The sequence below is a fragment of the Choristoneura fumiferana genome, chromosome 10 (assembly GCF_025370935.1).
Source record: "Choristoneura fumiferana chromosome 10, NRCan_CFum_1, whole genome shotgun sequence".
Taxonomy (NCBI): domain Eukaryota; kingdom Metazoa; phylum Arthropoda; class Insecta; order Lepidoptera; family Tortricidae; genus Choristoneura; species Choristoneura fumiferana.
Window position 1 is genome coordinate 12,327,082 of NC_133481.1, and position 144,179 is coordinate 12,471,260.

The 144,179-nt window shown below is 36.6% G+C and overlaps 8 protein-coding genes across 14 annotated transcripts in view; 2 read left to right on the plus strand and 6 right to left on the minus strand.

The window, feature by feature from the left end:
- The window catches only part of dsf (nuclear receptor dissatisfaction), a 28,546-nt gene extending 21,028 nt beyond the window's left edge, over positions 1-7,518 (minus strand). Inside the window, exons 1-3 of the mRNA XM_074092938.1 lie at positions 7,485-7,518; positions 7,082-7,162; positions 6,448-6,609 (exon numbers count right to left, since the gene is read on the minus strand). Coding sequence (XP_073949039.1) covers positions 6,448-6,609; positions 7,082-7,162; positions 7,485-7,518 — 277 coding nt within the window. The remainder of the gene's footprint in view (positions 1-6,447; positions 6,610-7,081; positions 7,163-7,484) is intronic.
- Positions 7,519-30,371: 22,853 nt separating this feature from the next.
- On the minus strand, positions 30,372-35,644 carry LOC141431619 (uncharacterized). The gene is made up of 8 exons (XM_074092800.1): positions 35,455-35,644; positions 35,242-35,382; positions 34,102-34,233; positions 32,470-32,571; positions 32,030-32,106; positions 31,651-31,790; positions 31,183-31,381; positions 30,372-30,642 (listed from the first exon to the last, which is right to left on the minus strand). Exons 1-8 carry the CDS (start codon positions 35,530-35,532, stop codon positions 30,417-30,419), a joined length of 1,095 nt encoding a protein of 364 aa, XP_073948901.1. The 5' UTR covers positions 35,533-35,644; the 3' UTR covers positions 30,372-30,416.
- A 563-nt stretch (positions 35,645-36,207) lies between these two features.
- On the minus strand, positions 36,208-41,890 carry LOC141432112 (uncharacterized). Of its 3 annotated transcripts, none has more exons than XM_074093533.1 (7): positions 41,574-41,890; positions 39,423-39,563; positions 37,854-38,006; positions 37,579-37,652; positions 37,009-37,487; positions 36,594-36,771; positions 36,208-36,399 (listed from the first exon to the last, which is right to left on the minus strand). In XM_074093533.1, exons 1-7 carry the CDS (start codon positions 41,649-41,651, stop codon positions 36,243-36,245), a joined length of 1,260 nt encoding a protein of 419 aa, XP_073949634.1. In that variant the 5' UTR covers positions 41,652-41,890; the 3' UTR covers positions 36,208-36,242. The 3 variants fall into 3 exon arrangements, with proteins under 3 accessions (XP_073949634.1, XP_073949635.1, XP_073949636.1); XM_074093534.1 differs by lacking the exon at positions 41,574-41,890 and adding an exon at positions 40,855-40,881; XM_074093535.1 differs by lacking the exon at positions 41,574-41,890 and having other exon boundaries at positions 37,009-37,164; positions 37,321-37,487.
- A 1,128-nt stretch (positions 41,891-43,018) lies between these two features.
- LOC141432114 (amino acid transporter heavy chain SLC3A1-like) lies at positions 43,019-50,362 on the plus strand. 4 transcript variants are annotated; one of them, XM_074093540.1, is made up of 4 exons: positions 43,019-43,093; positions 43,482-43,768; positions 45,861-46,000; positions 46,962-50,362. In XM_074093540.1, exons 2-4 carry the CDS (start codon positions 43,534-43,536, stop codon positions 48,444-48,446), a joined length of 1,860 nt encoding a protein of 619 aa, XP_073949641.1. In that variant the 5' UTR covers positions 43,019-43,093; positions 43,482-43,533; the 3' UTR covers positions 48,447-50,362. The 4 variants fall into 4 exon arrangements, with proteins under 4 accessions (XP_073949641.1, XP_073949640.1, XP_073949639.1 ...); XM_074093539.1 differs by having other exon boundaries at positions 43,065-43,107; XM_074093538.1 differs by lacking the exon at positions 43,019-43,093 and adding an exon at positions 43,128-43,286.
- Positions 50,363-50,459: 97 nt separating this feature from the next.
- ex (FERM domain containing expanded) lies at positions 50,460-70,535 on the minus strand. Its single transcript, XM_074093537.1, has 4 exons — positions 70,186-70,535; positions 57,709-57,960; positions 56,080-56,159; positions 50,460-54,902 (listed from the first exon to the last, which is right to left on the minus strand). The coding sequence occupies exons 2-4, from the start codon at positions 57,929-57,931 to the stop codon at positions 51,429-51,431; spliced, it is 3,777 nt and encodes a 1,258-aa protein (XP_073949638.1). The 5' UTR covers positions 57,932-57,960; positions 70,186-70,535; the 3' UTR covers positions 50,460-51,428.
- Positions 70,536-76,494: 5,959 nt separating this feature from the next.
- LOC141432115 (transmembrane protein 62-like) lies at positions 76,495-84,980 on the plus strand. Its single transcript, XM_074093542.1, has 5 exons — positions 76,495-76,868; positions 77,056-77,305; positions 77,491-78,392; positions 78,674-79,245; positions 79,443-84,980. The coding sequence occupies exons 1-5, from the start codon at positions 76,665-76,667 to the stop codon at positions 79,474-79,476; spliced, it is 1,962 nt and encodes a 653-aa protein (XP_073949643.1). The 5' UTR covers positions 76,495-76,664; the 3' UTR covers positions 79,477-84,980.
- Positions 84,925-119,510, minus strand: LOC141431761 (ABC transporter G family member 2-like). The gene is made up of 23 exons (XM_074092939.1): positions 119,333-119,510; positions 116,278-116,428; positions 115,661-115,820; positions 114,701-114,846; positions 110,134-110,372; positions 108,970-109,092; positions 108,658-108,797; positions 107,782-107,938; positions 106,433-106,533; positions 105,806-105,961; positions 105,397-105,733; positions 104,922-104,928; positions 98,714-98,919; positions 96,615-96,762; positions 94,255-94,414; positions 93,572-93,717; positions 91,909-92,147; positions 90,485-90,607; positions 89,913-90,052; positions 88,878-89,034; positions 88,418-88,518; positions 87,993-88,148; positions 84,925-87,621 (listed from the first exon to the last, which is right to left on the minus strand). The coding sequence occupies exons 1-23, from the start codon at positions 119,424-119,426 to the stop codon at positions 87,277-87,279; spliced, it is 3,732 nt and encodes a 1,243-aa protein (XP_073949040.1). The 5' UTR covers positions 119,427-119,510; the 3' UTR covers positions 84,925-87,276.
- Positions 119,511-125,139: 5,629 nt separating this feature from the next.
- Positions 125,140-144,179, minus strand: part of LOC141432117 (ATP-binding cassette subfamily G member 4-like) — a 47,085-nt gene continuing 28,045 nt past the window's right edge. For both annotated transcript variants that reach the window (XM_074093546.1, XM_074093547.1), the window contains 8 exons: positions 140,372-140,558; positions 137,132-137,277; positions 134,213-134,451; positions 133,469-133,579; positions 133,239-133,393; positions 132,234-132,420; positions 130,701-130,957; positions 125,140-128,798 (listed from right to left, as the gene is read on the minus strand). In XM_074093546.1, coding sequence (XP_073949647.1) covers positions 128,454-128,798; positions 130,701-130,957; positions 132,234-132,420; positions 133,239-133,393; positions 133,469-133,579; positions 134,213-134,451; positions 137,132-137,277; positions 140,372-140,558 — 1,627 coding nt within the window. In that variant the 3' untranslated portion in view covers positions 125,140-128,453. The remainder of the gene's footprint in view (positions 128,799-130,700; positions 130,958-132,233; positions 132,421-133,238; positions 133,394-133,468; positions 133,580-134,212; positions 134,452-137,131; positions 137,278-140,371; positions 140,559-144,179) is intronic.

Below are 144,179 nucleotides of genomic sequence, written 5' to 3' on the forward strand. Positions count from 1 at the left end.
CTAGGTTGGCAACGCATCTGCAATACCCCTGGTGTTGCAGATGTTTATGGGCGGTGGTGATCTCTTACCATCAGGACACCCACTTGCTGGTTTGCCATTCAGTCGAATAAAAAAAAATCTGTTAAACATGGCCTACATATTAGGTAAATACATATAAAAATCAATTTAATACTCATTTAGCAAAAATGCACATAGTACTAGTCAGAAACTTAATAAGTATTTTTTATAAACACAACTTTTACTCGAGTAGCTAACCCCGCCATCATATACCTACCCTTGGCTCTCGGATAACAAATCGCCAGCTACAATAAGAAGAAACATGAAAATTGCTTCGAAAAACGATCAAAACCGTAACGAGGTCGCGTTTCAATTCATTACCTGCCTCACAAAAGAACTTCAAAAAGGTAAGCGCGCTGTACAATCAAAACCTACGCGCGAACCGTTAAATTAAAAATAAATATTGCGAAACGTCAGTATGTTACGGCCCGACCCGCTCCGAAAAAATATTCGGGGAAATTCGGAAAACGTCAGAGTAGCCGGTGTCGGTTCACAAGGGGTGTGGGGTAAGGTGAATCTTTTTGTGAAGTGAAGAGAATTAATTTAACCCGCTGCGGGCTAACACGACATGGCGGTAATTGAAAAGTTTGCCCCTCGCGCCGGCGGCGGCCGCGGTGACGGCGACGCCTTTTAGGTTTAGGCACTTCATTGTAATTGGTAAAGGTCGAGTATCCATAAGTCGATGGCTTGGGTAGAATAAGAAGAACTATGTAATTGTGCAGTTACTACTTTGATGGACAGATTTACAGAAATAACTTCTTAATTAGAATATTTTTTAAATAGAATTTACATTATTTTAGATGTTTGGTCTGTTTAAATTAAGCCTTACTGTAAAGATAAGAAAATGTTCGCAACTGTAAAATTGCGAATTCATCAAAGAATTGTGATTGATAACCCAACACATTCCAAGCATTTTCCCATTTCGAGTGTGCAATACACTCAAATTAATCAATAACAGAAATATTATAAAATATAATCAAAGAAAAATATTTATTTGAAGTAACTCTTGAGACAAACCAAAAAAAAAAACAAGAAATGTTTCAGTCCAGTCTAAAAAATACAAATTGATATATACATACATACTATATTATTATCAAAAACAATATTTCGAGATTAACCTTAAAACGGCAACTTATTAACTTTCAAAGAAAAGCTTTTTCAGAAAAAGCCTCGTAAGTAAAGCGAATCGAACCCTTTAACTTTTATTAAACCGTAAATTGAAAAGTAAGATTATTTGAAAGCAGTCTCCTAGCTTGCTCGCAGACTGATCGATTTTAAATTAATTTTATGAAGTTAAATTGGGGATTATGTTTTATTTGATCAATGGAAAGAGAGGTCGCGTGCTTTCTACCTACCAACGATATTTATACTATAGCTTCATCATCCCAGCCTATATACGTCCCACTGCTGGGCACAGGCCTCCTCTCAGAACAAGAGGGCTGAAAATATAAAAGGAATTTTAGCGTTTGTGTTGAGCCGGAATAACGTTAAAAAAGCAAAACTATGTGTACATTCTTTAAGACCACAGAATTATTATCATGGTAAAATTTTCACCTCCTTCAACGGATTGACAGATTTTGTATGTACTCCAACAGCATATTAGTATAGAACCTTTTAGTTAGCAGGTACCATTTGACAGGATTTTTGTCTTGTCATGGACCACCAACTGTTTGAAGGTAATGTACGGTAAAAGTAAAATTGTAAATGAATGAACGGTTGCGACCGTTACTTGACTGGCGCGTCGTTTTGCTAATTCGTTATTGATGGCTTCGCGGACCACTTCGAGTTCTTCCAGGGACCACCAGTGCTCCGCGGACCACGGGTTACGAACCACTGTATAGATGAATGTTATATGTACTTAATTTACCCATAGTTCCATTTTAGACCCACTGTCAGTTACAATGACAGAAAAAATACCATCATTGGAGTATTTCAAAGCGTTTCAAGCATCACATAACAGATAAATACCACACTCACTATCAAGGTTTATGCTGTCTATACAATTTCATAAATTCAAACGCTTCATCTAGCTCTAGAATTGAGAAAATGGCACGCACTATGACCGTCTAATTATAATTTTCTAGCTCCATACGTTTGCGTTCCCCAAGGCACGTTCCTCGGTACTATCCTGTTGACTCTATAGTCGATCTACGTTGTTTGATCAACGATATTGGAGTTGGCGAGTTAGCTGATTGGCTGACGTCGGGATGGTCAACTTCGTGGTACTCAGAGTTTTGGGGCCAAGTAAGTTACTACTCTAAAATTAATCCAGCATGAGTCAACAGATAGTTTAGCTAGTTTAACTGAATAACTGTATCAGAATAAATTGTAAATGTTTTCAGGATTTCTTTATTGCGGTTAACAAATGTTCCTATTGACCGCTTCAAAATGCTCGTAAAAAACTTTTGTAGTATTTTGGCGTAGCATTCATATTTCGTAGCACCAATTGAAGCTCTTAGAAATAATAAATATTATTATGCATTGCACTATAATATAAGCAATGCGACAGAAAAAAGTGATGAAAACAATCGTGATTCCGGGTACGTTAGACCTCTGTTGCCTGTGATCAGCCTCAAGTATACTTCAATGGGATTCGTCATATTCGTAAACTGAGAAGATGTTATGTTGGGTAAATATTGTACGAGTGTAGTTGATGAGCTAGTAAAGAACCCGGTGGCTGTGTACCTACAGCAATTCAGGGCAGACTGTATATGGACCGCGATCCATTACCGCTTCTCTTTGCGCGTGTGGTCTCATTAATATTGCACCGAGCCGACTGTAGTCTTTCATGCTTTATCACGTTCTTCGATTGCTTTATAACTTGCATTCGGGATCACAATCGTTTTCATCACTTATTTCTGTCATATGGTATGAGATGAAGAAGAAAGAAAAGGTGAATGGAATACGATCGCGAGCGAACAGTACGGCCTCTGGTGCTTCCGGTGGATACTTTTGAACAAGGTTTTTTATTCCACTCGTTGATTATTAATATGTCACACACAGTAGGTACTTATGGTCACATCTCGCAAGTAATATTACACCTACTTCAGCAGTAGGATTAACTTGTTTGAATTATTGATTATTAATATGTCACACACAGTAGGTACTTATGGTCACATCTCGCAAGTAATATTACACCTACTTCAGCAGTGGGATTAACTTGTTTGAATGAATGAAGACGCGGTTATTTATTAGGTAAGTACCTAATTCTATTCAAACGTGATTTTTAGCAAAACTTATCTTATTAACGACTAGAGACAAAAACTTTTTTCTATTAAGAGTGGGAGGAAACAAGAAAACTGAACATCCTGACGGTAGGCAATATCGCCGCCATCTATGAAAACCAGCAATCCCAATAGAGTCGTTTGTGCGTTGCCTGCTTTTAAGTGAACAATAGGTATACTCGTTCCGCGAAACATATATATTCTTCAAATACCGTTATTTTTAACGAAACGTCATCGATAGTACCGCGTCAACTAATCGAACCCTATATAGGCACACAGCTTCACACCGCCTGCTATGTACGCATACGAGTATAGCAGCATAGTATCGGCGGCAAGTTTCGTGAGGGCGTATAATTACGCGAGCGAGTAAACATATAAAGGTAATCCGGGTCGCGGCGGCACAAAGTGATGCTCGTGAATAAATTACCGACAGAGCACCTGCGGGGAGACCGCATTATTTCGTGATGCTGCTCCAGTAGGGTTGCCTGCAATTTGGACTGAGTTAGGTTAGGTTAGCCCGGCTAATGGTATAGGCATAGGTAGTAGCGGGCTGTTTTCCGCTCAAATTGACTACTAATGGTCCCTTCCCGGTACACCGTATTGTACCAATAATATTCTTTGTATTGAAAAGTATGAGACTATGCCCACTAGCACGTTTCTTAACCATCCTTCGCCGTCGGTGGCCATGTATGAGCGTTATACATTTCGTGTCTGACACGTTTCTATTACGGTCATGGTATGATACGGTGTAATGGGTAGAGACCTTTAGTGCGCCTATTTAGCGTTATTGGCAGTAGCCACTATTCATGCCAGCCTAGCTCCTAGAGGAAGCTTAGCAGACCCTTCAAGTTGCCGACGTCTTCCTTGAGTGACCCTGGTGACCTGAGGCATATAGCGCTCGGTAGACGGACTTGCCGTGATTACAACAGGAACTACATATATAAATTTGGATATATCTTCATCATCATCAGGGAATCTGTGCCCACTGCCCAGCTAAGGGATATACATAAAAATTTATACAAAATTATCCGATAACTACGAAATCTAATTCAATACTAGGTACAAAATAGGTATTTTGCTCTTGATTGCATGATTGACTAGGAAGTGTCAACCCTGATTACACGAAGTGAGACCGAGATTTAAAGCCCGACTTGCGGCCGACATGGTATTCTATGAATATTCAAAAGATATTACTTAGAGAATTAAGATTTGCTCTCCGACGGCAACTCCCGTTTATATTTTGCTCAACTTATTTTCACTATAATTTTAATGAATAGACCGAGATATTATATAAAAATATAGCTACCTACCTGCTGCAGTGACAGAGAAAGAGCGAGTAAAATTTTATTCATTAGAATCTCTCAAAACTCTTCTGAGAAGGGGTTAAAAGGACACACTTACTTACCTACTTCTCGGCCAACTATTTCTAAAATGACTACGGGAGCTGTTTACATAATAATATGATGTAGGTATCGCACTGACAAAAATTAGGTTCCATTTGAATGATTCGGATTTTGTATAGATTAAAAACTTATTGTATCTTTAAATTTGGTTCCATAATGAAGTTGATGTATGTATGTTAAAATTTCGGTACCGATCGGACACGACATTTCTGCAGTTCTTGCAGCTCGCAGCTTTTTTGTCCTCAACATTGTCCAAATTTAGTTCCAACACAAGCGCATTTTAGTTCTGTCAGACCTTACCCAAAATTAACATTAACAGTAACTGAGGTTAACAATACTGATATAAATCTTATTCCGAGTGGAGGTCTGTGTCCAGCAGTGGGGCGTATACAGGTTGGAGATGATGATGAAAATGCTGATAAAGTACATCAATACCGGGCAAAATAATATCAATTCGTTGTCCATAATGACAGTTTGGACAAGCGGAAATCGAACTGGACGGTATTCCACTCAATATTTCAGAGCGCAGACAAAACGACCTGCTGTGAGCCTGATAGACACGACGGATACACTTTCGCAACAATGCGTCGCGGTCATTATAGCGGGACGATTGTCAATACTTGCGGGATGGTTGTGCTTTTCTTTCACTCCAAAGGCTAGATCGTTTTGTTAGGTTATGGAAGGTGTGATCGGCGTTTTATTAACAATGATTAAATCAATAGAGAATATTTGTAGCGTTTTGCTATTGCAAAGATTCCAAATGGAATAAATAAAATCTCTCATCAAGTGTTGGTTTTTGTAATTCTTTCCATGCAATTAATACTTTTAACAATAAAGGCTCAAAAGTATGTATTTATGTACTAACTGTTGCCCGCGACTCTGTTCGCGTAGTATTCGTTTATTGCTATCCCGCAAGAACTATACAATTTTCCGGGATAAAACTGTCCTATGCCCATCTCCAGGACTCAAACTATCCTGTGTAAAGAATTTCATCGAATCGGTTCAGGGGTTTAGACGTGATTGAGTAACAAACATCCAAACATCTTCACAAACTTTCACATTTTTATAATATAAGTAGGATGTTGACTCTTTATTATGCGAAAACAAACACAATTGAAAAACGGTGAGGGTCATAAACAGCAGCATACTTATCCTTTTAAGGGGTTTATGCATCTACAAAACAACCCTTTAGCGTCAGAGATTTTGCAAAAAACTGGTTCTGGCGTCCTAAAATAGGGCAGACATGTTGAAAATTCATAGAGCTGGCCGGAACTGACCGGATATTCGCGAGCGGCAGCGTATAATTATCATCTGGTCTATTAACCATGTGCCGACAGAAGCCCCATCCTACTTCCTACCTACTAATATTTATAATATTTTACAATGTTTGACCACGCATACTTTTTTATGCAGTAAGTAGATAGTCCATTTCAGTATGTATTCGTTAATAGGCTAGGGCGTACTTCAAAGTTAATTGTTAATAAATTTAGTGAAGAAATCCTTGAAGAGTTAAAAGTGAGTGATTGTTAATTTATTCGCCTATCGACAAGATTTGCTCGTCGGTTGTTTTTGTTAAAAAAAAGAGTAATAAAAGTAAATAATAAAGTAAGTGCTAAAAAAAAAATTAGAATCATGCAAAAACATCTATGGCATTTTACCAAAATAAGGCGACATACCTAGTAAGACGTCAAAAATTGGAGAGAAGATACCTAAAAAGTTGATTCACTCGCCAATGACATGACACTCCACCAACAATGACTTACCATCCTTGTTCATATTAGCCTGGAAGCATTTGGCGAGCCGGCAGGCCCGGCACTGGTTCCGGTGCGTCTTGTCCACTGGACACCGGCCCTTCATCTCGCCGCCGGCTTTGCACGTGTACACCCTGTTGCGGTGGATCGAGCGTTTGAAGAAGCCGGAACAGCCTGTATAGAGAATGTTACTTGAGTAAAAAAAGTACTTAAAAAATAAACTTACTTCAATGAAATCGAAACTGTAACTAAAGGGAAAATAAAGGATTTAGCTACCTTATAGTCAAAATACCATATACGGGACTCATCACGCTATTTATCTTAGCTACCTTTTTAAAAAAATATTTTTTTTATAACAAGAACATAAAGCGTGTAAGTGTGTGCGCTGCTATTGCGTGCGTTTTGTCAGCATTATAACGTATATATTTTTAAATCATTGTGTGTGTGTGTGTGTGTGTGTGTGTGTGTGCATGTCTATGACGCTAAGGTGACTAAACAGATTTGGATGCAATTGAGTGTGTGGGTTGTTGATAGTTATATTGTTGAAGTAATAATAATCATGATCCCGCGGGAACACAATGTATTTTTTGGGAATTCTGTAGGTGGCAATAGGTTTTATTCCATTTTGGTTGTTCGAAAAACTTACCATCGCAGCTGTAGATGCCGTAATGTTTCCCTGAACTTCTGTCCCCACATACGTTACACGGTATGTCGAGCAGCCGGTCACCTGGGAATCAATTGGAAAGATGTTATTGCATATAAATGAGATAAATTACCCAGTTGTTTTTTTAAGAACGCAAAGAAGTGATGGAAAAGTAATCCATTTCCTACTAGGGCAAACCCAAAGTAAGATATAAAAAAGTTGAAAAACCCCCGACATTGTCATTTCGTTCGATATCTCGAAAATAGCGGAACCAATTCAATGAAACATAGCTAATAACTACCGCGAGGAAACTCGCTTTCACGTGAAAAAACCGAATCGAAATCAGTCCATTCGTTTGCGAGCTATGATGCCATAGACAGACATTGGGGTCAAACTTATAACATACGTCTTTTCACATCGGGAGTTTTAATATGACTCATGAGCAAACATTTGTATTCATCACAGAAATAACTGAATGTACTGGATTCCGAACACTAAATCAATAGCTCCATAGTCCGGATCAGTTTCATGTCGTCAAAAATGGATATGTATGAGTAGATACAATTCTAAATTAATATCATTAATTTCCATTTCAGGTAGCGAAACCGCATATTAAGCGTTATTTATTTATTAATTGACACTTCTAAGCGCCACTGAGCGCCCCTTTCCCTAAATAGATTAGTCAGATTACATCAATCTCGCTAATAACCTCGGTGTTTTTGTTCCGTTTACGAAACCTTCCCCCTGCCGCCCTTTCTTACACAGCCTTCCGTCACACCGACGAAGTTACGGCTGCACTGACCATCGTTTCTTTTCTGATTCAAAGTTTTTGGTCATTTCAGACCAAAGAAAAAATAATGAATACAATTATGTGAATAAAACATTGAGGCGTGGTAAAACTACGCCTTGCCTTGGGTGCCTACGCATTCAAATAGTTTGCGCGGCGCGGCGGAGTTTGGCTGGACATATGTTTCAACGTGTGTGTAAGATAAGAATGCACATGGAGATATAGTTTTTACCGAACTTAATTTGCTGTCCGCAAATCTTAGTCTTGATCAGTGGCGACCACTCTATAGTACATTGTGCATTAAGGGACGTAAGAAGGGGATTAGTAACGAGAGTTTATTATCTATCCAACGCCGGAGGCGGAGGGCTTCTAATATTTAGAAAAAAAACCCTCACGGCCCGTGATACACACAATGACTTTCATCACAGTGAGAGGAAAAAATGCAAAAAATTAAATTATTTTGTGTCCAAACACTTCACAGTTCAGCAAAAGCAACACGCTAAGAAAACAACTGAATAAAATATGGCTACCCGCCAATACAGGGGGCTACTACAAAAATCGAAAATCGAAGTTCGTATCGTACCGCCTCACTCTCGTATTAAATAATATAAGCGCGAGGAAAACGATATGAACTTCGATTTCCGAATTTCGTGGTTGCGCCCCTGATTGTCACTTTTTTTGAGTCGTCATAGATAATACTAAGAACCGTGTTTAGTTTAGAATTCGAATGGTCTTACGGCCAGATTATTCCAACATGCTAAAAAAATATTTAAGTAGTAAAATTATTGCAATTTAAAATATAAAAATAACGTATTTTCATGAAGCGTGGCAAATTTTTATGGTGTAAAGTTAGGTTATATCTAAGTTTTAAAGATGAAAATAAAATGTTGGCTGACTTGAAACCTCTTTAGTCTGAAGTGACGTACTTACCTACTATTTTTTTTAAACTAAAGTCATAACTCCCTTGGGTAGGAAAACATACGTAAATCCATAATTCCCGCGGGAACAATTGAGGCCATTGTCTTTTAGTACGAGTATACAGGCATGGAATAATGTCATTGACGAGCAAGTGTGACGAAAATATTTATTTTCCAATGTTTATCATGTATAGAAAGAGACACTTTATCTCGCGTGTACTAAGTGAGGTTTACGAGTACAGTCACGGAAAAAGTATCAACAATGACTTGGTGATAGGGAACCGTTCAGGTACGGTTCTTTTATTTGTCATCCACTAAGTAGATTTGTTAACCTCCTAAAGATTTTCAATGCATTGAAATCGTATTTAATTAGGTACCTATATATTGAACGCATTTAAATGGCAATGCGTATTTATGTAAAGTTGGTATGATATATAGGTACCTACCCAAAAGTCACCCAGTTATAGTCGCGTAAATCGACTCCAAAAATTTCACAAACACGTTTATCGGTGTGAACACGCCTGCCCTAATGCCGCCAATCCTTTTGAAGGAAATATCTTTTCTTTTTCACTGAAATGGGCTTAGACGACTTACTGTTCGTCTTCCAAGCCTCCCAGGGAAGCCGTGAAGTGTCGTAATTATCCCCTTTTTGATGCAATTCAAAGGATTCTTTTAACAAAGATAGAAAAGTCTGCGAATGCAAAGCAAAAATAAAATGACTCAGAACCGTCGACTGGAATGAGGAAAAATAAAAAATAGCCTTTCTTTTTTGCTTACTTGGAGTCCTAATGGCACGTTTTAACGTTGTAATCTGTAGCTTTTAATCTATGATGATGATAGAATAAGCCTTATAATACTTATTGCCATCTATAAACTCTATCATCTTTGTACTTACATATCTATACCTACCAAGTTTCAAGTCAATCCGATCTCAAGAAGTAGGTGAAATTTGACTTTCAACATTTATTCATTCATATTACATTGTTTGATGGTAATTTACAAGATAAATAAACTAGTTTAGGGTATAGAATGTCAATCTAACAACTAAACATTTACTTATAATTATTTATGACACATTGGTATATATCTTATTTAATTAATATTTATCTTAAATAATTTATATGTCAATAATGCCAAAACAATTTATGTTAAAATTTAATGTCAATTTGCTTAATAAAATATTATAATTATTATTTATCGCTTTATGTGGTACATGAGATCTATCTACATACATATAATGCGCCTCTCTTTAAAAGCCCTGTTAGGGCATTGCGATATTTATATTAGTATTATTCTTAAAGTGATAGGTAAGTACATAAAACTAAAATAATTTATCATTTAAATAATCATTTAATTTATAGTAACATTTTGCCAACAAATAATTTTTCAAATTTAACACACAAAATAATGATTTAGGGTATCTGCAGAAAATCTGGTTTGAATCGAAATGATATGATGGTTGTATGTAGTCTCTTTTTGTTTTTGTTTTCGTATTTTGGAAAGTAATTTTTGAGGAAACCCACTCACGATATATATTTTTTTCAATAAACTTTCACTTTCACTAAATCCTAAAAATTGTGAGTACAGTCAAGTTCATAAACTTGTGAGCAAAAATTTGATCAAAAATATCTGAACACGACTCTATTGTTTGGTCACACTCACAAGTTTATGAACTCGACCGACTGTAAGTGTGTGTGCGTGTGTGTTGGAGCCGTGGGTAATACAAGTTTGACATAAAACGTCAAGTTGTTGTCTTGCAGCAGTACCTACCTGCCTAATCGCGGCTCCCATTATCTAGGTATTTATTGTAACAGGTAAGTGCGGGTCGTTCATAAACGTATCTTCCACTATAGCCTAAATATAAACTAACATATAACTTACTAGCTTTTACCCGCGGCTTCGCACGCATGGAATTAGGTTACTGTTAATTTATCCGGGTGCGCATTTTTTCACACAACTTTTTGAGTCCTATTGTCGGAAGAGGAAAATTTTTCCCATACCATGTTACATCATAATGATGACTCTTCATAATTTTTATTAATACTAACGATCGAAACTCATAATCATCGGAATTTATAATATCACTAATCATACATCCCGCTTGTACTAAATATGTTTTCATATAATTTCTTAATCATACTTAAGTGTCATTTATCCGCATTATTGACGCACAGGGGCTTGGAAAATTTAACGATATAAGTAAATCTTATTTTAAATAGGTAGCTACCGTTATGAAAAACAATATTATGACTTCAAGTATTTTCTTATTAATGCCATTATTAATAAGAAAATTATGATATTTGTCTGTTATGAAGGAAAATTTTCTGGAAAACATCATTATGAGTTGAGATGTTTTTAGTAATGATAAAGTACGATTACTTGGAGTTAACACTGCCTTCAGTCAATTTTCAACTTTGACGTCATACAAATAAAATAGTTTTTACATAATCTGTAAACGTGGGTAGCGGTATACTAAAAATGGCTATTTGTAGGACGTCAAAGTTGAAAATTGACTGAAGGCGCGCCCATCTGTCAATTCCAAGTAATCGTACTGTACCCATTATGAGAAAAAATATATGAACACTGGCTGTTATGAGTTCCGATGTTAGCAATAAAAATGTATGAACAAAAAAGTACGAGGAAAAAAAATATGAAGAGTGATTATTATGAGGACAAATCGGTAGTAAAATAAAAAATAGTAATAATAATTTTATGAGAGTCAATATGGACCCCATTTTTTCGGGATAAAAAGTAGCCTATGTCACTCTCTGGCCCATAAACTATCTCTATGCCAAAAATCACGTCGATCTGTCGCTCCGTTGAACGTGAAAGACGGACAAACATACAAACACACACACTTTCGCACTTATAATAATATTAGTATGGATGGATAGTATACCCGAGTGCATTGAAATGTCCCCTCAGCACGCGTGACAAATTACAGAGGCCGTGCGAAACGGAACACTCACTAATTCCCCGATAAGCGTTTGTGAGCATTCGTGAGCATTATCGGTAATCGACGCCCTCGCATTATACGCGTATTAGCTCATGTTTTAGTTTAACTGATGATTTTAAGTGCGATCCTGGATTGCTAATTGTAATTAGAATTATGTAATTACAATTTCAATCCACAGACTATAAATTATACTCAGCGGCACCAAATTTGATCCAACTCTCCATACAAAATTACTGTCTACATTTGGGGCCAGATTTTTTGCCGGTCAGTATATGTTTCTAATCAATGGAATAAACTGAAAATACCATTGAATCAAAAACTAACCTAAAAGTGATATAACTACCTCATCAAAAGTGACTAGGGACATTTTTATCCCTAAACAGTTTTGAACATTTTTAACCCCCATCGCAACAAGAGGGGTGTTAATTTGAAGTTTGACCGCTATGTGTGTTTGTGTGTGGCACCATAGCTCTTAAACGGGTGGACCGATTGAATGCGGTTTTTTTTATTTGAAATCAGGTTTTCTAGCGATGGTTCTTAGACATGTTCCATCAAAATCGGTTTAGCCATTTTTGATATATTGAACTTTGAAGTGACACAGTCGGGTTTTCCAACTTTTTGTTGGTTAGGACTTAGGTTAGGTTATAATTATAGGTTAGCTTATAATTACAATATATGCAATTATGCATATTACTTTCTACTGAGCCAAAACATGAAATTTGTCACCTTTTTGATGTGTAGGTATATATTCATTTCGCCTAAGGCTTACTCCTGCCCTGCGGAAGAGTACCTAGGTACTGTTAAAGGCTGGCTGCGTGGCTACAATTCCGCGCTAAAGCGTGATGCCAATAGGTAGGTACCTACAGTACGTTGGGTGATGGGTGATTGGGTGAGAAATGTGCCATCAAATTATTATTACAATAATTTATTAGTATTACTATTGACTCTGAATATTAGGAATAGGATAACCATTGAAATCATTAACCCCCGACGAAAAAAAGGGGTGTTATAATGTAAGCTTGACCGCTATGTGTGTCTGTCTGTCTGTGGCACCGTAGCTCTTCAACGGGTGGACCGATTTGAATGCGGTTTTATTAAATTTGAAATCAGGTTTTCTGGCGATGGTTCTTAGACATGTTTCATCAAAATCGGTTTAGCCGTTTTTGAGATATTGAAGTTTGATGTGACAAACTCGGGGGTTTTTCCAACTTTTTGTTAGTCTGTGACACCGTAACTCTTGAACGGGTGGACTGTTTTGGATGCGGTTTTTTTATTTGAAATCATGTTTTCTAGCAATGGTTCTTTGACATGTTTCATCAAAATCCGTGTAGCCTTAAATTATAAATGGAACCCTTAAGTAAGTATAGTTTCGTCTTGTTCATCCATCCATCCGTATGACACAGGCATTTTTACTCAAAAACTACATGACGTATATTGATGAAATTTGGAGTTTCTTGTGATGGCTTTTTTTTCAGCAAAAATCAACGTGTGGCACATGGAGACAAACAACCGATCTTGCTTGGCCTTACCTCTGAGAAAACGCGAATTTTTGAACTTTAGTATGCTTTTCTTGAAACTGAAGTTCACACGACGCGCAATAAAGTAAGGTGAATGGTTATCTGGAAGACGTCGCTTTTAAGCGATAAGAACGCATATTGTCTACCCTGCAATTAGTCTCTGCGTTGATTTTTTGTATTGATTTGTGGTCTATTACAATGAAGTATATTTGTAATTTCGATAACTTTGGAATCAACGTAGTGATTCAGGGGTAGAGGTCTGGTCTGGGCTAGCAAGCTGGAGTCCTATGATTTCAATCTTCTCCAAATAAAAAACACGCGGGGAAGATTAAGAGAAAAAATGACAGTAGGCACCTAAGTACGAGTAGACTCTCTATTTCATAAACGTGATAGTGATAGGCATCAAGTCATCATCATCATCATCATGTCAGCCGAAAGACGTCCACTGCTGGACATAGGCCTCCCCCAAGGCTCTCCACTCAGACCGGTCTTGTGCTTTTCGCATCCACCGCGATCCCGCGATCTTAACCAGGTCGTCGCTCCATCTTGTTGGAGGCCTACCGACAGCTCGTCTCCCGGTCCGCGGACGCCATTCGAGAACCTTTGCATCAAGCAAGCATCTAGGCATCAAGTGATACTGACAATTTGGCCTAAATTTCGTAGCCAAATGAAGCTTAACGCGGAACTCCTCAAGTCAAGTGAGGCTGGTTTAAACTACGCCTTGCCTTGTGCGTGTGTAATGTGTATAGCCCAACTAAATTATGTACTCGAAAAGTGCGCAATGAGGGCTAAAAGACAGGCGAAATATCGCTAGATGGCGTTAGTATCGTGAGGTTTTTTTGACGTTAGGGTCTTGCTTGCAATTGGTGAATAACTAAATGAACCAATTTCGCCTGTCTTTTAGCCCTCATTGTACCTCATTGTTTGCAATCAGCGTGACGCGCTTTTCCCTGTCGGACCTCACTTTGCTGTTCGCATAACTCCATGTGTACTTTTTATTTGGTCTGAGCTAGGTCTTGAAATTGGAACTGAATCTCTTTGCGCCTCACTCACACACCTCTTAATGGTTCGTAAGTATGTCCTAAATTAAAAATAGAATATTGAACTTCAATCTATAGTTCTACTGTTTATATACCTAGTGCCATCCACGAAGACGCGTGATTTTGTCAAAATTAAACATTAATGACATTGTAATAAGAACTATGGCACGAGTCATCGTGAATGACTCTACCTATACCTACGTTTATAGTATCGGATCCTTAGATTGTCTATAATCCACTATAATCGCTTCAGTGCCTTCAGCAGAACAATGCATCACTGCCCGTTGATTTGCCGTCGTTTGGGAACGGCTTAAGACGGCTGATGTAACAGGGCTACATGATGTGAAACTATCTTAAGATACAGGAGAGCATGACAAGATTAGCGGTTGCTGTGTGGTAACTGTTACCTCTTTTTGAAACACAAGTAGTAATAGCTACTATACAGAGTGACATCTAAGACGTAGGTAATACAAAATTAACGTTTCGGGCTCAGTTAATGACGGAGAATTTACTACACTATTTGTGAAGGTTAGCCTTGTTTAATTTTGCTTATTTTCAAAGAATAAAAATCTCTAAGTGTGGTCACCGTACATTCTATACAACGTGTCTCTACTCTCTGAACAAAGATGAATAGAGCGTGTTGGTCAGGGTATTTCTAACCTATGTACAAAGCTTCGTACCAAACGAATTTATAGGTAAGTCTGTAAGTAAGATCCTTAGAGATAGCCACAATTACGATAACGTTAGAAACGGCTACTTTTTGATGTTAATTAATTTAATAACTTCGTTATCTTAGAGCTTTTGCACAAAGCGTTTTTCTTTCTACTTATACATACTTAGAGCAACCATTCAACTTGCGTAGGTATGTATTCAACTTGCATTTGTATCGATATCGATACAGTTAACGCGCGTCGACGGTGTGTGTTTAAAATTAAGTAATATTTTTCTAAGCATTTCGTATTTTGTATGGAAAATTCCAAGTTTAAGTGTATTTTATACCTTAGGCTGCTATTTACTCTTAAACTACTAATTATTCTCAAGCAAACATAGCCGTTATAGTTTTCCTTGTAAGTTTGATATACTTACTACCATCCTGAATTTTTTCAAATTTTTCCACCCACCGGTTTAGATTTTAGAAGGGGGGGACACTCGATTTTTATGAAAATTTGCACTTTAAAGTTGAATATTTCGCAAACAAATCACTGAATCGAATCGAAAATCGTCTTAGCAAACCCCTAATGGTTTTGAAAGACCTATCCAACAATACCCCACACTATAGGGTTGGATGAGAAAAAAAAACACCCCCACTTTACGTCTGTGGGAGGTAACCTAAAAAAAAAAGTGCTGGTCACTGTCCCAGTAGTTGCCAACGCTAATTTTATGACATTAACAATATACAAGGTGTTAATTAAATAACTGAAAATCAGAAAGTAGTTGACTCAGAATCGAGAGTAGAATCGATTACACTATGTTTTAACAAAGGTTGCATGTAATGCACACTAAATATTTAGATAATTTAATACTGTCGATTTTGCTGTCATTTTGCGAGTCTGTAGAGTTAGAAATCAAGTAGATTTACTGACTTAGCAAAACACACGAATACTTTTTGAAATAATGGAGGTATCCTACTTAATATTATAAATGTGAAAGTTTGTGAAGATGTTTAGATATTTGGATGTTTGTTACTCAATCACGTCTAAACCGCTGAACCGATTTAAATGAAATTCGGTATAGGTACAGGTAGTTTGAGTCCCATAGTTGAGGCTAGTTCGAAAGTAAATGCAATCAATTATCTTAAAATTATGAAATATTGTTGGGGAGTCAGGTTTTCAGTTATTATTTTTTCAGTTGTTTGTTTAATTAACACCTCGTTATATAATAGGTATATTATACAATAGTATGGCAATATTGTGTGTAATAATAATGTATATTCTATTTTTTCTAACATGATTTAAATGACAGATGCCAAACTGACCTAACTAAAGTCCCTCCTACTGTTACGCAAACTACCCTACTACTTACTAAGTACTTTTGCATGAACCTGGTGCTAAAAGTGGCAATAGCATTATTTGTTGGTTTAAACGTTATGATATTGATCTGAAAGTCTTATTTGAATTTTAAATTATAATATATTCAACATTTGGAGTGTCACTTTCCGACTCTGACGCCCAATCTTGCAAATTAATAATAAGTTCATTTATTTTACCGCTTTTTTACCGATAACCCTCACCTCTAGCAATTGGCTTATTGAAACAACATTGTAAAGACGTTCATTAAAGAAAGTAAGTTAATATAACACAGTGCCTACGCAGTAACTTAACAATTTCTTAGCGAATTTGAGTACAAATATTCGAACAATCAGCAGTTTTAATGTGATTTAATTTTTTCAGGCATTATATCTCTGCTAGAAAAAATAAAAAAAATGTTACCACCTTACAAAGTTACATAACCATCATCTGTCATTTGAATCATGTTAGAGCAAATAGAGTATAATGGGATTCGATTTGTAGCATTCGAACATGGCGCATGTAGACAATATCTAATTGTTATCTAATTTCTGTTTCTATGGCTAGTTGAAGAATAGTTTTGATAGTGTTTTATGCGTTGATTAACCTTAACAGTGAACAGTGATCACAAAATTCTATATTGCTCTCGTGTCTGGCATTTTTTAATGCGCAAGTTGTCTCCACGTGGTTTCTGGAATTTTACTATCAAGTTGCTAAAACTACAATCACCGTACAACCCTCTCAATGAGAGTTTACCTTGACACTGGCGAAATTGTCCTATTAATTAGGACAGAAAAGCCATATCTTAAAAGAGAAGAAGAAGAAGAGTATAATGTCCATGTGTATAAGTAATAGCTGTATTCATTTATTAAAGACCCATAAGTCGTTGTCAATTAAACGTTTATTTTATAAGCCAACTAGAAACCGTATCACGCTGTATCCGAATGAGGCTTTGTCTAGAGTAAACTGCGCAAGTTGAGGGTCCGTCCCTAAGTTACGTTGTAAGGATCCCTCTCGGTGATCTTGCGCCGTCCTATTTGTGTATTAAACTGGGAACAATGACCTACACACACGTAAAGAGGATTCGGTATTTAGCGCGATTCTACCCGTTTTTAGGGTTCCGTAGCCAAATGGCAAAAAACAGAACCCTTATGGATTCGTCATGTCTGTCTGTCCGTATGTCACAGCCACTTTTTTCCGAAACTATAAGAACTATACTGTTGAAACTTGGTAAGTAGTTGTATTCTGTGAACCGAATTAATATTTTCACACAAAAATAAAAAAAAAATATATAAATTTTTGGGTTCCCCATACTTAGAACTGAAACTCAAAATTATTTTTTCATCACACCCATACGTGTGGGGTATCTATGGATAGGTCTTCAAAAATGATATTCAGATTTCTTATATCATTTCTTTCTAAACTGAATAGTTTGCGCGAGAAACACTTCCAAAATGGTAACATGTGTGTCCCCCCCCCTTTTCTTCTAAAATAAGAGAATGATAAAACTTAAAATATATATGATGTACATTACCATGCAAACTTCCACCGAAAATTGGTCTGAACGAGATCTAGTTAGTAGTTTTTTTAATACGTCATAAATCGTAAAGTAAAGGTAACTTTTATATTATGTTACTTGCTGCTACGGAACCTTTCATGGGCGAGTCCGACTCGCACTTGGCCGCTTTTTTGGATTTCCGTTAGCTTTAAGGGAACCTTCAACAGGTCAAAAGTAGTTAATTTCTTCAAGATAATATTAGCCTTAGGATAACCAAGAATCAATTTATTATACACGTTAAAATAGTATAGGTAATAGTATTTTATGCAACAGTTTTATAAGAGCGGTCAAAAAAGGCGAGTGGCGGGTTACGTACGAGCTTTTTTTGACTTACTAAAGCAGCGTTTCCACCAGAGATGTCCGAGGAATATGTTTTTCATTAACCAATAGAAACGCTTCATTTGCCTCGCCTCGCTCCGCTCACCTGTTTCCACCAGAGATGTGCTGTGCGAGGATGTGTAAATAAAGCGTGTCTATTGGTTAATGAAAAACACATCCCTCGCAAGTTGCGAGTCTCGCAACCATCCTCGCACATTATTGGTGGAAATGCTGCTTTAAACAACGTTGCATCAATACTCTTTTACGTTACGACTAACTAGGTAGGTACGGTCAAGGAGTTTAATTCATTGGCCGCCATGGAACCATTTCACAGTAAACGTCATAGTGACATCGTATTAATTAACAAGGAGAGTTGCAATGACTTTTCCTTTGAAAAGGTTCCATGTTGGCCCATGGATTAAATTCCTTGCCTGTATTTATAACCTAGCCAACATAAAGTTGGTAAAATCCCCGACTTTGTCACTTCAAAGCCCAATATCTCAAAAACGGCTGAACCGATTTTGATGAAACATATCTAAGAACCATCGCTAGAAAACCTGCTTTCAAATAAAAAACTGCATTCAAATCAGTTTAAGAGCTACGGTGCCACAGACAGAGAGACACACAAACATACCGACACACATAGCGGTCAAACTTAATAACACCCCTCTTTTTGCGTCGGGGGTTAATAAAATACAAAAGGTCAAAATTCCAAAGGTTCTTCTTTTACGTGAATGCTACGAAAACAGCCCCGGTCGGCTACGCCGTAGACCCGTAGAGTGTGGTCGTAGCCGTAGCACAAGAAACGTAGCATGTGCCGCTACGGGGTCTACAGGAAATGTTAAAGTGTTTTTATTTGAATTTGATTAAGTGTTTGTCTTACATATTTATGAAAATGAAAGCACGAACGAACGTTTAAGGTCGTGGGTGAGCTAAGTACTTAATTGTTTGTAGTTTATTGATGTAGACGGCACAGTAACGCTTTAATCTATAAATTATTTAAGAACGAAAGTGTCGTTAAAAGCGAATAACTAATTATTTTAAAATAAAATAGAAAGGTGAATATGTGACTTCAGATAAGTCGCGGTTTATGCAGACTGGTGTGATCATTGTGATCTTTGAAGCTGCGGGGATCGCGAGTCACATCATCCCCTGATTACATCGAGTTCCACCCCCTGAGCGGGATGGCTGCATGTGGGGTGGGTGGGAGCGAGCGAGACGGCTGTGATCCCATCTTGTGTAGGTCCACAGGCTACATTGTCACGGCGAATCTGACCGAATTACGTGTGGGTGCGATAGTGGGCGCTTTGCAGTATGGTAATTTATACGTTTTACGATTTAAAATTGTATTTATGTAATTGGGACGAAGTATCAAAAATAAATGTTATAATTAAAATTACCTAAATGTGTTCTGACATGAAATATTTTGGGGAATATTTTTTTTGTTGATGTTAATAATTGGTCAATTAACAGAATTATCTTATCACATTGGGAACTTAGTAAGTGAGTGAGTGTGTGATTTGATTGAATTAAATTAAATTTTGTTATATTTGTCATTTTCATAATTATTATTATATCTTATTAGTATTAAGGTGGCATAAACATCAATATTTAATTCCAAGAACCTACAACCTAAAACATTAGTAATCGAGCTCATAAAACAATTCCCGGCTGGCCTATCGTAAACATTAGAATGTCAAGTGGCGGGGTGGGAGAGGGAGCCAGCAGGTCTGGGCGGCGACAGCCAATCAGAAGCCGTGGTTGCGAAGGGCGGTCCCTGACTAACGGAGCTACGAAGCGAAGTGGTCACGTGTGATGAACTTCTTGGGTCGCATGTCGCATGTCTTGTCGCTTACCTTGACGTGACGTTTCATTGCTACGATTCGATTTTCGCGACTAGGGGATGTCTTGCCGGCGCAAGTTGATTAAGTGCTAGACGTTTGTCGTACAATTAATGAAGGTTAGAAAAAAAACAGAAATTAATGAAAAAAATATTGTAAGTAGGAACTAAATAGGAACAAAATAACTAATTCATACCAATGTTTGAATTCCATGCCTCATTGTTTTTACAAATCTGAGCAGAATTTTAAATAGGTTATAGTGGAGCTTAATGGTATTTAGAGTTTTCTTAAAATTAATTTGGTATTGGTAGGTTTGAAATAGTTATTAATTTACTTTCCATTTTCTCAAAATTAATACATGTATAAACAATGCTTGTAAGTATGTGTATGAATTTAACAGAAACTTATCACACAATACTTTAAACATGTGTATTTAACTGAATTAAAAAAGGAGGTTATATTTTGTATTATTTTAATGTTATTAAGAGGTGTCATAAACATCAATATTTGGGACTAAATACCTTACAACCTAAAACTTAGTATTTGACCAAATAAATTAAGACATTTTTGTTATTTACCTAAGAAGTCAAGTGGATAGATAGAGATTATAGCCTAAGGTCTGTAACGCTACGAATTGAAGTAATGCGCTATTATATGAAATAAATTAAACTACGCTTTTTATGTTTTCGGCATTGCTTTACAGGATGGCCTTGTAATAATGTAATATTAAAAATGATTAAAATTATAATAATTTTAACAGAACAGTTTTGCATTTAGGTATTCTAGGTTTGATTCTAAATATTGATTTAACTGCACTTTTCTTGTTTTCAATTATTTAAATGTATAAAATAAAAAATTATAAGGTTTAAAAATAAAACATTTTTAAAATAGAAATTATTACATTACATTTAAAACACTAGTAAATAAAATGTAAAACATGAACCTTTATAATGCAGTATTTTTAAACTTCATCTCTTTAAATGATTTTAACTTTAAATATTTTTTTTCTTAATAACTTAAATGTTTGTAAGAACTCAAATTTAACAATAAAATTATACCTTATAGGATTTGATAAAATTATACAGTTTTTTATAGTTTTTAAAATATATTTGCATTATAAATATTTAAATAATTTTTAAACCAAAATTTAATTTAAGTTTGTAACACTTTAATACCTACACTACGTAAGTAATTAAATTTTGAATTCGTGTGACTCTATTTGGGAATAAAAAATTTTGACTACTATAAAAAAAAAATGAATAAAAACACATTTTTCATTTAAGTATACCATATTGTAATTAACTGTTACGAACAAACTCATAGCACGTGTTTCTCGGGAAAAAAACGAGTACTTAACTCTTACTACTTAGGTACTTTGTTAACTATCATTTGTTTTTGTTTAAAAAGACCCATCCGTCTTTAGTGTCCCTGTGCCATTTTTTGCAACAATTGACCAAAGTCCACGTAAAAGCTTCAGTTCCACCAATGGCAACGGCGTGAAAAATATTGTTTCTCGTTCCTATTTCTCCCATTTCCACTCATGGCGACCCTCGCCGGGTCGAGATTACCGTGGCATGTTGTTTTTGTGCCCTCGGTCCGTAATCCCGGACGATGACAACCGGCTCAGTGTACATTGAGAGAAAAAGGCTACTTAATTCGTAAGCCCACTTATCCTCCTATTTTAACTATAGCGATCGCCACGAGTCCATTTTAACTGGAGTACTTAAATTTTAAGTATCGTTTGTCATGATTTTAATTTGTAAAGTATTATAATGAATTACCTACATTTCATGTGTTCTACGGAATGTAAACAGCGTTCATCTGTAATTTAATTAGCACCTGATATTTCGACGTTGGTAAGTATCTACCTTCCAACTTTTTTATAAATGTAGATTACGGCAAATCTTCGATACCTGACGATTTGTCTCTAAGTGCCCACCGTAATAAAAAAAGTACCTATTGAACCTTACAATTACAGGCAGGCGACATCGCGACGCGAGTGCGTTTAAGATTATTGTAGCGCTTGACATCGTATAAAAAACCAGCCAAATGCGGGTCCGACTTGCGCATCAGGGGTTCAGTACAAATTTGTAGGTATATATGAATAATATCTAGTGTAGCAAAGCCCAGCTCCTGAAGAAAAGTACGCATTATGAGTTCATTTTAGATTGGTTAGTAAAAAAATAAAAAAAATCATACTTTTCTTACATAAAAAAATTCAAGTTTTTAGGGAAACTAAAATTACAATTTTGGTTTCCGACAATTTGCAAGGTGTGTAGACTTGGAATTTGTCACTGGTCCAAAGGGTAGCGGACCTGAGTATTTAATATTATTTTATTATATCATCCACCCATTATTGAGAAAAACCGGCCAAGAGCGTGTCGGACATGCCCGAAATAGGGTTCCGCAGCCATTACGAAAAAATTAAGTAATATTTTTCTAAGGATTTCGTATTTTGTACGGGTAATTCCAAGTTTAAGTGTATTTTATACCTTAGGCTGCTATTTACTCTTAAACTACTAATTATTCTCAAGCAAACTAGGCCGTTATAGTTTTCCTTGTAAGTTTGATATACTTACTACCATCCTGAATTTTTTCAAATTTTTCCACCCACCGGTTTAGATTTTAGAGGGGGGGGGGACGCTCGATTTTAATGAAAATTTGCACTTTAAAGTTCAATATTTTGCAAACAAATCACTGAATTGAAAAATCATTTTAGCAACTCCCTAATGGTTTTGAAAGACCTATCCAACGATACCCCACACTACAAGGTTGGATGAGAAAAAAAAACACCCCCACTTTACGTCTATGGGAGGTACCTACCTACTCTAAAAAAATTTTTTTTTTCGAATTTTTATTGTACCAGTTTGTCGGCATAGTATACATATGTATTCGTGCAAAATTACAGCTTTCTAGCATTGATAGTCTCGGAGCAAAGCCGCGGACGGACAGACAGACATGGCGAAACATGGGGTTCCGTTTTTACCATTTTGGCTACGGAACCCTAAAAAAGGATCTTGACAGACAGACAAGTATAATTATAAGTTTAGTATTCCTAAATAAAGAAATATATTATAATTATTATTATTATAAGTTCCGTTTGTACCTCAGTCGGTACAGAATTATAAATAGAAAAAATCACAAACCGAGCGAAGTGACAGCTAATATTTGTAGCGATATTTAAAAAATATCTAGAATTACCATAGAAGTATGTACAAACTTTATTTCACACAGAAAACATATCGTGGGATCCGTAGGACCTTTTACTATGGTAGGACGATCTCACGCAATTGTTTACCAACGCTACGAACAATACCAAAAAATTCGAACAACGCTCAAGTTGTTTTGAAAAATTTAAATCAAAATGTAGAATTTACAATCACATTGTTCATTTTTAAATAAGAAAAACATATGCGCGGGCGCTGAAATATTAAAGGGGAGGGTTAAAGAGGGCTCGGGACACTTGAATCGTGCAAATAGAGAGCGCGTGACCTTTTCGAGTTATCAAAATTATTTTTTTAATCCTGTGTCATGCTAAATAATAGGTATATTCCTACTGTGTAATACTGTATTGGGCTGGTTGGTACCTACTGAATGCAATAAAGATAACGACGGATAAAGTGTTTTCTTAGATCCAACAAGAAATAAACAATTGAATTGGTGCAATTATCTAAGTTCCCAATCCACACTAGGTAGGCCCGCGTACAACTATGGCCCAAACCATCTCATTTTGAGAAGAGGCCCGTGCTTAGCAGTGGGACCGCCGTACACAGGCTGGGATGATGAAGATGATGAAGTGCCTATCTAGGTAGGGAAAATGATGGTAAAATATCAGTTAAGTTTAGTTTATTTATTCATTCAATATAAGATTACTTTATAATTTAGATAAATGTCAGTATAAGAATTAATATTGAAATCGTTAAAGGTATAAAATAAGATTAATAATAATATAAAAATAAAATTCTAGTCATTTCATGATGCGAAAAATAACAATTATAACAAAAAAGTAAAACCGACTCCAAAAAAATTAAAAAATTACAAAAAATGGAACCCACTACAAAACTCTTGAAAATGTTTTTCTACGTACCTACTAGCTCGAAGTCGGTGACTCAGCACGACCACAGTGTAAGAAACCCAGCAGGAGGGATTGAAAGCCATAGTATGTAGGTGAGGTGGACGACTATTGTTCCACTCCTGCTGGCTCGTGCTGAGGCACCGACTTCGAGCTAGTAGGTATCTAGAAAAATATTTTCAAGAGTTTTGTCGGTTCCATTTTTTTGTTATTTTTTATTTTTTTTGAAGTCTGTTTTACTTTTTTGTTAAAAAAAAACTTTATTTCTCCCTTTTTAGTGATTTGTAGCCAAAGTACATCTCACAACGATTCCATTAAGCCCAGACACGACTTAGTTACGTTGTTTAATAACAGAATTCCGTTGCCTATCTTCTGGCTTCAACATCAGATCAGTTCGAAAGAATCATTAACTTAAAGCTTCTTCTTAGTCGCTTATCTAATCATGATCGTTTATAGACGAGCGAGCATTACTTAGCTTTGACGAGAGCGAAAATCGCCATAGGTGTGCCTATAAAATTTGAGGTTTGCCCTCGATTCCCCCAGGATCCCATCATCAGATCTTGACTTGGTGCCAATTGGACCACCTAAAGAGAATACACAATTGACTGAGTAATCGGTGAACATACATAAAATAAAAAATTGTAGTTCCATACGCTAACTGCATGCATCCTGCGATTGAAATGTATGTATGTACACCTATGGCAGGCCAGCCGTCTGTTAGGTTTTGTTACCGTAGAAACACAGTTAGGTACACGGTTACAGTTGAAATGCTGTTAGTCTGTACTGGGCCTAATTTTTGTGTAAGTAGTAATTTAAGAAATAGGCTTTTAGCCTAAAACTGTTACTGGCCGTCAAGACGCCTAAAATATCATTTTGACGGATAAAAAGTTTCGTTGCTCTTCTGTTTTATAGAAGTCATCATCATTACCATCATCCCAGCCTATTTACGTCCCACTGTTGGGCTCAGACCTCTTCTCAGAATGAGAGGGCTTTATGAAAGTAAATGAATATAATTAATATTATTATAAACATTTAATGGTACGTTTAAGTTTGATTATTTATGAAAGGCCTTTTTAACCGACTTTTAAAAAGGAGGAGGTTCTATGTTCCAATGTTTGTATTTTATTATTTACAGTATAATATAATACCTATCTAGCTAAACAAAACATGGTACTACTAATGTACAGTTTCGACCTGAATTATCCGACAAAAACAAAAGCAAGAGCTCATTAAGAAATCACATTCATATTTTGCGTCTCGGGTTCCCAAGTGTTCTGTCAGAAACGAAATGACAACTCATTCGATATGGAAATATGCTCACTTATCCTTTATTCACAATCATTAGGGCCCTAGCTATTAGAGGACATGAGAAGTAGGAAGCGTAGCTAAGTACTATGCTGAAATTTGGATATGGCTTTCGTAGGTAGGTATCTATTAGGAAAACTCACTGTAGAACCATTGAATAAGAAGTGAATTTTCACGTTAAGTAATTTGCTTATACATTTTCCCTGCCAGGCAGCATTTACAATACATAACTTATGTAAGTTTTCTTTGTATTAGTATTGCTTTTTTCTAATAGCATATTATGTATAAGTAGGTACCTATAACAAAATTAGTGCAGTCAAGTGCAAAAATAAGTATCTATTCGAACCACTCAAAAATATGTTACACGGCCTTATTGCGCCGGAATAAGAGTCTGTGGTAAGTACTTATTTTTAAAACTTTGATTGTACCTAATATAAGTAATGCTAATGCTTTATAGTGTGAGAATTGTAATAGAACTATGCACAAGGTAGATACCTAATTACTTACAAAATTGGCGTAGCTTAGGTACCTAGCTAGGTTAATCCAACAATTACGCTATTGCGGTACACTTAAATACAGGGTTTGATTCAGTATTTTGTATTGTACTAAGGCAAATAAATGGTTTGAGTCTTAGTAACCTGACTGCTTTATTTGTATGTAACGTACGTACCATCGAACACAAGTGAAATTTATTTTTTATGAATTTGAGCGACTCTTTGTCAATCAAACGAATAACCGCCAAGTTTAACGTGTTTTTTTCCATCACAAAGAACCTCTGTTTAATGCACATTCAAAACGCCTCCTCCACAGCTCGAGTAACCACAGCCGCGGCCTGCTTTTAGCGGTGTGATGATACACACCTGCACTAGTGACAGGCGAGCACTAGGTGAAAAATCGAGCCTCCAGCGAGCAGCCTCGCGCGTTTGGCTGAATTAATTCGTCTCCCGGTGTCTCTTAGTTCGTCATCCTTGTGCGCAGACTTACGAAATGGTTAGAACCTCCAGGCCGTATTGTCTAGCGGTGACGTTTGCGATAGCATTCACCATCTCTTTCTACCTTCGTATAACGCCGTGTGACAGAAATAAGTGATGAAAACGATTGTGATTCCAAGTATGTTAGACATATAATAAGGCCTCCAGGTTTGAAGAAAAAACAAAATTGAAGAATCTGTTGCTGTAAAAATACTTACCTGCACAGTATAGGTAAAACATACAAGGAAATAATAATTTGAAAGAAAAGAAAAATTGTCGAGCCGAAAGACGCAAATTCGAGTCACCTTCAGCACGATGTCGCGGCAAACCACCCGGCGCTGGTTTTTAGTGTGACTCTTTTAGTTTTGAAGTACCTAATGGGGTAGGCAGAGCACACGAAATGTTACTGCTTCGGAGCCACTTTTACCAATTTTAGCTTTTAAGTTTAACAAAAACGGCACAATAGTGACAGGTTGCTAATCTGTCGCCTACGGTATACCTTAACCTACATACTTATATCCTTTGTCGCCTCTTACGACACCCACGGAAGAAATGGAGAGGTGCAGTACAGTCACCTGCATTAGGTAAATATCTGCCACAGCCACTATTATCTATTCTGTGTCACAGCGGAGCGTGCAAAAATATCTAACACGTCCTACCGGCCGGATAATTGCACGCTTGCGTCAGAACTTGGTGCTGGTGACTGTACTAAATATTCCACGCTTATCCAAAGTGGCTAAGTATTTTTAATGTCAGGTCCAACCATTCCGATGTCGCCGCGCCCGTGCAGGCACTTAGCTGGTCGCCGGCGGCGCTCTGATTTATGTCCCGGCGACATCGCAGCGCGACAATTTATTTCAATTAGCGAGCATGGCCGTGCCCGCAGCGATCCACTATGCTGCAGATTAGCGGTATAGCTCGACAGTTTCATAAATCATTCATTTAGGTACTAAGGACTATCCCTTACCCGCGAATTCACTTGCGCAAACTTGTGGAATTTCAAAAATTACATCTCTGTATTAATTTGTATGTTGTATGACTAACACCCCTACATTTACTACCTAATAAGTATAGCCTATACCTACATTATTCCGGACGTCCAGCAGTCTACTTTAGTTCAAACCCGTCAAGCCGTGAAGTAGTCAATAACACACACAGACACACACACACACACACACGCGCGCGCGCGCACGCAGTAAATACAGCTTGGTACTTTTGTTTTGACCCTACAGTATACCTACCTCACTTATAAACCTCATAATCTTTTATTACCTACCTATCGAAGGACAATTACACAAAAAATTGCCCGCTAATAGCTCCACAACAGCGCTCGCCAAACAGAGACGGCTCGCGAAAAAGTCCCTTTAAAAAATGTTACGGCACGTACGGAAGAAACCCATTACAGCAAAGTGCCCATTGTTGATTCAAAGATTTGAATGCAAACAAGGAAATAGAACGGTCTGCCGCGGGTTTATTTGACACAAGCGTATCTAGTTAGATTCACTTTTGTACTGAACAGGTTTTCGCCAAAAATGATCATCCAATTTCAATGGTTCCAACGGACAACCAACAGACAAACATATCTTTTCGGAGAAGCACATTTTGAGAAACGGATTATTTAGGAAAAGGTAGTGACGGGAACGGTCATTTCGGGATTAGAATCTGTCCAGCTGCTCTGGAGGGACCGCATTACCCTCCAATACAGTAGGTAAATTGCATTTTTGCTGATTTGGGACCATTTCGTGGCATACAACTTTCTTAATTTTTAATACCTTTTTGTTATGCTACGTTACTTTGTCACGAATAAATGATTTCTATTTCTATTTATTTCAAATCGTACTAGGTGCATTGCATAGATTTTTTTCTTCTGTTTACTAGTAGTTGAGGCCAAATAAAATAAGTACGCAGGTGGTAGGACCTTGTGCAAGGTCCGCCCGGATTGATACCACTATCTTGCTCGCTAATCCTGCCTTGAAGCAGCAGTGCTTGCACTGTTGTGTTTCGGCGTGGAGAGTAAGACAGCCGGTGAAATTACTGGCACTTCAGATATCCCATCTTAGGCCTCTAGGTTGGCAACGCATGTGGAATACCCCTGGTGTTGCAGATGTTTATGGGGGGTGGTGGGTGATCTCTTACCATCAGGAGACCCAGCAGGAGAGCAAGTGCCCGTTTGCCATCCAGTCGAATAAAAAAAAAGTATCTTTCTTTCATTCAACAGCTAGTACTGGAAAAATTGCATTCTCAGGCTCTCAGCCTGTCTGACACTACAACTTCGCTGCCGAGTAGAACACAATTTTGGACCTCACCACAACGTGGAAAATAACCATTATTTTTTTCACTTCCAGTAATGATTGCGTTTACATCCGGCATACGTTCACCCACTCGTGATCTCATAATGCAGCTTCAGCCGCCGCGTGCCCCACGACAAATATTGCCAGAAGCGTAAATCCGAAGATCCGGATTTGTTCTGACGAGTTCCAATTTACCGTTCATTTAGGCATTTCAGGGAACTGGGTTGGAAATGTCACTTTTCAAAGGATAAATCGAATTATGAAATGGCGCAGGGAATTGGTCGTTCGTGCCGGATGAGACGATTTTAAGAAAACTAAACATTTTTATAGATTCTAGTTAGCAGGTATTCTTGTTTTACTCGTATTTACCTTCTTCTTCTTGTAACCAAACAAACCGTGCAATTTATTTTTTGCCGACGCTTGATTGACTTAATTTTTTATAGTTACGCGAAAAAAATTTTGATGAAAATTTAAAAATAAGGTACTTGACCGTCAACAAAAAAGGTGTATACAAATCGATAGTTCACAATTCCTTAGATATAGGAGCTGTTTCACCACCCATTGATTAAAATTTTACGGATATATAAATGTGATGCCGTCTCCGTCTATTTGAACAAAACAAACAGAGACGGCATCACATTTATCCATCAAATAGATTTAATCAATGGATGGTGAAACAGGGGGATAGTGTTTACTAGTAAATATTTAGGCCAGTCGACTCACATGCATGGAGCGGATATTCGGGCCCATCTCCAAAACCGGCGCATGTAGCCGTAAGGCGCGAGGTGAGTAGCCGCAGTATTATGATTACCTAGTAGGCTAGTACCTTACCTACCAGTACCGTACATTCAGCGCCGGGCCGGCAAGGCTACTACGAAACTCGAAGTTCGTGTCGTGCGGTCCCTCTGACACTTATACTATTTAATACGAGAGCGAGAGGGACGGTACGATACGAACTTCGAGTTTCGTAGTAGCCCTTCTGGGGGGAGCAAGGGGCGCCAGTTTCCAATCCTACTACTACTAATAAATGCGAAAGTTTGTGAGTTATGTTTGTTACTTCTTCACGCTGAAACGGCTGGACGAATTTGGATGAAATTTGGCAAAGTTATATTATAACCTGGATTAAAACAGGATACTTTTTATCCCGATGATATTCCCACGGGATAGGGATAAAATCTCGAGATAACAACCGCTGGGCTTAGTCATGAAATTTGTTATGTACCTAGGTAGCTGGACGTCTGGAATAACACATAGGCTACTTTTTATTCCGATATTCCCAGGGGATAGGGATACAATCTTGAAATTTTAACCGCTGGGGTTAGTCTTGAAATTTTGGACAGTTGTTCTTAACACAATCTCAATGAAGGCCACGACATACATTTTGGGAATTCCCAGGGGAATTTTGTAAAATCCCGGAATTTCAACTGTTACTGCCAGATCGAATAGTTTACGCGTGCGGAGGGTAAACTCTAGTGAAAAATAAAATTTTGACGACGGTGGCGTGTAGACAAACCCGCTCTTCCTTGATCATGGGCTAGAGCTGGCACTGCGTACAATAGCTAAGAAAATAGCTTCATTAAACACTAAGGACGTCTTGTAGGCTTTTTAAATCTCGATTTAAGGCTTAAACTGACAGTTCTTGTATGACAGAACTTAAGACCACTCAAACCTAGATTAAAGAGCCTGCAAGTGCCCCTAAATGATACTAATCATGTGAAATAAAAGAATACTTTATTATTATAACATCCACTCCGTACGTTCACGTTTTCATAATGGTATCACTTTCATTATCACTAAAGCTGAGCGTAAGATACTGCTCGTCTTCCAAGCTGCGGTCTTCTTCCAAAGCATCGTCTTTGCTCGTGTCGTCTGTTGGCTCCTTGTCTTTGTAGCCTTCGACCTCATCCAACGCGGAATAAACTGCATTCTTTTCTATCTTTGTGAGTATCTTTTTGTCATGGAATGGGTGGTTGTGGAGGTTGCCTCTGCAAGGAAAAGTGTCAAAAATTTTAATTTAGTACTATACAGCACGTTTTTGATGATTTTCTGCTTGACTGGGCTTAGGTGAAACCACAATGCCATCCACGACTTTTATGTGAACGCAGTAAGTGATTCGAAATCAAAAAGCAATGCAAAGATTCGAAAGTAAATTTATAAAAAGCCGTGGTGGCTTAATGGTTTGACCTATGGTCTCTCAAGCAAAGGAACGTGGGTTCAAACCCCGGCTCGCACCAATGAGTTTTCGAAATTCATGTGCGAAATTACATTTGTAATTTACCACGAGATTTACGGTAAGGAAAACATCGTGAGGAAACTTACACAAACCTGCGAAGCAATTCAATGGTTTGTGTGAAGTTCCCAATCCGCAGTGGGCCCGCGTGGGAAGTACGGCCCAAGCCCTCTTATTCTGAGAGGAGGCCTGTGGCCAGAAGTGGGATGTATAAAGGCTGAGATGACCCAGGAAACTACCCTATTCTGTATTTTGTATGTAAGCAAATAAATGATTAGAGTGTGAGTTTATCTACCTGCTGAGCACAACATTCTTGTTAGTGACGACGAAAGCCAAGCACTTGTGGTTCCGGTAATCCACGCAACGCCACCGCCGGACGCCGGTCCGGCTCGTCAGCGAGTGCAGATTGTACATATAGCGGTTCAGGATAATCTGCAGCGAGCCCCTGATGGAAACGGTGAACTGGAGATTTGTTGGTAGTGCGGGGTTCATAACTGAAATTAAGAAAAACTTTTTTTTAACACAAGCTTTTTTTCTTAGCATCCTTTCTTAGGAATTTCTTAATTTACATTAAAACTTACTTTCATTCAATTTTTAAAAATCTCACATGAGGGGGGGGGGAAGGAGCAATAAATTGCAACTACTTACTTACCTACCTAGCCTAGCTAGCCTAGCCTGAATGAAACGGAACCTAAATAACAGCCTGAGAGTGTTTATTTTTTCTTTCATTAAGCTAAAGAAATTTGGTACCACCTGTACTTACATTTCTCTTTTGCTTTGCTGGGCATTAAGGAGGTAGTCTGTTTGTGGTGGTAAGTTTGACTTGTGTATTTTTGATCGTCATCAGAGTCATGTCCAGGATCATCAGGATAGTCTACTATTTCATCTGCAGGTATTGTTTTCCTAATAAAAGATAAACAAATCTTAACATTCAGTCCAACTAAAAAACAACACGGGTGCACGGCGCGGGCGCTCACGCTGCGTGCTTTTTCAATAGAGGAGATCCGCCTCACTCAGCGCTGCTCTATTAGATGACATGAAGCAAGCACGCCGCGCCTTGCATCCGCGCGAGTTAGCCAAGTGTGTTAGACAAAAAGGCATCTGGTTAAAAAGAAAAGTTACAAAACTCTAAAAAAACTTACAAAGTTTTTGATGGTGTGCCACTGCTTGAGTGAATTTCTTTCTCTTGAACGATTTTCCTTTTCATTGGGTTTCTCATCTGCAGTATGAAAATAAAACACCAATAATTAACAACCTTGGCCTCATCTGCACTTAACATCAGGTGAGATATAGGGGTCAATCACGGTGGGTGACACTCTTTCCCGGCCCGCATATTACTGGGATGGAAATACCGGCCCTGTTTTTCGTGTACACGCCCATAGAAGCTCCTGTCAGTTTCTATGGGCATGTACAAAAAGTACAGGGCCGGTATTTCCATGTCAGTGTTATCTGGGCCGGGAAAGAGAGTGACCCAATCACGGTCAGTTATGTAAAAAAAAAAGTTGAAACAAGTTAGTTATGCAGTTACTTGCATTTTATAAACCAAATATTGTTTGTTGTTAAAAAATAAATGTTTGTTAACCTGTTCCATTTTATCTGTGGTTGAAGTTTTGTTTAACTCATTATCATCCAAATGTGTCACATGCAGAGACATCCTGATGGGGAAATTCATTTCACCGCTACTCTAGAAATGAAAAAAATATTGGATTATTCAATAATTTATCTTATGTTATATTCAGAGAGCAGAATTTTCATGGCATTTTTTGACCTAGGTCATAGTGACTTCTGATATACATACATCAGCGTCATATAGTACGTAACAGTCAAGATCACCAAATACTTGGAAACATCCAAACAGTCATTAACATTGACCCAATCAAAGCGATCAAATTGCTCAGGACAACCATCGTGTACAAATAAATCGGAGCACGCACATCACCACTGATAGCGTAGCAGCCATAATATCCAAAAGTATGGGACAAACTAGAAAACTGAGCTTAATTTAAAAGGTTTAAGGTTTAATCTCAAGTTGAGTGCGAAATAAATTAACACGTCATAAGATTCGACTTTTTCTTTTTGACAATCACCGAAAAGAGTACCTACCAACTTGTCCGTGATCGTTCCGTCTCTTTCATTTGGAGCCTGACGGCTTTTTTCACATTTTTATTTACATTGTCAGAATTCTGGATTAACGGATTTCCTTTTAAATATGGCTTGAATTGGCCAGTATAATTACATTAAGTATAAAAGAGTTTTTATTAAATAAAAAGGTAATGGCATGTGCACTTTGCACCAAGAGACTGAAAATGGAACCCCGTTCACATGTTAGGACTAGCTAACTGGATCATTGGACCTTACACGGTATGGAATAAAGTCAATTTTCCTGTGGTGTCCCATACTTTTGGATACTTTGTCTGCTACGGTACTAATGTCGGCTTGAATGTTGTAAAGTATTTGGCGACGTGCGTGCTCCGGTATATTTGTACACGATGGATGTCTCGAACAATTTGACCGCTTTGACTGAGTCACTGGTAGTGACTATTTTGTATGTTTCCAAGTATTTGGTGATCTTGACTGCTACGTACTATATGACGCTGACTGTACATATATCAATAGACAACATAGGTGGGCCAATCAACTTTTTTACCGACACTAATCTGTCCGCGACATTTTTCAAACAATTGCAGATTTTTGTAAGTAAACATGTTTTTTTCTGTAATTTTAATAGATGGTGTATATGAATATGCCATCCTACGTAAGTTCAACCTATTAAACCGTGAAATATCTTGTTGGATGTACGATTTTTTGGTAACGCCATAGACAATTTTGGTAACGCAGGAGTCGCCCAAAGTGTCGGTAAAATAGTTGATTGGCCCAGGTATCAAAGAAGATTAAAAGTAGAGGTAAACAATAGGCAGCCTTAAGTTAAAGAGCGATCTCTTCCAATTAACTTTCAAGCACTCACTCCACCATTTCTTTTTGTCAAATAATATAAGATTTTAATAGAAAAAGATAGTGAATAATGATTACTAGCATCCATGTGTTAGGCAGGATGGCCTGTGTTATTGCTTGAAAGTGACCTGTGCTCACAAATATCATAACTACAAGAGCCATTGCAGAGTTGGTGATGCATTAGGAGGATTATTATTCTCTGCTGTTTACTGCACATGATTTAGAAGCCTCAAGACGAAGATGGTTTGAGTAAATTACTTACCATATCTTCTAGCCCTTTTATATGCAAAGCCTTTGCAGTCTCAACAAAGGTGGACAAAGCTTCAGCGGCAACCAAAGCTTCTCCTGTGTATATGTACTCTAAGAGGGAGCATAGTGATCTGTGGCTAACATTCTGAAAACATCAATGTGACTCAATAAATATTATAACCCTTTCGAACCCAGCCGATAGATCGTGCGGGTTAATTAAATTTGAATTTGACATGGATTGTACAGTCACCAGCACCAATATATGACAAAACAAGCATGCATAAATATCTGATACGACTCTATTTCTAGGGCCAGAAGGATGTGTCAGATATTTCACGCTCCGCTGTGGCAGATACTAATGCTTGTGACTGTACATACAGTCCATTGTTGCAACTCTTTTCATACACGGCTGGGTTCAAAAGGGATAAGTGCAACTACACTTTGTAATTAAAGGTAACTCTAACCTCTTGCTGCCAAAGTCAAATTTTTGTTTTATGAACATGAAACTTTGTCACTTATAAATTACAATAAGTCCTATATAAAGAACAATACAAACACTAACCCATTAAGTGCTAAGTATGGAACTGTCATTTGTAGCTCGGGCTAAAGATTTAATTTTTTAATCCTACGCCAAGTAAGCAGCCTCTCAGTGAAATAATGTTTTTTTGTTATTTCTCATAATGTGATTTGGTGGTAGTTCTAATGTTCCCTACCCAAAAGGACTTTGTAATATCCACCTATACCTCTAGGATACTAATAGTAAGTGTTGTATTACACTTTGCATTACCTTTAAGTTAACAAGGGTCCTCAGCAAGACAACCCTAAATACCCCATGTCAGTTAAATGGTTTTTATCAACTCATGGGCCATTGCATAGACATTTTTGTCGTTCCATGAACCTTATTCATCAGTGCTCTACTTCAGGTGGTCACCAGAAGTCCAACATTAGGTATCCAGAGGTTGTCATATCTATGCATAAACATCACTGGCTTCCCTCAGATTGTTGGCAAAATGATTTACAAATAATTGTTACTATACTGAGCAGCAAAAAATCTGGCCCTCAAATGTATGCAATAATACGTAATTTTGTGCCGCTGCGGCCTCTCGATGACCACGGTACTATTTATATTAGTAAAGTAGCAAAAAATACTTACATTAAGAAATATAACAGGATGTTGACATGGCGCCGAAGTTATGAGTTCTTTTAGGTAAGGACTGGCCAGCGCCATCACCATTTGATGCACCTTTACGAAATGACCGTCGGCTGCAATAGTCATGTCAACAAACTCCCCGTTCTGTACAAAAACAGGGTTTTTAGAGCTGATACAATCGAACAACTTGGAACTCCGACGGATTGGTGGCTTTACCTGTTGTAGAGCGGTGAGGCCATTGCATATACTAGTTTTATATGAATCCCAGGACAAGCAGTATTGAGACTGGACCATACTGACTGGTAAGAAAAATAACTCAAGAAATAAAACGGGAATAAATATTTATTTTCCTTTCCCTCGCTGTTTTTTTAGATACGCTTGACATTGACAAGTAGTGCAGTGTCGCCATGTAGTATTTTTTATAATATTTTTTTGTTACATCAGATCAGTCAAACTATAATTTTGGTTCTGAAATTAGAATTTCAAAATGAAATTTTGACAAATAAGTCCAAATAAACAATGTAATGCCACATGGAATAAAAGTCTGTAGTCAGAGCATCAAACGGACCTCTCGATACTAACGCCATCTAGCGATAATACACCCGTCAAGAGACCCTTATCTCATTCATTCATTACAATAGCTTTATTCCCTTATTATCACACTGCTTATTATTATTACATGTTGCTTTCTATCTCTGGCAAAAGTACGGCAGTAATGCAGTATAGCAAGGAACTAAGTAATAGGACTCTCCGATAGCACATACTTATTTAATTAATAATTTAAGAGTTACGCCGTAGTAGCCTAATGGTTGACCTGTGACCTCTCAAGTACAGGATATGGGTTTGAATCCAGGCTCTGACCTCGTTTCTCAGATTTAAGTATATTGGGGTCTTCATGTTGACTTTGGAGTTGCCAATGCATGTAAGATCGGTATAAATCATACTCAACATGATAAAAAAAACAACTGGTTCCAGTCAAATTACTTCCATTTATTTCCATTGTTTTAGTCAGAAAGAATCAATTCTTTAACAACAGGCTTAGGCAAACTTTGTTTTTCTTTGATTGTATCCTGTGCCATTCTTAACGAGGAAAACACCCTGCTCTTAACAACTTTATACCATATTTTATGGTCGTGATTTGGGTGCGAATGTTTCTGTTTTCTGCAACAGAAAAACAAAAAACTAGGTACAAGTAATGAATAAATACTTACATGCATCCAAGATCTACAATGCGTTTCAAATATGCACAAATTCGAGATGAAAATATTGGCTGAGTATAGTAGGAACTTTCAAGACCAAGACTAGCATTTTCTTTCTTCTATCTATCTATTTAACAATGTTACGTATGTTAATACCTTGCAACAATCGTGTCCTCTTCTGTGTCTATGGCAGCTGGACAGTGTTTATCCCGGTATTCAATGCAGCGCCAGCGTCGTTTTCGGCCTCCATCCCTCGTGTAGTGGCAATAATACATGAACCGATTCATTATTAACTGCAACGAACCGCGGCTTGATATCGTGTACAATATTGAATCTGTACCAAAAGGAATGTACATCAAATTAATAGATATCTTGACTAAGCTAAAGGCGCTGAATTTGTAATTACAGTAATACAAGGATACCGAATCCAATGGTACCGAAATGTAATGAATGGTGTAGGTACCAATCACATTCACCAAAATCATTCAAATTAATTTTGTACAATCAATTAACTTTGTAAAACAGACTTACGAGAGAAGTTTGCAAAAAGCAGAACCTTAAATAATTGTACCTTTATCTTTGACACCATCAGCATCATTTGCTTGGTCTTGGTTTACAGCATTACTTTTGGGTGTTGCTATAACGTCGATTTTACTGTTATTAAAACCAGTGTTTGTGACGGTAAATGTCTCTTTGCCTATGTTTAAAAATGGTCTCTGTAGGTTTTCTGGAATTTCATCAATAACATTCGGTACACAATCAATATTTTCACTAATAATCGGAGTAATAGGGTTATTTGTTATTCCCAGATTATTCACAAAATCATTATTGGCATTGTCATCCTCATTCCCTAAATTAGAATTAATGTTATCGGTATCAGTACCAGCATTAAGATCATCAACATTTTCTTCAGGTGCTGGTTCATTATTCAAATCAAGCAATGGATAGTTATTTTCACTATTATTATTAATAGGTATTTGTGTATTTGGTTCAACCTGCAGATTGAAGTCATTTTGATTTATTGTTATATTTGCTTTTACTACTGGAAATCTGAAAGTTAATAAAGATACAGTTAGATATTATTAATAAGCTATTAACAATATATTAGGAGATATAATTTTGAAGAACTTTAAGTACCTACATCTTGGTACTTTGGTACAGTTGCACAGGTTTGACTTGTGTTGTTTGTTTCTCCTTTCTCGGTTCATCATTAGTCTGAAATCATGATATTACTAATATTAAGTCTGCTAAAAAGCATATTAACCAATTATTAACAAATTTAAATTTAACTTAAAACCTAAAATTGCTAAAAGCGGCTGTGAAGCGGTAACATTTCGTGTGCTCTGCCTACCCCATTTGGGAATACAGGCGTGATGTTTGTGTTGTGTTAAATTTATAAAATAAAACATAACAAACCTCATTTCCAGCAGGTAGCACAATAGTCTCAAGACCTCTAATGTGCATTGCCTGAGCTGCGATTAGAAATGATTGCAATTTTTCAGGTGGAATATTCACTTCTCCAGTGTAAATGTATTCTAAAATAAAGTGCAGGTCTTCATGCTTTATATTCTGAAATAGTAGATTGATTACCAAGGGTGGAAAGTGACCCATTTCACCCAAGATATAAGTGAGAGCGCCAATAGTTCGAGGGGGAATGGGTAATTTCACCCGAGTTAGACACTACTTTTCATTTCGACTGTGAGGAAAGTAAAATACTTACTACAAAAAAAATTAGAATAATAATAAATTGAATTTACTTATATCCAACCTCCAACGGTACCTTTTCGAATGGCAAGTGCCACGGCCGACTATAAAAAAAAATCGAGTTGGTCGTGACCAACTGAGGAGCTTATATACAAAACTGGAGGTTGAACACCGAACGAAGAAGTTTGACCTTTATTACTTATTTATATATACCATCTCCTTCTTTCATATTTCACGAATGACTTCCATATCTTTCTCAACCTAACTATAGAAAGAGATGGAATATGTTTGTGACGTAATAATGATCAAATTTCTTGTTTCAAACGGATGTTCAGCGTTCAACCTCCAGTGTTAAAGGTATATAAGCTCCTTGGTCACGACGTGCATCTAAATGGCCATGCCGAAACGTGAAAAAACTCAATTATCTTCGACTCTGTGGCTAATCGAAAAATTAAAAAAAAAATACTGTCCACCTTAGAGATGAAAACGCAATTTTCCACCCGGCTATGCAAATTACTGCCATGAAAATTAAACTTTTCGAACAGGAGAGATGAAAAAATATTTTATTGGGAACTTTGTTATTTTATTATACATGTACAGTCAAGTGTAAAAATATGAACTTATTCAAAGTAACATATCTTGTAACATATCTGGAGTGGTTCGAATAGACTTATTTTTGCACTTGACTGTACATAATGAAAATGAATAAGAGCTGTTTGCCATTAACAACAGCAGACAGCTTAGTTCATTGATAGAAACTAACTGGTATGGAATCAATGTAAAAATTGTAAAAAAATTTACATAAGTATATGCTAAGTGAAAATCAATTTTATGTCTATGTTATAAAGATTTTGACATGGAAAAACTTTTCTCACTAACTATAATTAACTTGTCTTGCAATTTTAAACTTTTCAAACAATAAAAGTTCATAATCATTGTTAAAGGTCTAATCATAAAATGACAAATAAGTCAACAACTTTTTTGCTAAATATGTATAAATATTGAAGACACTTAGTTACGGACTAAAAAGTACCTTTTACACAGTTTTACCTTAATTCTTGACTATCACTTAAACAGTAGAGTTAGGCTATGGTGTATTGGAGAAGTTAACTCTATTTGACCTGTTGAATGTTCCCTTATCTACTCACATGCTATGAATTTTTGAGTTGAACTCTATTCATTAACAAAATAAGAGCGTTGACAGGCAACTACATAGAGTTGCCAGAAGCATGCGAGTGGTTTTAGGTAACACAAATAAAAAATATCATGTTGTATACTTACACTGAGAAACAAAACTGGATGCTGACAAGGGATTGCTTGCAGCAGCACTTTTAGGTATGGACTAGCAAGTGCTATAAGGGTCTTGTGAACTTTCACAAATTGGTCTCCAGCTGCCAAAGTCATATCAACAAACTCATCACTCTGAAATTGAGAGCATTTTATGCTTATCTATAGTTAAATTCTGCAGAGCTAATGATATCAGCACTAAGTTTAATTTTACCCAAGATTAAAAACAGGACTGGCTTGTTGGATCAATTTACCAGAATCATTATTTCCTAGTAGCAAAATTTCCATTCCATTTTTTCTCTAATGTTTTTTTTACTCAATATGCTTTTTTACTAGAGATGGGGCCGAATGTGGTTTGAACCAAATGCGAACTTCGGCCGAACATTGGGTAAAAATAAAAAAATCAGCTGAATTTCGGCCGAACTTCGGTTTAATGACCTGCCTCTAGTAAATTACGATTAAAATACGAGCAGTGAAAGGTATTGCCCTCTTGTTCTGAGAGGAGGCCTGTGCCCAGCAGTGGGACGTGTATAGGCTGGGGATGAGGTTTTAAGTTTGACAAAAAGGGTACAATAGTAACAGGTTGCTAGCCTGTGAAAATCATTTTTTTTTTAGTTAAATTCACGAATTGTAATCAAGATTTATATTTAGATTAGATACCAAGTTTATTTCATTTTGTTGCATATTTCACTGATATGACATGTTGGTTCTTTGTTCTAGTGCCGAATGTTCGGCATTTAAACCGAATTTCGGTCAAATGCCGAAGTTCGGCTGAAGGTGCCGAAATTCGGTTAAACTTTTTTTTTTAATATAAGGGGTCAAACAAGCAGGCGGGTCACCTGATGGAGAGCAACACGAGGGGAATCACAGGACGAGTAAGACAAATTTCGGCCCATCCCTATTTTTTACTGGAGCTTATTTTCACAGTAGCGTTTTTTACCAATCAGAATCAACACAGAAACATTATACATTATGTTAAGTTTGCATCACCATCGCTACTGTGTCTGGGTTGGACTAAAGCAAAGGGGGGTCTTGTCTACATAGATTAGAGTGTTAAAGTTATATATGCCACCCATCTCTTTCGTTCAATCCCATCCGATCGGATCAGAGTACCCCATACCATACACCAGTAATAAATCCAGTGGCTCATAGATTAAAAAAAATCACTGAAGAACCAGTACTGCCGCACTTTGGTGCCGAACCGATCTAGAAGGAGTGGAATCGCTTAGCCTGAACCAACCTTTCCTACCGATAATTATGGCTGGCTCTGGCTCTGCAAATTGGGGAATATTATTGGCTCTTGTCATAGAATTATGCATACCTATTAATTTGTATTGTAATTGTATTGTATTGTAACTCTTTATTGTACATAAAAACACATGAAAATAACAGAGCACAGGATAATAAGATGTACAAACGAAGTTACTTCTTAAAGGGATCTCCTCCAGTTAATCTTTGAACGATTGACAGAATATCAGTACAAGAGTAGACACTACGAGTACAATGAAAAGATAAAAGAACCGAAATTTTAAATGAACTCAAACAATGCATATTATTATTTATTCGTAGATATTAATTATTTGTGTTAAGTGACACTATTTAATGAAGTATATTGGTTTCTAATTGGACGATAAAATGGTATTATAGCACAATATTATGTACAAACGAACTTACTTCTTAAAGGGATCTCCTCCAGTTAATCTTTGAACGATTGACAGAATATCAGTACAAGAGTAGACACTACGAGTACAATGAAAAGATAAAAGAACCGAAATTTTAAATGAACTCAAACAATGCATATTATTATTTATTCGTAGATATTAATTATTTGTGTTAAGTGACACTATTTAATGAAGTATATTGGTTTCTAATTGGACGATAAAATGGTATTATAGCACAATATTATGTAGATTTCATATATAACTTTTTATTTAGTAATATCATATTTACTGTGGAGTCCATTTTTAAATGGATAAATTTATGCTAGCTAACACGAACCAGATTCAATGAAATCGGAGTCAGTCTGGCAGCACAGCTGGATTCTGTGCATCAAATCACTTCTCGGACTCGAGATTATCCATATTATTATCTACACCACACTGCGATTCAAAACTTTTGAATCAAAAGTTACATAAAAGTACTTGCCTGTTGTAACTCTGAGAAACCTTTAAATACATTATTTTTATACGTATTGCTACTGAGGCAAAAGTGATTCTTAGCCATAGTTAGTGATAATTCTCTTATTTATTTAAAACTATGCTTGAAGTAAAGTTTTAATAACAAATCATTAGATTTTGTTTCCCCCTGTTATTGTTTGTTGTTGTTGTTTCTTTAAAAAAATATGGCTCTGTCCATCGGAGGACAAATTTATTTGAACTACAAGGTACTACTATACCAACGAAACAAACAAGACAGAAGACATTAAGACAAGACAACGACAACGAACGACCGCGACGTATGTATGATGACATTTAATTTCTAGTGTTGCTATGTTAATGAAGCAAATAGTGGGTAGCGTCCTTAGCGTCCATCGAAATAGTAAGTACTATAGTACTTACTGACTTTACTATTTCGATGGTAGCGTCACATTCCTGGCTACATATTAGTAATTTTCTACATAGGTACTTATACTCTTTGTTAGTAACAGTTAGTAATTTGTGTCACATTTAGAAAAAAATAATTGGCATCTATTATAGGTCTAGCCAATACTTAACTTAAATTACATACAAGATACGCGCGAAAAACAATACCACTCCTTGCAGTCGGGTAAAAAAAGCACCATGGCTGTTGTTTCATGTCAAACACAAATATTGCGAAAAAGATTAGATTAGATTTTTAGAAAAATATGGCGCTGTCCATTGGAGGACAATTTTGCCAGTGTCTAGTAGTTTTTGCCGCTGTACGGTAAAAAAATTCTAGAAAACGAAATATGAGAGGTAATGATGGATGAACGATGATCTATTGCGAAAAAATATATATATTTTTTAAAGATACCTAATACATTTTTATTGACAAAAGGATAAGTAATACATTTATCATACATGGCTAAAAGAGACATCAGGAGACCCCAGAGCTGGCGCTTACCTCTAAAATTATGTGAAATAATTAATTATTCAAATTGTTTACAATCGGACGTGAAATGACACAGATTTAGCATAGTAAAAATGAACAAGTAGGTCCACTTCGACCCCACAGATTACAAGAATAGTAGCTTTCGACCCTACCTAATTTTAGTACGAAACCAAAGTATGACAAAAGTTAACCCGGGGTGACAATATACAGATCGTACAATACCGACATGGAAATATTGACCTGATATTTCGTGTACACGCCCATAGCAGGGCTACTACGAAACTCGAAACACGAAGTTCGTATCGTACCGTCCCTTTCGCTCTCGTATTAAACAGTATAAGTGTCAGGGACCGCACGATACGAACTTGGAATTTCGTAGTAGCCCTGCTGACATGCAGGCAACGACATATGTAACCGTATCTCTTACGCACTATGCGGCTAACCTGGCGGTTCTAGCGCACTGTCCCTCTTCAAAGTATCGCTTGAGAAAGAGACGGCACGCTAAAACCGTGCGGTGAGCATCATAGTGCGTACGTAGCCTTAAGTGCATTAAGTCTGTGCCAAAGGTCTGTCTGTACTTCGGTAGAACCAAGGTAGGACTGAATTGGTTCGTATTACATTTTATGGCAATTAATTATCTGTATTGACAAGTAAAGCGCGGTGCTCAAATTTCATGCACTGGAGACTGGAAAGGAATCTATATTTTTAGCAAATAGGCCGATTTTGATTGAATTACGTTTTATGTTTTATTCATAGTTCTTACTTACTCCCTGTATTTTTATTTACGTAAGTCAGAATTACTTGAGTCTTGAATTATTAATTAATATTATGATTGTTGACAATAAACTTGGACACCAGCCAGATCGCTGATCTCCATAAAGTTACGGATGATGTGTCTGAAATAGGAGATCATTTTATTATCTTTTGCGTCAAATATTCTCGATTGTTTTATGTTGTTACCATTCAGCATTTTTGTTATAGTTTGGTGTCGAATGTAACAGATTGATTCGACCTTGCGCAAAGGGATATAAATATGGATGAATTACCGGAGTCTAGTGGTAACGGGAGTAACAATGCCAGTGGTATACAACTCGACGCCTTGGATTACTTACGCGGTGTGGAGTCGTCGACGTGTCTGTTGCTTGCGGCTACTCCTAGCCCGACGCCGCTCGACTTTAAGCATCCTCTTTCCGAAGAGATGAACGAAGGCCCATTTATAACTCTCAATGATGAACCAATGGTCAATTTGCAGAGTTGTAGTAACTGTGGTAAGTCATACTTTGGTTATTAAGTGGCAAAAACGTCAATCCATCGTCAGTACTATTATATATTCTGTGCTATGCGTGAAACAAAGCACTTAATAAATTGGCTTTCAAACTAGTGAAACAAGCCTTCTTATAGGACTTAAGAGTATACTGAATGAGGCTGACATAGTCACATTTAGTTTACTAAAGCCTCGTTAAAATATAAGATTTAAAAAAGTAGGTATTATTATTTTTGTGAGTTGGCAGCAATCAATTATTGGCTACAAATGTACTAGTGGATTCACATGTAAAATCATGCATGTTTGATTTGAGACACAATAATATTGGAATCACAATCATATTTGCTATTTTTCTCTAACAATATTGGATTATGGTTAGAGATGGGCCGAATGTGGTTTGAACCAAATACAAACTTCGGCTGAACATTCGGTAAAAATAAAAATTCGGCCGAACTTTGGTGCAATAACCTTCCTTTAGTAATTTTAAATTTATTTATTTATTAAGCCTCTTTATTCAGATGCAAACATACAAAATACTTAAATCGTAATACATATTTTTTTTTCCCCTATTCAGTCTTCAGCATCTGTGTGCCTGTTGGCAAAGGCCTCCCCCAGCAGTCTCCAATCCCTCTCGCATGCAGCTACTCTCGCCCATGTTCTGCCAGCCGCTACAGCTATTTCATCTTCCCAGCGACGAAATTGCCTTCCCTTGTTCCTTTTCCCATCTCTTGGATACCATGCGGTTACAATTTTACTCCATTTATCTGGACCTCGCATGTCTTGCCCGGCCCACTTCCATTTAGCTTTTTTAATTTTATGAGTCACATCTATCAACCCTGTTTTGGTTCGTAGTTCTTCATTTCTTATTTTGTCTATACGTCTCTTGTGCATCATACTTCTCTCCATGGCTCTTTGGCCTATTTCCAGTTTTTTTAAATGTGCTTTTGTTAAAAGTTAATTTTAAATACAAGTAGATAAATAAGAATAGATTGCTAAATTTGATTGTTGACAACATCCTATAATTGAAAATTGTAAAAAAAAAAATTAACCAATTACATGTTTACAATGTTTATGAAAAGAATAGTAAGGTACTAAGTTTATTTCATTTTCATTGTATATTTTACTGATGTGACAGACATGCTTTCTATTAATTTCAGTTGAAATGACTGATGTGCCAAAGGAAGCTTTCCATCCAAAATTGCGGAATTTTTCATATGGGAAAATTTCGGAAAGTTCTCACAATTTTGTATGGGGATTGAAACTTTCCATTTTTAAATATAATGTCTTAAAATATTGTGTTTTAAAATACCATGCACAGGACTTATCACACTAACACACGAGTAATATTTACCTCGACGTTTCGGCAACAGTACAGTGGCCTTGGTCACAAGTGTGTGTTAGTGGGATAAGTCCACTGCATAGTATTTTTCCATTTTTAAATTTAAATTTCCTATATTTCTTGTGAAAATTTCCAGAATTGAGAACTTTCCCAACTTTTTCGGAACTTTATGCAATTTGCAGTACATGTAGGTTCTTTGTTTCTAGTGCCGAATGTTCGGCATTTAAACCAAATTTTGGCCGAATGCCGAAGTTCGGCTCAAGCTGCCGAAATTCGGTTAAACCAAATTTAAATAAAACTAATTTCAGCCCATCCCTAATCATACATTTCAAATGCTCAAAATATCATTCCCAGTCTCTCCATTCTACCATCAATAAGTATCTTATATTAATTTTATTGAATTAGGCACTATATTGCGGAGGTCCATATCAATGATCTACATATAAAACAATCACTTTGCTCACTCGCGACCTTATGATTGCTACATCTATGCAGCAAATGTGTGTTCATGCAGCTCTATCTATGTTAGATCCTATATTGTTGAAGAGAAAAAAAATAGTGAATGTGACTGTGATTCAAAACAATGTGCGCCGCAGCAGCATGCCAACAGCACTGGCGCTGCCTACTCTGCTGTCTACTCAATGCATGCAGTGTCCTACAACCCAGTATATTAATGGATAATTTTGCTCTGCTTAGTTTTTTAACAGTAGGTACTGGGTAAAGAGCTTATTGTATTAATCTATATTTGTACTGCCAGATGCCTCAGGTGGTGACTCCTGCTCCTCCGCTGACTCAAACTCTGTGGTTCAAGACCCTGTGAGCGCCCAGCTTATAAACAACATCAGTATGCTGGACTACCAGACTTTAAGCAAGAATACAGAACTTGTTACAGGACAGGTATGGCATGGCATAGCATATTATTAGAAAAGTACTATATGGACACTTTAGTAGTACCTATACAATTTCATAGAATGTCTTGGCATTTGGGGAAGGGCAGAGGCAAAGTACAATACAATACAATGAAGCCAAGGGTTCACTGGGGAACATTACAATGCTCTGATATGTGTCACAAGCAAAGTAAGGCAAAGTGACACAAATTTTATAGTTAAGTATATAGATACACATTACACATATTAATACATTTAAAAGCCATTTATATGACTCAGACACAAGACGTCAGATAGTGGTTGTTATAGTGATTAAAATGACTCTTTTAAGTACGTATCATACATTTTTGCTGACTATTTTGCAGTGTTCAGCATTTTTTTACCTAAAAAGATAACCGAGTCCTTTGTGCTGATCCTGATATATTTAATTGATTTATCTGCCTTGCATATTCTTTATTTACTTATTTATTTGACCACATACATGTTTTATTTTTATTCTAAGTTTTTATTTAGTTTCACCTGTCCCAATGTGTCTGTAATCAAATCTTGCATTGCAAGTGAAATTCGACCAACTTCCAGTAGTCGGATTGACTTGAAATTTGGCGTAGGTACTTGTGTAAATTGCGTGACAATACAATAATCTGGTAGTGACATCCTGGTAGTCCGGCCAGGATCGTCTCCGCAGTTCGGAACTCTTCAACAGTTAATGGCATTGACTTGAAATTTGGTATGCAAATTTAGTTTGGGCGACAATGCAAATAAAGTCGACAAAAAGTACAGTCAGCAAAAAAAAGCTTGTATTAAAATATAAATTTTTACCAATAACTTATAGTACCATTTGGCGGTGCCCGCGGCGGGCGCGCGAGAATGCAGACAAATTTCAATTCTCGTCTCGCCCCGCCTCGTTTCGCCTCGCCGGTAGAAAATCACCTTTAGACTATTAATAATATGAATAATTTTTACTATTGCAGGTAGAAGATTGTAGAATAAATGGAAATCTTAACTTGGGAAACAGGAAATTGCCGAAATTCGTGAACTGGAACTGGGGCATCATCAGGAAAGTGATGCTTTGGGTAGTCATTTCTGGACTTGTTGCATGCTTGGGCGCCATCATTGCGATGGTGGCCACAATCCCCAAGTCATGCAATCCTGATCTTCCATGGTACCAAGGCAAGGTATTTTACGAAATTTTCCCTGCTAGTTTTAAGGACTCCAATAAAGATGCTACTGGAGATTTCAAAGGTATTGTGAAACAACTTGATTATATCGAGAGTTTAGGCGTGTCTGCCATACGTATGAATTTTATATTCCAAGCCCATAATTACCCAGATCAGTATTACAATACAACATCGTTGAAAGATATTGACGCGAGTATTGGTGTGTTAGATGACTTTGATAAATTAGTGAGTGCCGTGCATGATAGGAACATGTCCATCATCTTAGATTTACCTGTTTGGTCAATAGCTCCCCCTATTTCATTATCTAGTCATAACATAACCCAAGCTAGGTACCACGATCCCACCTCTGATGCCATTGATTTTTGGGCGAGAAAACATAATGTCGATGGGTTCTATTTGAAGAGATTAGAGAAATTTGTGAATGATAAAGACTTTGGTTCAACTCTCCAACTATGGAAGCAAATTATAGGTCATGACAAGATACTCATTGCAAGTGAACATGCTTATGCTAAGGCCACTGGTGATTCTTTAAACATACTTTTGTCTAGAATAGACTTGATTGATGTGCACTTGGACCTTAAAGGAAATATAACTGAATTGAAAAATAGAATTAAAGATGTAATAAACGGACCTCTATGGTCGAAACCACACTATCCTTGGGTACTATGGAATATTGGTAATATTGATAGCCATAGGGTTACAACAAAACATGTCAAGAATGCTTTAGTGCTCACAGCACTTGAATTTGTACTTCCAGGCACGGTTAGTATATTTTACGGTGATGAAATTGGCTTAGAGGATTTAGCCATAGAAGATGTAGAAGAAGATTTTTCTGAACATGAAACTGTACACAATCTAGTGCAGATGAAATTCACAAATGAAAAGAAAGAAAACAACGTATTGCATTGGAACTCAGACTTTAAATCGGAGTCCAAGCATCATTTCCTGGAGGTGGTAAAAATCTTAAGTAGTGTGAGATTAAACACACCAACGATTTATTTACGGTCGATTTTTAAGGATGGAAATATGTTAAAGAATATGGATATCCGCGACACGGAAGAAAATCTATTTGTGATTGAAAGATGGTACCCTCGAAGGAATACAGTTATCTTTGTCGGGAATCTTGGTAACACTTCCATTACGACAGATTTGACTGCGATGTTCTACGGGGGCACAGTTATTGCAGGCACCAACAGTTCCTTGATAGGTGAAGTGATGTATTTCAATCAGGTGACCTTCCCTCCTAATACAGCAATAATATTAAAATTGGAAAAGTAAACTTTTTTACTCATGAAAACAAGAGTCCATACTTACGCATCGCTACATATTGAATCTCAAAATTATATTATGTGATTATTATGTTAAGTCCCAACGATTTAACAATAAAAATGATTATAAAAACACGGGTAGTTGTGCGCCGATGTTAGTTTCGTCGGGTAGTGCAGTGAGCATGTTGCAGCAGCCGCCGAGTCGCGTTGCGCCTAGGAAGAAGGGCTACGAATTTGCCCGAAACATGTCGAGCTAAACTAGATTTAAGACATGAGCTATCCGATTAATATAAGCATTAAAAATCGGAAAATATAGATAAATCGAAAATATACATATTTTTGAGATTTTTTGTGTATTCATAAATGTGTTTCTTTTCACACTTTGATAGTTGCTGTTCCTATTTTTATAAGTAAAACAACTTTCTAGTTTATGCCAAAAAGTTTATAAAATAGATTTTAATAGATTATGACAATAAAGAGTAATTTTAGGGTTCCAGAGCCAAAATGTCAAAAACCCTTACAGTTTCGCCATGTCTGTCTGTCTGACTGTCTGTCCGTCCGCGGCTTTACTTAGGGACTATCAATGCTAGAAAGCTGTAATTTTGCACGGATATATTTTATATGTAAACAATGCCGACCAAATGGTACAATAAAAAATTAAAAAAAAATCTTAGGGTTCCTCCCATAGACGTAAAGTGGGGGTGATTTCTTTTTTCTCATCCACCACCAATGATTTGTTTGCAAAATATTCAACTTTAAAGTGCAAATTTTCATTAAAATCTAACGCCCCCCCCCCTCTAAAATCTAAACCGGTTGGTGGAAAAATTTGAAAAAAATCAGGATGGTAGTAAGTATATCAAACTTACAAGGAAAACTATAACGGTTAAGTTTGCTTGAGAATTATGAGTAGTTTGAGAGTAAATAGCAGCCTAAGGTATAAAATATACCTAAACTTGGAAGATTCCGTATAAAATACGAAATCCTTAGAAAAATATTACTTAATTTTTTCGTAATGGCTACGAAACCCTATTTTGGGCGTGTCCGACACGCTCTTGGCTGGTTTAATTGAATCAATGAACTAAACCAATTCCTTTGCTCACCCGCGGTGACTACTAACCACCAAGGTCGCGGGTGAACAAAGTAATTGTTTTAGTTCATCAATAAAGAGTGATTATATTAAATATTCCTACTGTAACTACAACACTTTTGAAAAAAAGCAGAAAAGAATTTTCCGTTAAGAATTATTTTAATAAAATATTGTGTAACTAAAATACATTTGAACAAAAAAAAAACAATAATATTTCGTAAGCCAAGAAACACCTAGTTATAGAGTAAAAACTTATTAAGATTAATTATTTTTTCATACGATAAACCAGCAGTTTAACTCAAAAATGTGACCATTACTATCTATAAGAAAAGCGACATCCTCTTTTAATTTCCACTCTTTATTGTCGCAATCTATATAATTAATATGTATGTAGATAATATTTAGTGATTTAAGTGTGTTGATTTTTATAATCGTTTTATAGAATCCCATGAATCTCTTTGTTATATAATATATTGTTTCTATAATTTAAGCGTGTAGTTAAAACACTTAACGGTCTTTAATTTACTATGGAATATTTTAATTGTTTTCATTATTACTTCTATTTAGTCTTTTCATTTGAGTAGCGAATCTCTTTGATAAAATCAGTTCAAATTATGGATATGTGAAGTACTTACTTAATTAAAATACTTAATATGAATGTTGTTCTACTTTTCTAAAAAAATATTTTTGATGTAGGGAATCTTGAAGAAAAATGATAAAATGTTCACGTCTTCAATTTTTTTTATTTACATTTGTACACATGAATTTTATGTACTTATTACACTTGATTATATGTACACGTTATCTTGTCTAAATAAAATAAATAACTGTAGACATTATTATGTTTTTATTCTTATACCCTAAAACTTATCTAAGCAATGACTTCTGACAGAATCGGATGACAAATAAATTATCCATCATCCGTTAATTCTTTAAACAGCGAGTATTTAAAATATTATATTAATTTAATATCCATTTGAGGCTGCATCATCACTTACCACATGGTGTGATTGTGGTCAAACGCTAACCTTTATACAAAAGACATATATACCTACATATAGTAGAATTACAAATGAAAAATAGAAGGACCATTAGAGCTTTATCCATATTGACATTACATATTTAAGTTCTTTTAAGAAAATTTAAATTGTGTTACAATTTATAGGAATTTGTCGCAGAACTGTAGTTTAGTTGTCTGTAGGTATGTTGTGTTATTACCGTAAGCAATTGAATAAAGTTTTAGATTTCAGCATTCCTTTCATAAGTAAAAAACTGTTCTACTTTAACGTTTAGTGCGTACAAATACAAGTTTTTAGTTACAAAAACATGTTTTATACTGCGCCTTGAATAATTTTGTTGATGTTCAATACTTAAATATTTTTTACACTTTTTGTCATAAAAATACGAAACAAAAGGAACACCAACCTATTTCAAGGTACAAGGTTTGTGTGCTGTCATATTTTATGGCACATTATTCAATTACCTAACTGCTTATTTTTGTCTAGATGAATATAAGCAATAGCTTACATTTGGCAAAACACGAACAGCCATTTGTAAAATTACACTTGTGTCGTGTCCGGTTTTGTATGCAAATTACATGTGGACTTTCGCAGTTTCGACTATTGAACAAACATTTTAACTATTATTAGGATTTATGTATATCCTAAAAAAGGGAATGTTTGTAACATAAATTTAAAACTAGAATTATGTTAATACACGTAAAAACCTATCATGGAATGTGAAATGATTGTGATAACATTGCAACTGTGATAAAAATAACTAGGTAAGTTCTAAGGACATTTTACTCAGTCTTATTGCGTCAGGTCGGTGGAGGAAGCTCATAGCACTGGAAGCATTCACAAATAGTTTAGGACTAAATTATGACGTCAAGTCAGCCAGCAGTCGTCATGAGCTGGGTTGTATTTTCTTAACTTTGACACTTGGGTGCATTACATACGTGTTTGATAACGCTCTAGGGGTATGGGTGTCGGAACTAGGTAATGCGGGAAGCTTATCAGTCGGCTTTCTTATTAAAATTTTCTTTTGAGACCCTGTCATTGCCATTCTAACGTTTCCTTCTTGTTTATTCTTAATATCTAAGCTATCGGTGGTGTTTTGAACAGACTTGGTACACTTTCGTTCACTTTCACACTCATTCACAGTTTGTTTGTTCAATTTAGGTGCACCAAAGGCTTTAGTTTGTTTTATTAACGACCGGTCGTTACATAATGCTGCTATAAGAGGCAGGTCTAGGTTTTTGCTTTTTTCTCTAAGAGTTTTTATGTCTAGGTCGACATTAGCGTCTCTTATTTTACTAAGTTCACTCATCACATTTGTGCTGCAGTTTGGAATTTTCATTTCCCTCAAGGGTGTTCCGAGCTTCTTTTTATGTTCATAGGGCGGCGGAGGAGGCGGCGGCATGCGTCTCGTACGCACTGGCGGCGGCTCTCTTGAGTTTAATAAGTTGTCATCAGACTTGGTTCGTGGGAAATTCGGTACTTCAGGCATTCGAGTAGGTATTTGAGGTCGTTCCAAGTTTACAGAGTAATTGCTAAGAGATGTTCTGGAGGTTAAGGAATACCAACTTGAACGATTTCCAGGTAACTGAATGTATGAGTCCGAAAGATTCTGTATGGAGCCGTACACGGATGATGTTGACATGGTCGTCGATAGGAATGGGGTACTTCTGTACTGCAAGCCACTTTTATGCAAATTTAATGCTCGAGGTTCAGACAGTTTGTGATCGAGGTAGTTTTGTTGTGATATTGTCGGGTCCTGTAGAGGGTAATAAACGTAGTCTACGTCGCTATAGAGTTGCTGATGGAACATTGGATTGTGGGGTGGTGGCGGTGGCGGGAGTCGAGCGACGGGTGGCGGGGGAGGCAGTCGGGCGCGGCGCGGTGGAGGTGGCGGCGGCAACTTCATCATGGCCACGAGCACATTAGAATCCACTACGTGTGCGGGCATTTCTCTTGATGGGGAAAGGTTGTTGATTCCTTGGGCTAATTTCGACCTTTCAGCTCTACGACTGGAAGCTTGGTGCCGTTTCGACTTTTGAAATCGATGTTCCATCACCATAGGACTAGCGAATGTTCTTTCACTCGGTGCAGTTACTTCCCCCGCTTCTGCTTTAAGAATTGTTATCATTGGCTTGGACGTCACAACTCTTGCAGCAACCTCTTCTTTCTCTGTATATTTTTTCGCAGACGCATTACTGCTTATTGAACCAGGATACGCTGGTGGGGCTTTCGTAGGAATAGAAACATGAGGCGAAACAGTTTTATGGTTATATTCATATGGTGGCGGTGGTGGCTTTTCAGGAAGCATAGGCGCCATCAGTTGATCTTGATCTATGTCCAATATATTTGGGAGAGATAAATTGAGAACCTTTCTGCTATCGGTTCTAGTAGGAGGTGTTGGCGGACGATCAAAAAACGAATTGTTCGGATAGTTATCATCAGATGGAGCAGTGTCTTCATGGCCGTGAAGGTAGCTGGCGCCAGAAAAAGGTAGAGGTAATCTCACGTAATCAGACACTGAATCTAAAGTATCACTGACCGATTGAGTTTTTGGATATACTCCACGTCCTACGATTAAATCACTCAATTCACTTGCGCTTAGTAAGTTATGTTTCTGGTCGGTTGGATCACTCCCGTCACCGTGAAATGATACGGCACTGACATTTGAGTTCGACCGTTCTCTGAATATGTTCTCTTTATTATCGTGTTCTTGATTAGAAAACTTTGCATCGCCATCAACACAGTCCACGTCTAATAGTGCTGCTTGTAATCTTAGTGTTGAATGACTAGCTTCTACTTTGTTTTGAAGAATTGATGAAACACTGTCAAAGTCAGCAAGATCATTTTCTTCTGAGGGCTTGTAGCTATCGTAGTGAGAACTTTCATATTCTGTCCTACTGTCTTCAGATAGTGTACCCATTTTTGAACGGGTAGTGAGTTCTGAGCTACCCATGGTGTAGACTCCACTTGTTTCACTTGATGCTGCTATTGTGACAGGTTGGCCTAAACCATCATATAACGCTGATGCGGTATCTTGAGAGTATTCAACGTCTATACCAACTGTGCTGTTGTCACTTAGCATAGAGTTTTGTGCGGTATGACTAAAGCCTAGTTCCAAACTGCTTGCATTGGATGCTCTACTTAGGGTACTTAGTCCAGCTCGCGCCATTACTACTGTGCTGCAAGATGAAGAGCACTGCGATCCCGTACACTTAAATTTATTAACAGGACTATCCGATTTGGAATCAGTTGTACTCTGATCTGGCAGTGACATGGTATCTTCAAGCTGACTTAATGCCATATCAGAGGTGTTATCCAATTTATTAACATTATCACTTTCGTCCATACTTTTGGAAGGTCGAATTTTCGATTTCTGAAGTTGTAAGGAAGATGTTTTGTGTAAGGATTGACCATCCTCGGTAACGTTTCGCAAAAAATAAGAATTTGAACAGTCTAATAAGTGAGCAAAAGCTAAACTTTCTGTGGATGGTGCAGGAGGAGAATCTATCATTATTTCTAATTCGTCCTCCGATTGAACTCTATCACTAACAATTCCTGACGTAGTGTTGGAACTCGTGGTGGATATTACCGATATTCTTTGCTCATTTTTACTTTTAGTATGTTGAAAATTAAACGATTTAGAGTAACCATAACACAGTTTGCGTTCATCTTCTTCTTTTATCAAAATTTCATTAAGTTTCGGTGCAATTTTCATAGAAAATTGATGCGTTTCTTTGCACAACGCAAATAAATATTTGCATTTTTCATCACTGGACGAGTACAAAGTTATCTTGCCTTCTTCTGTTTTTATCTCGAACTTTTTCCTATCAAAACTTAGTTTTCCTATAGAGCTCCATATGAAACTGGAAACTGAGCCATTATCAGGTAGGATTTGAATGCCTTTGGCTGTGACGAGGAGCCAAACTGTGCCTGGTTCTGGTTCTGATTTGGACTGCTTCATTCTGTATCTGTGGGAGTTAATGGTGTCTGGAAGGAGGCAAACCTCTCGAATAAATCTGATTTCAGCATCGGTTTTTGAGAGACCGCGGTGTTCTCGGTGGCAGGCGCGCATTGCTGCGGCGACCCAGTCTCCTGTTAGTGATGAAGTGGCATAGTCTTCCACTCTAAAATAGTCCCTATCCTCGTAGGTATCTGCATCTCCGTACTCTGCTTGTAGAGCCAGTCCAGTGAGAAGTAGGAGCACTTCAGTCGGAAGGCCCTCTCGTGTCCGGACATTGTGTCGTAGTTGTAAAAAATACAGATGTAATCCGATCTCATCTTGCAACAGCAGTGGACTTTCGATGTGGAATTGTACGACAAGGTACAACTCCAGCAGCGGTTTTCCATTTGCGTCTAAGCCCTGCAACGAGAAAAGTACACATAAGTTCACATAGATAACTATCAATTATTATATTTCAACCTGATGTAACTAAGTAGTTTACTTGTGTAGTGTTTCGTTTTTCAGAAGTTTTTTTTATCCATTCTACTGAATTTTAATAGGATGATGTTAAATGTATACTAATATTATAAAGAGGAAAGATTTGGACTTTTGGATTTTTGGATGTTTGTTACGAATTAACTCAAAAACTACTAGACTGATTTTAAAAATTCTTTCACTATTAGAATGCTAAATTATTCCAAAGTTCCATAGGCTATATTTATTACCAGAAAAAAATAGGGTTCCGTACTAAAACTTCAATAATGTAACTCAAAGTGTAAAAAAGATAACATAAAAGATCTTCCATCGCATGCGCTGTGAAACTATTGATGATAAAACAAAAAAGTGTTCTACGATATTAAAGAATATATCAACACCTACAAAAAACTTTGTGATACTATATATACCTACAACTATTGTAGTTATGTCACTATAACTAGATTTTTACATTTTAAAAGTGGTCAGAAAGGCCAACTAAAATCAGACCATGTTATCCATACTTAGTATTAATCCTTATCCAAACAAATAATTTAATATTCAAGACGGTTTCAATACATGTAGATTACTTTTTGAATTAATCAAATCGGACATTCCGTTCAAAAGATATTACAAATTAAAAAATATCAATATAACCAAAAAAGTGCTTCGCGCGGGTCGGGTGTAGTTTTTGGGAAATGGAGCCGAAAAATGTGTGTTAAGTGCCCTTGATTAGAGACCTTTTTAGAGTTCTGTGCCCAAAGGGTAATAAAAATGGGACCCTAAGTTATTACTAAGACTCCACTGTCCGTCTGTCTATCTGTCTGTCACTAGGCTGTATCTCATGCACCGTCACAGCTAGACAGTTGAAATTTTGACAGATGATGTATTTCTGTTGCCGCTATAACAAAAAATACTAAAAACAGAATAAAATTAATATTTAAGGGGGCTCCCATACAACAAACATATTTTTGCCGTTTTTTTGCTAATGTCTAATGTTGTATAGGTACGGAACCCTTCGTGCGGGAGTCTGACTCGCACTTGGCCGTTTTTTTTTTATTTTGCCCGTGCGAAGCCGGGGCGGGCCGCTAGCATTTAATAAAAACAACCCTAGGTAACTTACGTGTGTGTGTGATGACCTCCAGCTCTTTGGCGCATATTTAGATAATTTACTTTCTTGGTTTACAAACAAGTACTCTCCATCTGAAAATAAGAATGATAAAGTTTAGAGCAATATATTTTCGTTTTTAAAGGAACTTATGAATAAAACAAATAAGGTACGATTAACGTAGTTAATGTTTTAAGGTAGTCTTTTATAAGTATAATTTGCTGCCTCATTAATTCCCTTAGTTAAATAACAAGTCTCCAAAATGTACCGTATTATTAGATACTGGATCGGTTAGTACTTTTATTACATTTTAATTAAGGATATGTAGTAATAGGTAGTGATCGATCTCCGAATCGAACTAACAATGCCTATTGTCAACAATCGACAGGGACAACCAACGTCTACTTGTCAACTAGTCGCCTATTGTTCTGGTGAAAATAGCGACCACTATGTGACGCAACCAAAGCTAATAGCTGGTGACCAAGCACTTGATTGTGCCGCTATTTTTGTTTACAAACAAATGAACCTTACAAAAAATTCAAATAAAATGCTGATGCAATTAGTTGAATGTGTTATAGTGGCTGTTTTCAGAAAGAGTTGTTGAAATTACTTTTTTTTAGATTTGGATGAAATTTCGTTTTCCTACTCAGAATCAGGAGCACTTTCGATTGTAATAGGAGAAAAAAAGTGTCACAAGATTTGTTATTCCATACTACCTACGTTACCGTTTTCACACACGTTTCTATAGCAGTAGTGTAATGGATAACACAAAATTATATGAAAAACCTGGAACACTTTTTTCTCCCATTACAATCGAAAGTGCTCCTGATTCTGAGTAGGAAAACGAAATTGAAATGATGAGTACGATTACGATGTATTTTGTTGCATTTTATAGCTCTATTGTTTAACTTAAGTTAAATTAAGTGTTTGGTGGTGTTACTGTTGGAGCCGTAAATAAACCATTTTTCTTTCTTTCAAATTTCATCCAAACCTATAAAAAATATTTTCAATAACTTTTTCTGAAAACGCCCATTGTACGTTTTAATATTGTTTCCAAACTCCTGCATGTACACGCAAATTAAGTGTCTAGAAATCTATCAAATTATAAACTTTTAATTCATTGATATTATTTTTATCCATAATTACTACGACCTCCTTTTTTCTTATTCTTGTGTGGTAACCCCTTTGGAGTCATTGCTGAAATTTTCCATAGAAGTTTCCTTAACGATGTAGCCAAAGAATAAAAATTAATCATATCTGGTAGAAGGACTGAATAAACTACTGAATTCTGCATTAAAATACTTTTCTTTTTGCTCGACTTAGAAGTTCGGGGGTATATGGCCGCCTAAAGCTTTTGAGGCGTTGGAGGCTATTGGGGCCGAAGAGTACTCGAATGAAGACCGCGTATCGGTAAGCGCAGCGTAGGACCTCCTCCAATGAGATGTACAGATGACCTGTTTAAAGCCGCGTGTACACGGTGGATGCAGGCCGCTTCCAATCGAAGCTCTGGAGGTCTGTGGGGGAGACCTACGTCTAATACGGCTGATACGATGATAATAATTATGAGGTTTGAAGTAAAACCAAACATAATACCGTGGGGGGTGTATATACTATACATAAGCCATATATAAGTAAGGTACTCACTTTGCAAAACGGCAAATCCAAACAGCTCCGTGTCTGTCATGCCTTGCAGCTGTGCATGTGTGGTGGCCAGGGCCTTCAGCTCCCTGACCCGGGCTTTGGCTTCGACGACGAAGTGCAGAGGCTGTGACTGGCCGGGCACGCGTAGCGACAGAAGCCGCGCGCCCGCGCCGAGCGCGCGCGTGTCGCCGCCGAGCGGCCCGCGAACCGAACATAGAGCGCGCATGTCGCATCTCGAAACAACTGTTACTCGCCCTGCAACAAATAAGACATTAGGTACGTTAGATACAATGTTAAAATTAAATAGCCTTAAAAGTAAGCCTACACAATACACAGCCACTTGATGAGTGCCAGAGAGCGATTAACGACGACCAAGGAAATGGGGGAACGATTTGGACGTGTATGCAAACATTGCGTCAGGCAGTTGTAGAGATCACGTGGGGAGGGCTCTACCCAGCAGTGGGACACTATTAGCGGGCTGAAACCAATCAGGTGTAAAAGCTAAGAATATTGATAAATTCGTTTAGTTGGAAATAGAGCCCGTAGATGCGATTTTTAATATGGTTTCATAGGATTTTTGTTGAATTTCTTTGAAGCCTGGAGGAGTCTGTAGATATTTCGTTCTATTTCCCGAGTTCCCGACGAACTCTACATTAACTTAAAAATTGACGAATAATTGCAATTTCACTGTACTAACAAATTCAGCAACCAACTGAATATAAATAACGACCTATATGATATAGTATTTTATGCAACAGTTGTATAACAGGGTTCAATAAAGGTGAGTGGCGCGATTTACGATGTGAGCTTTAGCGAACATCGTAAGAAAAAGACGCCACGAGCTTTTTTTGACTTACTTATACAACGTTGCATACAATACTTTTTCTTCGACTGGGTACTTAGTAATTACAATACAAAATTAGAGAAATAGTAAACTTTAAACGTTTTCATACTTTAGTAAAAAGTATGGCAAACGCAAAAAGAAGGTAAACAAGAAATAAATATGAAAATATTGTTTTTGATTAACGTTTACTTGCCAGTGATGACGTTAAAATATGCGTTACTAATGTTGGCAGGCTATGGATTATTTTCGGAAAGTTTTTATTCTGTATAAAAGCCATATAAAATATGTAATATAACTGGCTGCACCTTAGCATGCCCGAATGTACGAATTAAGAAAAAAAAGTAAGTGGTTGCAGTATCGTTTTACCAACATTACGATACAGTGCTGTTATGGGGAATAGACAATACATATAGACTTTTCCAGAATCTTGTTATGTATGCTGTTATATTACTGTTCGTGATTAAGTAAATCACAGATTACAGTATAGGAGTAGAAAAAGTATTTTATGAAATTGCAACAGCTCCTTTATGATGTGTATCTAAAATGGTTATTCTTTAACATTTCATAATACAAGGTTGAGTCAGAGTCCCGTCGATAAATACCTACCTAACCAAGAGTATTTATTATACTCGGAAATGAACTTTATGTACCTAATCAATCGCATACGTATAAATCTGCTAAAGTCGTCATACAAACTTGTATAAGTATATTATTGTTTAGTTAATTAGTTTATTGACATTGTCAATTCGTTAAGAGCAGTAAACCAAAGTAATCTAAGCAATGGCTGTGATTTAATTATCATGTCATATTTATTACAATGCCTACATATGTATAAGCAATATTTAATTGAAATTTTGCAATACTTAAGCATAGGTATGCAATGCGATACATTATGCTACTTAAGATAATGAGGAAGACAGTGTAATTTATTGTGAAGGCGTTTAGAATGTCTGCCACATCATGAATAATCATTTATTCAGTAAATAGGCCGCAATGGGCACTTTTACACGTCATTTTTTGCCAAGAAGAATGCGCCGCAAGAAACTTGTCAGAAAGTCATTTTTTCATAATAATATAATTACAAATAAAATACTTAAAAACTACTGTATACAATTAAAGAAAAAATTACAAAAAAAAATAATAATAATAATACGGGGATGTATGGGGTCCCTTAGTTACAAAACTAAACACTAACTATATCTTTCACTAACTATTTCAATGGAAGTGTAGAATGCTTCCACCGTCATAAATAAAAAATACAAAAAAGTTCTGAAATATACATTTCAGGTCAAGTAACCATTAAGCTTTTGGATTCCGAAGTCAAGCTCACGTCTGCCGCCCCCAAAGTTAGCTCAGTAGGTATTCGTACATTCTTAGACATACTTAGCACGTGCCAATCGTTATTAATGCCCGCTTATGCCACGATATCTAGCTAATCAAAGATATTTTTTCCCTCTTTTTGAATCTCTTAGAAGTTAATGTGAATTTAATAAAAACAGGTGATTTCGATGATTTTATGTAGGTTGTACCGTATGTACGATTAACAAACAATTACTACCTATGACAAAAACTTCCTTGCACTCATTGAGTCGCTGCATGCAAAAATCTCTGACCTCGACTGTACAAGTAATTAAATTAATAATATTATAAACAATGAATAAGTTGTGTGTGAAATTATGTGACTTAGGTCGTGATGGGGTAGAGCACCACAGGGTTGCCTAGCAAATTCTTGCCTCAAAGTCCTTTTTTTATGATTATTTATTTATTTATTAATCAATTGATTGAAAATCGAGGAGTGAGGATCGGTCTCGTGCACTGAGGGCTACCTACTTTCTAGGTGTGCCACGGCCTTATCTAATATATTAATCCAGTATTAGGTTAAGGTATACCGTAGGCGACAGGCTAGCAATCTGTCACTATTGTACCGTTTTTGTCAAACTTTAATTAAACCTAAAATTGCTTTGTGTTCGTGTTTGTGTGAGACGGGATCACCTAGGTACCTATGTCACGATCATTAATTGGTGATCCATTTTGTAAAAAAATCCTTTGAATTCCCATACAAGATGACAGATATTCGATCCTAAGTGGTCCCCCCCCCCAATAAAATATCCTGACTGTGTATGTATAAATGAAATTAATATAGCATATATTGGCCAGTCTGAAATCTCACTTTGGGAACTCTTTCATTGAGTTTTAGATTTTTAAAATAAAACAGGCTAGATCTTTTCCAGTGCACATTTAAAAAATTTGATCACTTTTTTTCATTTAATATTAAATGCACTTTGTCTGTTTGTTTGTGCTCGATAAGTTTGATATACGTATTTAATAACAATAACGACGCCACGGAAGTAATTAAAATTTCATATTTCCTAATCATCCAGCATTCAAAATATTTTTAGGACAAAACTTTTTTTAATTTTCGTATTACTTAACGCATATCCGTTGAAGCCAGGGGTTCCCGCGGCGCAGGCGCAGGAATGTCCGGATCCACGCCATCTGTGCATTCCATTGGTTTTTTTGGATGCAATCTTCTTTTTGCTACCTGCCAGTAAGGCCGACATTGTTGCTTTGTATGAATCTACCCATATTTTGCTATAGTGTTTGGTTTAGAGTTTAGGCTTATTTAAGACAGAATGTATCGTAAATTAAAAATTGATGTTAGTGTATGAAATGGTGTAATAAGTACATCTCTACCTAAATGCACTGTCGAGTTTTAAATGAGTTGTGAATAGTATATAAATACCTAAGCATGAGTTAGGTTAATGTATAATCAATTAAGTAAAATGTTAATGTTTAGTAAAGTGTTAAAAGGTTATTTTTTATTGCAGTTATCTTATCTTAATGTAATACATATCTAATTGCGTTTCGTTTGTCACTTAGTTTGTTTATTTAGCCATTTACAGTGTGTCTAGCCTAAGGTTTGTACCTACATAGTTACCTACATTGAAATCATTGAAGTTTATGAATGAAATGGGGTTTCCCTGATAAAATAAAAATAATAATATAATTCCGCAAAACAAGCTTTTACGAAGCCAGTGGTTTTAGAGTTCCAAGCGAAGTATCATCCCATCCGGTACCTCAGCTTGATAGCCATAGTAACACGTTTTTTTGTTTTGGTAAATGCGCGATAGTTTGTGATGGCGCGGTCCGGCGCGGGCGCAGGGCGGGGAACCGGTCGTGGGGGCTTGGAGAGGGGGGGGGGCGCTACGTAAGCGCGGTAGCAGCGGTCGGCGACGCAAGGAATGCGGACGACCTTCAGATGCCGAGCGCCCCTCCCCAGCGAGCCGCATCTTGCGTCCTCGCATGCCTATGGCCATCGCTGCCTGATGCCTCCACTTTTCGACGTCGTGCTACCACTTTTGACACTTAACGAATTGTCAATATTAAGGACGGCGATTTAAAATGCGAGTGCTCGAACTATCGATATGTCCTTCGGCGTTTGATGGTTATTCATCGTGGAATATAAAAACTCCATTAATGTTTTCTCTACATAATACATAAGCGAAATTTGTGAACTGCATTATTGTTGTACCAGAGGCTCTGTAATAACCCCTGACAGTTGCATTTAAGGGTTGCAATTATGCTTCTAATGATTACTCTGTAAGGCAAAATAACTTAACAAACTTCTAAGTTTTTGTACACGGTAGAGCTCTTTTTCCGTGCGGCAATTTTGACGAGTTTTAGACAATTTTATAATACAGAAGCATTAATTTCTTTTAAAAGCTTTATGTGATATGGTTGCTGAGTGATGATGATATTTTGCCAGTAATTGTTACGTATGTTATTAAAAAACACTTATAAGAAAAATGCATGATTACTGATTAGTCAATAATTGCATTTGATTTGAATTACTAGTAAACTGTGAAGTCACATGCGACTAAGTAGTTTTCTTTGGTCATTGTCGCACTCAATACATTATTATAACAGACCAGGTAGTGACTTCATCATCATCTTAGCCTACACATTTCCCACTGCTGCACAGAAGCCTGCTTTCAGAAATTAGAAATAAAGATTGGTTTTTTGGAATCTTTTTGTATTTTTTATTTCAATTCCAAATTTTTACTTTTACTTTTTTTTTTTTTTTTTTTCATTTGATTGCTTAGAAACGATATCTCTTGTCCGGGTGAGCGGTTAGTTCCAAAGGAATGCCGAAAAAGTTTGAGGGCTTACGGCATAGATGTCGCTAGCGTCGCTGCTTAAGTGACTAAGTAAGAAACACAAGCTGAGATATAAGGTGCATAGGGAAATTCGTGTCGGTACCGTTGACCATCAGTGCTGTAGCGGTATAGCACGCGGTACGGATTACCGAGGACCTGGGTTCGATTCCCAGTGATGGTCTTATTTTTCTGTTTTTTCTGTGCATCTATATTTCAGTTAGTATTTTCAATTAGAAATAACGTAATAGAAATAGCAATATGGCCAAGTTTAAGTTTGTCACACAGTAGGTAAGAAGTTTCGTAGAACAAAATAGATACTACTTTAAAAAAAGTGGATTTAAACTCTGCTGGACGATTTTGAAATCGTATCTGTGAAAATACCGTTCGTTCCAGCAGAGTCTAAATCCACTTTTAATACCCATGTCCTAAGTAAGTATTTTACGAGTAACTGAGTTAAATTTTAAGTACAGTAGTTAAAGTAGTACAGAAATACAGCTCTAGTTGATTTTATCAATCAGTAAAACCGGCCAAGAGCGTGTCGGACACGCCCGAAATAGGGTTCCGTAGCCATTACGAACAAATTAAGTATAGTACTTTTCTAAGGATTTCGTATTTTGTACGGGATATTCCAAGTTTAGATATATTTTATACCTTAGCTAACATTGCAGTGAAATAAAAACACTGCAGTGAAAATACTGTTCGAAAGTGTAGTACTCGAAATCGTCCAGCAGTGTCAAAATCCGCTTTTAATACCCATGTCCTAAGAATTTTACGAGTAACTGTGTTAAATTTCAGGTAGAGTAGTTAAAGTCTAGTTGATTTTGTCAAACAGTAAAACCGGCCAAGAGCGTGTCGGACACGCCCGAAATAGGGTTCCATAGGCATTACGAAAAAATAGTAATATTTTTCTAAGGATTTCGTATTTTGTACGGAATATTCTAAGTTTAGGTATATTTTATACCTTAGGCTGCTATTTACTCTTAAACTGCTAATAATTCTCTAGAAAACTTAACCGTTATAGTTTTCTTTGTAAGTTTGATATACTTACTACCGTCCTGATTTTTTTCAATTTTTTCCACCCACTGGTTTAGATTTTAGATGGACGCTCCATTTTAATCGACGCTCCACTTTACGTCGTTCGGAGGCACTCAAAAAAATTTTTTATATATTTACATATATATTCGTGCAAAATTACAGCTTTCTAGCATTGATAGTCCCTGAGCAAAGCCGCGGACGGACAGACAGACAGACATAAGATATAAGTTTTTGCCATTTTGGCTTGGCTACGGAACCCTAAAAGATTAGTTGGAATTCTGTAAATAACAATAAATACACAGATTTTTATCAGTTTCGAATGGTACCTGTTTTCTTGTGATGTGATTTTTTTTATTAAAAAATTGTGATGTGATTAAAAAAAAAGAAAATTGACGTGTGTACATACCTAAGTATGATGTACATAGAGATATGTCAATTGTGATATACATATTTTCATTATTTTGTAATATTCTGCACGGGATTAACTGAAATAACCCATTTTTTACCACTCGCCTATATCCAGTTTAAAGAGATATTTCCCCAAGTACTCTATTTTCAAGCCTTTTCTAGCATAGTATTTTATCTAGTTACCACTACGCAAAGATTAAACCCTATATACTCGCTTTACAATCCATATCCATACTTCCATACTAATATTATCAATGCGAAAGTGTGTTTGTATGTTTGTCCGTCTTTCACGCCGTAACGGAGCGACGGATCCACGTGATTGTTGGCATAGAGATAGTTTATGGGCCCGAGGGTGACATAGGCTACTTTTTATCCCGGAAAAATGCACAGTTCCCGTGGGAACAGCGCGCGATAACCGAATACCACGCGGGCGGAGCCGCGGGCAAAAGCTAATTAAATTAAACAAGACAAAAATATGATTCACTATTAAATTAGTCCTGCATAGGTCGGTGAATATATTATTTAGAGCGCTTTGACGGACCATCCTACGTTTGGTAGCACAACGGAATGACAAGTCGCAAGAATTTCGATCACGCTAGATTACGCATCGGCATTGACTTTATAGTTTTCCTAAATTCAACCCTGAGCATCATTTCTTTAATGATACTTGCCAAAACGGTAAAGTCAGAAAAAGCCGCAAAAACGCTGAAAATTTACCCAGCTAAACAATGTAATTTTGTCTGGATTGGAAAGGATTGAAAATGAAGGAATTAAAATTTTAGCCAGTGGTTGGGTATTAACCTTACTGAACACTTTCAAATCGTCACTACTTTGAAAACATCTCGTATTTCACATAGATATGTCTACAAAATTGCCCTTTGAAGTAATGTTAATAAAGTTCACTCATTTTAATTGAGGTTTGCAAAAGTTTCTGTAGTAGAGTTGGTATTGGAAGAGCATCTAATGCGTTAAAAACTGGGTTCCATCTCGAAACCTTAAATGAAAATCACAAGTTTTTATTTGCAAAGACTTTTACAATTGTCCTGCACTGCACTTGCAGCGCAGTATGGGGTCGAAATACATTTAGACTTTCAGACTTTTCTCACTTGTGCTGTAAGCGCTACCTTAACATCAGATACCTAAGTAATCAAGTTTATAGAACAACTGGAAGTACCCTATAGGTTTTGATTCCCTGGAAATTTGTTAGAAAACACCTTTTTTAATGACTTTATCTTTTCATTGATTGAAGATAGATTTTTTGATTGCTCCAAGGAGCAGTAGACCAGAGTATTTAATAATCAGCAGACGGATAAGACTGACATGAACAACAAAGTGATCCGTCTAACAAAGGGTTCCGTTTTTGCCAATCATAAAAATATTACGTGTTCAAAGAATGGTATCACTACACACACAGTTGCATTGGAACATAGGCGCAGTAAAATGAATCATATCACAACAGTATCTAATATCATAAAACAAATAACTAGTCATTTGACGCGTTAACAACCTAGGCTGTTCGAATTAGGCTAGTGCTGAGCTTATGCTTAGATATGCTGGATTAGATATATCACAAACTGGTTGATTCTAAAACGAAGTTGAATTAAATAAATGCGTTTAACAACAAAATTTCATACAGTTCCTCATATTTTACCCAGATCTAGCAGTAAGAGTTTTTGCTATAAGTATTTTTAATTCAGGCTTTTTTGTTGATTGCATTTGCATTGTCATTCAAAGTATATACATTTTCGTACCAAAAAAAAGTTAACGTTCCGTTCTGCGGAGACGCTCCCGGCCGGACCACCACAATTTCATTACCAGATTATTGTATCGTCACCGGATTTACAAAGTGTACCAAATATTAGCTCAACTGGATACTAAGAAATATTCGAAGAATGTTTTACAAATATCCAGGACGTAATTACATGCATAATTTACGGTGTTTGCAAAATATAGGCCCGTTTATAAAACTTGTATTGAAATTGGTTTAAAAGGTGCAATTTTTCTACCAGGTTAAAGTGAAGTATGTACTAATTATTTATCTGGTTGCGTAGCGTTATCTGACTTATTAACATTATATAGTCCTTGCTTATTAATTATTCGTCCTCGTAGTTTCAGTGTTGGTTTTAGAGACACCTCGTGTTTAAAGGGGATTATCCCTGATACTGGCTTTTTGGTGGATGGGCTGGGAGGGCACACATTGATTTGGCTTGCAGCGTTGTATTTTGCAGTGGCAGTCTATCCTGACTGAGCAGCTATTAAGCCGAATAACAGCGGGCACTAAGATACTGTTAAATGTAGAGCAGCTCTAGATCTTATATTATGGCTAATTTGAATTCATTTTGGTGTTTGGTCTTTGATGGTAGTGTAATGCTTTTTCGCATACTTAATTATTGTTTTCCAAATGTTTCATTCCCTAACTATCAAATTTCTCAGAAACCTCAAAAATTTTCTCAGTGTATTTTCTTATGGTTTTATAGAACACAATAGGTTAGGTTAGGTTTGTTCTATGAAAGTTCCGAAAATAATATGGTTTCAGAGAAAATCATGACTTGTGAAATAAAACATTTGGAAAAATAATTGTGCGGAACGGCAGAGAACTCTTTGATGGTTTTATTATGTATATGTAGTATAAATGTCGGTTTGTTTCCGTATAATACGAATTTAGTATACAGTAATATAATATCACATTAAAACCGGCGTTTGTTGCTGTTCATTTATGAAGTGGCGATTTAAGGTATGTGCCCCAATCCCAATAAAAGTTAAAGTAATTTGTAAATATTTCAACTGGCGACATAGGAAAGTAGAGCTCTTTAAAAGAAGAATTAAATGATAATTAGCTTGCTACTGATTCTCTGGTTGAGCTTTTTCACAGTAGACTATTCGATCGAAACGCTGCTTGCTGGTGATATGTCTTACAAGAGCCTAGCACAATGGTTTCAGAAGAAAATAAACGTTTTAAATTTGAACTAAACATATTCTGCTTTAACTTTAGCAATATAATTTGCCAAAAACGTGTATAACCTCCACTTGATTGTAGTTAAACTCGCTATACTACCGTTGGAATGCGGTCGCATTCTTAGTTTGTAAATAACGCACATGAATCATTTACTTTATCATTTAACGACGTGCTGTACAAATAAATACATGTAAATACTTCGACATCATGAAGCTGATGTGACAGTATTTACGTAGATTTAATGGTAGACAGCAATTTTATACTTGTGAGGCAATGTGCTTGTACTATGCCACATCCTTCCACTTTGCCAATACACGGGTAAAGTTACGAGTATGCACGCTTTTCCTGGATTTGCTAACACATCGTTGTGGTTATCATGCATGATCTACTTTTAAAGAATTTCAGTTACTTTCCTGGGGAAAGCCATTGTTATGGATAGTTCAGTTTCTTTCCGATCATCACTGTCACGTACTCGATAGTAAGAGTTCCATGATATCTTGTTCAAGAATTTTGTATAGGTACAAACATTGATTTTATTTCTGGTTTGTTAGTTTGTCAGATTGTTGTCGTTTGTTCCAGTACGACTAAGAGAATTTTAATAGGTAGGTACGAATAAGTAAACTGTTACAATTCGTTAACTACATATCCTGTTTTTAACTAACTATCCACCTAACACATCCAATACCCAGTAGCGTCTTTAGATATATTAACTTTCATCTTTACCACAATCTGTGTATTTCTTCAGTAGGTATTTAATTTAAGTTGATTATTTATTTAGTTAACGACAGACACAGCAATTCGTGTGCTTATTTGAATAATAGTTTAAGTAATTCTTAATCTTTTAAAAAGACTACAAAATCATGATCATGAAACAACCTTAAAAGCGAGGTGTTTACAAATTCTGACCAAAAACCGACCGCTACTGTGACCCTGTAAGGAATTGAAGTAATTTGTCAGTACATGGTCAACCTGAGGATGACCTGTTATTGGGGTATACATTCGTATTTAGTGCCATTTAGCTTCTCGACTTCGCGCCATTCCATTCTGCGGTGACGTTAAATGACCAGACAGGTTTAGTCTGCCTCATGACGTAATGCTTTTAAGTAAACATCTCAGCTATTTGGTCACACATCCGAATTCTTTAGTTATTTTGAATGCTTAGTAATCTTTGCTCATGGTAAACTCCTACAATTTGGCTATTGACCTAGAATTAAGGCTAGTGAGTAATCCATAGGCTTGAAGGAAGGTTAATTTGTTTGGTTGGTATTTTTTCAACCAACACCACCCGATTCTACCTCTATGGAATCGTATGAGAGCAGAGCTCATTAGTCTTAGAGATGGTAAATTAAGTAAGTAGGTCATCATCATCATCATCATCATCCCACAGCAGTCCATTGCTGGACATTGGCCTCTTCCATGGCGCGCCACAACACTCTGTCCTCAGCCCCTCGCATCCATCCGCTGCCAGCGACCCTCTTAAGGTCGTCCGTCCACCGTGCCGCAGGACGCCCTACACTACGTTAGTAGGTAGTACGTAGTAAGTAGGTAATGGTAATAAATGTTTACAAATTCTTGTTTTCACTGCTCCACTGGTTCATTTATTCATCAGATTTTGCAGGTTGTAAGACCTTGTGCAAGGTCCGCCCGGATTACTACCACCATCTTGCTCACTAATTCTGCCGTGAAGCAGCAGTGCTTGCATTGTTGTGTTTCGGCCTGGAGAGTAAGACAGCCGGTGAAATAACTGGCACTTGAGGTATCCCATCTTAGGCCTCTAGGTTGGCAACGCATCTACAATCCCCCTGGTGTTGCAGGTGTCTATGGGCGGTGGTGATTACCTGATAACCATCAGGAGACCCACTTGCTCGTTTGCCATCCAGTCGAATAAAAAAGATAGATTTGAACTATGTACAATCTTCCTATGTCCAGATCCCATGAACGGTCCCAGTAACAATAGTAGGTACTTTAATCCAATCACCTAAATTCCTGTCCTATCCAGAAATATTCTGCCTCGCACAGCAAAACTCTGGAAAGAATTGTCGCCTGCGATATTCCCGGACCGATAAGCCTTCAAGAAAAAAGCGTAATCCTACCTAAAAGGCCGGCAATGCACTATTGTGACTCTTCTGGTGTTACAGGTGGACACGGGCGTGCATGGACATGGGCGGCGGTAATCGCTTACCATCAGGCGATCCGATTGCTCGTTTGCCCCCTATTCTATAAAAAAACATGTGTTTAACACATATCAGTTCGTGAAGAATGTCTAAGATGTGTTGAATTTTTTTGTGGTAATTTAGTTAACTTTTAAGTAACATTTGTTTTCCCTGAGTAGTTATTAAGATGTCAAATTTCAGTATCGTAAAGTTTTGTTTTGAAAACGTTAGGTTATAATTCTCGCGATTTTTGAAATTTAGAGAAAAATGTAAAGCCTAATTAGCACCCCAAAGCAAATGTCCCCAGTACTCGTATTAAGTAATTATAACAATTCATAATTCGATTATTTGGCTGATGTGTGACTGTATTGCTTTAATAGATTGGATTCTTACGTTGGCATGTCTATTTTAATAAAACCAAATGCGTTAATTACCATGCATATTGATTATTTATGACTACATTAGCAACTCTACCTTAAATACCTTTAACATAATTCTGAGATGCAAATGCAGATCTGTTAATTATAATGAGCATAGGTCTGGCTCTTAAGACCGTGCCTGCCTAGCCTTATCTGGAATTCAATGTCACTAGTTTAATTGAACATGCCAGGCTAAGTAGTAGTGGAGGCGCTAGAACTCAACTCCGTCGTGTTGATTATACTGAGTCTGGTGACTATTGATAGGTATGTGGTACAGCAGTGGTAGTGACGCAAGCCTGGCTCAGTTCAGTGGCAAGCTGGTGAGCGTGGCTGCGATGGTGCCTGCTCGGTGCTCCCGAGGAAGGGCGCGCGGGCGGGGTCAGCGGCCGCGGCGCGGTCGGCGCGGGTGCGCGGAATTCGAACTATGCGTATGAAATGAAAGTGGCCGCATCGTGAAAGCGCGCGCATCCACCTTCCTAGGTGCCGTAGACCACGGGGCGGTACTCACCATGAATAGACAAATCCAAAGTTGCTCAACGCAAACACACTAACGAATATGAACCGCATCCATTGGCACTTCACTTCACTCGACGATCGCGCGATGTCGTACGCGGCGAGGCAAGCGTGACGTTACGCGCGAACTGGCTGAGCGCGCAGGAACGACTGAGTTGAGTTGTGAGTTGGTTGGGTTGAGTGAGGCAGGCGCGTGGGTCGGCGAAGGCACGCGCGGGGCGCGCCGCGGCTTCGGCTTGGTGGAATGCGGCAAGCGAGATAGTGGCGCGGCGCGGGTACCGGCCGGGGCCCGCTGTAGGCTGGAGCCTGCGCCCGCGCCGGCGGCGCACCGCGGCGACGCGGCGACGGAATGCGCGCGGTCAACCTCTTTAAAAAATAATAGGTACTTCCAAACGACGAGTTTCCGTGATCTACGGATGTTGGTCTTGTATTCTCGCCGGAAACTGCGAGTTCTCAAGCTTCGTGTTCTTTTCATTGGGGCTAAATAAAACAAAGGCAAAAGGCAGCATTATACTTACCGTTGTTTTTTTTTTTACTTCACTGTCATAATGAGCTAATTGTAGTCCTTGCCTAGGAGAGACAATAGCAAATGTCTAAAATTTTCTAGGTTTACCTAGCATAACATGGTAGAGTCGTGCTAGATTTTAACATGTAAGTGGACACTGATGATTTGGTATATTGAATAATAATAACAACACCTAAATAAATACCTAGATTTGTGCAAAAGCTTATAAGTTACGTTAGGTGCCTAATTTATTTTTTGAAATTAATTTTATTTATGTTTTTGAGCTGTTTGAAATGTAGTACTTAGTGTGGTAGTAGCGTAACTGTAGGTACATTTAAAGTGCTTTAAACAGCCCAAAAACAAAGATGAAGTTATTGTGTGACATTAACATTACAATGTAACGTATTTTTGAGGCCTAGCTTAGCTTGCCTATATTTAATCTGCGCCTACTCAAACGGGTATGGTAGTTAGGTGGTAATGGCGGTGTGCACGAAGGACCAAAAGTTCAGTTTGGTTACAAAATTACCCAAAATTTCGATCTTATCTAAATTACGTATTTTTATTATGATTACTTACGAAAATAATTGAGGTCAGTGCGTCTTTATCTGAGCTACTAGAGCCAAGTGCATGGTATACGTGCCAGTGGCGTGGCATGAAAATTTTCGCTAGACAATTGACAAGATTTAATTTTTTTAACACCTGTAAATTACTACAGGAATCGAAAGAGTTTTGCCTCCTGAACATGGGAAAATATTTATTATAATTGATTTCACCATATTTAAAAAAATACAAACAAATTAAAAAATATGTCTGAATTTGCCAACACTACCACAGAATAGATATGTTTCCTTTGCCTTTTTCACCAGGAAAAGGATCTGTCATAATTTTGACAACGTCTACGTCAGATTTACGTGATCTTTTTTTAAGAGACTAGACAAAAGTAATGGATCTATTGTGTGGTAGTTTTGGAGTTATGCCCTTTTAGAATAAGCACATCTTTAAAAAAATAAATTAATTAATACTTGTAGCGAAATTTTAAAAATATCAGCGTTTTTCTCTTTCCAAACAGAATACAGAGAACGAATCAAATTATATTATATTATTCCCACGGGATAGGGATAAAATCACGAAATAAAAACCGCTGGGCTTAGAGTCATGAAATTTGGTATTATGTAGGTAGCTGGACGTCTGGAATAACACATAAGCGACTTTTTGACCCGATATTCCCACGGGATACTTAGGGATAAAATCTCGAAATAACAACCACTGGGCTTAGAGCCATGAAATTTGATATGTAGCTGGACTTCTGGAATAACACATAGGCTATTTTTTACCCCGATATTCCCACGGGATAGGGATAAAATCTTGAAATAATAACCGCTGAGCTTATAGTCTTGAAATTTGGTATGTAGGTAGCTGGATGTCTAGAAAAACACATAGACGACTTTTTGACTCGATATTCCCACGGGATACCTAGGGATAAAATGTCGAAAAAACAACCGCTGGGCTTAGAGGCATGAAATTTGGTATGTGGGTAGCCGGATGTCTGGAATAACACATACGCTACTTTTTATCCCTATATTCCCACTTTTTAAAGGGAATTTGGATAGGGAAAAAAAATATTTCAGCACTATGTTTAGTCTTGAATTTTGTACAGTTATTCACAACACAATCTCAATCAAGACCACGATATATAAATTTTGAAAATTTCCAGGGGAATTTTGTAAAATCCCGAAAATTTCAATTGCAACTACCTACCAGACCGAATAGTTTACGCGTGCGAAGCCGCGGGTAAAAGCTAGTATATAATTAAAAAAAACGTGCATTCAATTATTTATATTTTTTGCCATCTTTAGCGTTTTCAATGATTCTGCAACACTGGTAACGGGGTTTGGAGGATGCATGGCGAGGAGTGGTGTTTGTCATGAACCAAAAGAAACGCTTCATTTACCTATCCTTTATTATCCGCGAGCTGTTTCCACTAGAGCTGCGCTGTTGAAATCCCACTAATATTATAAATGCGAAAGTTTGCAAGTTTGTTTGTTACCTTATTACCAGGCCCTATACCACGAAGTGCAAAACTCGAACTTCGTACAGTACGATTACTTGGAGTAAACACTTGACAGATGGGCGTGCCTTCAGTCAATTTTCAACTTTGACGTCATACAAATAAAGCCATTTTTTAGTATACCGCTACCCACGTTTACAGATTATGTAATAGTACATTGTGTCTTAAGGGCGGTAAATAAGGAATTACGAACGAGAGTCTATTAGAAGCCCGAAGTCGAAGACTAAGGGCTTTAATGAGTCGATGTTCGTAATTCTAGTACCGCCCGTGCGACATACAATGTTTTTCATCACATTTGCAAGTAAAATTTTATATTTGTAAAAGAAAAAATATAATTGTTCCAAATATTGGCGATACCTTAGGCTGTGCTCTTGGCAGCGTCGCCCTCAACCTCCCTCGGCATGCGCCGCAACGTGCGTGTGCATGTGGTGGGCCATGTACCTAGTCCTGCAGCAGCGCGCGCAGCACCATCAGTACGGGCAACGACTCATTTAACGACCTTGGGCTTCATGACAAGACAATGTGTACGCGTAATGACTCATTTACCGACCACGGGTTTCATGACAAGCACATTAAGGTCGAGGGTTTTATTTGGAGGGTTGCAACCAAGGTAGCCTGCATGTTACGACACTGTTTACGAGCAAGTGTGATGAAAAAACTATTTTATTTGTATGAAGTCAAAGTTGGAAATGAAGTGAAGGCACGCCCATTTGTCAAGTGTTAACTCCAAGTAATCGTACTGTATGTTGCCGTCCTGCTGACGCTTAATGACATTTAATACGCGAATGAAAGGGACGGTACGATATGAACTTCGATTGGCGAGTTTCGTAGTAGCCCATCTGGAGCCCGGAATTTTCGCAGCATTTTTGATCTGTCATAGTGACTTCTCACTTATCGACTTCCGATATTCAATTTCGATATATCGATACCACAACATGTTAAAAAAGATTAAAATTAGAAATCAACAATAGATGGTTTTATCGTTAAAGAGCGATCTTATTGTTGTTATTCTGTTCGGTAACTCAGGAGACCTCAGTGATACACTTTGTTAGAATAATGTTTGCAATTTATACTATAAGCACACTTACGAGATGAGCCATAAAGGAATTGCCATAAAACTGTCATACATTTACTGTTTCACCATCCATTGATTAGCGTTTTATGTGATGCCGTCTCCGTCTATTTAGAGACGGCATCACACCTAACCGCCAGTTAACACTAATCAATGGATGGTGAAACAGCTTCTTAATAGGGCTGGCTTTTTCTTAGCACAAAGATTAAGCATTGCCATACAGCGTGGTAATGCTGCCAGCCTTCTGGGCACCTTACCACCTGGCAGTGATTTTGGGCAACTTTTTTATTTATAATTTTAGTTTGTATGTAGTTTTAGTTACCTTTATTTTGTTTTATATTATACAGGCATTGTGTGATAATAATAAGTAATTAAAATGTTTAACAGGTAACGCAGGAGACGTTACCATGGCAACAATAAGTTGATTGACCCAAATATGCATTATGCATTGAAAACAGTGAAAAGTTAACAATTTCTAATTTAATACTTCAATTTTATATTCAAAGTCTGTTGTAGTGCTAATAAGTGTTCCCTTAGTGTCTTTATAAAAGATATTACATTTATTATTTTACGATAATATTACTTTCGATATCATTTAGGTAGAGTCGATAAGTGAGAACTCACTATGACAGATAAAAAATGCAGCGAAAAATCCGGGCTCTATCGGTTTAGATGAAATTCCGTATACAGATAGTTTGAGTCCCGGGAAGACAGTTTTTATCTCGGAATACTGCATACTTCCCGCGGGATAGCGACAAACGTATTCTACGCAGATGGAGTTGCATTTATGTAGTACGATATAAGGCTTAAATTTTAAGACATATTTAATTTTGAGTCGAGTGGCTGTTGAGTGGTTGTAGTGTGCGAAGACCTTGGTTGCCATTACGGTGCACTACAAGATACAGGGTACTTATGTAAAATACTCGGCACCGTACCGTGCCTATATCTGCACGACGCGGTAACGTGCCACACTCAGGCGCCACGCAAATCGCAATGTAATCGTGTAATGTGTGGCCAGATAGAAGAGCACATAATTCCATAGGTATAAATAATTAAACTGCCGCTCAAGAACTCTTTTTGGAAGAGGATTGTGCAATGTGTGCGTCTTACTCAAACTGTACAGGATTTTATTTGAATTTCCCGCGGTGCATTGTTATATGAAACTACATTCTAAACCTTGTTTTTTTTTTAATACCTACGATTTTATGCAAACTTAATATAAATTAGATCTTCTGATGTGCACTCAATATAAATTTAAATGTTGTGTCATTATCTAATGAAATCTTTGGATTGGTTTAAAAGCTAGCTTGATAAACATTAACAAAACTGACAACACAAACTTCGCTTAAAATAGTGACACTGACAGTCTGCAGAATTGACAATTACCAAATGACAGGCTGGGTAAGCAGTGTTGCCAGCTAAGGACATTTATAGCTAAATATGAACTACTAGCCGTTACCCGCGACGCCGTCCACGCAAAATTCGTTTATCCATATCCCGCGGGAACTATGTAATTTTCCGGGATAAAACTTCCCTCTATCCTGAGCGGCGAGTGGGCCGTGCCTGTGGGCTTACCCTAGATACTTACGCCAATGATTCTATCTAAACACTAGATGTTATTGCATGATTGAGTAATATTGAGTAATATTCACAAACGTTCTTATCTATAATATTAATAAGATTTATACAAAGTAAATTAAAAGGTAGTAAAACGAAGTAGTAGTTTATTTTAACACTGAGGGATGATAATTTCGTAATAATATTCTGTATACCTGGGTACACAGTGAATTCTACATCAAGCTGATCTTGGGAACCAAACGCAGAAAATTAATGAATTTCAATGTTTTCAGTTTTTAATTAGTGCTCTATTTACATCTATCTATAAAGATTCAATCTTTTTTATTTTTAATTCAACCGAGTATTCATATTTAAGGACTAGTTGTTTTGACTTTCTATTAGCTAATATTCTCTACCTACACTGTATTAAGTAAAAAAAATGACTTGCAAGGCCTTTAATAAATGGTTTTATTCGGGATTTAGTATCAACACTGATGTATTAAACAGTTTAATACATCAGCACAAAACACAGATAGTTCAGAATTCAATCTCCATACAAGTGCGCTCGAGCAACGCACACATAGACACTGCTCACGGATACGGTATCTCGGACCGGTTGGGACCAGTGCGAGCGCGAGTGCCATCCGCTTGAGACACGCGTCTGTGAACTTTTTTGTGCAATAATGGAGCAAAAAAAAAAGTTATTATAACTGTTCAGTGGACGGTTGTTTAAATAAAATAATCGTGAATTTCGCCAATAACGAAATCGTCGCAAGATATTTTCTGTGACCAATTTATAATATAACAATGACATTAAACTTAAAATATTTTAGTTATTAATTTATTTTTCCATTCTTCCCGTTTCATTCGCAACAATAAATAAAACAACTAGATAAGAGTGCGACTACCACATAGTTTTTTTGGTGCATAAGCCATAGTTGACAACCTTAGAGCGACCGCCGAGCGTAGGTATGAAAAGTGAAGTACATACAGGAGATTGACTTCTGAACTATCTGTATTTTGTGACATCAGTGAGTATCAAAGAATATAATCGTCTTGAGTTTGAATTTGACCCTAAAACTAACATAGAGTTGACAACACAGCGGGTGACAGTTTCTAGATAGCTATGTGTGTAGTGTGTATGTCAATGTCAAATTGCAGTTTGTTTCATTGTTCGGCGCAGCGGTGATAATTTGCAATAAATCGTAATGTAATGTACCATAAAATATTGCAATGATTAAATGGTGAATTAATGTAATTAAATAAGCCACGATGATTTTTTCCAAAACGGCCATATCCGTGGTGTGTGTCTTGTTGCTACTTTCAATATTTATGGCAAACCTATTGAATATTATTGCGACTGATCATAAATTCTACTCGGAAAACGAGCGAGAAGGGGAAAATTTCACTAAATATATTGGTGAAAAATATGGCCGAATAACAGATACGTCGAAAAATTTAATTTGGTTCCTCCAAGTAAGTAAACTCAAATGTCTAAGTATAAAAAGTGAAAATCCTGCTTACACAAAGACAATGCTTTATCTCTCGGTTTTAAGAAGTGCTGCACATTATCTGATAGTGATTACAGCTACTCAAATCCATAATAAACTTTGTTGAGTGGATTATACTTAACATCATTGTTAATCATTGTCATTAATTTCAGATTTCTGATATACACATAAGCATATTCAGGGATCCAGGGAGAATCTCACAGTTTCAGCAGTTTTGTGACAGTACAGTGAGGAGGATAAAACCTCCTATTGTTTTGGCAACAGGAGACTTGACAGATGCTAAGGCCAAGGATAATTTGGGCAGTTCCCAAGTGAAGACAGAGTGGGTTTACTACTACAACATTATCAAGGAGTCCAGAGTTACAGAAGATACAGTGTGGTTAGATATTAGGGGGAATCATGGTAAGAATGCTTTGTTTATCATTAAACTTTACCCCACAAACTATAGAAAACTTCACAATATCTTGTTTTGAATTAATCTTTTAGTTATTTCATTTTCCACTCTCCCATTCTCTAAGTCTTCCTTCTCTTGTTTTTGTCCCACTGTCTATTTCTTCCTGAAATTAACAAAGCCTTTTTATTTACAGATAATTTTAACATTAAAGCAATAAATTCACAAGAGAATTACTTCAAAAATTACTCTGTTCAGGGCTATAATAATTCCAAATCATATGTCCACTATTTACACCGAAATGGTGTTAGTGTTGCATTTTTGGGTATAGATGCCTGTCCAGATCCGGGGCTGAGGAGGCCTTTCAATTTTATTGGTATTCTGGATGCTTCAGACCAACAACACATAAAAAAATTACAAGCAGAAGCAAATTCCAAAGCTGATCATATTGTTTGGTTTGGACACTATCCCACCTCTTGTATCCTGACCATGGAGGCAGAACCAGAGAAGGGGCGGCTTGATCTTCGGCAGCTTATTGGTGACAGTCGAGGCTCTCAAGTCTATGTATGTGGACATCTACACTCAATGGGTGGACTTGTTCCTCAAATGTACACAAAGCACAAAAAAGGCTATTTAGAAATAGAATTGGCTGACTGGAAAGACAACAGAGTGTATCGTTTGGGTGCTATCGATCATGGCCTGTTTTCTTTTGTGGATCAAAAGCATAACACATGGCCTCTAGTTTTAGTGACTAACCCAAAACATGCACGGTTTTATATGCCAGGCCGAGAACCTCTGCGATTAATACGGGATTCCACACATATAAGAATTTTAGCCTTTAGTGATGTAGATATAAAAACTGTTATAGTATCTTTTGATAAAACCAGTTGGACGGAATGTAAGCATACAGAAGGACCTCTGTATGTCTGTGAATGGCTACCTCACTTATATTCTCAAGATATTCATTATCTGTATGTTATAGCTACAGATGAATTGGGGAAGGAATCAGTGGTGGAGCACCCATTTTCATTGGATGGTTCCATGATTAACTTTGAAGTTTCAGCAAGGATGCTACTTATGCTTGATGCAGGTCTAGTGGTAAGTACATACCTAAAACATATTTAGAAAGAACCTAATCACTTGTCTGCTGCATGTTTTGTTATTTTGATACATCCAAGGAACATCTCAAGACAAACAAACTCCGGTCCAAACAGTCAACACAGAAGTGGAAAGAGGAGAAAGACGCTTTTGCCCTTTAAGGGCCATACTACAAACTATCAATTACTAATGTTTTTTAGAGAGACTTATTATTGTATGGATAAATATAGCTATAATAATAAAAAATTCCAAGAAAATGATAGTTTTATGTTTGTTTTCAGTTTCAGACAATTTTTGGAACTTTGCTGATGGTGAATGTAGTATCATTAGTACTCTTACGAATGCAAAAACACCCGCCTAAATATAGAAGAAGATTTGGACAACATGTGCTAAGACGGCTCTGGTTGATAAGCAAAATTGATAGATTGTACTATCCTATAGTATTATATACTATATATGTGCCACTGGGCCCCTGGGCGGTAGGAGAGCTCATAGACGGATATATAGGCGTGGTCTTCGCGTGGGGAATACTAATAAAAGGAACGTTTTTGCCAGAACCTTTTACCTATATGTATGGCAGTGTGCAACTGATGTTTGTACAGATACCCTTAGTGTTTGTGTTAGCACATACATTAGAGAATCGACTGTTTTATTCATCTGCGAGAGGCATAAAAAGGTTAATAAGAAATTTACCTTTTATATTGCTGCTGTCCATTCAGTTGTTATTGGCGTATTTCTTCTGGTTGGAATACGGGAACCTTGCCTTCATGTTTGGACCCCTGAGGACCTGGAGTGTTGCTCTGAGTATAATATTATGGTACAAGACATTAACGCTACCCCCTGACTATTGCAGGTACATCTTTATTTTAATTTATTACATAAAAATATTAGATAATAATCTGCGAAAATGTTAGAGCAATACATAAGCATAGTTGTCAGAAATAATGCTCTATAATCTTCTTAGATAGTGTTTTCCAGGAAACATTTACATTTTAACTATACTACCTCTGTCTGCCTGCATTGATTAAGTATTTATTTGTTTCGTTCCAGAAAACTCATAACTCTGAATGATATGCCGTCATAGTACATATGAGTTGGATTCTTGAATTATATGCGTGCCAGGGAAGCAATGAAAAGGAATACCAACGCTGCTTAACAAAACTGACATGACTTACGACTTTAACGAATAGATGTTCACAACAATGGTTTGTAAATTTGTAAAATAATAGTTATAACTAAAATTAGTAGAGCATTTTATGGAACCAAAATGTTACTATTTAGTAAATACGCATTAGCGACACGATGAAGTTATTTTAGCAAAGAATCAATTGAACAATTAATATGTGGTTAATGTTATTATTGCACACATACAATGTCATATTTAACAGAATAATAATGTATAATGTGATTTGAGACATTTGTGGAAGTGGACAGTATAATGTTTGATATTTTGACATTAGTATTAGAGAATGGAAGTAGTAAGTATTGAGCACTTTTCTGGCCATATATAATTCTGGGGCCCTAGTGAAAAAGGGGTTAATTCTGCAGAAGTTGAAAAGCTGATTTCAACTTGGTTTAAGTTTACACATAAAATAGAAAATCATCATCATCATCATCATCCCCGCCTATATACGTCCTGCTGGGCACACGCCTCCTCTCAGAACAAGAGGTCTTGGGCCATAGTTCCCACGCGGGCCCAGTGCGGATTGGGAACTTCACACGCACCATTGAATTGCTTCGCAGGTTTATGCAGGTTTCCTCACGATGTTTTTTCTTCACCGTAAAGCTCGTGGTAAATTTCAAATGTAATTCCGCACATGAACTTCGAAAAACTCAGAGGTGCTTGCTGGGGTTTGAACCCACGACCCTCTGCTTGAGAGGCGATAATTCAAACCACTAGGCCACCACGGCTTTTTGTTTTTTTTAGAAAATAGCTGTGTAATTTCTGCAGACTTAACCCCTTTTTCACTAGGATCCCAGAATTTTGGTCAATGCTTTTTAGGGTTCCGGAGCCAAAATGGTAAAAACGGAACCCTTATAGTTTCGCCATGTCTGTCTGTCTGTCTGTCTGTCTGTCTGTCTGTCCGTCCGCGGCTTTGCTCAGGTACTATCAATGCTAGAAAGCTGTTATTTTGCACGGATATATAAGTAAACTATGCCGACAAAATGGTACAATTAAAAATTCAAAAATAATTTGTTTTAGGGTACCTCCCATAGACGTAAAGTGGGGGTGATTTTTTTTCCTCATCCAACCCTATAGTGTAGGTTATCGTTGGATAGGTCTTTTAAAACCAGGGATTGCTAAGACGTTTTTTCGATTCAGTGATTCGTTTGCGAATTATTCAACTTTAAAGTGCAAATTTTCATAAAAATCGAGCGTCCTTCCCCTCTAAAATCTAAACCGGTGAGTGGAAAAATTTGAAAAAAATCAGGATGGTAGTAAGTATATCAAACTTTCAAGGAAAACTATAACGGCTAAGTTTGCTTGAGAATTATTTGTAGTTTATGAGTAAATAGCAGCCTAAGGTATAAAATATACCTAAACTTGGAAGATTCCGTATAAAATAAGAAATCCTTCGAAAAATATTACTTAATTTTTTCGTAATGGCTACGGAACCCTATTTTGGGCGTGTCCGACACGCTCTTCGCCGGTTTTTATTTTATATTTGTGGGCTGTTGATTAGTTAGATTACTACTAGTCGATAAATTTCGACTAGTTCTGATGGACTATTGTTTTTAATAGTTCATATGATTATAAATATGGTTTTATATGTGTATTCTACTGCACAATACGCTGAGCTTAATATGAAATTGAAGCTTTAGTGAGACGCGAGGGTAATGTAACTTTAAGTATTTATATCACCAAAGAATAAATAAAATAAAATTATTGAACACATTCCATTCCAGTTTACTTTTTAGATTAGATAAAAATTATAAAATTTATCAAACTATCGTACTTGAAAGACATTCTTTGTCCCGGAGACTCTAATGAAAAAGCCAATGTACCGTGAACCTTTATGACGACTTATTAGGAAAAGATAGTGTGGTAGTATCCCCTTGCCCTCACCATAGTGGTGTCAGGAGTTCACGTTGGCAATAGAGAGCACTGCTGCCCACTCTGACATCACATTGTCACCACTTCATTCTATCAATCGGTGTAGTGTGAGGGTACAAAGAAATGTTGAATGCGATCGCCAGCGCTCGGGTGTTATGCCTTGATCGCACGTACCGAGCAAACGGGCGAGGCAGTAAAATGTTTCTCGGCCGAGACAGTGATGTAAGCGAGTAACTGTTCACACATGGGGACAGTCAGTTCAGTTGCGCGCGGCGACGTGATAGCCGAATGGCGAGACAATGCACGTTCAGACCTGCCGAGTGAGCGAGCGAGACAATGCGGGGAAGGTCACTCGGCCTAGTAGATAGAACGGGAGCCGAGCTACTGTCTCGCCGCTTCGTTCGGCCGAGCACTCGGCCCTGCAGGGCTACTACGAAACTCGAAACTCGAAGTTCGTGTCGTGCGGTCCCTCTGACACTTACACTATTTAATACGAGAGCGAGAGGGACCGCACGACACGAACTTCGAGTTTCGAGTTTCGTAGTAGCCCAGCTGTGTTTATACGCACCGAGTACTCGGCCGAGAGCACTGCCTTACCCGTTTGCTCGGTACGTGCGATCAAGGCATTAGACAATACGGCCACTGAGGCCTTATTGGCAATACACTTGAACACAATCGTTTTCACCACTTCTTTCTGTTACATGGTGTAAGATGATAATGATAATCGTAAATAACTCCAAATAATACATCAAATAGTAGAACGATTTAATTCGGTTGCCCCTTCCTGTACTTTCAAACTCCAATAACCTAACCAACAAAAAATTGGAAAACCCTGACTTTGTCACTTCAAAGTTCAATATCTCAAAAACGGCTGAATCGATTTTGATAAAACATATCTAAGAACCATCGCTAGAAAACCTGCTATCAAATAAAAAAAAACCGCATTCAAAATGGTCCACCCGTTTAAAAGCTACGGTGCCACAGACTGACAGACACACACACAGACATACAGACACACAGCGTTCAAACTTATAACACCCCTCTTTTTGCGTCGGGGGTTAAAAATAACCTAGTCGGAACACTGTCATTTATAGACAAGACTTGTATGTATCTATACTTACTTATGTCAGGAAATAGACTACAATGGTAACGAGATGTTATTAATACGACTAAAAAGGAGTGGTTGGGACATTTCGCCAAACTCGTTAACTCCGCGTGGCAAACTTTCCATTCGCATTTTTCCCCACTCGAATTTGTTTTCGTTCGCGTTTTTCTCCATTCTTAATTTACTCCAGACGTATTTATTCCATACGTGATTTTTCCATTCGCGTATTTTACCATTTTTACCCACAAACGAAGAGGTAGGTTAGTTTAGTTAGGTATCTTCAGATGCCCGAAGGGCAAACTGCCCAGAAATAGGAGCCCCGCGAAACGGTATAAGGCGTAATGGGTTGCCCATTGAAAAAAAAGTGGCAAAACATGCGAATGGTTAAAAATACCGTTAAGAAAATAAACTATTGATAACCAAATACCTATAGTGAGAAAATATGCGAATGGAAAAATCATGTATGGATTAAATACGTCTGGTGTAAATTAATGGAAAGTTTGCTACGCGGAATTAACGAGTTTGGGGAAACGATCTAATTACTCCTAAAAAGTAAGGATCCTTGCAAATTGCAAACAAATAAACAATAATATTATGGCATGTTTTGAATGTTTTCTTTTGTCTTCTGTGACTAATTACGTTCCAATAATGAGTTTATACTTTATCATTATCAGAAGAACCCTTTGTACATTGTACTGTACCTACCCCGATTAAGTAATAGGTACTTAATAATTTGTTAGTCTGGACCTTATCTGTCCAGACCATGTGTCATTGTGGACATTCATACTCGACGTCTTTTACTCTTGACTGTACCAAAAAAATAAAATAATTTGTGTTCCTTTAAAACCTCTTCAGCCAATCATCTATTTCATTTTCCGATACTACAAACGTATGAAACATTTTGTTTATGAATTATCTTATAAGTTTAATTAATTGCAATATCTGACCAAGTATTATGCTCGAATCTGCTGTATTCAGCGTTAAGAGTTTCCTACTCTTAAGGGCTGTTTCACCTCTCTTTGATAAATTTTATGTGACAAATATCTGTGATGCTGTCTCTGTTTGTTTTGTCTGGATAAACTGAGATGGTGTCACATTTATCTGTCACATAAAATTTATCATTGACCGGTGAAACAGACCATTAGTATTTTAATGTGAATGATTACAAAGTTAGTAATTTAGAAGTTTGATTGGACAGCGACATTATATTTTGGTGCTATTAGCAACGGAAAATATCCTTTCCGAATATACATTCTGGATTTCTGTCATTGAACAATTTTGCCATTGATGCTTGTGGCACTTAACTGTAAAAGATTTGAGAACAATTGACTTAATGGTTCCATTCGAATTTGAGAATACTATTATTGTACGTCATATATACATAATATGTATGAGTTAATGGTGATTATTTATTATAAGTTTGATTGAGTAGCTTCATAGGTGGACATTGAATTGTGCAGTCATTAAACTAATCAGAGGCTATATACTGAAGTACATATTTAATGTTGTACGATAGTACAATGATCGGTCAATAAATCACATTTGTGTGCCATTGAAACACGTGCTTTTAAGCGGGCTATTCCCTCGCGCCTGCACCCTAATTCACATTAATTAAGTGGGAATTTATTATTTAGTATGATTGTTTTTCCGATCCGATGCAGTTAACTAAAATGCAGCTAGGATAGCCTAGAAAAGCAATACGTCAGTCGGAAAATATTGACGGATAATTCGTAATTAACAGAGTGCCAAGTAGGGATTTTGTCTTAATAGATACCTAGTTTAAACTCGAATTGAAAATTAAAGTTCATGAAGGGGATAAATAATTTCAGAAGCGTATTTCTTTTCTAATAATGGTTTGCAGGCATCAAACAATTTCAACAAAACTTTGTAGCTCTTAAAAAGTTAAAATAACTTGTTTTGTGCTAGAGGTATTTAATTCGACGTCCATATTTCTCTAGTAAGTATGTAGTACTTATACAACATTTTATGTTGTTATTTATTAGTTATTATGCTGTGCATATCTAATGTTTTGCAGTATTTTATTTACCTTCTAGTCGTAGTTAATTGTTGTGCTTGTATTTCTAAATACATCTATAAGCAAAGATGTAATTTTAACATATCTGCATTATCTGCACGTGTAATCATAAATATGTAAGTATTAAAAGACTTGTCACATCATTATGCGTCTTAGGGCTGGTAAAACCCTGCATATGTTTTGTGTGAACAGCACTTGTATTTTTATTTGTATAATTTGTAATACCGTCGGTGTGGCAATACATAAAGTTAACTCACAAAGATGGCGCGGTGCATAGCGTGCGCTTTCGGCGGATGAGTTAATAATTCCAAAATGTTATTGTGAAATAAAACAATGCTTGATATAAAACTATGTACTCAAAATATTGATTAAATTATAAAAATATCTTATTTATTTGTGTACTTTTCATTATTTAATCATAGTCTTATATTTTTATCACAGACTTTACATTTTTTTAATAGGTCATTTAGTTTTACGGTTTATTTTGATCACATAAGAAAATCATACTTTAGGTATATTTTCTCATGTTTCAAATTGTCATGTAAATTATTATTAGTTACATAATACTTAGTCATTCGCCATTATAATTGCATTTTTACGAATGTAACTTAATAGTTACAAATCTGTTCCATTTAGCAAAATGTATGTTAACGTTATATATTGTAATAATAACAAAATCTTATCAATCTATAGTCTTCCTAGCGTATATTGATTCTGAAGCTACTTAACCTTATTTAAACTGTATGGATTGTCATGGCAAGATTTAAACTAAGTTAAGCTTCGTGTTCAAGATTATTTTAGCATGTGGTAAATATTACATTATATATACTTACACAAAACTAAATATAGAACAATAATTGGTGTCACAAATGAAATTTACGTAGGGCTTTTTAACAATATTAATTTTTCGATAAATTTTTAATTGAATTGGACATTCTTGGCATTGCAAAATCACGATTTTAATATTGCCAAAAAGTCCCTAGTCAATTGATAGTGATACAATTTCATGAATAAGTTCCATAAATAGGTAGAACTAATTATTTTAGTGTCATGGAATGCTTTTTACATCTTTAGTTAGCTCTGTAGACAATAATAGGATAGCGGATTTACGTATAGTTGGACGCTGTTTTGCAATAATGAGTGAACTAACTGTCATTTTGCAATACAATGTCAACTGTTGAAATTCTTTTCTAAGGGTTGACATTGTATTGCAGAATTAAGGGTTAACACAGTTACGTAGCATAACATCTAAAATCAAATGTCCTTAGTTTCGTTTTTCATACGATCAAAATCATCATCATCATTCCCGCCTATATACGTCCCTGTCCCTGTCCCGGCTGGGCACAGGCCTCCTCTCAGAATGAGCGGGGTTTGGCCGTTGTTCCCACGCGGGCCCAGTGCGGATTGGGAACTTCACACACACCATTGAATTTGCTTCGCAGGTATGTGCAGGTTTCCTCACGATGTTTTCCTTCAACGTAAGACTCGTGGTAAATTTCAAATTTAATTCAATCCCGCACATGAATTTCGAAAAACTCAGAGGTGTGTGTTGAACCCACGATCCTCTGCTTGGAGGCCATAGGTCAAACCACTCGGCAAACCACGGCTTACAGAATGACATAAGTAAAACACTAAATAAATTGATTGACCCAAAAAGCAATATGTGTTAGTGTCACCCTTCATATTTCATTCTTTTCTCTTGACAGAAAGAGATGATGGTAGAGTTTGAAGATTTAATGGAAGAGCATCTGACTAAGTATAACGTTAAAAATACATAAAGTAAAGTAATATTATTATTTATTCGCCTTTTTTCATGAAGCGTATTTCGCTTATTTTACCAGTAGATTATTTTATCAGTTGGAAATATTTTCAGCAGCATTAGACAACCCACGTCTGATGGCGACGGAGCACCCGCTTCGTGGGGCTCCTATTTCTGGGCGGTCTGCCCTTCGGGCATCTGAAGGTACCTAACGAATCTAACCTACCTTTTAATGTATAATAATGTGGAGGTAACGATTTGTTAGAATAATGGTTTCGAGTAAATATTATAACAAACACACACATCCGACATTCTAGACGTATGTGTATCAAGTTTATTAATTTTGTACTTCGATATTATATTCATTCGTCCAGTCGTGTTGTATGTATTTTGAACGTTATAGATTACGACCATTATTCATTTAGGCTTTCGACATTCTAGACGTATGTGTATCAAGTTTATGACATTTGATTTTAGATGTTATGCTACGTAACCGTTAACACACTATTCCATAACAGCGTCCAGTCGGCATTAAAAAAATTACAGATAAACTGGTGTAGATTATCTGCCACAAGAAGTTTGCACGTGTCTTGAAAATTGCTTAATGCTTACCGCCAGGGGTCGGACAAAAAGTGCGGATGACGTAAAAATGACGTAATCTTTGCACACAAGATGATGTTTTTATTTAAACTTCCGTGTGACATGTAGTAACAATGTAGCATTCATGAAGTAACAAAATAATCGTAAATAAATCAATGGAATTCAGTGAATAAAATAAATTTCATATCGTTTAATAAAGAGGTTGATAAATGATGTGATAATTGTTTATGAAAATCAAAAATACTATTTGAAATCATCCTATAAGTGGTTTGACGTCATCGGCACTTTTTGTCCGACCCCTGCTTACCGCTATCTTCTGTGCTTTGCAAATTACCTACACGCTCTGTAAACTTGAAATCTCAAGACACAGACGAAGGTTATTTGTAACAACACTATCCATATAAGTAACGCATATACGTCGTATAAATAAGGTCTTGTTAGTCCTAAATATGTCAGATACGCCTCAGGACTCTTGAACATACAGAAGGCTTTGTTGCAAGGTAGATTTTCCCTGTTGAAGCCATAAGCAGACTGAACGAAAGCGTCGAAGGCGTACCTAAAGTACGATATGGCCGCGAATGGACGCAGGTAGTACGGCATCTCGTGGTACGGGATGAAGAATTCTGAGAACATCAGCATTGGGATGTTGGCTGCTGGCACCACGAACATTCCGAGCTAAAAAAAATGTACAAAATTAGTTTTTTACCATGATTAGGTGCCGAAATATCGAGCTTCTCTAAAATCAAGGTACGCGGAACAAAACCCGAATTTAAATCATAAGATTAGATACCTATCTATTTTATTAATTATTCATTCCAAAAGCCTAACTCAAAAGCTAAAACTACGCTTGTTATACATATTTAGGTATATCCATGGAATGACGACTTAAGTAAATAACAGAAAGCTAGTTACTTAGTGTTCAGTATTGTCCACTCTTTGAAAAAGAGCCAAAGATTTGTTGGATGAGACATGCTGGGGAAAATCTAGCTTTGTACATAATTGATACTTATATTTCAATGTAGGTAATTACTTTATTCATACCGTACCTTGACACTAAATGCCGTGCCAACAACTAAGCCGTATGTCTGGGCTAGGATCGTTATGAGCACGCATATGGCCCACGCAAGACTTAAGCGCTGGATCTCCATCGGCTGCGACGTTAAATACCAAGCGGGGAACAGGAACACCGTAGCACATAGTAGCTGAAGAAGAAAAAAACATTAAAATAATATAAAAATTATCATCAAAATAATATAAAAATTATCATCATTGCGCGGGCGCTTCGGAACTAAAATCTATCATTTTTCTTTCAATCTATATCGATAAAATGATGATAAATTTTAAAATGTAGCATCAGTCATTTTAAGTATTATTTAATCTTCTTTCTAGATTCTAGAAAATATATTACAGCAACTAACCGGTTGCCAATAAGCACTAAGTGCCTATCCGGTTTAGACGACCAAGAGGTTACCTGGACGGGTAGATCCATTAGGATTTTGGCAATGCAATATGCTGGTAGCGAGTACCACTTGTTCAAATGTTCTTGAAGGACGACCGTTGCTTCTGCCGGAACTGAAAAAAAAAACTTTTAAAAATATTTCATCAAATGTCACCGGGGCGCGAAATATCTTTCTTTAAAAGATTCCATATTCTTCGGTCTATCTCGTGGGAGCAAAGCCGATCTATATCAGTACAAATAGGTACGCTGTATCTCCTGTCCACTCCATGGTCTCCACTCAAGAACATTTGTGCTGCATCGGTCTTCAGTTCTACGGGCCATAGCATACCTACTTACTCGTACGAGTACGCTAAAGATCCTATGACCATTTAAATTTTCGTCGATGCGTTATATTTTTAAGACCTCGTGTCCTTTAATCTTCATCACAAAAAAATCTTCAGCTTAAAAAAATTACCTCTTTTTCAATACCTACATGTGTTAACGGTAGGCATGGAGTTCGAGAAGAATAGAAACAGCAAGAAAAAGAAGAGGCAGGACGTGTTGGTGACAATACGATCCGCTTCTGCGCCCGCACCGCAATAAAGCGCGCCCAGCAGCAACGCTACTGCCACGTGACATGACAGTCGAATCTGAAATCATTTAAAGTCATAATAAGCTGTTCCTTCTATTTAAAAACACTTCTGTTCAATATGTAAGGTAATTTTAAACGAATCGGGAATATTTGTATACGTATTTAGGTGCCAGCGATAATTTGTTTGAACACCCTAATGATTTTTCATCGATATTTTTGCTGAACGTAAGTGCCTTCCTGCGATGCTTAAATATACTATTATTTAGAGTTGTATGCAAAAAATAAAAAATTAAAACGTTTATTCTGCAAGTAGGCCGCAAAGGGCTCTTTTACATGCACTTTTTTACTACCAGCGCTTTCGGAAAGATCATCATTGCCAAGAAGGTGGCAGACAGTCATTTTTTCAAAACAAAATATACTTATAATTACGATTATCTTCAATAATAAAGCTAGCATAACAAAGTAAATTATGCGGTTGATTGGGTAGGGATTGTACTGCGTGGCCAATTAAAAATAAAATATCACGGGACAATTCACACCAATCGACCTAGTCCCAAAGTAACCTTAGCAAAGCTTGTATTATGGGTACTTAGCAACGGATAAATATAATTATATAGATAGATACATACATAAATACATAGTAAACACCCAAGACCCAAAAAACAAACATTCGTATTTTTCATACAAATATCTGCCCCGACACGGGAATCGAACCCGGGACCTCAAGCTTCGTAGTCAGGTTCTCTAACCACTAGGCCATCTGGTCGTCTAATTGGTTTTCTTACCGGCTTGAACACGATTGTATCCTGACTACGATGCAACTAAACAACCCTTAAGTCATGACCCACTGTTACTTTAACGTTTAAAGCTCAACTGCCAAGGGAGATAGATAATTTCTTGGCGCCCCGCATACTTACTTGTAAAAAAAAACTCTACCTGAGTTAAATGAACATCGCGACAAGCTCCTATACTGCTCCTCCAAAGTAACGCACAAAGTTGTGGCCAAAAACCGGCGGTATAGCCCTCGGAATAGACCGGTGTTGTATTTAACAAAGACTCTGCTTCCGCTGGGTAAACTGAAAAAGAGGTGTGAAGAAACATTAAGTAACATTTTGGAAGTGGCTTCCATCAAAAAGAGATTTAATTTTTATAGAACCAGAGGCCGTATTGCCTAACGTTTCTGACGCTCGCGATTGGAATCAAATGACAGATTTCGTATACAAAAACTGTCTTCTGATTGCGATCGCGAGCGTCAGAAATGTTAGGCAATACGGCCTCAGGGTGGAGGAACCTTTGTGCTACTGATGTCATATTGACATTCCATACATCTGCCAAAGACATTTTTTGCGAAATTGACTTTGAAAAGGTAACCCTATAAGTGATTCAGTTTCCTCAACTGTTATGTACAGAAATATAGACAGTAGGTACGCATACAAAAACTGTCATTTGATTGCGATCGCGAGCGCCAGAAACGTTAGAGATTGGTACTTATTTCCGTAAACACCTACCTTTTCCATTTCCATTACAGATGTCATTGCTTGCATATTTTCTCATTTTAACAGTGTAGTTGTTGGCCTCATTTTCTATGTGAGCTAAGTTACCAATATGCTCGCCGCTTGCAACTTCTAATACTGAAATCATATAATTCATCTATTAAATCTTCGAAGTCGTGGTAGGCGGGTTTGACTTATTCTAATCCTATACCTATTTTTTTTTTTGGGAAATCTGCACGCAACTGCGACGAAACTGGTGTGTGAAATTCCCAATTCGCACTTGGCCCGCATGGGAACTACTGCCCAAGCCTGAGGCATATCCTTGAAAAGAGACATACATTTCCCCTCGTATTTTAGACATTTCCTGACAATGCCAATGTCAATGACATGGCCTTTGTTTTTCCTCCTGCGATAACGATGTATGCTAGCTAATATGCGACAAATATTCAAAAACTAGGATTATTATATTAAACTAGTGTTTACCCGCGGCTTCGCACGTGTAAATCATTACATATATGTATTCAGCAGTTGAATTGAAATTCCGGGATTTTATTAAATTCTCGTGGGAATTCCCTAAAATTACCTAAATCGTGGTTTTCATTGACGTTAAATTAAAACACCAATGCCAAATTTCATGACTCTAAACCCAGCGGTTGTTATTTCGAGATTTTATCCCCATCCCGTGGGAATATCGGGATAAACAGTAGCCTATGTGTTATTCCAGATGTCCAACTACCTACATGCCAAATTTCATGACTCTAAGCCCAGCGGTTGTTATTTTGAGATTTTATCCCTATCCCGTGGGAATATCGGGATAAAAAATATCATATGTTTTAATCCAGGTTACAAACTAACTTTTTGCCTTTTTGCGTGAAGAAGTAACAAACATCACCCACAAACACTCACAAACTCACTCACTCACTCACACTCAAAAACTTTCACATTTATAATATTATATAGTAGGATTAGAAACTAGATTTCGCTAGTACGCTTTTAGAAATTCATGCGTGATCAACCTCTTTATACTTTATTTGTTGCATTTTAAGTGCATTTTAATCGACTGAAAATAGGAGACTGTCCTAAAATCGGCTTTACCTATTTCTTACAAGCTTTTATTTAGTTTCACCCGTTGTCTGAAAATCTGAGTAGTAAAATTTGTCCCCCATTGACGTGAATTTTGGCACACTTATTTATGTTACACCTGTGACAAGACAATAATCTGGTAGGTAGGTACCTACCTAGTGAAATTCTGTTGTTGGTCTAGCGAGGATCGTCGGCGCAGGACAAAACTCTTCAACGGTTACCAATGGATAACGACGTATGCATATTAGGTAAGACCTTGGTAGAACGGGACCCTTCATTGCGGAACTCTACAAGCGTTTGGCCGGTATATTTAACAAAGTATTAGCGATAAATTAAGCAATTTAAATCCAACCTACAGTAGTCAGCCATGTTGTAGTACTGCGGGCATCTAAACCCTGCGTTGGCGAGTATATCAGGGGCGTCCTCGATCGCGCCTGCGTACAGCGTCCGTCCCTCCGCCATCAGTATAACGTCGTCAGCGGTAGAAAAGAGCTTGGAGGATGGCTGGTGGATCACGCAAGCCACCGTGCGACCGTTGCCCGCCACCGTACGGAGCGCCCGCGCCACTGACATGGATGACACGGAGTCCAAACCGCTGAAAAGTAGAATTGTTAGTTTTTTTTATCATTCTATAAAGACAAATAAAAAATAGGCATTAACCGCTGTGCCATCAAGAAGGTGAATATTTCAGATACTTGATCGGTCGGTACATGTCATTATCAGTACCATCCCACGTTTACCTATTATCACGTAGCATAATTAAATAGAAGGACAAGTCGCAAGAATCGTTAGATTTAGCATAGGCACTGTCATCAGATTTTTTTAGGTCAGACCGCCCGCGCTAGTTTTGCCATACGCAGCGAGTTCATACATTTTCTGCAAATGCGAGTAGAAAATGTATGAACTCGCACTAATCACTAATCAAAATGTAGCGGGGCGTAATATATTGAAGAACATATAATTTACAGGGGGGAGGGGCAGCTGCCCCATTCGCCCTCCCCTGAGTACTCCAATGGACACTGTCTTTAAATAGTTTTTAAAAATGTAACCCTGAGCATTATTTCTTTTAATAACACATGCCGAAGCAGTGACGACAAAAAAAAACGCCGCAAAATCGCTGAATACAACCCGCCCCGGCTTTGCACGGATGCAACTTTGAAAAAGAGAGGCGAGAAAATAAAGAAAGTCAATTCAATAATCAAAGGCGGTAACTTCACATTCTTCACTTCGTTTCCTCCAAAACTGATTAGGTATATAAACATTCCTCTTGGATCACTTTAGGTACCTATTGATAAAAACCGCATTGTTGCGTAGCTCAAAAGACCTAAACGTACATACATATCTACAGAAGAAAAGACGGCGGGAAGATTCACAATGGTCTGCAAAATAGAGAAAATGGTGAAATTTGGGCCTCTGGCCGTTTTATTAATCAAATGAAATTCAGGGTAGTAAGAATAGTATCTATAAAACACTCTACTATAAAACAGTTGTTTCTGTTTTTGTTCACGTTATCATACGTTAGTCAACCCAATTATTATGAAATTGGACGCTTCCCATTTAAGATTGGGCTCGGGAGTCAACGGCACTGAGTAAAAGAAAGGATTTCTGTGCTTGGCTAAACACCAAAGTAGGACGTTAGCTTGTTGACATTATGGTAAATAAATATATTGGTTGATGGGTTGAAGGTTTATTTTCCAGATGTGACATAGAAACTGTAATCCGAGTGTCTACACAACCATAAATGCGACGTTAGGCTTTAATGCAATGAGAGGCACGCAGTGTAGGTAATTTTACAATTGACTAGTGCTCTGCAACAACAGTTTGTCAGTTTCCGTTTGCCGTTTCTTTTTTACCCGACTGCGAAGAAGGAGGGTTATTTGCTAACTTGACCCAAAAACGATAAACATAGCAAGTTAATTAAAAACGTCTACGTCTTTGGGCGACCCTTGCAAATTACTTCGAGTGTATTTATGTACTTACAATCTTCTGTTACACTGAAGGTAAGGGTTCAGTACATACCTAGTGGGTTCATCGAGTAGCATGATAGCGGGATTGGTGAGCAACTCGCACGCGATTGTCAACCGTTTTCGCTCTCCTCCAGACATCCGTCCCGCTTTAGTGTTAAGTACATCTTGAATACCAAGCTGTGATGATACTGTCTCGATCTGAAATTTAAGAAAAGTTGCTAATTAATCGGTTTTGTGTTGAAAACTGTGCTGTGGATAGCCTATCTATGTACACATAAAGCCATCATTTAGGGTACCTACCTAGGTACTTACCTAAGTATTATCGTAATAATTTACAAAACCGCAATTCTAAAATCACGGTTATCTTTTTTTTATCTTATAACTTTGAACGAATAATTTCTGTATAATTTAATTATTTATTTATTTCGAGGCTTTCGCAGACCGGCAGACGGACGGGCGGCCATGGTAAAACTATAAATTAGATGCCATATGGATACGAATGTAATACGTATTGTTTTCCATATTAATAAGTGCAATAATATTATTTAATAGAATATAGAAACGCCATACTAAATAGTGTTTATTTTGATTATGATTGATTAAAATTACTTTTTTCTATTACTAATCTATCTATTATCTTATCTTTATTATCCGGGCTGCTATAAAAACTACCTAACATCGAAGGCTAAGGCGGGAGCTAGTATTTGTAGCCAACTTCATATTATTATGACTTACCGCATATTCTCGTTCTCCACAAGTAGCTTTAGGCAATTTGAGGCTGGCTGCAAATATTAGTGTCTCTTTTCCTGTTAGGATGTCTATAAGTGTAGCGTGCTGTGTCACCAGAACAGTATTCCGATCGGTTCCGTATATCAAACCTCTTACTCCGTTTTTTCTGAAATCATGAAAGTATAATAACAACTCAACACTAAAGCTAGAAACACACTGACGTCGGAGGCGGAGCGGTGCGGCGCGGCGCGGGGGCGCTGCCCGTTGTAATATTCGAGCTAACGTGAAAGAAGGCACACAGAATACTGCACCACGCTTATTTCCTGTGCGGTATTCGTGTGCCCTCTTTTATGTTAGCTCGAATATTACAACCGGTACCGCCTCCGCGCCGCGCCGTGTTTCAAGCTTTAAGTAACGACCAAACGACCGATTCATACATTCATACGATGCAATGTTATGTTTAGAATGAGTGTCTTTCAAATTACATTATAAATATAAGATCTTTTTACTTATACTTTTTGTTGACTGTACCTAAGTTACGTACATTGTCATGCAATTTACATAAAAAATTGGTACCTATACCAAATTCCAAGTAAGTAAATCCGACCATTGGAAATGGGTCAAAATCAACTTGCAAGATTTGACCCAAAAACAATAACAAACAGGCCAAGTTAAATTAAATCTTTCAAAAATGCATGCTTTTCTTCCCGTATCAACTTGCTCAAAACTATTATCTTCTTATTCTGTGTCAAAGCTCAAATGTAGCGAACTAACAACAACATGGCCCTTTAAGTCGCGAAGGAACAAAGTATTGCGTAATCGGCTCATTGCAATCTTGGGAAAGTGAACTTACTCGCCTTGACCAGACGCATTTGCTTTAGCAAAATGAAATTTGGTTTCGATTTTCGGTTTTTTTGTTTTTTATCCGACTGGATGGAAAACGAGGTAAACGTGGTTTAAATTGCATAAGCTGTTTCTCTTACAATGATGCGAAAAGACGAACATGTAACAAGTGGGATTAAAGGTGCATTCAAAGAATATGTTGTATAGATGTAAGTTTACCGGGTACTAAAATGATATCCGGTTCACTTGGAACTGGTATTAGGTGAGCCAAATGAGTTGGTTGCGCGTGTCTTACTCTGCGGACCGGTGTTTCGTAGCCTACTTATAGTCATTTTTATTTTGAGCTTTTAATTTATAATTGGCATGAGTTTGATCACATTCTCGCCTGACGGTAAACGCATACTTAAGTGGTTTGTGACAGTATAAGATTGCCTATTAGATGCGTCTTCGCCCATAGATTTGAAGAAGCTCCGATATAAGGGAACATGCAGGCAGGGAATTTACTCCTCAGTCGCTTTGACGCTTTGTGAACATCGAAAAATAGAGGTACTTATTACATGGATAATACTTAGGTGATCTAGACACGCGGTAGCGTGTCAACCCAAATTCAAGCTAACAGAACTGGCGAGAAGCACCGTGTGTAATTTTACCCGAACCATTTGGGCTCATTTGTTGAGACTTGTGAGATACATATGTGCTCCAAATGTCATAAACACACCTCAAACGGTTATTTAGAATTTAACATCCAAAAATCTAAATTTTTATCACTGGCACCTATAGATCAAAACTCTAACCCAGTTCCAGATGACCTAGAAAGTTAAAATTTGGCATCCATATAGGTAGTTGGACGAATACAAAGGAATAAATCAGAAACTAGTATTTTTTTTCATTTTATTATAATTTTAATTTAAATTAAATTATTTCTGTACAAAAAGTAATGATATCCCATCAAAAGATAAAAGTGAAATGAGAGCCAAGTTCAATATTATGATAATATGCCTTGATTGTTGACTTTTAACGACAAAAAAAGTGAGATCTAAATGGATGCTAAGTTCTATGGTCAGTCCTGAAATTTATTACATACATGTTAGTAGGTAGGTACACATAGTTTTTAGTAGGTAGGTACTTAATAATAATTCGTATATTATGAAAACTAGCCAAGTCAGACCTTAGGCTTCAATGTATTATCCTATTTAAAAGAAGAAATGAAATTTAAGTTTTTATAAAATATTTTATATTGTTTTAAATACATTTCAGGACTGACCACTGCACTTGGCACCCATTTAGATCTCACTTCTTTTTTTCATTAAAGTCAACAATCAAGGTATATATCATAACATAATATTGAACTTGGCTTTCATTTCACATGTATGTTTTGATGATAGATTTACAGATGTGTATTTAACTTGAAAATTAGGGCAGGGACCATTGAAAAATATTTTGAATGATAGCTCTTCGATTTCACGGCAAATGAAAAAGCTGTCTGTTTATTTACTTCATAAACTTAGTTACTGTTTACTTACTTTCGTTTCGCCAATATTTTAAGTAGGCTGGTTTTCCCTGCTCCTGAAGGTCCAAGGATGAAGGTGAGGCGTCCAGGCCTGAAGGCCCCGCAGACCCCGTTTAAGATGATCTGGCCGGCAGATTCTTGTTTGTTACTTCGTAAGCAGGCTGAACAAACATTGTGAATTAAATCCCACTAATATTATAAATGCAAAACTTTGTAAGTCTATTTGTTTCTTACCTCTTCACGTCTAAACAGTTGAACCTATTTAAATGAAATTCGGTATACAGATAGTTTAAGTACCAGGAAAGGACATAGAATAGTTTTTATCCCGGAAAATAGAGTTCCCGCGGGATAAAGATAAACGAATTCTATATGCGGATGGAGTGGCGGCAACGGCTAGTTCTCTATAAAAATTCCATGTTAACTGTAATCAAAACTGCAAAATACCTACTATATTCAGAGATATTGAATATGATCATGGAGATCATTATCAATTTCTTCACAGTTTTTGAGAGTTGTTTGGTCGTAAAAGATTCTTAGTTAACGGCGCGCAGAAAACATGACTTATATTTACTTTAAGCTAGGTACATAATATTTACAAACATATTATGTTCTTACGTACTCGTATAACCGGTTCCCAACAAATATTACCTGCAAATTCAATTTTTAAGTTCTAATGGCATGACTAAAGGGTCATTGACCAATAGTCAAGCACAAAACCTTTTGTAGCAATTAAATATTACCTACCTATTTACAGACGAAAGTGTGTTTATTTCATCCAGGAGATACGCATAGGTAGGAGATTGCATAGTCTAATATAATATTTCATTTGTTTATAGCTTAACACGTTCGCCGGCGGTACCCAAGATATGGAATATACTGGAATGACAGTATTTTTTCTTATACAAAATGAATCTACGGCTATAGCAGTACTCGAGCTTGTTATTACACGTTGTTTCGGCAGTAGTGCAACAGTTGTTGTACATCACATGACAGTAAGAAATTGCTACGTATCAATGCCATGGGTTTTGCTCAGGAAGCACCGTACTGTCTTATAGGCAATTGCGAATAAATACCTACTGCGTTAGCCGTACTGTCATATAACGTGGTTCGTATTTTACGGCAATGCCCTTTACCGCTGGAGAACGTGTTAATGAATATTAAGAAATTAATTAATTACAATTGCTGGATTTAACTATTATGTCGCGATAGGAAAGAACATATGCTTGTCCCTATTAGTGTGCTTTGTATTTCTCATTATACATATTTGTATTTGTTATCTCAAATTAATAAGTCCTCTCGTCCCTCCACAAACACTATCTTTAACAAGTTGTACTCGAACTTGACATGAATTATTACTAATAAGTAGACTTTGATTATATAAATTAGGTAAAGATATCGATAGCAATTCGAACTTCATTTCCACAAAAGGTGAATTTGGGAAACAGTGGCGCGCAGTGCCGTCGTTATATATTGTTTTGCTTTTATAATATTTGTGACATTTAACTATCCAAATCCTTTGTTTAATTTGGACAGTAGCAGAACTATTCCGAATCTAATAACGAAGTCACTCAAAGACGCTCTTATCTGAGGATTACATCTCGTACCTATATTACAAAACATTATGTAGATATAATTAACACTTTATAATATCTATTTTTAACATCGGATCTAAAGGGGTTCATAACTTGTTAAACTTTTATCACTTTGTGCGACCGTTGGTTTGTTCATGTATAGTAGAAAACAAAGGAATTGATGCAATTTTTCACTTTAGAAGGAGGACAATGATCAAGCTGCGGTATCTCAAAAATATAGCCCTTCACAAAATAGTTACCAATAAAGGTAGAGCATTTAATAACGATAATAATATATTCTATTTAAGTGCTGGGTTTAGGTAGATTTCATTGATATTTGTATTGCTTCAACTAAATACCTATCCACTGACAAAAAATATAAGTATCTGCACATTTTTGGAAATAAAAGTCGTTGAACGAGAATGGTGCTTGACATCATTTCCATAACCGCTTAAAGTTGTTACAATCATTACTTATATATATTCATTATATTATTGCAAATGAATATTTGCAAAATTATACACATAGTATTAATATTTACCATTGCGTTTCTGAACGGTCAAACTGACATCCAAGAATGTTGTTATATCACTGCTTCCGTTAGCAACACTTAATTCAACGATAGACATAACTGGTACCAACAATTTTCGTAATCGAAATGCGCGCGCGCAGCGGCGTTGTTTACTAGAGACTGGCGGGATCCACTGACGTGACCAGTGCAGTGATGTGAAGGATCGTGGTACCGGACTTTACAAAGAAGCGAAGTCAGAAAATAATGAGTTTTCCACAGATAAAAGTGCTATTATAAGAGCCCTACAGTTCAAATTTGATGAAGTATTTATTTTGTTTCGCTTAATTAAGATAAGTACCTACTTAAAATTACATATTATCAATTCTGTGGTAGCTATAGCTGATAAATAATCACGCATTTCATGTTGCATTCTTCTGATTTCTATTTCTTCATACACCACCAGAAATTGAACGTAGGTATGTTCCATTAAAGTGAGTGCAAAAATAAAGAAAATTATGCTGCGCTTCTTGGTAGGTACCATAAATGGATGTACCTACTATTGTGCTTAGTACGAATAAATGCACACCTGAAAGCGTGTGTACCATAATAACAATGAGAGTTCCTGTGACAGGCTGGTTGTCGTTGTAGTTGTCGTTAAAAACTGTAGTAGTTGTGTGAGGTCTCTTTGTACACTTTGGCATCTATGTCACTAATGTGATAGGCTAAATGGGTAATTATTTGAGGTGTAAGATAAATGTTACAGAAATAAAAACACACATTTTGATGTGGTCTGTTTTATTTTGAACATAAGGATATGTACCGATAAGATGCTTTATATTATAAGAGATCGATAAAGTTTATTTTGGTTAAAAAAAAGCAAAAATCCAATTTTAACGGTAACGAAAATGAGCATCGACCCACGAAAAAGAACATTTTGTTTATTTTAAAATCTTATAATTGTACTATTTGAATGAAAACCCGATCATAATGAGAAACGAATAAGCATTATTTAATTAATCAGGTATCAACAGAAATAGACAATCGATATCTATATAAAAAAAAAAAAACTTGACCACGAAAATGACGACTTCAAATTGTCATTTTTGTAACCTTTTAAATACTATCTAGAAATTACTTAATTAAAGTAAGATTAATAACTTCAACTCACAAACCAAAACAGTTTTCAATACCTTCCCCCCGTGCAGGTCTACGGTAAACCAGAACGAAATTATGTTACAACGAAACAACACAACAAAATGCTCCTCTAAATGACGAAGTTTTCTTTTAATATTTAGATATATACATTTCACACGTACATTCAGGGCAAAATAATTCTTGAACCTCTCGCCAGTTAACAAAATTGGCGACGCACTGGTCATAATTCCTATAACCACACCTGGAGCAAATGTTGTTGACGGTCAATCAATAACGGCATAAACGATTACACTGTAAAAAGCAGAAAATTCTATAAAAAGTGTTCTGTATTTTTTCTACTTGTAGGGAAAATCATCTTTTTCGTGGTCTTTAATCAGTTTCGTGGCCCATAGGACCACGAAAATGATGACCACGAAATTGAAAAGCTCTTACTTTCGCGGCTCTGCAGTAAATATCCTATAGGTTTGAAGCAAATGAAATCAATATTGAATAACTTAACTGCAAATGACACAGCAGCAGTAAAACATTATATTTATTTACCCAATACTTACCAAGTCGCAACCGAAACGAAAATGACGCTCGATCTTTGACGCAAATCTAACTGAACCTTTATTACATTAATTATAGATAAATAATTATGACTTGCGATAAACATTATACGTTATATTGACCCAGTCTTATTTTCAAAGTTGCTTATAGTTAAAAAAGGATTTACAGGAGGTTTGACCTCTTTTTTTTGTTTAAAATATACTTAATAAGTGTGGCTACGAAAATGATGGAACAACGGGAAATATAGAAAAAAATAGTCTTATCAATGTCGTAATTTTTTTATGTTTGCATGCATGGTATATCATATTATGAACATTCAATCCATGTTTTAAACAGCAAGTTTTTCTATACCTTGTATTTTTACAATACTACAAAGTAATCAGGGATAATCCGAACCTGACCACGTAACTGACTTTTGTGCAGAAAATTTCAGTTATTGTGGAAAAAAAGATAAAATAGAATAAAATGAATTTACCACAAGTTTCAGTGATAATATCCTAAGCAACTTAAAAACAATAAACGATATATTTCTAATTTTATAATTGAAAATTTGAGTCTGAACACAATTGAACCTCTCGAAATAATAACCCAAATAATTAAATAAACCAAAGTTGTGTTGAAGAATTCGCGCTATCATTGCTTCATCCAGTATTACCTCTCTTATTTCGTTTTCTAGGTTTTTTTTTTACTGAAAAACGGCAAAACCCACTAGACACTGGTGAAATAGTCCTCTGATGGATAGGGTATTAAAAAAACAAACTAACTAAATAAGCCAATCACAAGCAAGGTTGTAACTTCAAACGGACCTCACGATACTAACGCCATCTAGCGATATTTCGCCAAGAAACGCTCATAAATTGACTCTACCAAAATAAGATACAAACTATCAGCAGTCCCAGTACGGGGCCTCGCCAACACTCGTTTACTTTCTCCTCGTAACATTGCTGTTTCTTTCACACTTAGAACGAGTGATAGTGTTGAAAGCGATGGCGATACTCGTAACTATACGTAAATGCGCAAAAGTAGCTTATTATATATGTACTCTGGAATAGTGTAGCTTTCTATTAATGTAATAATTGTTGAAATGTTTAGGTTCAGTAATATTATTCAAAAGTCTATCCCCTACATCTATATAAACTACTTTTATATATATACCCATATAGTCAGAATCTCTCGAACGGATTCAACGATTTCGATGAAATTTGGTATGTGGGAGTTTTAGGGGATGACAAATCGATCTAGTTTGGTCTTATCTCTGGCAAAACGCTTATCATCGAGTTTTAGCTCGAGCAAAGCTCGGTCTCCCAAGTACTTGTTTTAGTATAGATACAGGGTGAAATTTTGAATATAATACAAAATGAGAGTTTCAAGCTCAGTAAATGCTTGGACAATATAATGCATTACGAGTAACTCCTTCGTTGAAATTAGTCTCATCTGATTATGATTATGCTGATGTCATGAAATCACCGCAAATTTTATAAGACTAATATTAACAATTGAGTTAATGCATATAATAGGTCAGCATTAACTGAGCTTAAAACACTTATTTTGCATCACGTTCAAATTTTCGACCTGTAAGTTCAATACTATTTTTATTTTTATTACCTCTAAGTACTTATTGGTGTGCATTCTGCGGTCTGGATATGGCAAATAAGATGCAGGTATGCTGCCCACACGTTATGTTATGACTGAGTAAACAGAACTGCATTATCTATGTATATATCTATGTGTCGGGGCAGATATTTGTATGAAAAATACGAATGTTTGTTCTCGGGTCTTGGGTGTTTAATATGTATTTAAGTATGTATCTATCTATATAATTATATTTATCCGTTGCTTAGTACCCATAACACAAGCTTTGCTAAGCTTACTTTGGGACTAGGTCAATTGGTGTGAATTGTCCCGTGATATTTATTTATTTATATCTTTACGACACGCGGAAAACGCATAAATTTAGTGCCACGAAGTCTCCATTATAAAGGAACGCTTAATCATAAAGAAAAAATAACACAATGCTACAAAACGAAATATTTTTTATTCCTTACATTTCTAATTTTAATCAAAAATAAATTATTTTTACTGCACAATATTATTTCATAGCCCGTTTACAACAGATCTACAGTAACATATGCATTGACGCACATGATATTACATAATATATTAAGAAAAAAATTGGTATCCTATTGTTGTCTACCAAAATTTTTTATTTTTGTAATGTCTGTACTGCTTTTAAGAAAGAATATTTGTATTGTATTGTAGAAGTATTGTATTGTACCTACCAATTTGAGAATAGTCAAGGAATACATAAATAAAGTCTTATTTATAATAGTTTCATTACGCAGCATGGATTTTACAAATGTTGAGCAAGATTCAATTATTATGGTTTATTTGACAAAGGAAGCCCAGCGCCAGAGGTTCAGTTGAGAAAACTGAATTATGTACCTTTGTGCTATTAATGTTATGTTGACATCCAATACTTTTGTCAAAGAAATCATAGTAAAATTGATTATTAAAAGGTTACACTCTGGTACTTGATTTAGTTTTCTCGGCTATAGCTACTGCAAGCAGAGCTATCATCGCTGAAGATCCAAGTTATTCGCTTTTTAAATTTAATTATTTTGAAAATTGCTTAGTACTTACCTATTATACTTATGTAACGATGTCATGGAATGTCTTACATACCAATAAATCAAGTATACAATAAAGTTACAGGTACATTAAATATGCAGATAATTACAGATGCAATCAGATGCATTTAATATCAGTCCTGTTCTAATATTTATAACTTCTAGCTAATGGTATTACGTATCATGATGAATGACTTTTACCATAAGCAAAAGTATTTAGTAGTTAAGTTCACTTCAAGAAATTCCTTCAGTAGTTACCTCAATGTTACATTTGTACGGCATAAAATACTTATCACAGACCCCTATTTACTCACAATTCAATGTGACAATCGAGTAATTGTCTTTTTTTTTATAAAATAACTGTCGCAAAGGGTAGTGCATGTTGGGTTACCTCCTCTTGTGCTCAAGAGTTGCCGTTCCATATGGGATCCATTTGCAGGAAACAGCAGTACTTAGGCTGGTACGTACTGGGCGTCGCTCTATGATTTACTGAATGGCCAGTGGCCATTTAAGGGCATTGTTGGCCGTTGACTAATAACGCGACACAGGAGGAAGGGGAATCCGATGTTTTCACTGTCAAATTTTTTGTACATCTTGACATTGTACGAGTATTTCCGAAAAAATAATAAATAAACTGTTTTAAATAGTAGCAAAGACCTTAGTTGATCGACTATACAAAATTTTATGTTGGGTGTAGGTCCTGTACATTTGTAGCGGACTTAGTATAGGTCACATTTAAAGCACCGACTAATAACTGTCTTTATTGGGGCACGTATTTGAATATCGAAATTTAAAACATCTAAAGTTAAAACGTCGACGGTCCAAATATCAAAAATCAAAATATCGAATGATCTAAATATCTACTATCATTATATCGACGTCTGGAATTCCTAAATCCGAAATATTCAACGGCTAAAATATCGAAAGTTCAAAATATCTACAACTGAATGATCGATATATGTTAATATCGAAACACAAAATATCAACCGTCAAAAGACCAAATTTGCATTGCCTTTGCATGCCGTAAGTTATAATCGGTACCGCGCTCCAACAGCTGATCACGAGCACCACTCGCGATGCTCTTTCGCCCAAGGACGCCGCGCATTTTTTAAGGCGCCACCTATGGTTCGCCGGCGGTTTTCGGTGATATTGTAAGATTTATAAAATAATAATTAGCGTAGATACAGGAATATTTTTTATTTTATTTAAGAGGTGGTTTTGTATTTTATAAGGATAAAAATAAATGAATGTGTTTATCATATTTATTTTATTCTAAATCATTCACTGAACAGAACTCGCATTACGAAAAAAAAAACTCTTACATGGTTTTATTTGCACTTTTATGTGGTATAATCTTTCTGGGTATGATATTTTTTGAAACATGGGAAATTGCATAATGGCACTGAACAACCAGGACATAAAAAAACTGTTTCTTTGCGCCCTCGTTTACCAGTAGCCTTCTTTAGGTAGCCCGCAGCCGCAGCGCACTGAGCAGGCAGCGCGGGCGACGGCTCGTAATGCCGTGCCCCCGCCCCTCAAGTAAATAAATTGTATGTGTGAGTGTGAGGGTAGCTGAATCGTTCTTCTACACGTTGCTATTAAGCGGATCACAAACTGTGTTCGGTATTTAAATACAAACAGTATGAAATCTGATCAAGACTACTACTCGTCATCCGCGACTCTAAGAAAAAAAGTGTCACGAGTGGCATTCGTCATCGGCGAGCTAGACATGGCAGTTATTAAAATGGCCGGCGAATTAAAGCAAAAATGCGCACCGACTGGTTCTCGTGATCGGCGTGCAAAGTGTAATATCGAAAATTAAAATAGCGAAGGTTTTGGTCACGGTTGAACCTATCAGCTCCTCCTCGCTGCGCTCGTCGTCGCACCTAATTTTTAGATTAGATTACTTAGTACCTGGAATTTAAAACTGAAGTCTGATTAATTCAACCGAAAAGTTTAGGTGCCACGACGAGCGTCGCGAGGAGGAGCGTGTTAGGTTCAACTGTGGCCAAAACAGGCATGAGCCGAGCGAGCGAAGCCAGCGTGCCGCGGGAGCGGCCGGCGAGTACCAAAGTTAAATTTCGTATCAGTAATCGACTATTGTACCCTTCGGTTCGGTATTATAGACATTCGATATTTAGAATTTCGACCTTAGAATCGTTCGAAATTTCAATTTTCGATATTTTATCCGTCGATATTAGGATTTTCGAAATTTTAGCATTCGATAATTATACCGTTCGATAATTTAAACTTTCGACATTTTGAACTTCGACCTTATGATCGTTCGACATTCTGATTTTCGATATTTTGACCTTCGTCGTTTTAACCTTATATACTTAAAATAATGATATTCAATTACGTGCCCCTTTATTGACTATTTACATGCCCTGTAGACCCTATACCTCAAGACACATATGAGGGATATCTGCAGCAGCACTATCCAAATTAACAACGCGTAGACGTCGTATAGATAGGGTCTATTTAATCCTAAATAATTAAGATATGTTTGGGGATTTTTGAACATGCAGAATGCTTTGTTGCAAGGTAGACGTTCTCTGTCGAAACCATAAGCAGTTTGAATGAAAGCGTCGAAAGCGTACCTAAAGTACGATATGGCAGCAAATGGACGCAAGTAGAACGGCATCTCGTGGTACGGGATGAAGAATTCTGAGAACATCAGCATTGGGATGTTGGCTGCTGGCACTACAAACATTCCCAGCTGGAAAAAAATATTTTAAAGTTTTTGGTATGCATTTGCTTTTTGTGATTTCATGTGTATTTTTTGCCTTACCTTCACATCACACGCTGCTCCAAGGACAAAGCCGAACGTCTGCGCTAGGATTGTTATGAGGACGCAAATGATCCACGCGAGAAATACGCGTTGTATATCCATTGGTTGCGATGTCAAATACCAGGCGGGCAACAGGAAAATCGTGGCACATAATAACTGGAACAGAATAAGTTTTTGTAAAAAAAAAACATTTTATTAGATACCAGGAAGTGGAATTGCAAAATTTCAGGATGTAAACGTACATACGAGTTCATAATAATGCATGTGAAGTTAAATAAAAGCTTTTAAAGAGAAAATAAGTTCAACAGATACATACATTCAACGAGTTCTAAATTATTATTATAATTATATTAAACTATTATCACACGAACTTCATAATTCAGTCTTCATTACATACCTTACTTATAAACATTTTTAATGAAATTATTACGGCATAATAAGTAATCGGAACTAGGTATAGGTAACGAAGAAGGCAGCGGTCGAATAGCGTTCAACCTACGTATAAAAGGATTTGCAGAAACTGAAGTTAAATAAAAGTTTGGGTAAAACGTAAAAAGTAATTAATGACACAAATATATATTTAATATCTATGCGATAAAATCCGGTTTCGATGACCAAAAACTTTACCTGAACGGGCAGATCCATCAGGATTTTGGCAATGCAGTACGCAGGTAGAGAATACCACTTGTTCAAATGTTCTTGAAGGATGACCGTCGCTTCGACGGGAACTTAGAAAAAGAATAAAAACGTATTAATAAAAATAAACTGGTCAAGTGCGTGTCAGACCTTACACATTTAGGGTTCCGCACTAAATGTAGAACCAATCGAAGCAACTAACGGTCTAAGAGCAAGCGAGGGCATCGACAGCCGATGGCCCAGGGGGGGGGGGGGGCAAGTGATATGGAGAATAAGAAAAGTATGAATTTTAAGCATCTATTGAAATTGGAGAATTCATTTGCGTTTCGGTTTCGACGTACGGGGTGATCGATCAACCAAGTCAAGTCAGATTTAGGACTTTGGTTTGGTTAGGTTAGCATATAGATAGCATCTGCCCCTCCTTGCTCCCCCCTGGCGACAAAAAATCAAAAGTCAAAAGTCAAAATGCCAAGAAGAATGCGCCGCCAAGAAACTTGGCAGAAAGTCATTTTTTCAACATAAAATAATTACAAATAAAATACTTAAAACTACAGTATACAATTAAATAAAAGAAAATACAAAAAAAATAATAATACAGGGATGTATGGGGTCCCTTAGTTACAAAACTAAAACACTAACTATTATCTAACTATTATCTATTATCTACACTAACTATTATCCGCCGACGCCCTTGTCTATGAGGGAAGCCTATGTCTAAAGCAGCGTTTCCACCAATAACGTGCGAGGACGTGTTGCGAGGGATGTGTTTTTCATTAACCAATAGAAACGCTTTATTTACAAATCGTCGCGCAGCACGTCTTTGGTGAAAACAGCTGAGCGGAGCGAGGCGAGGTAAATGAAGCGTTTCTATTGGTTAATGAAAAACATATTCGTAGCAACACATCCTCGCACATCTCTGGTGGAAACGCTGCTGAACAGTGGCCGGTCCTTCGGCTGATATGATGATGAAGACCAAATGTAGAATATAAGCCGTCCGAATGGCTGTTCTGTGCTACACATTTGGCTTTAGCCGCAAGATCAATTGGTTGTGGTAGGAAAAACCGGCGAAGTACGAGGCGGACTCACGTACCGAGGGTTTCGTGGGTTTTGTATGTATTTACGAGTATCCAATGTTAGTAGAGCCTTGCAGAAAAGATTTTATATTATTTGACTATTTGTATTACTTTAGATTAGTAACATGCTTGTACTGAGATTTTTTTAAGACTACAGCTTGTAAAACCTGTCTGGTAGACACGCGAGTGACAGTAAATCTCCGATTGGTCCCTTTGGGCATGGAACCCTAAAAATAGCAACTTCGAGAACGTTAAATTAGTACTTACACGTGTTAACAGTAGGCATGGCATTAGAGAAGAATAAAAACAGCAAGAAAAAGAAAAGGCAGGCTGTGTTGGTGACGATACGTTCCGCGACTGCGCCCGCGCCGCAGTATAGCGCGCCCAGCAGCAACGCTACTACCAAATGGCATACTAGTCGAATCTGTGAACAGTTTGGTAAATCAAATTAAAAAAATGAGGTCTAGACGATGCTAAAAGAGGCGTTAGCTTTCGTGGCACGAAACGTCTGCTGCGTCGTCACTGCAGTAGTGAGACAAACTTAGTTGTTCTCTTGAATAATTCTTGTTTTGATAGCTGAAAATGCATATACCGTTTAGGATGGCGGCACGATGAAGGAACTTGTGGCAACTCACGGAACTCTCAAATTATTTATATCGACTCTGGTCGCGATCATTTTTATTAGGTTCAACATTTCTCAGACACCGACTGCCTTATAACCAGGATTGCCAGGTCTTTTTCAAATAAATACCGAACAGTGAGCAAAAAAAACGCTGCCATCGCAATGTATTTTTCGAATAAATACCGAACAGTCAGCAAAAAAAAACGCTTCCAACGCAATCCGCGAAATGGCTCGAAAACAATGAGCGCGTGCACGAAGCGGCAACATTGATTGTCGATTGCGTAAAATCTGACGCAGTTGAATCATTTATTAGGGAGAAAAAATATCAGAAAAGAAATACCGAACCACCCATACTTCGGTATTTTTGCTATACCGAACACCGAACACAGTGCTAAAATACCGAGCGGTTCGGTAGAACACCGGACACCTGGCAAGCTTGCTTATAACATATCATCATATTATTGAAAGTACAGCCATAAGGGAGATTGATATTCACTACACTCTAAGTAGGTATATTGTACCTGAGTTAAGTAGACATCTCGACGTGCTCCTACGCTGCATCTCCAAAGTAACGCGCAGAATTGTGTCCAAAAACCGGCGATATAGCCATTGGTATATAGTGGTGTTAAGCTTAGCAAAGCCTCAGCTTCCGGTGAATACACTGAAAGAGAAGAATTGGAATTTGCGTGATGGCTAAATAAGAATTTTACAAATAAATTTCTTAGTTGGCTATGCTTACCTATCCACCCGCCACATAAATATAAACCAACTTAGACACAAAATAGATTGAAACTGAATGTTGGAAGTTAAATAATTAATATTATGGTCCTTACCTTTTCCATTTTTAATGATGACATCATTTTTTGCAATTTTACTCATTTCAATAGTATAGCTCTTTGCTTCATTTTCTATGTAAGATAAATTACCATTATGTTCGCCACTTGCAATTTCTAATACTGAAAGAAATAAATTCTTGTTGGAGTGGATATCGAGATCAGAGTTAGATAGAGGTCACTCTGATCACTCAAATTTAATAATTTCATAGAACATGCTGTAAGGGTGATAATGGAACGGAGGAGTCAAAGTTTATGATCAAAAAGTCTAATTTATAGGACTTGCAGTCAATATAACGGCATTGCTGAAAGCACTTAGTCTTGTTAGCTACAACAATTAGTACCTAGTAGGTATACATATCGACAAAAAAAAATCATCAATTTGAACTAAAATGAGCAATGGTTAAACAAATACTTCGATTATCTCTAAATACATGTCAAAACATGACCGATAATAATTAACGATATTGCAATAAAGTTAGTAAATTAATTTCAATATTTAGGAAGCTTTTACCAGTGTGAATCCAGTTGCTCTGAAGATATTATACAAAGAAAGCTAGGAATATAGCTAAGAAAATGTTCTATTACAAGAAACATCTACTTAAAGGCAAAGTATCAAAGAGTCTTAAATACGTTTAATTAAGGTACATCTGGAGCACAGTATTATACAGGTGATTTTGGTGACGTTAGCAGAACCAAACCCATATACACCCTCAGTAACTGATAATGGATCAGTCACAATCATTTTTAAACCCACACACTTTTAACTGCATAGTGACCAAGCACTTAGTAAATAATTTAAATACTCATTGTTTGCAAAAATATGCTGTTAATCTCACTAATTAGTCGAGTAGTCTCACAAGTCGAGTTCATAAACTTGTATGCATAAATTTGATCAAAAATATCTGAACACGCTTCTACGCCGTTAACAATAGAGTCGTGTTCAGATATTTTTGATCAAATTTTTGCTCACAAGTTTATGAACTCGACTGTACGATATGATAGCCTTAACTATGAGAGTTGGATACTGACACAAAGAGATAGAGATAAAATTTTAATATTTTGAGATATGGGGCTGGAGGAGAATAATTATTTGTCGTCTGTCACGTATAGTGTAAATAGAGGCATAGTGCATACGTCTAGTCTTCACCCACTTCTACTTACAATAATCAGCCATATTATAATACTGTGGGCATCTAAAACCTGCCCGAGCAAGCATATCAGGGACGTCGTCGATCGCGCCTGCGTACAGCGTCCGTCCCTCCGCCATCAGTATAACGTCGTCAGCGGTAGTAAAGAGCTTGGAGGATGGCTGGTGGATCACGCAAGCCACCGTGCGACCGTTGCCCGCCACCGTACGGAGAGCCCGCGCCACTGACATGGATGACACGGAGTCCAAACCGCTGGAACAAAACATTATTTAAGATTTTAAAAATCAACCTACTACTGCAAAACTGTAGCTCAAATAAATAGTAGATTGTACAAGAAGAGCATAAAACGAGCCATTTTACCCGAGATGTTCATATAGCCACCCGAACCGGTACGGCGAGGGTGGATAGACACGTCGAGGGGAAAATGAGTTTAATGCTCAAGTTTTACACTCTGCTTTTAACTTCGATGGCGAGGAAATAAAATAGCAGCAGTGGAAACAATTGTTTATATACTTAAAGTACCTTTTATTGTTCACGCATTACTATTATAATTATAAATTCTTAGTTTTATTGATCTCTTTTGATTGATTTTTAGTTTTATATAATTTTTTTTTGAATATATGTAGAAACTTCTTTATTTGTGGCTGTTTACACCTGATTGCCTTGGTCTTAGACGAAGATTTTATTTTTTGCACTAGAGCATAAAACGTCATTTTATGTCGCCTAGATCCAGCATAAACACGAACTTTACGAGCATGAGAAGTGAAATAGTAGATTGTACAAGAAGAGCATAAAACGAGCCATTTTACTCAAGGCGTTCATATAGCCACCCGAGCCGGTACGGCGAAGGTGGATAGACACTTTGAGGGGAAAATGGGTTTAATGCTCAAGTTTTACACTCTGCTTTTAACTTCGATGGCGAGGAAATGAAATAGCAACTGTGGAAACAGTTGTTTATATACTTAATAAGTACCTTTTATTGTGCACGCATTACTATTATAATTATAAATTCTTAGTTTTATTGATCTATTTTGATTGATTTTTAGTTTTATATAAAACTAGGTTTTACCCGCGACTTCGTCCGCGCGTACTTTAGTTAAATATGGGCTTATGTTTTAATTCAAGAACTTATAGGTGTATTAACCCCCGTTATAATCACCTACACAGATAACTTTTAATTTTTATCGAGAACTTGTATACCTATTTTCATACTTCTAAATCCAGAAATGAGAAAAATTCCATACTAACTTTACCCCCTTCCCCCCATTTTACCCCTTTATGGGGGAATTTAATCTATTTCACTTACACAGATAATTTTAATTGTAACCAAGAACTTATACACCTATTTTCATACTTCTAAGTCCAGAAATGAGAAAATTCCATATAAGCTTCACCCCCTATTTCACCCCCTTAAGGGATGAATTTCTAAAAATCCTTTCTTAGTGCTCACTTACATCATAAAAAGAACCCCTGTACCAAATTCCAAGTTTCTAGGCCCAGCGGTTTGGGCTGTGCGTTGATCTATAAGTCAGTCAGTCAGTTTCTTCTTTTATATATATAGACTAGCTTTTGCCCGCGGCTTCGCTCGCGTTAAATTTGGGGTAACATTAACATACATTTACTTTCTGCGATCCTTTTTTTTCGTGATTTGATTGATTTTTTGGGGGATTATATGGAAATTATAGATACAGTAAGACGTTGTTTTAGACAAATGGTGTACATTTTGGAATTCATAATTCGTACAACTCTGAAACTCTGTTTCGCTGAAACGTTAAAGACGTTAAAGTACTACGCGTTTCTTTTGCCGGCGTCTTCCTACACGATATAGGATATAGGATTGTATCTCGAGAAATTGTAAAGTCCCCGCGGATATGAATTAATGTTAATGATCTATTTTAATATTTTTAATTGTCGATGAGACACATATTGTAGCCTGTCATGGTACTGTTCAGGTAGAGTTAGGTATAGAATTATAAATAAATCAACCCTGAAGTTGAATTCACTTTTTGCTATCCTGAGGGAATTTTACGTTTTCCCGGAGAAAAGAAGCATATGCCAATCAGGGATAATGTAGCTCCCAATTGGTAAAATATCTTTTTAAATCAACCCCAATGATGAATTTACTTAAGTATTTCGATCCTGCGGGAATTTTGCATTCTTCTGTAGAAAATCAGCTTATGTCAATCAAAGATACTGCAGATTACTATTAGTGAAAGAATTTTTAAAATCAGCTCCGAATTAATTGTCTTACTTACTTCTATGTACCTATCCTGCGGAAGAAGAAAAGTAATCTATACTAAGGACTAAGAAGAGTAATCTATACCAATCAGCAATAGTGTAGCTTTATATTAGTGGAAGAATTTTTAAAATCAGCTCTGAAGTTGAATTCAGTTTTTTCTATCCCATGGGAATTTTGGATTTTCCGAAAAAAAAGTGGACTATGTCAATCGAGGATAGTCATATTATATCATATGAAAGAATTTTTAAAAGCAGTGCCAAAGTTGAATTTACTTATTTCTATCCCGCGGGAATTTTTCATTTTCCCAGAAAAACGTATCCTATGTCAATCAGGAATACTGTAGCTTACTTTTGTTGAAAGAACTTCTAAAATCAGACCCGAAGTTGAATTCACTTATTTCTATCCCGCGGGAAATTTGCATTTTCCCGAAGAAGAGTAGTCTATACTAATGAGGAATAGTGTAGCTTTCTATTGGTGAAAGATTTTTTAAAATCATCCCCGAAGTTGCATTCAGTTTTTTCTATCCCATGGGAATTTAATATTTTCCCGAAGAAAAAGTAGCCTTTGTCATTTGGGTATAGTCATATTACATAATATGTAAGATTTTTTTAAATCAGCTCCGAAATTTTATTTATTTATTTCTATCCCGCGGGAATTTTGCATTATCCCGGATAAAAAGTAATCTATGTCAATCAAGGATAGTGTAGCTTACTAACGGTGAAAGAATTTTTAATATCGGCTCAATAGTTTCAGAGATTCGACTACAAACAAAGAAGCGAAAAAAGTTTAGATATTTCCCTATCCCGTGGGAATTTCGAAAAATCCTTTCTTAGTGCGCGTCTACATCTAGTAAGGAACATATATTCCAATTTCAAGTTTCTAGCCCAGTGGTTTGGGCTGTGCGTTGATCTATAAGTCAGTCAGTCAGTCAGTCAGTTTCTTCTTTTATATATATAGAATAAAAAAATTAAAAAAATATGTAGAAACTTCTTTATTTGTGGCTGTTTACACCTGATTGCCTTGGTCATAGACGAAGATTTTATTTTTTGCACTAGAGCATAAAAAGTCATTTTATGTCGCCTAGATCCAGCATAAACACGAACTTTACGAGCATGAGAAGTGAAATAGTAGATTGTACAACAAGAGCATAAAGCGAGCCATTTTACCCAAGGCGTTCATATAGCCACCCGAGCCGGTACAGCCAGGGTGGATACGTCAAGGGGAAAATGGGTTTAATGGTCGGGTTTTACACTCTATTTTACACTTCGATGAGAGGAAATTAAATAGCAACAGTGGAAATTATAGTTCAGTTGCTAGGTACTTTTTATTTTTTATGGAATACTATATACTTAATTATAAATTTTTAGTTTTATTGATTTATTTTGATTAATTTGATTGATTTTTAGTTTTACATAAAATAAAATTATTAAAAAAATATATAGAAACTTTTTTGTTTGTGGCTATTGTCACCCGATTACCTTGGTCTTAGACGAAGATTTTACTTTATGCACTAGAACCATACTAGAGCATACATTTTATGTCGCCTAGATCCAGCATAAATATCAACTTTACGAGCATGAGAAGTGAATAAGTATTTCTTTTGTACGTACTAGAAACTTTCTACTCTACTCGTATTTCAAAATCAGCACAATGAGGGCTATCGTTTTTTGTCTCACTAGATGGCGCACTGTTGCGTGAGGTTTTTAAGTATGGCTTTCAAAGTCTGTTATTACGGGCGTGAAAACAAAGTTTAGATTAAAATCATATTTAATACACCTTAAAACCGTACCATAAAAATATCGAGCATGCCACAGTGTTGCATAGTCCCCGTTTTGTTCGGAAAAAAGGAAGGACAAAGGTTTCCGAAAGACAAAACTGTCTCGAAACACAGACATTCATTGCCCCGGAACGCATATTTGCCATAATTAATTTCAGATATTGCAAAATATTCACAAAATTATTCTAATTATAAATAAACCCGCGTAGCTCACCCAAAAACTATGAGATTTGACATTTCGGAGACCTCACGCTACACTAGCGCCTCTAGTGGCGAATTCATACGCGATAGCCCTCATTATTCAACAATTTCGAGCTATATAATTTCAAAAAGCCATTCTTTTTTCATTCACTGATGAAGTCGAACCCGCCCACTTTTTACAAATGTATTTCTAAATGTATCTCTTTAATATGTGTACGCACAAAGTAGCACAAAAGCATCCTTAGTCGCTGGCGTTACCGTCAGTCACGCACACTAAGACATCAATGACTTGCTGCGAAGAACGATGCGCTTTCATGAGCGCGCATTGTAGAATTTTTTTTATAATATTCTACCATATTGTACCTGGTAGGTTCGTCCAGTAACATGATGGTGGGATTGGTGAGCAGTTCGCACGCGATTGTCAGTCGTTTTCGCTCACCTCCAGACATCCGTCCCGCTTTAGTGTGAAGTACATCCTGAATGCCAAGCTGTGCTGAAACTGTCTCGATCTGAAATGAAACAAACATGATGAACTTGGGGCTAATGGTTCTTCTTTTTCCTCAGTACGATGAGTGATTCTTTAGTGTTTACGGAGGTATCCTGTTCATATGACACCTTGATTTTTGTTTGAATGATCCTGTAATTTAATTGCCATGTTTGCAACTTGCTCTTCATTGTAAGCGATCCGTACCTCAAAAGGAACAAACGGAACCCTACAAGGATTACTTCGCTGTTCGTCTGTCTGTTTGTATCTGTTTGTCATGTTTTGACACTTTGGTAAATATAAAACATCTAGTAAATTGAAGCATAGTTCTTCTTACTAACTTAGAGCCCGTTCCCACTTGTCGGGTGTCGGGTTGTCGTGTCGGATATGGGTAATTTCTATAGAAAATCGGTGTCGGACAAGTGTAAATAGCTTCATATAAAATGTTCTGCCACTGGAATCTCCGATTAAAATCCCGGCCCGACATGCAAGTGGAAATCAGCTCTTACATACAACCCATTGACCTAGAATCGTGAAATTGATGGAAAGCAGCATGGACTTAAAATATGAGCAAAGGAAAATATACTTCAAGCGCAAACTGCAAATTCACACAAAAAGTCGCTTAATAATTTGCAGTTCGAGAAATAGTGCAAAGATGGTTGGATTTTTAAATTCCAAAGTTAATATTATTATCTTTCGGCCCGACTTGACGCTATAACTTAGAGATATTGGTGTTTTTATATATACCTACTATCAAAATACAACTGTACGAGGTCGACTGGCGCTTAGATGTTTTTTCTGTAGGTTTATCGCTATTGGATTTGAAAAACTTTACTTACCGCATGCTCACGTTCTCTGGAATTAGCTTTTGGAAGTTTGAGGCTAGCTGCGAATTTGAGGGTCTCCCTTCCTGTAAGAGTGTCAATAAGGTTGGCGTGTTGTGCCACGAGTACCGTATTCCGATCAGTTCCGTAAAGCGAACCTTTAACTCCCTTTTTTCTGCAACGATAAGAAAAAAAGATCAAAAGAATCCCTGCTATTGTTGTCTCTACTCTATATACTAGTGTTTTCAAGGTACTTACTATGTTTGGTGTTCAATAAAGAGTCATTGAATTGTTGTAATCTATCTGTTATATCGTTGGTTTCTTAAGCCTATCAGATTAAATTTAATAATGTATATGTAGAGAAAAAACTAAGCGGGAGTAACAAAAACTTAAGTATAAAATACCCGCCCAGTCTTCGACCTAGTGCAATCTTGAAAAAAAGTGTTCCAATCAAAGGCTTCATATTTTGTACGCACACACAAGACGCAGCTTTTACATAAGTGATAAATTAAATTTAGAATTTAATTATTTATCTATCCGAAATCTAGGATCACGTCGTGGCATAGGTACTTTGACTTACGACCTATCCCCAACCGCAGCGTGGTAATGTGTTGTGCCTTACCAGTACTTACTTTCGTTTCGCTAATATTTTGAGGAGACTGGTCTTGCCCGCTCCCGAAGGCCCAAGGATGAAGGTCAGGCGTCCAGGTCTAAGAGCTCCACAGGCACCATTCAGGATGACTTGAATCTTTTCTGATTCATCCTGGCTTTTTCTTATCCAGGCTAGAAAAATAACTTAAAGTTATGTTTTTTATAAAGTTACCTTTACATCGCTTGCGAGAGCTTATCCGTACCGTTCTCGCTCCTTTTAAATGTATTAATTACATTATTACTATATTAGTGTAAGCGGGAAGGCACGATGCGCAGTTCGAAATTTGAATTTCGGAGTAGTCGCATCAATCCTTTGGTCTATGTTCAAAAATCCACACTCGACCAGAATGCCAACAAACCATACCATTTCCACAGCTTCGGCAAACTCTTTGATCGCATGAACCGATTGTTTTTTCAGCTGATAGAGACTATACCTAATTATATTTTTTTCATATTTATTTAAATTCCTTTACGAGTTCCTGGGAAAAAGAGCCTTGTTATGCAGACTGAGAATAAGTGGTATTTTATGGTTCCTCTTTCCTTGAGGCATGGAACCCAAAAAAACGATTCTCGAGTCAAGTTGAGAAAAAGTCATGAACTTTCGGTAATAAATGCCGTCTAGATCCAAGTAATTGCCTGTTTGTGTGTTAATGCACTCTTATCTTATCTAGTAAGTAAGTATTGTTAGTGTATGTAACTGTTACACTGTAACACATTAGTAATATTAGTTATCTGTAACGCCTACATGTGTGCATCCAACTTAGTTTATAATTTACTAGCTTTTGCCCGCGACTTCGTCCGCGTGTACTTTAGTTATAAAGGCATATGTTTTATTTAACCCCCGTTATAATTGTGACATGAATATCTGTGTGCATAGCGAAGTACTGCCGTAAACGATAGTTAACAGTTGACTACAGTACTTCGCTATAAACAACATTTTTTACCAGTTTTGAAGCTAGTTTATGAAAAGTTTTATGCAAAGTACGAAAGTGTGAAGTACGAAATTGCACTGTACACAATATTTTGTAAATTAGGTAAAAGATAAAAATAAGAACGGATAATCACACAAAAATTACGCTTTCTTAATATTATTGATTTTATTATGCACAACCCGATGAGTAATCTTTAAGTTAGGTACTGCATACTTATTAGCAAATTAACTCTGAAGTTGAATTCGCTTATTTCCATCCCGTGGGAATTTTGATTTTTCCGGAGAAAAAGTAGCCTATGTCAATTAAGGATAGTGTAGTTTTCTATTGGTAAAAGAATTTTTTAAATCAGCCCCGAAGTTGAATTTACTTACTGCCATCCCGCGGGAATTTTGCATTTTCCCAGGGAAAAAGTAGCCTACATCAATCGGGGATAGTGTAGCTAGTAGTTGGTAAAATAATGTTTAAAATCAACCCTGAAGTTGAATTAACTTTTTGCTATCCCGCGGGAATTTTACGTTTTCCTGGATAATGTAGCTCCCAATTGGTAAAATATCTTTTTTAAATCAACCCCAATGATGAATTTGCTTATTTCGATCCTGCGGTAATTTTGCATTTTACCGTAGAAAAGCAGCCTATGTCAATCAGAGATACTGCAGATTACTATTAGTGAAAGAATTTTTAAAATCAGCTCCGAATTTGGATTGTCTTACTTGCTTCTACCTATCCTGCGGGAATTTTGCATTTTCCCAAAGAAGAGTAATCAGCAATAGTGTAGCTTTATATTAGTGGAAGAATTTTTTGAATCTGCTCTAAAGTTGAATTCAGTTTTTTCTATCCCATGGGAATTTTGGATTTTTTGAAAAAAAGTGGCCTGACATCGAGGATAGTCATATGAAAGAATTTTTAAAACCAGTGCCAAAGTTGAATTTACTTATTTCTATCCTGCGGGAATTTTTATTTTTCCCGGAAAAACGTAACCTATGTCAATCAGGAATACTGCAGCTTACTTTTGGTGAAAGAACTTTTAAAATCAGACCCGAAGTTGAATTCACTTATTTCTATCCCGCGGGAATTTTGCATTTTCTCGAAGAAGAGTAGTCTATACTAATGAGGAATAGTGTAGCTTTATATTGGTGAAAGAATTTTTAAAATCATCCTCGAAGTTGTATTCGGTTTTTTCTATCCCATGGGAATTTTGTAATTTCCCGAAGAAAAAATAGCCTTTGTCATTTGGGGATAGTCATATCACATAATATGTAAGATTTTTTTAAATCGGCTCCGAAATTGAATTAATTTATTTCTATCCCGCGGGAATTTTGCATTATCCCGGATAAAAAGTAACCTATATTAATCAAGGATAGTGTAACTTACTAACGGTGTAAGAATTTTTAAAATCAGCTCCGAAATTGAATTAATTTATTTCTATCCCGCGGGAATTTTGCATTATCCCGAATAAAAAGTAGCTTATATCAATTAAAAATAGTGTAGCTTACTAACGGTGAAAGAATTTTTAAAATCGGCTCAATAGTTTCAGAGATTCGACTACAAACAAAGAAGCGAAAAAAGTTTAGATATTTCCCTATCCCGTAAGAATTTCAAAAAATCCTTTCTTAGTGCGCGTCTACATCTATTAAGGAACATATATTTCAAATTTCAAGTTTCTAGCCCCAGCGGTTTGGGCTGTGCGTTGATCTATAAGTCAGTCAGTCAGTCAGTCAGCCAGTCAGTCAGTCAGTTTCTTCTTTTATATATATATATATATATAGATGATCTGTGCTCGCAGTAGGTAACTTGAATAACTGCATTATCTGTACACGTGATTAAAATCCAGTCAATCTCTGACTGACTGGATACATTCTTTTTCCAGATTTAAACCATCAGTTAATACTAACCAAAATTCAAATTATGCATTCTCATGGATTCATATCCATAAAAAATATAAATATTTATTAATATAAATATGAACGAAAATAAAAACACTTAGAATAAGGTAACAAACATTAAAAAAAAATACAACCGAATTGATAACCTCCTCCTTTTTTTGAAGTCGGTTAAAGAGGAATTGTACTAACTACTTAAATTAAAATATACCATCTAAATTTACCAAAATGTTTTTTTCCCGTCAATCTGACGTCCAAAAAACTTGTGACGTCACTGCTTCCATTTGTGTTGCATTCATTTATTTCAATGATAGACATAACTAACGATTTTTGGAACTGTGTGACACGCGCGTATAAGTTGCGCGTACGCGGACTCAATGTTTACAAGTGACTGGCGCTATCAACTTATTTTACTTTACTCATTATCAAAGTGACGAACAAAATACTAGGTCTACATGAGCTCAGTACTTGTTCATGTCAATGTTTAGACATACTTATACAATGTATTGTAGATAATTAGGGACTTTTCCTGAAGAGGCACAAGTGAAAAGTACATAGCTGTTTACATATCGGTGTGCGAGAATGCTACAAGTGCAATATCTCACTGTGAATTTTCACTTCACATTTTACTGTTACACAACTCGATTTTTATTTTAGTTGCGGGTAGGTATGGTCTTGTCTGGTATTTTCGCCTGTAGTTGCAGTAATTAATAAGCACTTCATGAATTAAAAAATCCTTATTCTTCTGTGCGTTATAGTTGTTTTAATATTCAGTGTTTACACGTATGTAAAAACTGAAAGTAAACTTACGTTAAGTAAGTTACGTAAGTTAAGTTACTAAGCTGGTGTAAACCAAGCAAAATACTATCAGTAAAGGCCAAACAGTCAACCCAACAATACTATATTGTACCTACTCTACTTTATTCCTCTCGAAACATTTTGTCCCTTTCTTACTATGGCCGAATAACACAGACAGCTTTAACTTTATGCAATCTGCGCAAGAGTGTGAGGTGAGCGCACCAAACTTCTTGATTGAGTATATTCGTTGCGTATTTGGCGATGTCGAATACCTACGTTGACACAAATTATAATAATGTTGTTGTTGTTATCATAATATGTTTTAATTATTCTGTGGTCAGATTGGAATGACGGAAACATATAACCAAATTAGCAAAAATAATTAAAAGTCAACAGGCAAGATACTAGCGAAAACAGATGTCGCTAGTGTCGCTGCTTAAGTGACTAAATAAGAAACAAACAAGCTGAGATATGTGGTGCATAGGAGAAATTTGTGTCTGTACTCCTGTCCAGTGGTGGTGTAGAGGTATAGCACAAGGCACGGAATGCTGAGGACCTGGGTTCGATTCCCAGCGCTGGTCTCTTTTTCGGGTTTTTCTGTGCATCTATTGTTCAGTTTGTATTTTCGTTATGGATTTTACGGGATACAGTTTTGTAGTTATCTGGTAGAAATACAGGAATAATAATCGAAAACGACATCAAAATTTAGTCGATTCGTAAAAAATGTGTACTTACAGAAAAACGAGGCGGTTGAAACGCTTGAATAATCGCCCTTCGCATGGAACATTATTGTTTATATCCCTAAGAGTCAAAATACTTAGCTAATTTCAATACAGTAAACACGTAGAATAGTTATTACAAAAAAAATAGATTCTGGTTTAGCCCTCAAGACAGAGCTTTTGTTTCATCGTCTTACTCATACCTAGGTACCATCAGCCAAATAAGCGGTCTATCAATTTTTAAACAAGATCCTATCAAATGAAAATGTCGCTAAAATCGAACTTTCAAGTTGAGAGACACGTCTATTGGTATTATTGTTTTGTGACATGCATACGCTTATCACCTTTAGGCACAGTGTAAAAAAATGTAAGTTTTTTAGACTTTGCTTTAGGGTAGACCACATACTATTTGGCTAATGGTTCATAAAAGTCGTGATTGCGCGTCGCCGCTCGCGCTGCTTTCATACCTTATTAATCAAAATCAAACCCCTAGACTTATTGGGCATTCTACTCGAGGCGCCTCCATTGGCATTCCATTTTAGGAAGGCATAGGGACTACAAGCTCTAGGTACGTGTGTAGGTTAAACAAACAATATACGGAACGTATAAACAAACGGTCCGACACATCACTACTTCAAAATTCCCTTGACCCCTTAGTCATCTACCTCTGTCTGTAAAGTGTTGATACCTTTAAGTAATATAAACAGGTTGTCCCACGGCTACGCCACATGGAAGGAAAGTAGGTACCTATCTTAAATATTGGACATAGACTATTTTACTGACGGAATTAATTTTGATTTTAAAAAACGTAGACTTCTTATACTTTGAGTACCATTAAAAGGTAAACGTCCGGGTGCTCGACACGCTAGGGCCTATACATCACCCTGTGGTCACCTTTATTCTGTTGATAATGACAAAATTAAAGATGCCAACTATTGGGACAATGAAGAGGACTGGTACGTTAACCTTAATTTGGATTTATTTGTATTTGTATAACTCTTTGTTGTACATACATATAAAACACATAAAAATAACAGTGTACAATGAGAGATCTATGTACCTACAAATGCGAAATTATCCCATAAAGGATCTTTTGCAGTTAACCTTTGAACGATTGACAGGACAATAAAAACAGGAGTAGACACGTAGTAAATGAAAAAAGAGCCAAAAAGTAAAATAAATCTAAAACTAAGCAAATATAGCAGTGATAATACACATACAGTTATATTGGCTATATCGCAATTATATGGTTATGTATATAGCATCATTACGCGACTGTTTAGCTTCGTCATAAGTACATAATGCGCTGGAGCACACAATGAGGGCTATCGTTTTTTGTCTCACTAGATGGCGCACTGTTGCGTGAGGTTTTTAAGTATGGCTTTCAAAGTCTGTTTTTACGGGTGTGAAAACAAAGTTTATATTAAAATCATATTTAATACACCTTAAAACCGTACCATAAAAATATCGAGCATGCCACAGTGTTGCATAGTCCCCGTTTTGTTCGGGAAAAAGGGAGGACAAAGGTTTCCGAAAGACAAAACTGTCTCAAAACACAGACATTCATTGCCCCGGAACGCATATTTGCCATAGTTAATTTCAGATATTGCAAAATATTCACAAAATTATTCTAACTATAAATAAACCCGCGTAGCTCACCCAAAAACCAGGAGATTTGACATTTCGGAGACCTCACGCTACACTAGCGCCTCTAGTGGCGAATTCATACGCGATAGCCCTCATTGAGTTGGAGTTTGTAATAAACAAAGTCACTTTCACATTGAAAACAAAACGAAAACCCCTGGTTGAAAAATACTTTGCTATTTCTTTTAACTGAGATTAATAAATATGCAGATTTTGTTTACCTTTACCATTTATCAATAAAAAAAAACTGATAATAATCGGTTCACAGTGTAATTTCAAAAAGTGAAAGTAGGTACACCTATAAGATAAACACCATTTGTAATGAAATGATACAAACTTATTGGTAGTAGGTAGTGCATAAATACCTACTTCGTTTAGAAATGGGGAATGAATGAAAATTTTAGAAACTCGGGAAAGAATTTAGAAAAACGGCTAACTGACCTGACCCTCGTTGTTCCTTGTACACTGTATCCAGAAACACCACGAGGTTTGAGTCTTCATTGCTGATATCGTCTTTTCTGGACTCCACGTCCATTTGGTTTTAAATAATCTGCCGTAGCTACTAGTGGAGAACGGATGCGGCGTTTCTCACAATTCACGCAAGATAGATTAATCGTCTATATATTGCAAGTATTTATAATACGAACCAATGACTAGACTTACTACGGCTGCAATGCACTCCGGCGTCTTACTTTTACTCCCACTATCGCAATGGACGCAAAGTAGGTAACAAACAATGTATTTATCTACAAATGGACGGACATCGGATTAAAGCGATAATTTGAAAAAAAAAAGATATAAGTGAAAGGCTTAAGTAATTAGAATTTTAAACAAAGTCAGCATTTCTTTAATTCAATTATATGTGCAGCATTTCAATAGTGCCTGATTACTGATTATTATTCTTACACAAGTTTAATCAGTTTAAAACCGAAAAATAAAACATCTACTTTGTTATGGGTCACCCGTGCTTGATAAACAGACGCAAAACTGTGATATCTGTAAAACCTTGAGTCTGCTGATGTGACCCTTTTCATATAAATACTCGTATCTATTATTTTCAGATAAAACGGTGGTAAAATCCTTACTAATAATATAAATGCGAAAGTGTGTGTGTTTGTATGTTTGTCCGTCTTTCACGTCGAAATGGAGCGATGAATCGACGTGATTTTTGGCATATAGATAGTTTTTGGGCCTGAGATTGACATAGGCTACTTTTTATCCCGAAAAAAATGCACAGTTCCCGAGGGAACAGCGCACGATAACCGAATTCCACGCCGGCGAAGCCGCGGGCAAAAGCTAGTATATTGATAAGGAATGATAAAAGTGCGATATACCTTAACACTATCTGCACTGTCTTTGAACTGTAAAAGATTAAACTGAGCTTAGTAGGATGTCGGTGAAGTTCTGAGTCGCTACACAACCGATTGATCGTTATGAAAATCAGTAGTACACTTCTGTATTCCTGTGCCGTGTCCATACTTAAAAGTATTGTACAGTCGCTACGAGTATCATAAACATCGTAGCTTTAAAGGTGCTTAAAAAGATTTGTTCCTGATTAGCCATATTCTTAAATTGTTCATATTCCTGATTCGATGCCGATGCCTTCTAGGATTAACATTTTGACGCCGCGGACAGACGGACGGATATGGTGACTACGGATAGCCAAAAATTACATTCAAGATAACGCCAACTACGAGTATGTCAAGAAGGGGCAAAGGTTATCTTTTAATCGGGCTTCGAGCACCATACATGACCGAGTACTGATAAGATTGTAGAAGCATCTTCTGACTTAGTTTGACTGTTAAATTATACTTTTATTTCATTCCCTAATTGAAATATTAGTAAAATACTTTGACAATACTTAACTTTGGTGATTTTTCGAAAAAAATATGTTAAATACTTTTCATTTATCAGAAAAAATAAATAAACGCAAGAGAGGGCAACCATACAATTTTCGTGCATATCGCGTTTTTATCGATACAGACGCGCGTCGACGGTAAAAAGTAAGCGCCATAGCGAGCCCTTTTTCTTCAGTAAAAATTATAAGTTAAACAGATGTGTGATCGTCACTCTCCCAATAGTAGGCACCTTTAACTATGTGATTGGGCCAATCAACTTTTTTACCCACACTAATCTGTCCGCGACATTTTTCAAACATACGGTATTTGACTATTTTGTATATGTTTTATAAATTAAAACTACACAATGCCTGTTATCGAATAGAAAAACAATTTTAAGCTACCTTTACAAATAACAAAGTTATAAAGGTTTGAAATTCAAGATTAGACAGAGAAAGACATACTGGAATGTGACGTCACACGCCAGTACTGCCATACTTGCTGCATAGAGAAAAGCGTTTGAGAAAGAGACAGGTATATAGATTTTAATAAAATCACTATAAATCCAATTTTCAACCGATTTAAATTTTCTCTTCGATAAACACTATTCGTATATCTATATTTTCATAATAATATTAAGATATGGCAAAATCAGGAGTTGTCAAATACCGTATTGCGGATTTTTGTAAGTAAACATGTTTTTTCTGTAATTTAATAGATGGTGTACATGAATACATGCCATCCTACGTAAGTTCAACCTATTAAACCGTGAAATATCTTGTTGGAAGTACGATTTTTTGGTAACGCAAAGTGTCGGTAAAATAGTTTGATTGGCCCAATTAGCAATATAAGTCACAGTAGCAGTAGGGCATTGGCGTGTCAAACGCTTGGACGTTTATCTTATAACAATAACAATTTGTGCAGTGTTTAGGTAATAAGTTATTTTTATAGTTCATCAATTAACATTCATTAAGTTAAGTTTATAATGGAAGGTCGTTGAATGGGAATAGAGTATACAGGTAAACACACTCATAAAATTTCTTACTTGATATATTTTCTCTGTATAAAATATTTTGTTTTATCTCCACAACTTAAAAGTATCCAATCCACATGCGTAATACATAAAACTGCTTCCGTAGTTAAATTATTTGTAAACAACAACAAACCAAGACTTACATCTTACCCACAGTACCTACGTAAGTACTTTATGTCCTGTCAACTTTTACAAATATTAATTCGTCTGTGTCACATGATTTCTAAAAAACAACCAAAAAATTTCACCAACAATAATAAAAATTTACGAAAAAAACTGTCGAGAAGTAACCTCAAGACCGCAACAAGAGAATACATATAACATACATACACACATATATATATGTGTCATCATTACCATCGTCATATGAACCGCAGGACGTCCACTGTTGGACATACCCCCCCCCCGTAGTGAAGTGTACATACACTTTCAAATCAAATCAAATTGTCCACTTTGGACCTCTAAAACAACATTGACTTGTATGCAAATTTTCAACGTTTTATCTAAAAGCGAAAAACTCTTTTGATCGATTTTTTACCGTTTTCTATCATTAAGTTATTTTTGCAAAAAATGCAAATAGGTCAATGTTGTTTTAGAGGGGCGATTCATTGAATCATTTATGAAAGAATGAGCAGGGAACTATTTAATAAGGTTTTTGCTCTATTCATGCATAGAATAGGTCAGTTGAGACGTTTTCCTGAGAAGCAGAGCATTGTTCATGTATTATGGCAATGTTTTTAATTTTTGTATGGCATATTTGACTAACTTTAGCCATTTGAGTCTTTATTTTACTTTTCAGTAAAAAAAGGGTATCCTTTATACATCACCCCTAGTACAACACTAACGTCAACGCAAATTAACGTTGTCGATCTAAGTAAATAAATGGTGAAAAAATTTATAGTTGATCGATTTTTGACCACTCTATCATTAAGTAATTTTTGGAAAAAAATGCAATTATGTCATTATTGTTTTAGAGGTGCGTATATTTTCATTGTTGTCTTAATATTTCTCCAGAGGGACTGGTTTTGCTGGCTCTAGTAAAAATAATATTAATTTTATACAATATTATAGGTACACATGCATGGTGCAAAACACACAAAATAATAAATATAATTATGATAACATAGTCGTACTCTATAGAAGTACCATGCTTACTTTGGTAAAGGACTAATTTGTTCATATATGCTGATTTATATAAGTTTCAAATAGTAAATAATCTGGAATGTGTACATGAAACTTAGAACTATAATACAATTTACAAAATTCCTTTAATTTAAAGAACATGCATATATGTATATACATATACATATATTTTGAACTGAGTTTGGATGAAAATTGAAATCATTCCATAAGATTGTTTTTTTGGAATCTTTTTGTATTTTTCATTTCAATTCCAAATTTTTTGTTACTTTTACGGTCATCCCGTAAAACCTATATCGAAAATACAAACTGAATTATAGATGCACAGAAAAACCAGAAAAATAAGACCAGCGCTGGGAATCGAACCCAGGTCCTCGGCTTTCCGTGCCATGTGCTATAACGCTACACCACCGCTGGATAACGATACAGACACGTTATTTCAGTTTGTATTTTCGAAATCATTCCTTCCTGTTTTAGGTCGTTTCAGATTTCGTCCTGTAAAAAAATATGATATTTAATTTAATTGCTAAATAATGTTATGGGATGAATATCAAGGCTGCAACTCTTTTGAAGTGTGACATAATGCTGGAGATATGCAAGTCACAGAATGCATAGAACTCTTTAAATTAAAGGTTTTCTTCAAAACAATGGCACGGATAAATTAATGGCCCAACACAGCTCTTAGGTATTTTAATTACAATTGCACTAAATCACAGATTAATGCATTGGTAGGGAAAGCAGTTCAAACCGTAAAATAGAAGACCAATACAAATACAGATAATACTATTAAAAATGTCATAAAGTTTTTCGTTCTTTCAACTTTCAACATTCTTAGTGGTACATAGGTAGGTCTATACATTATTGACAAATCGAAACATTGGAAAACTGGCTACTATTTTTATTAAAAGGTAACCTTAAAAAAAGGTGCACCTGTGCTTTTCATTATTATTTATTATTTTATGTTATGTTATTTATGTTATCATCAATTAAAATGAAGTTTTCGAACTGCCTGCTCTACTATACATGAACTTATAAAGAAAATTGGCACTTGAATGAGCTCAATTACCTACTACACAACTTTTAATTCTAAGGGGCTGTTTCACCATCCATTGATTAGTGTTAACTGGCGGTTAGGTGTGATGCCGTCTCTATTTGTTTTGTTCGAATAGACGAAGACGGCATCACAGTCGGCAGCCCCTAAATTTGTAGCTTAAATCAATGTTTAAAATTATTCCAGCAGTTATTTATGACTTGTTGCCTCACTAGAGTTGTGACGTACAAAAAATTTACTTATGGGTTTCTCATCGCTATTTAATACATATATCTGGGGGGCTACTACGAAATTCGAAAATCGAAGTTCGTATCGTACCGTCCCTCTTACTCTCGTATTAAATACCTAATATTAGCGTCAGCGGGACAGCAAGATACGCATTTCGAATTAAAATTTTGCACTGTGTAGTATATAGCCTGGGCGATAAAGCTTCGCTCGGGTTAATACTTTAAACTACAACGTCGGGGCTTTCAAGTGTAGCTGGTACTCATGGGTAGCGGTGATCATTTCCCATCAGATGACCCGCTTGCTCGTTTACCTCCCTCTCATAATAAAAAAACTCCATATCACGAATTTCCCACAGACAAGACCAAGCTAGATCAATTATTTGCCTCCATAAACTGTCACATAGTAAATTTTATCGAAATCGTTATAGCTATTTCTGAGATCCCGAAATAAATACACAAGAATTGCTTGTGTACCTATTTATTTATTTAACATTTTATTTAATTTGACACTAACTCTTACGCTTGTTTCTAAAACGAAGAACGTCAAACATCAGCATCATAATTTAACACATTTAACACAATTTTACTTTGTACATATATTAAATAGTGATTGATACGATACCAGTTAACCATAATGACACTCAATAGGTACCTAATCATTAGTTTGGAATGAAATACACAAACAGCCTTTTTAATTCACTTATTAAACCATTAATAAAATATCCAATGTTCCTTTTAAACCGTATTCGCCTTTAATCTAGCAATAAAAATACAGTTATGCAACAGCGCAACGCAAGATGTATATAAGAGCTGACATCTCATTACATTTTGCATTTCCCATTCGCATTAATTTCACAATTTAAAAATTACACCATAGTACAACCTAAATAATACCTCACCATTTACATTTGAGTCTAATTTTCAATATGATGTACGAACAAAAAATTACTACAGATACTATGGCAATTAAAGCTAGCACCACTAGGGAATAGTTTTCTTTCGACATGTCACTGTCTTTGAGCATGAGGCTTGGGTACGCGTAGTGACAGTAGACGTCTGAGCAAGGGAGGTTGGGCCGGTCCAAGCCGAAGATTGTGATGCAGAGTCCAGCGAAGCCGTGCTTGAGGAAGGATATGTGGAACAGCCAGCGGAAGAATAACGGCGCGTCGCTGTAGCGGAGAAAGAAACCGGAGAACACCGTGAACGGCATTATGACGAATGGACCGAAGACCACTGCGTTCTGAAAAAAAAAAACATCTATTAAACTGCAGCAAGAAGACGTGCTATCAGTAGCACGCAGAATTTATGCAGAATTCAGGTTCTGTTTTAGTTGTAGTTAGATATTAAGAAAATTTTACTAAACTACGTAACTTCTTCGCTAAAACGCCTTTAGCAGCAATAGTTTGTGGGGAGGGAGCAAAGTAAAGTATAGTTTATTTCATTGATATGGACGTCCGCAAAGAAACGCCTGAATCAATGAATTATTTAAGAGAGATTTCCTTTTCTTTAGAGCTCTTTATCTCAAAATGTGCAGTTTTACAGTAAGCCAATTTTTAACTTAAACATATTGATAAAATCTAAATCTAAAAGATACTGATATTTTAACTGCATGCTTACAATTTATTTTTTGTAAATCCGACAAATAATACCTAATATATTTTTTTAGAAAAATAAGCAAAACAAAACACTGCTCAATAAATAGTTCTCTGTGTATCTGTTTTCTGTACCTATCGCTTACTATGTCTGGTGTACAAATAAAAAGTCTTTGTCTTGTAATGTACCTATTGTATTGTAGTTATAAACTTATAAATAAATTCAGCCATTAGATTAAAATAAGATACGGTCTTCTTTTAATCTAATGATGAACGCCACTTTGAACACATCGACTTATATCACATTCAAGGTGAAAATCAACCTTGTGCTATAGTAAATAAAAAACAGTGCTAAGATTAAATTTTTATGTTTCCAAAAGCAAAATGTTTAGTAAAATGATAATACACAGAAAATCGTGGTGTCTATCTTTTGCCAATCTTTTCAATACCGTACCGTACCGTTTCAATATTGTACCGTAGTATTTTATAGGTGTATTAGGGCCCAGTGTATAATGTACATACACACAAACTTCTCTAGACGTTCCGCATACGATGCTACTCATATTAGCATTTTTAATCAAAGAACAGCTAGGCGTTACGTGGTGCGAGCTATTTATGTAACAAATGTGTTGAAACTGCCAACCAGTTTATTGACCTCCTGGGTTGGTGATATTTATTTTGCGCGCCCACACATAAACAGTTTTTGTATGACACTGTAGAAGTTAGTAAAATATTATTAAAGTGTAAAAGTGAACACTCGGAATATTAAAACAATAAACGACGCTACGCGCATTTATTTTTAGAGGTTCAAACCTCAACATACAATATTTGACCTATGAACTTAAAATTATAAAGTTGGTAATTTTTTCTTCAAATTCTTTAATTCTTCCTGTTACAATCAAAATTATTTTGCGGTCGAATGTGTTGCACAGAAGTGCCATTCAGACAGCTTATTCAGGGTAGTAAGCGACTGACTCGCACTTAACCGGTTTTTTTAAGTAGACTCCACAAAAAAAAAAAAAAGTGTGTTCATACAATGAAGTGAAGAAGCTGCATGAACACACATTTGTTGCACAGACGTATCGTAAGGTCGCGGATGAGCAAAGTAATTCTTTATGATTTATAATATTTATATTAGGTGATCAATTAATACCCAAATCATGGTCTGTTCGCGCGAATACTCATGAGTACTACCCTCCTAAGAAAAAAGCCGCGATATCAAAAAACACTTTTGAGTTATTAGTACTCGTATCATTAATTGTGTAGCTTAAAACATTCTGCATCACATGGTATGACTATAAATAACTCAAAAGTGATTGTTTTTTTGTAACCCTGACGCAAAAAGAGGGGTGTTATAAGTTTGACCGCTATGTGTGTCTGTCTGTCTGTGTGTCTGTCACCGTAGCTCTTAAACGGGTGGACCGATTTGAATGCGGTTTTTTTTATTTGACAGCAGTTTTTTTTGAGATAGTGCCTTTTGGCTTAGGAGGGCAATATATTGGTGTCCAAATAAAACTACTGTATGTGCTTCGTGGAAGAAAAAGACAGACCTTGACGCTAAACAGCGTTCCGTTGAGCAGGCCTATGCAGAGGGCGACATAGGACACCATGAGTAATATAGTGCAGAAGCCTAGAAACCGAACTATGTCTGGCGGCTGGCCGGACAGCCAGTAGGCGATGCAGGCGTAGCACAAAGTGCATACGGTCTGCGTCGGTAGAGCTGAGACCAGCGTGGATGCATAGTATGCCCCTGCTGTGTACCAACGGTTGAAATGCTCGCGTCGGACCACGGGGAACTGCTCGGGGACTGGAATAAAAAAATAAAAAAATGAATGTGTATAGAAATCATCCCAGCATATATACGTAGCCTCCTCTCATGTGATGACTTGGGCCGTAGGTCCCACGCGGGAACGCTTCACACGCACCATTGAATTTCTTCGAAGGTTTGTGCAGAGTTCCTCGCGATGTTTTCCTTCACTTTTTATGAGCTGTCAAAACACAACTCTTCCATAGAGTTTGAATGGAAATAGCAACTTATGACGTCACTTGTTCGCCAACTCAAACAACTAACTATTTATTTGTTTTAAAGCAAGAAAAAAATCTAATTTTGCAGTTAATCGAAATAAATCGAAAAAAAAACGTTTTTTTACTGGAGTCGTGTCTTCGAATTATTTTTTAATGGTGTCAACATCCCTATTCTTTGAAATAATGTTGCTCAAATGTATTGATAGATATAAATACATTCGTGTTGGAAACCGCGATGTTTTATATTGATGATGTTTTATAGGTGTTTTACACAATTAGCATATATTAGCAAAATGCACACCATCTCTGTAAAGAGGAAACTGCCTCACGTACCAGGGTGGAACCTTTTCGTAATCAATTTCGCTGCATTTTTTTTGGCAAATGTATCGGACCACGGATGTTAACATGACATTAATTTAATAGCACAAAGGATCCACCCTGGTACGTGATTCAGAATCCTCGACTGTAGAATAATACAAAAAAAGGACCATTAAAGTTAAAAATAGAAGACTTGAATTTGAAGTGAACTACCGTTAAAGCCCTCTCATTCTGAGAGGACGCTTGTACAGTCAGTAACACTAATATCTGACACAACAAAGCGTGCATAAATATCTAATAAGACTCTATTTCTAGTACCGGTAAGACGTATCAGATATTTTTCCACGCTCCGCTGTGGCAGATATTAATGCAGGTGACCGTACCTAGCAGTGGCATGTAATAAAATACTTAATACTAATTACCCCCAAGTCATATATTCATTATTAGATTACCAAATACATGACACTTTTGCAGGTGGTAGGACCTTGAGCAAGGCTGCCCGGATTGCTACCACCATCTTGCTCGCTAATCCTGCCGTGAAGCAGCAGTGCTTGCACTGTTGTGTTTCGGCGTGGAGAGTAAGACAGCCGGTGAAATTACTGGCACTTGAGGTATCCCATCTTAGGCGTCTAGGTTGGTAACGCATCTGCAATACCCCTGGTGTTGATCTCTTACCATCAGGAGACCCACTTGCTCGTTTGCCATCCAGTCGAAAAAAAAAAACATGAATGGACACTTACATTTGATTGATACCCCGCTAAAAGCGGTGAACATGAGGAACATGAGGCAGAAGTAGAGGAAGTTGAAGTTGTCCCGGGCGTACTTTGCATCTTGACCGATGTTGAAGAACAGGAAACCGATGAAGAGCGCCATGGCACAGTGGATGCCTGTGATCATCAGCGTATTTTGAGGGTCTCGCCACATCGCCTGGAATACCAAAGAAATAAATAAATATATAAGTAAACTACTAGCTTTTGCCCGCGGCTACGCCCGCGTGGAATTCGGTTATCGCGCGCTGTTCCCTCGGGAGCTGTGCATTTTTCCGGGATAAAAAGAAGCCTATGTCACTCTCTGGCCTATAAACTATCTCTTAGCCAAAAACCACGTCAATCAGTCGCTCCGTTTCGATGTGAAAGACGAACAAACATACAAACACACACACTTTCGCATTTATAATATTAGAACTATGGATGAACATTTACTCGTATTAAATCAAATGATTGAATTGAATATTATGATTTAAGAGAAATTATGATTTAAGAAGCCGTGGTGGCCGAGTGGTTTGACCTATGGCCTCTCAAGCAGGGATCGTGGGTTTAAACCCCGGCTCGCACCTCTGAGTTTTTCGAAATTCATGTCTGGAATTACATTTGAAATTTACCACGAGCTTTACGGTGAAGGGAAACACCGTGAGGAAACCCGCACAAGCCTGCAAAGCAATTCAATGGTGTGTGTGAAGTTCCCAATCCGCACTGGGCCCGCGTGGGAACTACTATTAGATTCGTTAAAACAGTCGGAGTTACAAAGAGTACAGTCACCAGCACCAATATCTGACACAACAAGCATTACAAGCGTGCATAAATATCTGGATAAGACTCTATTTCTTGCATATATTTAATGCTGGTGAGTGTACCTACGTAATTTATCAAAATGATGTCCTATTACAGGTGTTACGTAAATAGAGGAGGTGAATGAAATGGGTATCAACAATGATATTATTAACCAGTATTGATTGAGAAACTTACTAATAAGGACCTTCTTGTTAGTGTCGTGAACTGTTTCCACGGAGTTGTCGCGTACGTGCTTTTCAGTGCCAAAATGATTTTACTCGTTGGATCTTCTTTTGGAGGCGGCAGCGTTGTCAGAAACACCTCCTCATATAAACTACCATTATATATTTCTGCAAAAAATATAAGATTAGTATTAATCGTTAAGGCGATCTGTTATCACCTAACTGACTCACGATTAGTTTTACCTATTAATTTGTCATCAGTCTCTTGAGATATGCTATTAATCCACTGCATGTCTCGTCCATTTTCTGAGTATTCTACTAGCTTATCAGCCTTCTCTACGCTTATTTCGATAACTGGAAAAAAGATACGTGCCTTAAAGTTTCAGTTGATGATTCATGAAAGATTCAGTTTGATGAATTCATACATACTTATCGTCACTACTTTGAAAAAATCTCGTTTCTCAAATCAATACGTCATCAAAATTTACCTTTAAAATAATGTACATTAAGTTCACTAAAAAAAAAAAACGATTTTGAGGTACCTACGAGCTTTTTTCAAAGTAGCGGCGATATCTATTTTAAGGAGTACAATTAATTAAGTAATGTTTTCATTAGGTACTTGTTTATTTACTTTTATCAGATTGCTTTTAAGCGATAAGACCGCCTATTGTCTACCGTGAATCTAAGTGTTTATATTATAAGTTTTTTTACTGCTTTATGGTGTGCAATAAATAATATTTGTATTTGTATTTGTATTTGTATCTTGATGATTCAGTGTCTTAATTTAAGGATAGAGTTATCATCAAATTACGTAGGTATATTGCAATTTACTGATCGTGCAAATAGTATTGTAGTCATGTTAAAGTTCTTCGAGAGAAGACCTATTTTTAACGGTTTGTGGTTCAGTTGGAATAATTTAGATGAATGTTTTGACTATTTGTGTAACTGCATCTAGATAAAGAGCTTTATTGGCCATTTGCTACTTACGATAATCTACAGGATTGTTGAATTTCGGACAGGTAAGGTCAATGTGATCCAAGAATGGCAGCAGATTCGGCACGGAACCCATGTACGCACATTGGCCGGCGGCTATTGCGTACAACCGGTCAACCATGCACAGTAGAGCTGCTGACGGTTGGTGCATAGTGATCACTACTGTCCTCCCTTGCCGGGCTAGCAGGTGGAGCAAGTAGACTAGCTGCTTCGATATTGAACTGTCCAAGCCACTGGAATTGTAAAAAGTTGATTAGCTGCTTTGAATACAATCATACAAAGATTTGGTAGGCTACTAATTTATAAATCGTTAAAAACTTGGCTCAGTGTAGGTAGTGGACGGGTTAAAGCCACAGCCCCTAAACCAAGTCATAATGGACAAAAGTCCTGTCATACTTGTAAGAAAATTGGAAGGATAATGGATAAATGTACAGAAATAATAACTATGATTTTTCTGGCATCAAAGGTCAAACACGCTTTAACTACGAGAGTTAGCTAATAAATTGGCAGTTTAGAATTTCAATCTATTTATAAATATGCATCATAGATGATCATAGCTATTATGAATTTCCAATTTTCCATACAATTCACTATTTTTTTGGCAGTCGTGCAATAAAATATCTGGTCATTGTAGAAGCGACACACAGAAATTAATCAATCTGGTTAAGTCAAGATTACTTAGGTAGGCATTCAAAATAAAATAATAATGCCTACTGACTTAGTAATGTGCTTCGAAGACAAGTTAGTTAGATTTTTCAAATATTCTTGTTATTGATATATTATGTCTTAAGGTTGAACCTTTGTGCATTGTTCTTGGAGTCGAGGAACAGGAAATCCTGGTTTGGACTGATGAATGTAACGTGGTTTCTTTCTTTATTGTGTTTATGAACGCACCAATTGTGCACGGGTCTGGTTCTCTTCTGAAATTTATTGAAGTTTCCGTTTGGCTGACAGATACAATTCAAATTGGGGACTATGTTTTGGATATATTTTTGTAGATTTTTTTCTTAGCTGCTCACCCCGGCTTTGCACAAGTATCTATCTACCTGTCTATGTGTTTAGATTTGTTGTGTATGTGTATTGTATGTGTTAGTTTTATGTATTCTTGGTATTGCTCTAATCTACTGTAAATTGCACCACCTGCTATAATGTATAAAACCATTGTTTTATTGATATTTAAAAAAGAAGAAACAAATCTGCTATGTAAGAAATAAATGTATGAAGAGTGACTTATAGAAAATGGTTTCTGCAGTTTTAGTGCGTTTCTCCATTCGAAACCAAAAATGGTTCACATCATATATTATCATAAATAGAGTCTATCGCACTGTGGTTAGTAAACTTTAATGTTTTCCTTGTTTTCTAAATTAAAACTTTAATGTTGCTCGGTGTGAAAAGTTGTATGAGCCACTCGGGAGCAATTAATAAACTTGAAAAAAATAATTCTAAATATTATTAAAGAACAACTAGCATAGAAAATGGCGTGTCTTTATAATTATCAACTTCGAAAAATGGCATTTGCAATAAAATACTTAGAAAAGCCTTGACCACAAAAGTTGCACTTTGCTCCCTCTCGCCAGGGAGGAAAAGTTACTTTTCTGAAGGAGAGATGTGAAAAAAAAATTACTTAACACGGGTATTCTTCATTGAAGCGTAAATGAGGACCACGAAAGATGTGTAATTTTTGGGAATTTCATAAAATTTTGTAATTTTAAATTCTAACGCGAAAGCTGCAGGTAAAGGCTAGTGATTTATAAACAGGGGTCAATGCACAGCGCGGGCGCAGGCCAAAGCGCTAAAGAGTGAAAACTATTCTAACTTTCCTATCTAATAGGGCAATATAAAACCAGTGGGTGACTAAAAGGGGCCAATGCGTGAATCATCTTGGTTTTGGTTGGATACCATTGATAAAGGTTATCTAGTTGATATTGTCAAAATATTTACATGGTCGTTTTATTGACATTTTTGTTAATAACTAACTAATTTGGGGGAGGCCTATGTCCAGCAGTGGCCGTCTTTCGGCTAACATAATGATTGTTAATAATGTTACTGAAAAAAAAATACAAATAATACAAATATTTATCATCCATATACAAAACACACGTTTCTACAGACGATGGCATGACCTAAGGTCGATTCACAAGAGCTGGAAACCATTAATTAGCTCTCTAGACCGTACCAGACCAGGACCGCCACCGTGCTAATATAGGGAACACTCGTAATGATATTTATATGAACTACTACTAGTTGTTGTCACCGGAACGTATCAGAACTTGTACGTCACAAACAAAGCACGGTATGTGACTTGCAAGTCCGGGCTCCGAATACTCGACGTTGCCAGACTTGTTCTCGTACAACTTTGTAAAATTTCATTCATTCATTCAATTTATTCGCTTCTCACGGAATTTTTAACTATAGTCTGTTCCAACGGCAGGCGTAAAAACGTACTATGGACAGCCTTTCGCATGTATCTCTCAACGTCATTCTAAAACATGATACAACAAGTTTTATTGTCTTGACCACTAACAGCCCATACTTTGAAAGTTTGTACTAAGAGGAAATGATAAACAAGTGTATCGGATAAAATATATATACTTCTTCATTGTTCGTGTTTTCGCCTGCCGTTGGAACAGAGTATAAGTCTGTACGGTGGACCTTATTTAGTACAGGTCTCGCAGCTTGATGCGTCTAAATTCGTGAATGCAGACAACAAGTGAGCGAGTGTTACATTTGTGCTGGGATGGGTACAGCGTATGTCTTAAAGAGGCCTTATTGTCTAACGTACTCGGAATAACCACTTATCTTATCACCACTTTTTTCTGTCACACGTTATAGGCTGAGGGTAAAAGAATTGTTATGATCGTTTTTCTTGGCCCAGAGGTTTTCCTTTCGACCCTGGAATGTCAATATTCTCACCTGGTAGGCTCATCAAGGAACATGACGGGTGGGTCACTGATGAGTTCCAGTCCTACAGCGAGCCGTTTCCTCTGACCTCCTGACAGGTGGCCCGCTCTGGTGTCTCGCACATTCCATAGTCCTAGTGATGTCACTATTTCTTTTACCTGGAAGAAATGTTCCAAATAAAATATGCATGTTTGTTTTTGTGTTTGTTACCTCAGACCACCGTTATTTATGAACCGATTTCAAAGAAAATGTTGGAAAGAAAATACTTCCAATTAGGCCGCATGTGAGGATCTAATGAGTGAATCTCGGAGAAGTCGAGATAATTCTTCGGATGCCATACAGACATCTATGTATCGATCATATTTGGCTATATTTTGTAGTACGAGTAACTCGTGCATTGTCTTGAAAATCACCATTTAGTGAAGTTCATATACTTATGATTCGATTTCTAAGAGAAGACAGAAAATCTTAAAATTATAATTAGACATTGATAGATACTTACACATAAAAAAAAATATAACAAAAAATTTAACCGACTACAAAAAACCATTAAATTAATTTTCTACGAGTCTGAAGTCGGTCGGTGCCTCAGCACGCGCCAGCAGGAGTGGACCTATAGTCACCTACCTCACCTACGCACTTTATAATAATATTGTGCTTCAATCACTCCTGCTCGCTCGTGCTGAGGCACCGGCCGACTTCAGACTGGTAGAAAATTATTTTCATGGTTTTTTGTAGTCGGTTCAATTTTTAGTTATAACATTTTTTTTCACGCTTTTTACTATAAATAATCTAAAATACAATCGTTTAATATCAACTGCTCGTCACCTTTTACGAAAGATTGCTTTTTCCGTTGCAGAGACGTTCATTATTGAGGACTCCTGGTGCTTCACCACCCGTTTTACCATATGCAATACGAGGAGAATAAATTGCTTAGCAACTGTGTCAAAGTAATTAAAATTCAACCCGTGAAATACTTGTTATTGAGTAGTAACTCCGATGGTCAACAGTTCAAAAGCAAATGCACGAGTTACTACTAAAATATCCAATTTATTATAGGTGTTCCTACAACATTTGAAGAGTTCCCTCGATTTCCTTAAGATTTAATCATCAGATCCTGATTTGATGCTTATGGAACCTAATTGAAGACATTCCTAGACGAACGCAAATACATTTTTTCAAATCGGTTCATAAATGACGGAGTTCTAAGGTAACAAACATAAAAAAATACAACCGAATTGATAACCTCCTTTTTTGAAGTCGGTTAAAAGTACTGCAATAGTTTATACTAGCCTGTTAGTTACCCGCGACTCCGTCCGCGTAGAATTCGGTTTTCACTATCCCGCTGGAACTATGAAATTTTCCGGGATAAAACTATCTTATGTCCTTTTCCGGGACTCAAACTATCTGTATACCGAATTTCATCTAAATCGGTTCAGCGGTTTAGACGTGATGAAGTAACAAACAAACAGACTTACAAACTTTCGCATTTATAACATTAGTGCGATTAGGTAGTTATATAAGAATTAGATACTAAAATGACAGTCTGGTCAAACGTAAAAATAATGTGGCCAGCATAAAAGAACAGTTGCTCCGTGATTTAGTTTCGTAAATACGATAAAATGTTTATTTTACGAAGCAAAAAATCATTAATGCATTCAATATTCTATTTTCCATTTTACTTTATCATACGATAAAGTGATGAAATCTAAGCACAGGTAAAATCAGTGTTCATTTAGTGCCAACGTAAAAAATAATACAGATGCTACTGAACTAGAAAAACGAAGTTCGTATGGCACCGTCCTCACTGCGTATTGAATGAGATAAGCGTCAACGGCAACATACGAAGTTCGAGTTTTGCATTTCGTAGTCAGGGCCAGCGGTACTACGAAATTCGAAAATCGAAGTTCGTGTTTCCGTCCTTCTGAAAGTACTATTTAATTAATACGTAAGTGAGAGGGACGTTACGGTACGAACTTTGATTTCGAATTCCGGAGTACCCTCAGATATCACACAACGTCATTGTTCATGTTTTTCGTATTCAAGTGGTATTCAACGATTTTCGTTACTTTATTCGTATTTAATCGGATGTGATCAGTGCGTTTTCTAGTGTTTTTATTTTGATATTCATATCATAGGTAAATCAAATATTCATTATTCTCATATTAGTTTAGTTAATGAAACTTACTTAGAATGAAATTAAACTTAAACATCAACATGCTATAAAAGTCGAAATTCTCGAAAACGGTCGCATTTTTATTGACCTATACCTTTCTAGAATGTCCTTGCCCTACATTTTAGTACATCACGGATCCGTTCATATCTTAATATTTACGACATACATACATAGTACCTACAAAATCTTTCGGTAATAACGGTCGGCACATCACTAGTTATGAGACGAAATACATCATCACACATCAACGTCATTTTATATCTCCCACTGCTGGGACAGACCATAGTTATATAAAAGTTACATTTACAAGGGGCTAACAAATTAAGTACCGATCGGTTAAAAAGACGTTAAATTAGTTCAAAACAATTATCTTCAAATATAAATTCAGAAATCTTTTTATACGATATTTTTGCTTCATTTTCCTGAACAAAATAAATAAGTTATCATTTCGCCTAAACATAATCAGCCTGTGCATTTGAGTGACAAGATATTTAAGTAGGTAGCATTTTCATTCAAGTGAACCCTCGTTTGCCATAACCGTCAACGATTGGCGGAAAAACTCTTAGTAAGCATTATGTGACTGACATTTATGTATCTAAGTGAAGTGGCCAGATGCTCGTGACAGTCAAGACAGTTAAAAAAGTTTTAGTCACTGACTATCTCATTAACAGGATGTTTTTAAGCAGTAAAGTTGATTCTCTAATTGTCTCCAAAAAGTAACATTAACTTTTGCATATTTTATACTTAAGTCTTCTCCTAGAGACGAGTACGATCAGCTGTATAAATATTGGTACCTGATTTGTTAACACCTTATATATATATATATATCCTTATAAGTCCTCGTGTACCTACTATATATAAAGTACAAATCCATTGAAAGGATAACTGTTAAATATACTACGTGGAGTACAATTTTTTCAATGAAATAAGAATTTTTAATTTATGTAAGTAATTTCCAAAATCACAAAACTTATAATTTTCGGCTCGGTGTGTAGAACTATGTATGATAAAAAGTCAGGACTTAGGAGGATATTACGAGTATATTAGTTGAGATAAAAGTTTAAAAGGAAACTTACTCTAGTTTCTTTCTGTTCTCTATTTATATGATTGCCTAGCTTGAGCTCTGCCGCGATCGCGAGAGACTCCTGTATGGTCAGCATCTCTTGCACTTTGTCGTCCTGCAAAATGTAGCACGACCGTCGCCGGAACCACTTGTTGTTGCGGATTCTACCGTTTACATAAACTCTGCCTTGACACTGCTCTCTGAAAAAATATATGAATTTATTATAGGTGTCAGTCACTACAACATTTGAAGAATTTCCTTGATTTCCTTAAAATCCAATCCTGATTTGGTGATTATGGGACCTAATTGAGAGTATTCCTAGACGAACTCAGAATTTTTTTTTCAAATCCGTTCATAAATGTGGAGTTCTGAGGTAACAAACATAAAAAAAACAACCGAATTGATAACCTCCTCCTTTTTTGAAGTCGGTTAAAAATAGCGTTCTTTGCAAATTAGTCTAACTCAAAATAATTTAAATAATAAAAAATTAACAAACGTCACTTTTAGTAAAAACGTTGCTGTCGTACCTCAATGTCAAGCGGAAAATCTAGCAACAATGTTCGCAATCTTGTCTATAATATTTATGTACATTTCATGAGCTATAAAGGATTCAATATTTTTTATATGTACGCGCCTTGCAAGCTTGTGTGTGAATTGGAAGGAAGCGAGTAAGGTCACTGAATGGTCGTTTCCTCATGCTCTAGATACCAGCTTGAGATGCTCTGAAGATCAGAAAAACCGCTCATGGCTGGTTAATCGAAACGGCTGATTGAAATTGACGCTCTCCGGTAGAATAGTATGTAGGTGGTAATTAGAGTTATGTACCTATCTACTTAATGTAGACATCGACTACCGTGGAGACTTTAAAGCGACGAGTGGCTTTAAAGTGACTTTGTTTGTTTGTTTATACTCTTTATTGTACAAAAAGGAAAAACAAGTGTTAAGCTCAAAGGCGGACTTATCCCTGCAGGGATTTTGATCGCAGATTTCTTCAAAATATTCTTTTAGTTTCTTTTTACCCCAATTTTTTAGATGAAGAATAAACCATTACTTTGCTCACTCGCGACTTTACGATAGCTACGAGTAGGTACGTCTATGGAACAAATGTGTTCTTGCAGCTCCTCCGCTTTCACAATATAAATAACTTAAAATAAATACAAAAAGATGATCTAAAATTTCATTAACCAATAGAAACGCTTCATTTACCTCGCCTCGCACAGGAGACGTCTCTGGTGAAAACAGCTGAGTGGACCGAGACGAGGTAAATGAAGCGTTTGTATTGGTTATTGAAAAACTTATTCCTCGCAACACATCCTCGCACAATCTCTGGTAAATAGTACATTACTGCAGAGGCCGGGAAGTAGGGGGTTGCCGACACGCGCGCACACAACAGGGCGATCAGACTAGCGTCCCGCCAGCTTCATTTCTTGTTTTTTTATTTTTATTTCATGTAATGTTTGAGAAAAGCACTATACAAGCCTCGACCGGATGCGAGGCCGGCAACCCCCTACTTCCCGGCCTCTACAGTAATGTACTATTAGGCTGCGTTTGCCTCCAAGATGTGCGAGGACGTGTTGCAAGAAATGATTTTTTTTATTTTTTTTATCGCTTCATTTGCCTATCCTCGCACAGAAGATATCTCTGGTGGAAACAGCTGAGTGGACCGAGGCGAGGTAAATGAAGCGTTTGTATTGGTTCCTGAAAAACGTATTCCTCGCACCATCTCTGGTAAATAGACCTCCGCAAAGTAACGCCTGATTTATTAATTTCTTCCAACTTTTACAGTTTCACGCCAAATTAAAATTAATTGTGATAATAAATAGGTATTGTAATTAAATTTACAATCATTAAAAAATAAAACAAAATGAAATTACCTAAATACAATTTAAATAATAACAGGAATAATATAAGCTTGCATCAATTTTATATTATGTTTTTTTTTAATGCACTTTGTAATGTGAACAAAATGTTTCTTAGGAAAATGAAATTATATCGAACCAAATGTGGTCCACATTTGGTTCGATATAATTTTATTTTCCTAAGTAATTAAATTATAATTATTAATGTTAATATGAAGCATCTAATTTTGATTGGGAACTATATTTTCTGTTACTTAAATTTAGATTTGTCACTAAACTGCGATACCCTAATTATAATATTTATCCTTAATATTAGTCATCATATTACTCAAAACAGTGTTGAACAACTGAAGACAGTGTTGGGTCTACTCACTGAATTCCAAATATTCAACTTCACTTTGATCTGTCACTTTCACTTCAACACGAAAAAAGCGAGAGATAGAATCAATAGTGTTGATCAGAATCTTAAATTAAATTTATGGTATTAAAAATATATCGATACCTAATAAATTACATGACAACGAAATATTTCCAACATGTAAATATTCCCGCTCTTTTAATAAAGTATGCAACCTCGTTGCACGAAAGCCGCTTCTCTTGTTTTTTTTTTTATAAAAGAATTCCGTATACTGCCTCTACAGTTGGAATAAATATTTGTCAAATTGAATGAATTTATAACAAATCTATTTATGGTGGAAAATTTGTTATTAAGGCTTATTTATGCAAAATACTCGTAAGACAGACCTGTTTATTGCAAATGCGATAATCTTCGTAATTTCTAATGCGTCAGTTAGATGTTTGTTAAGGAATTGTAATTACTTAATAGTCCGTGAGCCCAGCCCCAAATTGCCTACGTAACATGACATCACGATAAATGGATGTCATGCATGGCACACGGTGGAAAAAGTTGTGCTGAGCGAGAATCAATAGACTATAGCACCTAAAATTAGCCGGAAGTTTGAGAAAATTCTTCACTTCCAGTCAAAATTTTAAGGTTATTATACGTCATGTGACATCATTACGAAACACGTGGCATCATGTAGCCTTTATGCGCAGAGAGAGGCAACATAAGTCTGTGTTCTGAAATTGCTGATAGTGCTTCCAAGATGACCCCCAAAAACGACGAAAATTCTTGACGAAAATGATTACAAACGATTCGTAATATTAGTGTCTTTAATAATATACAAGTCTGCCAAGCCTCAAGGTGGGTTTCCACCTGCGAGGCGAGGCGAGGCGAGACGAGACGAGACGAGACGAGACGAGACGAGACGAGACGAGAATTGAAATTTGTATGGCAGCGCCCGCGGCGGGCACGCGAGAATGCATACAAATTTCAACTCTCGTCTCGCCTCGCCGGTGGAAAATCACCATTATCTAGCCGGAAGTCCTTTAAAAGTGTTTTAAAAGCGGCTTTAAAGCCGGAAGGAAAGGGTTCAGGCGCAATAGTCTTTTGATTCTCGCTCAGCACAACTTTTCCCACCCTGTGCCATGCGTCTTATTGTGATGTCATGTTACGTAGGCAATTTGGGGCAGGGCTCAGGAACTATTGAGGAAGGGCTTGTTTATCTACGCTTGCGATTACTTCCGTAGATTACAATTGATGATCTATAACAGTTTTAATACAAATGAAGCTGTAGGACAGGTTAAAAAATAGAATTAGTACGGCATGTGTTGTGCGAAACACATTTTGTGCTATTTTAAGTAATGAAAAATGCTAATTTAGCAACTGGTGCAGCTGATGTAGTTTTGCTAGGGAATTTTATAGAGTAACTTGGAAATGTTTCGTTGCCATCGAACAGAACTAAATATGGAAGTGGTTTAAATTTTTTCCATACCTAACTACTAACAAATAGCTGATGATGTTTAAACGAATGAACAAATCTAATGTGGCATAATAAGTTCATTGTATTTATTTGTTTCGATTATATATAAAAAAAAATGGAATCACAATTAAGAAAAATC

Coding starts and splice junctions, on each gene's coding strand:
- LOC141431761 (XM_074092939.1), bottom strand. CDS start 119,426: ATGTCTATCATTGAAATAAATGAATGCAACACAAATGGAAGCAGTGAC. Junction 109,093..110,133: donor TTATAATATGGCTGATTATT/GTAAGTAGAAGT, acceptor TATTTCTTTCAG/TATTAGAAATTGCAAGTGGC. Junction 87,622..87,992: donor GCACGGCATTTAGTGTCAAG/GTACGGTATGAA, acceptor CATTTTTTTTAG/CTCGGAATGTTCGTGGTGCC.
- LOC141431619 (XM_074092800.1), bottom strand. CDS start 35,532: ATGGTCCAGTCTCAATACTGCTTGTCCTGGGATTCATATAAAACTAGT. Junction 32,572..34,101: donor TAAAAGGGCTAGAAGATATG/GTAAGTAATTTA, acceptor TTTCATTTCTAG/AGTAGCGGTGAAATGAATTT. Junction 31,382..31,650: donor CAGCAAAGCAAAAGAGAAAT/GTAAGTACAGGT, acceptor TCTTAATTTCAG/TTATGAACCCCGCACTACCA.
- LOC141432115 (XM_074093542.1), top strand. CDS start 76,665: ATGATTTTTTCCAAAACGGCCATATCCGTGGTGTGTGTCTTGTTGCTA. Junction 76,869..77,055: donor ATTTAATTTGGTTCCTCCAA/GTAAGTAAACTC, acceptor CATTAATTTCAG/ATTTCTGATATACACATAAG. Junction 78,393..78,673: donor TGCTTGATGCAGGTCTAGTG/GTAAGTACATAC, acceptor GTTTGTTTTCAG/TTTCAGACAATTTTTGGAAC.
- LOC141432114 (XM_074093540.1), top strand. CDS start 43,534: ATGGATGAATTACCGGAGTCTAGTGGTAACGGGAGTAACAATGCCAGT. Junction 43,769..45,860: donor GCAGAGTTGTAGTAACTGTG/GTAAGTCATACT, acceptor TTGTACTGCCAG/ATGCCTCAGGTGGTGACTCC. Junction 46,001..46,961: donor CAGAACTTGTTACAGGACAG/GTATGGCATGGC, acceptor TTACTATTGCAG/GTAGAAGATTGTAGAATAAA.
- ex (XM_074093537.1), bottom strand. CDS start 57,931: ATGCGCGCTCTATGTTCGGTTCGCGGGCCGCTCGGCGGCGACACGCGC. Junction 56,160..57,708: donor TGGATTTGCCGTTTTGCAAA/GTGAGTACCTTA, acceptor TCTTATTTTCAG/ATGGAGAGTACTTGTTTGTA. Junction 54,903..56,079: donor GGAGGTCATCACACACACAC/GTAAGTTACCTA, acceptor TTCTCGTTGCAG/GGCTTAGACGCAAATGGAAA.
- LOC141432112 (XM_074093533.1), bottom strand. CDS start 41,651: ATGGCTAAGAATCACTTTTGCCTCAGTAGCAATACGTATAAAAATAAT. Junction 38,007..39,422: donor ATCCAGTTTTGTTTCTCAGT/GTAAGTATACAA, acceptor CTACTATTTCAG/AATATAAAGCATGAAGACCT. Junction 37,488..37,578: donor CTGTACCAAAGTACCAAGAT/GTAGGTACTTAA, acceptor ATTAACTTTCAG/ATTTCCAGTAGTAAAAGCAA.